Consider the following 144,179-nt stretch of genomic DNA (forward strand, 5'->3'; position numbering starts at 1 on the left):
TTGACAATAATTTCCACTCGTTTGCAGGCGGATTCGGTGGTCTTTATGACAGTCCCGCTTATCACCAAGGAGACATTATTGGAGGAGGGGCCGCAGCTGCAGCCGCAGGACTAACTGGATATCCAAGTGATTCTTATTCTGGCAAAAAATCGTCTCTAGGAGGATCTGAAATACTTCTTTCAATAGGCGGCAAAGGTAGCACTGGTGAGAAAGATTTCATGGGCGACAATATCGGTCTAACTGCTGATGCAGCAGCATTTGCTGGACATACAGGACCATATAAGGATTCAAGAAAAGGATCACCTATGTTTTTCATGCCAGGATTTGGCTCAGGTAATGGAATGGATAACTCTAATGCCTACGCAGCAAAAGCCGCAGCTGGAGCATATATGGGCAAAGAGCCAATGGATTATGGCATCGATGGAAAACCCAAGTTCGAAACAATTATTATTTCAAGTGGCAAAGAAGATTTGGGCACCAGCAACTTAAATGATGGAGGTTTAATCGCTGGTGCAGGTGCACAAGCAGGGCTAGGTTATACTGGTGGTGAAGGCTTTATAGATAACAGACCATTTATGATGGATATGTTTGGTAAATCACCATCAGGCATGAATGTTCTCAAAGATTCTGGAGTGGCTGAGGCCTCTGCTGCTGCTTTAGGCACATTCAAACCATATGCTCATACCCAAGAAGATGAAGGGCATCAAGATACCGTGTTGAATATATTGAAGGGTTCTTACAGTGATGACAATAAACATTTTAACCATGACGGCACTCTATCAGCTGCAGCTTCTGCAGCCGCTTTTGGTGATTTAGGAGTTGACAATAATTTCAACTCGTTTGCAGGCGGATTCGGTGGTCTTTATGACAGTCCCGCTTATCACCAAGGAGACATTATTGGAGGAGGGGCCGCAGCTGCAGCCGCAGGACTAACTGGATATCCAAGTGATTCTTATTCTGGCAAAAAATCGTCTCTAGGAGGATCTGAAATACTTCTTTCAATAGGCGGCAAAGGTAGCACTGGTGGGAAAGATTTCATGGGCGACAATATCGGTCTAACTGCTGATGCAGCAGCATTTGCTGGACATACAGGACCATATAAGGATTCAAGAAAAGGATCACCTATGTTTTTCATGCCAGGATTTGGCTCAGGTAATGGAATGGATAACTCTAATGCCTACGCAGCAGAAGCCGCAGCTGGAGCATATATGGGCAAAGAGCCAATGGATTATGGCATCGATGGAAAACCCAAGTTCGAAACAATTATTATTTCAAGTGGCAAAGAAGATTTGGGCACCAGCAACTTAAATGATGGAGGTTTCATCGCTGGTGCAGGTGCACAAGCAGGGCTAGGTTATACTGGTGGTGAAGGCTTTATAGATAACAGACCATTTATGATGGATATGTTCGGTAAATCACCATCAGGCATGAATGTTCTCAAAGATTCTGGAGTGGCTGAGGCCTCTGCTGCTGCTTTAGGCACATTCAAACCATATGCTCATACCCAAGAAGATGAAGGGCATCAAGATACCGTGTTGAAAATATTGAAGGGTTCTTACAGTGATGACAATAAACATTTTAACCATGACGGCACTCTATCAGCTGCAGCTTCTGCAGCCGCTTTTGGTGATTTAGGAGTTGACAATAATTTCAACTCGTTTGCAGGCGGATTCGGTGGTCTTTATGACAGTCCCGCTTATCACAAAGGAGACATTATTGGAGGAGGGGCCGCAGCTGCAGCCGCAGGACTAACTGGATATCCAAGTGATTCTTATTCTGGCAAAAAATCGTCTCTAGGAGGATCTGAAATACTTCTTTCAATAGGCGGCAAAGGTAGCACTGGTGGTAAAGATTTCATGGACGACAATATCGGTCTAACTGCTGATGCAGCAGCATTTGCTGGACATACAGGACCATATAAGGATTCAAGAAAAGGATCACCTATGTTTTTCATGCCAGGATTTGGCTCAGGTAATGGGATGGATAACTCTAATGCCTACGCAGCAAAAGCCGCAGCTGGAGCATATATGGGCAAAGAGCCAATGGATTATGGCATCGATGGAAAACCCAAGTTCGAAACAATTATTATTTCAAGTGGCAAAGAAGATTTGGGCACCAGCAACTTAAATGATGGAGGTTTCATCGCTGGTGCAGGTGCACAAGCAGGGCTAGGTTATACTGGTGGTGAAGGCTTTATAGATAACAGACCATTTATGATGGATATGTTTGGTAAATCACCATCAGGCATGAATGTTCTCAAAGATTCTGGAGTGGCTGAGGCCTCTGCTGCTGCTTTAGGCACATTCAAACCATATGCTCATACCCAAGAAGATGAAGGGCATCAAGATACCGTGTTGAAAATATTGAAGGGTTCTTACAGTGATGACAATAAACATTTTAACCATGACGGCACTCTATCAGCTGCAGCTTCTGCAGCCGCTTTTGGTGATTTAGGAGTTGACAATAATTTCAACTCGTTTGCAGGCGGATTCGGTGGTCTTTATGACAGTCCCGCTTATCACCAAGGAGACATTATTGGAGGAGGGGCCGCAGCTGCAGCCGCAGGACTAACTGGATATCCAAGTGATTCTTATTCTGGCAAAAAATCGTCTCTAGGAGGATCTGAAATACTTCTTTCAATAGGCGGCAAAGGTAGCACTGGTGGGAAAGATTTCATGGGCGACAATATCGGTCTAACTGCTGATGCAGCAGCATTTGCTGGACATACAGGACCATATAAGGATTCAAGAAAAGGATCACCTATGTTTTTCATGCCAAGATTTGGCTCAGGTAATGGAATGGATAACTCTAATGCCTACGCAGCAAAAGCCGCAGCTGGAGCATATATGGGCAAAGAGCCAATGGATTATGGCATCGATGGAAAACCCAAGTTCGAAACAATTATTATTTCAAGTGGCAAAGAAGATTTGGGCACCAGCAACTTAAATGATGGAGGTTTCATCGCTGGTGCAGGTGCACAAGCAGGGCTAGGTTATACTGGTGGCAAAGGCTTTATAGATAACAGACCATTTATGATGGATATGTTTGGTAAATCACCTTCAGGTATGAATATTCTCAAAGACTCTGGAGTGGCTGAGGCCTCTGCTGCTGCTTTAGGCACATTCAAACCATATGCTCATACCCAAGAAGATGAAGGGCATCAAGATACCGTGTTGAAAATATTGAAGGGTTCTTACAGTGATGACAATAAACATTTTCACCATGACGGCACTCTATCAGCTGCAGCTTCTGCAGCCGCTTTTGGTGATTTAGGAGTTGACAATAATTTCAACTCGTTTGCAGGCGGATTCGGTGGTCTTTATGACAGTCCCGCTTATCACCAAGGAGACATTATTGGAGGAGGAGCCGCAGCTGCAGCCGCAGGACTAACTGGATATCCAAGTGATTCTTATTCTGGCAAAAAATCGTCTCTAAGAGGATCTGAAATACTTCTTTCAATAGGCGGCAAAGGTAGCACTGGTGGTAAAGATTTCATGGGCGACAATATCGGTCTAACTGCTGATGCAGCAGCATTTGCTGGACATACAGGACCATATAAGGATTCAAGAAAAGGATCACCTATGTTTTTCATGCCAGGATTTGGCTCAGGTAATGGAATGGATAACTCTGATGCCTACGCAGCAAAAGCCGCAGCTGGAGCATATATGGGCAAAGAGCCAATGGATTATGGCATCGATGGAAAACCCAAGTTCGAAACAATTATTATTTCAAGTGGCAAAGAAGATTTGGGCACCAGCAACTTAAATGATGGAGGTTTCATCGCTGGTGCAGGTGCACAAGCAGGGCTAGGTTATACTGGTGGCAAAGGCTTTATAGATAACAGACCATTTATGATGGATATGTTTGGTAAATCACCTTCAGGCATGAATATTCTCAAAGATTCTGGAGTGGCTGAGGCCTCTGCTGCTGCTTTAGGCACATTCAAACCATATGCTCATACCCAAGAAGATGAAGGGCATCAAGATACCGTGTTGAAAATATTGAAGGGTTCTTACAGTGATGACAATAAACATTTTAACCATGACGGCACTCTATCAGCTGCAGCTTCTGCAGCCGCTTTTGGTGATTTAGGAGTTGACAATAATTTCAACTCGTTTGCAGGCGGATTCGGTGGTCTTTATGACAGTCCCGCTTATCACCAAGGAGACATTATTGGAGGAGGGGCCGCAGCTGCAGCCGCAGGACTAACTGGATATCCAAGTGATTCTTATTCTGGCAAAAAATCGTCTCTAGGAGGATCTGAAATACTTCTTTCAATAGGCGGCAAAGGTAGCACTGGTGGTAAAGATTTCATGGGCGACAATATCGGTCTAACTGCTGATGCAGCAGCATTTGCTGGACATACAGGACCATATAAGGATTCAAGAAAAGGATCACCTATGTTTTTCATGCCAGGATTTGGCTCAGGTAATGGAATGGATAACTCTAATGCCTACGCAGCAAAAGCCGCAGCTGGAGCATATATGGAAAAAGAGCCAATGGATTATGGCATCGATGGAAAACCCAAGTTCGAAACAATTATTATTTCAAGTGGCAAAGAAGATTTGGGCACCAGCAACTTAAATGATGGAGGTTTCATCGCTGGTGCAGGTGCACAAGCAGGGCTAGGTTATACTGGTGGCAAAGGCTTTATAGATAACAGACCATTTATGATGGATATGTTTGGTAAATCACCTTCAGGCATGAATATTCTCAAAGATTCTGGAGTGGCTGAGGCCTCTGCTGCTGCTTTAGGCACATTCAAACCATATGCTCATACCCAAGAAGATGAAGGGCATCAAGATACCGTGTTGAAAATATTGAAGGGTTCTTACAGTGATGACAATAAACATTTTAACCATGACGGCACTCTATCAGCTGCAGCTTCTGCAGCCGCTTTTGGTGATTTAGGAGTTGACAATAATTTCAACTCGTTTGCAGGCGGATTCGGTGGTCTTTATGACAGTCCCGCTTATCACCAAGGAGACATTATTGGAGGAGGGGCCGCAGCTGCAGCCGCAGGACTAACTGGATATCCAAGTGATTCTTATTCTGGCAAAAAATCGTCTCTAGGAGGATCTGAAATACTTCTTTCAATAGGCGGCAAAGGTAGCACTGGTGGGAAAGATTTCATGGGCGACAATATCGGTCTAACTGCTGATGCAGCAGCATTTGCTGGACATACAGGACCATATAAGGATTCAAGAAAAGGATCACCTATGTTTTTCATGCCAGGATTTGGCTCAGGTAATGGAATGGATAACTCTAATGCCTACGCAGCAAAAGCCCCAGCTGGAGCATATATGGGCAAAGAGCCAATGGATTATGGCATCGATGGAAAACCCAAGTTCGAAACAATTATTATTTCAAGTGGCAAAGAAGATTTGGGCACCAGCAACTTAAATGATGGAGGTTTCATCGCTGGTGCAGGTGCACAAGCAGGGCTAGGTTATACTGGTGGTGAAGGCTTTATAGATAACAGACCATTTATGATGGATATGTTTGGTAAATCACCATCAGGCATGAATGTTCTCAAAGATTCTGGAGTGGCTGAGGCCTCTGCTGCTGCTTTAGGCACATTCAAACCATATGCTCATACCCAAGAAGATGAAGGGCATCAAGATACCGTGTTGAAAATATTGAAGGGTTCTTACAGTGATGACAATAAACATTTTAACCATGACGGCACTCTATCAGCTGCAGCTTCTGCAGCCGCTTTTGGTGATTTAGGAGTTGACAATAATTTCAACTCGTTTGCAGGCGGATTCGGTGGTCTTTATGACATTCCCGCTTATCACCAAGGAGACATTATTGGAGGAGGGGCCGCAGCTGCAGCCGCAGGACTAACTGGATATCCAAGTGATTCTTATTCTGGCAAAAAATCGTCTCTAGGAGGATCTGAAATACTTCTTTCAATAGGCGGCAAAGGTAGCACTGGTGGGAAAGATTTCATGGGCGACAATATCGGTCTAACTGCTGATGCAGCAGCATTTGCTGGACATACAGGACCATATAAGGATTCAAGAAAAGGATCACCTATGTTTTTCATGCCAGGATTTGGCTCAGGTAATGGAATGGATAACTCTAATGCCTACGCAGCAAAAGCCGCAGCTGGAGCATATATGGGCAAAGAGCCAATGGATTATGGCATCGATGGAAAACCCAAGTTCGAAACAATTATTATTTCAAGTGGCAAAGAAGATTTGGGCACCAGCAACTTAAATGATGGAGGTTTCATTGCTGGTGCAGGTGCACAAGCAGGGCTAGGTTATACTGGTGGCAAAGGCTTTATAGATAACAGACCATTTATAATGGATATGTTTGGTAAATCACCTTCAGGCATGAATATTCTCAAAGATTCTGGAGTGGCTGAGGCCTCTGCTGCTGCTTTAGGCACATTCAAACCATATGCTCATACCCAAGAAGATGAAGGGCATCAAGATACCGTGTTGAAAATATTGAAGGGTTCTTACAGTGATGACAATAAACATTTTAACCATGACGGCACTCTATCAGCTGCAGCTTCTGCAGCCGCTTTTGGTGATTTAGGAGTTGACAATAATTTCAACTCGTTTGCAGGCGGATTCGGTGGTCTTTATGACAGTCCCGCTTATCACCAAGGAGACATTATTGGAGGAGGGGCCGCAGCTGCAGCCGCAGGACTAACTGGATATCCAAGTGATTCTTATTCTGGCAAAAAATCGTCTCTAGGAGGATCTGAAATACTTCTTTCAATAGGCGGCAAAGGTAGCACTGGTGGGAAAGATTTCATGGGCGACAATATCGGTCTAACTGCTGATGCAGCAGCATTTGCTGGACATACAGGACCATATAAGGATTCAAGAAAAGGATCACCTATGTTTTTCATGCCAGGATTTGGCTCAGGTAATGGAATGGATAACTCTAATGCCTACGCAGCAAAAGCCGCAGCTGGAGCATATATGGGCAAAGAGTCAATGGATTATGGCATCGATGGAAAACCCAAGTTCGAAACAATTATTGTTTCAAGTGGCAAAGAAGATTTGGGCACCAGCAACTTAAATGATGGAGGTTTAATCGCTGGTGCAGGTGCACAAGCAGGGCTAGGTTATACTGGTGGTGAAGGCTTTATAGATAACAGACCATTTATGATGGATATGTTTGGTAAATCACCATCAGGCATGAATGTTCTCAAAGATTCTGGAGTGGCTGAGGCCTCTGCTGCTGCTTTAGGCACATTCAAACCATATGCTCATACCCAAGAAGATGAAGGGCATCAAGATACCGTGTTGAATATATTGAAGGGTTCCCACAGTGATGACAATAAACATTTTAACCATGACGGCACTCTATCAGCTGCAGCTTCTGCAGCCGCTTTTGGTGATTTAGGAGTTGACAATAATTTCAACTCGTTTGCAGGCGGATTCGGTGGTCTTTATGACAGTCCCGCTTATCACCAAGGAGACATTATTGGAGGAGGGGCCGCAGCTGCAGCCGCAGGACTAACTGGATATCCAAGTGATTCTTATTCTGGCAAAAAATCGTCTCTAGGAGGATCTGAAATACTTCTTTCAATAGGCGGCAAAGGTAGCACTGGTGGGAAAGATTTCATGGGCGACAATATCGGTCTAACTGCTGATGCAGCAGCATTTGCTGGACATACAGGACCATATAAGGATTCAAGAAAAGGATCACCTATGTTTTTCATGCCAGGATTTGGCTCAGGTAATGGAATGGATAACTCTAATGCCTACGCAGCAGAAGCCGCAGCTGGAGCATATATGGGCAAAGAGCCAATGGATTATGGCATCGATGGAAAACCCAAGTTCGAAACAATTATTATTTCAAGTGGCAAAGAAGATTTGGGCACCAGCAACTTAAATGATGGAGGTTTCATCGCTGGTGCAGGTGCACAAGCAGGGCTAGGTTATACTGGTGGTGAAGGCTTTATAGATAACAGACCATTTATGATGGATATGTTCGGTAAATCACCATCAGGCATGAATGTTCTCAAAGATTCTGGAGTGGCTGAGGCCTCTGCTGCTGCTTTAGGCACATTCAAACCATATGCTCATACCCAAGAAGATGAAGGGCATCAAGATACCGTGTTGAAAATATTGAAGGGTTCTTACAGTGATGACAATAAACATTTTAACCATGACGGCACTCTATCAGCTGCAGCTTCTGCAGCCGCTTTTGGTGATTTAGGAGTTGACAATAATTTCAACTCGTTTGCAGGCGGATTCGGTGGTCTTTATGACAGTCCCGCTTATCACCAAGGAGACATTATTGGAGGAGGAGCCGCAGCTGCAGCCGCAGGACTAACTGGATATCCAAGTGATTCTTATTCTGGCAAAAAATCGTCTCTAGGAGGATCTGAAATACTTCTTTCAATAGGCGGCAAAGGTAGCACTGGTGGTAAAGATTTCATGGGCGACAATATCGGTCTAACTGCTGATGCAGCAGCATTTGCTGGACATACAGGACCATATAAGGATTCAAGAAAAGGATCACCTATGTTTTTCATGCCAGGATTTGGCTCAGGTAATGGAATGGATAACTCTGATGCCTACGCAGCAAAAGCCGCAGCTGGAGCATATATGGGCAAAGAGCCAATGGATTATGGCATCGATGGGAAACCCAAGTTCGAAACAATTATTATTTCAAGTGGCAAAGAAGATTTGGGCACCAGCAACTTAAATGATGGAGGTTTCATCGCTGGTGCAGGTGCACAAGCAGGGCTAGGTTATACTGGTGGTGAAGGCTTTATAGATAACAGACCATTTATGATGGATATGTTTGGTAAATCACCATCAGGCATGAATGTTCTCAAAGATTCTGGAGTGGCTGAGGCCTCTGCTGCTGCTTTAGGCACATTCAAACCATATGCTCATACCCAAGAAGATGAAGGGCATCATGATACCGTGTTGAAAATATTGAAGGGTTCTTACAGTGATGACAATAAACATTTTAACCATGACGGCACTCTATCAGCTGCAGCTTCTGCAGCCGCTTCTGGTGATTTAGGAGTTGACAATAATTTCAACTCGTTTGCAGGCGGATTCGGTGGTCTTTATGACAGTCCCGCTTATCACCAAGGAGACATTATTGGAGGAGGGGCCGCAGCTGCAGCCGCAGGACTAACTGGATATCCAAGTGATTCTTATTCTGGCAAAAAATCGTCTCTGGGAGGATCTGAAATACTTCTTTCAATAGGCGGCAAAGGTAGCACTGGTGGTAAGGATTTCATGGGCGACAATATCGGTCTAACTGCTGATGCAGCAGCATTTGCTGGACATACAGGACCATATAAAGATTCAAGAAAAGGATCACCTATGTTTTTCATGCCAGGATTTGGCTCAGGTAATGGAATGGATAACTCTAATGCCTACGCAGCAAAAGCCGCAGCTGGAGCATATATGGGCAAAGAGCCAATGGATTATGGCATCGATGGAAAACCCAAGTTCGAAACAATTATTATTTCAAGTGGCAAAGAAGATTTGGGCACCAGCAACTTAAATGATGGAGGTTTAATCGCTGGTGCAGGTGCACAAGCAGGGCTAGGTTATACTGGTGGTGAAGGCTTTATAGATAACAGACCATTTATGATGGATATGTTTGGTAAATCACCATCAGGCATGAATGTTCTCAAAGATTCTGGAGTGGCTGAGGCCTCTGCTGCTGCTTTAGGCACATTCAAACCATATGCTCATACCCAAGAAGATGAAGGGCATCAAGATACCGTGTTGAATATATTGAAGGGTTCTTACAGTGATGACAATAAACATTTTAACCATGACGGCACTCTATCAGCTGCAGCTTCTGCAGCCGCTTTTGGTGATTTAGGAGTTGACAATAATTTCAACTCGTTTGCAGGCGGATTCGGTGGTCTTTATGACAGTCCCGCTTATCACCAAGGAGACATTATTGGAGGAGGGGCCGCAGCTGCAGCCGCAGGACTAACTGGATATCCAAGTGATTCTTATTCTGGCAAAAAATCGTCTCTAGGAGGATCTGAAATACTTCTTTCAATAGGCGGCAAAGGTAGCACTGGTGGGAAAGATTTCATGGGCGACAATATCGGTCTAACTGCTGATGCAGCAGCATTTGCTGGACATACAGGACCATATAAGGATTCAAGAAAAGGATCACCTATGTTTTTCATGCCAGGATTTGGCTCAGGTAATGGAATGGATAACTCTAATGCCTACGCAGCAGAAGCCGCAGCTGGAGCATATATGGGCAAAGAGCCAATGGATTATGGCATCGATGGAAAACCCAAGTTCGAAACAATTATTATTTCAAGTGGCAAAGAAGATTTGGGCACCAGCAACTTAAATGATGGAGGTTTCATCGCTGGTGCAGGTGCACAAGCAGGGCTAGGTTATACTGGTGGTGAAGGCTTTATAGATAACAGACCATTTATGATGGATATGTTCGGTAAATCACCATCAGGCATGAATGTTCTCAAAGATTCTGGAGTGGCTGAGGCCTCTGCTGCTGCTTTAGGCACATTCAAACCATATGCTCATACCCAAGAAGATGAAGGGCATCAAGATACCGTGTTGAATATATTGAAGGGTTCTTACAGTGATGACAATAAACATTTTAACCATGACGGCACTCTATCAGCTGCAGCTTCTGCAGCCGCTTTTGGTGATTTAGGAGTTGACAATAATTTCAACTCGTTTGCAGGCGGATTCGGTGGTCTTTATGACAGTCCCGCTTATCACCAAGGAGACATTATTGGAGGAGGGGCCGCAGCTGCAGCCGCAGGACTAACTGGATATCCAAGTGATTCTTATTCTGGCAAAAAATCGTCTCTAGGAGGATCTGAAATACTTCTTTCAATAGGCGGCAAAGGTAGCACTGGTGGGAAAGATTTCATGGGCGACAATATCGGTCTAACTGCTGATGCAGCAGCATTTGCTGGACATACAGGACCATATAAGGATTCAAGAAAAGGATCACCTATGTTTTTCATGCCAGGATTTGGCTCAGGTAATGGAATGGATAACTCTAATGCCTACGCAGCAGAAGCCGCAGCTGGAGCATATATGGGCAAAGAGCCAATGGATTATGGCATCGATGGAAAACCCAAGTTCGAAACAATTATTATTTCAAGTGGCAAAGAAGATTTGGGCACCAGCAACTTAAATGATGGAGGTTTCATCGCTGGTGCAGGTGCACAAGCAGGGCTAGGTTATACTGGTGGTGAAGGCTTTATAGATAACAGACCATTTATGATGGATATGTTCGGTAAATCACCATCAGGCATGAATGTTCTCAAAGATTCTGGAGTGGCTGAGGCCTCTGCTGCTGCTTTAGGCACATTCAAACCATATGCTCATACCCAAGAAGATGAAGGGCATCAAGATACCGTGTTGAAAATATTGAAGGGTTCTTACAGTGATGACAATAAACATTTTAACCATGACGGCACTCTATCAGCTGCAGCTTCTGCAGCCGCTTTTGGTGATTTAGGAGTTGACAATAATTTCAACTCGTTTGCAGGCGGATTCGGTGGTCTTTATGACAGTCCCGCTTATCACCAAGGAGACATTATTGGAGGAGGAGCCGCAGCTGCAGCCGCAGGACTAACTGGATATCCAAGTGATTCTTATTCTGGCAAAAAATCGTCTCTAGGAGGATCTGAAATACTTCTTTCAATAGGCGGCAAAGGTAGCACTGGTGGTAAAGATTTCATGGGCGACAATATCGGTCTAACTGCTGATGCAGCAGCATTTGCTGGACATACAGGACCATATAAGGATTCAAGAAAAGGATCACCTATGTTTTTCATGCCAGGATTTGGCTCAGGTAATGGAATGGATAACTCTGATGCCTACGCAGCAAAAGCCGCAGCTGGAGCATATATGGGCAAAGAGCCAATGGATTATGGCATCGATGGAAAACCCAAGTTCGAAACAATTATTATTTCAAGTGGCAAAGAAGATTTGGGCACCAGCAACTTAAATGATGGAGGTTTCATCGCTGGTGCAGGTGCACAAGCAGGGCTAGGTTATACTGGTGGTGAAGGCTTTATAGATAACAGACCATTTATGATGGATATGTTTGGTAAATCACCATCAGGCATGAATGTTCTCAAAGATTCTGGAGTGGCTGAGGCCTCTGCTGCTGCTTTAGGCACATTCAAACCATATGCTCATACCCAAGAAGATGAAGGGCATCAAGATACCGTGTTGAAAATATTGAAGGGTTCTTACAGTGATGACAATAAACATTTTAACCATGACGGCACTCTATCAGCTGCAGCTTCTGCAGCCGCTTTTGGTGATTTAGGAGTTGACAATAATTTCAACTCGTTTGCAGGCGGATTCGGTGGTCTTTATGACAGTCCCGCTTATCACCAAGGAGACATTATTGGAGGAGGGGCCGCAGCTGCAGCCGCAGGACTAACTGGATATCCAAGTGATTCTTATTCTGGCAAAAAATCGTCTCTAGGAGGATCTGAAATACTTCTTTCAATAGGCGGCAAAGGTAGCACTGGTGGGAAAGATTTCATGGGCGACAATATCGGTCTAACTGCTGATGCAGCAGCATTTGCTGGACATACAGGACCATATAAGGATTCAAGAAAAGGATCACCTATGTTTTTCATGCCAGGATTTGGCTCAGGTAATGGAATGGATAACTCTGATGCCTACGCAGCAAAAGCCGCAGCTGGAGCATATATGGGCAAAGAGCCAATGGATTATGGCATCGATGGAAAACCCAAGTTCGAAACAATTATTATTTCAAGTGGCAAAGAAGATTTGGGCACCAGCAACTTAAATGATGGAGGTTTCATCGCTGGTGCAGGTGCACAAGCAGGGCTAGGTTATACTGGTGGTGAAGGCTTTATAGATAACAGACCATTTATGATGGATATGTTTGGTAAATCACCATCAGGCATGAATGTTCTCAAAGATTCTGGAGTGGCTGAGGCCTCTGCTGCTGCTTTAGGCACATTCAAACCATATGCTCATACCCAAGAAGATGAAGGGCATCAAGATACCGTGTTGAAAATATTGAAGGGTTCTTACAGTGATGACAATAAACATTTTAACCATGACGGCACTCTATCAGCTGCAGCTTCTGCAGCCGCTTTTGGTGATTTAGGAGTTGACAATAATTTCAACTCGTTTGCAGGCGGATTCGGTGGTCTTTATGACAGTCCCGCTTATCACCAAGGAGACATTATTGGAGGAGGGGCCGCAGCTGCAGCCGCAGGACTAACTGGATATCCAAGTGATTCTTATTCTGGCAAAAAATCGTCTCTAGGAGGATCTGAAATACTTCTTTCAATAGGCGGCAAAGGTAGCACTGGTGGGAAAGATTTCATGGGCGACAATATCGGTCTAACTGCTGATGCAGCAGCATTTGCTGGACATACAGGACCATATAAGGATTCAAGAAAAGGATCAGCTATGTTTTTCATGCCAGGATTTGGCTCAGGTAATGGAATGGATAACTCTAATGCCTACGCAGCAAAAGCCGCAGCTGGAGCATATATGGGCAAAGAGTCAATGGATTATGGCATCGATGGAAAACCCAAGTTCGAAACAATTATTGTTTCAAGTGGCAAAGAAGATTTGGGCACCAGCAACTTAAATGATGGAGGTTTAATCGCTGGTGCAGGTGCACAAGCAGGGCTAGGTTATACTGGTGGTGAAGGCTTTATAGATAACAGACCATTTATGATGGATATGTTTGGTAAATCACCATCAGGCATGAATGTTCTCAAAGATTCTGGAGTGGCTGAGGCCTCTGCTGCTGCTTTAGGCACATTCAAACCATATGCTCATACCCAAGAAGATGAAGGGCATCAAGATACCGTGTTGAAAATATTGAAGGGTTCTTACAGTGATGACAATAAACATTTTCACCATGACGGCACTCTATCAGCTGCAGCTTCTGCAGCCGCTTTTGGTGATTTAGGAGTTGACAATAATTTCAACTCGTTTGCAGGCGGATTCGGTGGTCTTTATGACAGTCCCGCTTATCACCAAGGAGACATTATTGGAGGAGGGGCCGCAGCTGCAGCCGCAGGACTAACTGGATATCCAAGTGATTCTTATTCTGGCAAAAAATCGTCTCTAGGAGGATCTGAAATACTCCTTTCAATAGGCGGCAAAGGTAGCACTGGTGGTAAGGATTTCATGGGCGACAATATCGGTCTAACTGCTGATGCAGCAGCATTTGCTGGACATACAGGACCATATAAGGATTCAAGAAAAGGATCACCTATGTTTTTCATGCCAGGATTTGGCTCAGGTAATGGAATGGATAACTCTAATGCCTACGCAGCAAAAGCCGCAGCTGGAGCATATATGGGCAAAGAGCCAATGGATTATGGCATCGATGGAAAACCCAAGTTCGAAACAATTATTATTTCAAGTGGCAAAGAAGATTTGGGCACCAGCAACTTAAATGATGGAGGTTTCATCGCTGGTGCAGGTGCACAAGCAGGGCTAGGTTATACTGGTGGCAAAGGCTTTATAGATAACAGACCATTTATGATGGATATGTTTGGTAAATCACCTTCAGGCATGAATATTCTCAAAGATTCTGGAGTGGCTGAGGCCTCTGCTGCTGCTTTAGGCACATTCAAACCATATGCTCATACCCAAGAAGATGAAGGGCATCAAGATACCGTGTTGAAAATATTGAAGGGTTCTTACAGTGATGACAATAAACATTTTAACCATGACGGCACTCTATCAGCTGCAGCTTCTGCAGCCGCTTTTGGTGATTTAGGAGTTGACAATAATTTCAACTCGTTTGCAGGCGGATTCGGTGGTCTTTATGACAGTCCCGCTTATCACCAAGGAGACATTATTGGAGGAGGGGCCGCAGCTGCAGCCGCAGGACTAACTGGATATCCAAGTGATTCTTATTCTGGCAAAAAATCGTCTCTGGGAGGATCTGAAATACTTCTTTCAATAGGCGGCAAAGGTAGCACTGGTGGTAAAGATTTCATGGGCGACAATATCGGTCTAACTGCTGATGCAGCAGCATTTGCTGGACATACAGGACCATATAAGGATTCAAGAAAAGGATCACCTATGTTTTTCATGCCAGGATTTGGCTCAGGTAATGGAATGGATAACTCTAATGCCTACGCAGCAAAAGCCGCAGCTGGAGCATATATGGGCAAAGAGCCAATGGATTATGGCATCGATGGAAAACCCAAGTTCGAAACAATTATTATTTCAAGTGGCAAAGAAGATTTGGGCACCAGCAACTTAAATGATGGAGGTTTCATCGCTGGTGCAGGTGCACAAGCAGGGCTAGGTTATACTGGTGGTGAAGGCTTTATAGATAACAGTCCATTTATGATGGATATGTTTGGTAAATCACCATCAGGCATGAATGTTCTCAAAGATTCTGGAGTGGCTGAGGCCTCTGCTGCTGCTTTAGGCACATTCAAACCATATGCTCATACCCAAGAAGATGAAGGGCATCAAGATACCGTGTTGAAAATATTGAAGGGTTCTTACAGTGATGACAATAAACATTTTAACCATGACGGCACTCTATCAGCTGCAGCTTCTGCAGCCGCTTTTGGTGATTTAGGAGTTGACAATAATTTCAACTCGTTTGCAGGCGGATTCGGTGGTCTTTATGACAGTCCCGCTTATCACCAAGGAGACATTATTGGAGGAGGGGCCGCAGCTGCAGCCGCAGGACTAACTGGATATCCAAGTGATTCTTATTCTGGCAAAAAATCGTCTCTAGGAGGATCTGAAATACTTCTTTCAATAGGCGGCAAAGGTAGCACTGGTGGTAAAGATTTCATGGGCGACAATATCGGTCTAACTGCGGATGCAGCAGCATTTGCTGGACATACAGGACCATATAAGGATTCAAGAAAAGGATCACCTATGTTTTTCATGCCAGGATTTGGCTCAGGTAATGGAATGGATAACTCTAATGCCTACGCAGCAAAAGCCGCAGCTGGAGCATATATGGGCAAAGAGCCAATGGATTATGGCATCGATGGAAAACCCAATTTCGAAACAATTATTATTTCAAGTGGCAAAGAAGATTTGGGCACCAGCAACTTAAATGATGGAGGTTTAATCGCTGGTGCAGGTGCACAAGCAGGGCTAGGTTATACTGGTGGCAAAGGCTTTATAGATAACAGACCATTTATGATGGATATGTTTGGTAAATCACCTTCAGGCATGAATATTCTCAAAGATTCTGGAGTGGCTGAGGCCTCTGCTGCTGCTTTAGGCACATTCAAACCATATGCTCATACCCAAGAAGATGAAGGGCATCAAGATACCGTGTTGAAAATATTGAAGGGTTCTTACAGTGATGACAATAAACATTTTAACCATGACGGCACTCTATCAGCTGCAGCTTCTGCAGCCGCTTTTGGTGATTTAGGAGTTGACAATAATTTCAACTCGTTTGCAGGCGGATTCGGTGGTCTTTATGACAGTCCCGCTTATCACCAAGGAGACATTATTGGAGGAGGGGCCGCAGCTGCAGCCGCAGGACTAACTGGATATCCAAGTGATTCTTATTCTGGCAAAAAATCGTCTCTGGGAGGATCTGAAATACTTCTTTCAATAGGCGGCAAAGGTAGCACTGGTGGTAAAGATTTCATGGGCGACAATATCGGTCTAACTGCTGATGCAGCAGCATTTGCTGGACATACAGGACCATATAAGGATTCAAGAAAAGGATCACCTATGTTTTTCATGCCAGGATTTGGCTCAGGTAATGGAATGGATAACTCTAATGCCTACGCAGCAAAAGCCGCAGCTGGAGCATATATGGGCAAAGAGCCAATGGATTATGGCATCCAGGGAAAACCCAAGTTCGAAACAATTATTATTTCAAGTGGCAAAGAAGATTTGGGCACCAGCAACTTAAATGATGGAGGTTTCATCGCTGGTGCAGGTGCACAAGCAGGGCTAGGTTATACTGGTGGTGAAGGCTTTATAGATAACAGTCCATTTATGATGGATATGTTTGGTAAATCACCATCAGGCATGAATGTTCTCAAAGATTCTGGAGTGGCTGAGGCCTCTGCTGCTGCTTTAGGCACATTCAAACCATATGCTCATACCCAAGAAGATGAAGGGCATCAAGATACCGTGTTGAAAATATTGAAGGGTTCTTACAGTGATGACAATAAACATTTTAACCATGACGGCACTCTATCAGCTGCAGCTTCTGCAGCCGCTTTTGGTGATTTAGGAGTTGACAATAATTTCAACTCGTTTGCAGGCGGATTCGGTGGTCTTTATGACAGTCCCGCTTATCACCAAGGAGACATTATTGGAGGAGGGGCCGCAGCTGCAGCCGCAGGACCAACTGGATATCCAAGTGATTCTTATTCTGGCAAAAAATCGTCTCTAGGAGGATCTGAAATACTTCTTTCAATAGGCGGCAAAGGTAGCACTGGTGGTAAAGATTTCATGGGCGACAATATCGGTCTAACTGCTGATGCAGCAGCATTTGCTGGACATACAGGACCATATAAGGATTCAAGAAAAGGATCACCTATGTTTTTCATGCCAGGATTTGGCTCAGGTAATGGAATGGATAACTCTAATGCCTACGCAGCAAAAGCCGCAGCTGGAGCATATATGGGCAAAGAGCCAATGGATTATGGCATCGATGGAAAACCCAATTTCGAAACAATTATTATTTCAAGTGGCAAAGAAGATTTGGGCACCAGCAACCTAAATGATGGAGGTTTAATCGCTGGTGCAGGTGCACAAGCAGGGCTAGGTTATACTGGTGGCAAAGGCTTTATAGATAACAGACCATTTATGATGGATATGTTTGGTAAATCACCTTCAGGCATGAATATTCTCAAAGATTCTGGAGTGGCTGAGGCCTCTGCTGCTGCTTTAGGCACATTCAAACCATATGCTCATACCCAAGAAGATGAAGGGCATCAAGATACCGTGTTGAAAATATTGAAGGGTTCTTACAGTGATGAAAATAAACATTTTAACCATGACGGCACTCTATCAGCTGCAGCTTCTGCAGCCGCTTTTGGTGATTTAGGAGTTGACAATAATTTCAACTCGTTTGCAGGCGGATTCGGTGGTCTTTATGACAGTCCCGCTTATCACCAAGGAGACATTATTGGAGGAGGGGCCGCAGCTGCAGCCGCAGGACTAACTGGATATCCAAGTGATTCTTATTCTGGCAAAAAATCGTCTCTGGGAGGATCTGAAATACTTCTTTCAATAGGCGGCAAAGGTAGCACTGGTGGTAAAGATTTCATGGGTGACAATATCGGTCTAACTGCTGATGCAGCAGCATTTGCTGGACATACAGGACCATATAAGGATTCAAGAAAAGGATCACCTATGTTTTTCATGCCAGGATTTGGCTCAGGTAATGGAATGGATAACTCTAATGCCTACGCAGCAAAAGCTGCAGCTGGAGCATATATGGGCAAAGAGCCAATGGATTATGGCATCGATGGAAAACCCAAGTTCGAAACAATTATTATTTCAAGTGGCAAAGAAGATTTGGGCACCAGCAACTTAAATGATGGAGGTTTCATCGCTGGTGCAGGTGCACAAGCAGGGCTAGGTTATACTGGTGGTGAAGGCTTTATAGATAACAGTCCATTTATGATGGATATGTTTGGTAAATCACCATCAGGCATGAATGTTCTCAAAGATTCTGGAGTGGCTGAGGCCTCTGCTGCTGCTTTAGGCACATTCAAACCATATGCTCATACCCAAGAAGATGAAGGGCATCAAGATACCGTGTTGAAAATATTGAAGGGTTCTTACAGTGATGACAATAAACATTTTAACCATGACGGCACTCTATCAGCTGCAGCTTCTGCAGCCGCTTTTGGTGATTTAGGAGTTGACAATAATTTCAACTCGTTTGCAGGCGGATTCGGTGGTCTTTATGACAGTCCCGCTTATCACCAAGGAGACATTATTGGAGGAGGGGCCGCAGCTGCAGCCGCAGGACTAACTGGATATCCAAGTGATTCTTATTCTGGCAAAAAATCGTCTCTAGGAGGATCTGAAATACTTCTTTCAATAGGCGGCAAAGGTAGCACTGGTGGTAAAGATTTCATGGGCGACAATATCGGTCTAACTGCTGATGCAGCAGCATTTGCTGGACATACAGGACCATATAAGGATTCAAGAAAAGGATCACCTATGTTTTTCATGCCAGGATTTGGCTCAGGTAATGGAATGGATAACTCTAATGCCTACGCAGCAAAAGCCGCAGCTGGAGCATATATGGGCAAAGAGCCAATGGATTATGGCATCGATGGAAAACCCAAGTTCGAAACAATTATTATTTCAAGTGGCAAAGAAGATTTGGGCACCAGCAACTTAAATGATGGAGGTTTCATCGCTGGTGCAGGTGCACAAGCAGGGCTAGGTTATACTGGTGGTGAAGGCTTTATAGATAACAGTCCATTTATGATGGATATGTTTGGTAAATCACCATCAGGCATGAATGTTCTCAAAGATTCTGGAGTGGCTGAGGCCTCTGCTGCTGCTTTAGGCACATTCAAACCATATGCTCATACCCAAGAAGATGAAGGGCATCAAGATACCGTGTTGAAAATATTGAAGGGTTCTTACAGTGATGACAATAAACATTTTAACCATGACGGCACTCTATCAGCTGCAGCTTCTGCAGCCGCTTTTGGTGATTTAGGAGTTGACAATAATTTCAACTCGTTTGCAGGCGGATTCGGTGGTCTTTATGACAGTCCCGCTTATCACCAAGGAGACATTATTGGAGGAGGGGCCGCAGCTGCAGCCGCAGGACTAACTGGATATCCAAGTGATTCTTATTCTGGCAAAAAATCGTCTCTAGGAGGATCTGAAATACTTCTTTCAATAGGCGGCAAAGGTAGCACTGGTGGTAAAGATTTCATGGGCGACAATATCGGTCTAACTGCGGATGCAGCAGCATTTGCTGGACATACAGGACCATATAAGGATTCAAGAAAAGGATCACCTATGTTTTTCATGCCAGGATTTGGCTCAGGTAATGGAATGGATAACTCTAATGCCTACGCAGCAAAAGCCGCAGCTGGAGCATATATGGGCAAAGAGCCAATGGATTATGGCATCGATGGAAAACCCAATTTCGAAACAATTATTATTTCAAGTGGCAAAGAAGATTTGGGCACCAGCAACTTAAATGATGGAGGTTTAATCGCTGGTGCAGGTGCACAAGCAGGGCTAGGTTATACTGGTGGCAAAGGCTTTATAGATAACAGACCATTTATGATGGATATGTTTGGTAAATCACCTTCAGGCATGAATATTCTCAAAGATTCTGGAGTGGCTGAGGCCTCTGCTGCTGCTTTAGGCACATTCAAACCATATGCTCATACCCAAGAAGATGAAGGGCATCAAGATACCGTGTTGAAAATATTGAAGGGTTCTTACAGTGATGACAATAAACATTTTAACCATGACGGCACTCTATCAGCTGCAGCTTCTGCAGCCGCTTTTGGTGATTTAGGAGTTGACAATAATTTCAACTCGTTTGCAGGCGGATTCGGTGGTCTTTATGACAGTCCCGCTTATCACCAAGGAGACATTATTGGAGGAGGGGCCGCAGCTGCAGCCGCAGGACTAACTGGATATCCAAGTGATTCTTATTCTGGCAAAAAATCGTCTCTGGGAGGATCTGAAATACTTCTTTCAATAGGCGGCAAAGGTAGCACTGGTGGTAAAGATTTCATGGGCGACAATATCGGTCTAACTGCTGATGCAGCAGCATTTGCTGGACATACAGGACCATATAAGGATTCAAGAAAAGGATCACCTATGTTTTTCATGCCAGGATTTGGCTCAGGTAATGGAATGGATAACTCTAATGCCTACGCAGCAAAAGCCGCAGCTGGAGCATATATGGGCAAAGAGCCAATGGATTATGGCATCCAGGGAAAACCCAAGTTCGAAACAATTATTATTTCAAGTGGCAAAGAAGATTTGGGCACCAGCAACTTAAATGATGGAGGTTTCATCGCTGGTGCAGGTGCACAAGCAGGGCTAGGTTATACTGGTGGTGAAGGCTTTATAGATAACAGTCCATTTATGATGGATATGTTTGGTAAATCACCATCAGGCATGAATGTTCTCAAAGATTCTGGAGTGGCTGAGGCCTCTGCTGCTGCTTTAGGCACATTCAAACCATATGCTCATACCCAAGAAGATGAAGGGCATCAAGATACCGTGTTGAAAATATTGAAGGGTTCTTACAGTGATGACAATAAACATTTTAAACATGACGGCACTCTATCAGCTGCAGCTTCTGCAGCCGCTTTTGGTGATTTAGGAGTTGACAATAATTTCAACTCGTTTGCAGGCGGATTCGGTGGTCTTTATGACAGTCCCGCTTATCACCAAGGAGACATTATTGGAGGAGGGGCCGCAGCTGCAGCCGCAGGACCAACTGGATATCCAAGTGATTCTTATTCTGGCAAAAAATCGTCTCTAGGAGGATCTGAAATACTTCTTTCAATAGGCGGCAAAGGTAGCACTGGTGGTAAAGATTTCATGGGCGACAATATCGGTCTAACTGCTGATGCAGCAGCATTTGCTGGACATACAGGACCATATAAGGATTCAAGAAAAGGATCACCTATGTTTTTCATGCCAGGATTTGGCTCAGGTAATGGAATGGATAACTCTAATGCCTACGCAGCAAAAGCCGCAGCTGGAGCATATATGGGCAAAGAGCCAATGGATTATGGCATCGATGGAAAACCCAATTTCGAAACAATTATTATTTCAAGTGGCAAAGAAGATTTGGGCACCAGCAACCTAAATGATGGAGGTTTAATCGCTGGTGCAGGTGCACAAGCAGGGCTAGGTTATACTGGTGGCAAAGGCTTTATAGATAACAGACCATTTATGATGGATATGTTTGGTAAATCACCTTCAGGCATGAATATTCTCAAAGATTCTGGAGTGGCTGAGGCCTCTGCTGCTGCTTTAGGCACATTCAAACCATATGCTCATACCCAAGAAGATGAAGGGCATCAAGATACCGTGTTGAAAATATTGAAGGGTTCTTACAGTGATGAAAATAAACATTTTAACCATGACGGCACTCTATCAGCTGCAGCTTCTGCAGCCGCTTTTGGTGATTTAGGAGTTGACAATAATTTCAACTCGTTTGCAGGCGGATTCGGTGGTCTTTATGACAGTCCCGCTTATCACCAAGGAGACATTATTGGAGGAGGGGCCGCAGCTGCAGCCGCAGGACTAACTGGATATCCAAGTGATTCTTATTCTGGCAAAAAATCGTCTCTGGGAGGATCTGAAATACTTCTTTCAATAGGCGGCAAAGGTAGCACTGGTGGTAAAGATTTCATGGGTGACAATATCGGTCTAACTGCTGATGCAGCAGCATTTGCTGGACATACAGGACCATATAAGGATTCAAGAAAAGGATCACCTATGTTTTTCATGCCAGGATTTGGCTCAGGTAATGGAATGGATAACTCTAATGCCTACGCAGCAAAAGCTGCAGCTGGAGCATATATGGGCAAAGAGCCAATGGATTATGGCATCGATGGAAAACCCAAGTTCGAAACAATTATTATTTCAAGTGGCAAAGAAGATTTGGGCACCAGCAACTTAAATGATGGAGGTTTCATCGCTGGTGCAGGTGCACAAGCAGGGCTAGGTTATACTGGTGGTGAAGGCTTTATAGATAACAGTCCATTTATGATGGATATGTTTGGTAAATCACCATCAGGCATGAATGTTCTCAAAGATTCTGGAGTGGCTGAGGCCTCTGCTGCTGCTTTAGGCACATTCAAACCATATGCTCATACCCAAGAAGATGAAGGGCATCAAGATACCGTGTTGAAAATATTGAAGGGTTCTTACAGTGATGACAATAAACATTTTAACCATGACGGCACTCTATCAGCTGCAGCTTCTGCAGCCGCTTTTGGTGATTTAGGAGTTGACAATAATTTCAACTCGTTTGCAGGCGGATTCGGTGGTCTTTATGACAGTCCCGCTTATCACCAAGGAGACATTATTGGAGGAGGGGCCGCAGCTGCAGCCGCAGGACTAACTGGATATCCAAGTGATTCTTATTCTGGCAAAAAATCGTCTCTAGGAGGATCTGAAATACTTCTTTCAATAGGCGGCAAAGGTAGCACTGGTGGTAAAGATTTCATGGGCGACAATATCGGTCTAACTGCTGATGCAGCAGCATTTGCTGGACATACAGGACCATATAAGGATTCAAGAAAAGGATCACCTATGTTTTTCATGCCAGGATTTGGCTCAGGTAATGGAATGGATAACTCTAATGCCTACGCAGCAAAAGCCGCAGCTGGAGCATATATGGGCAAAGAGCCAATGGATTATGGCATCGATGGAAAACCCAATTTCGAAACAATTATTATTTCAAGTGGCAAAGAAGATTTGGGCACCAGCAACCTAAATGATGGAGGTTTAATCGCTGGTGCAGGTGCACAAGCAGGGCTAGGTTATACTGGTGGCAAAGGCTTTATAGATAACAGATCATTTATGATGGATATGTTTGGTAAATCACCTTCAGGCATGAATATTCTCAAAGATTCTGGAGTGGCTGAGGCCTCTGCTGCTGCTTTAGGCACATTCAAACCATATGCTCATACCCAAGAAGATGAAGGGCATCAAGATACCGTGTTGAAAATATTGAAGGGTTCTTACAGTGATGACAATAAACATTTTAACCATGACGGCACTCTATCAGCTGCAGCTTCTGCAGCCGCTTTTGGTGATTTAGGAGTTGACAATAATTTCAACTCGTTTGCAGGCGGATTCGGTGGTCTTTATGACAGTCCCGCTTATCACCAAGGAGACATTATTGGAGGAGGGGCCGCAGCTGCAGCCGCAGGACTAACTGGATATCCAAGTGATTCTTATTCTGGCAAAAAATCGTCTCTGGGAGGATCTGAAATACTTCTTTCAATAGGCGGCAAAGGTAGCACTGGTGGTAAAGATTTCATGGGCGACAATATCGGTCTAACTGCTGATGCAGCAGCATTTGCTGGACATACAGGACCATATAAGGATTCAAGAAAAGGATCACCTATGTTTTTCATGCCAGGATTTGGCTCAGGTAATGGAATGGATAACTCTAATGCCTACGCAGCAAAAGCCGCAGCTGGAGCATATATGGGCAAAGAGCCAATGGATTATGGCATCGATGGAAAACCCAAGTTCGAAACAATTATTATTTCAAGTGGCAAAGAAGATTTGGGCACCAGCAACTTAAATGATGGAGGTTTCATCGCTGGTGCAGGTGCACAAGCAGGGCTAGGTTATACTGGTGGTGAAGGCTTTATAGATAACAGTCCATTTATGATGGATATGTTTGGTAAATCACCATCAGGCATGAATGTTCTCAAAGATTCTGGAGTGGCTGAGGCCTCTGCTGCTGCTTTAGGCACATTCAAACCATATGCTCATACCCAAGAAGATGAAGGGCATCAAGATACCGTGTTGAAAATATTGAAGGGTTCTTACAGTGATGACAATAAACATTTTAACCATGACGGCACTCTATCAGCTGCAGCTTCTGCAGCCGCTTTTGGTGATTTAGGAGTTGACAATAATTTCAACTCGTTTGCAGGCGGATTCGGTGGTCTTTATGACAGTCCCGCTTATCACCAAGGAGACATTATTGGAGGAGGGGCCGCAGCTGCAGCCGCAGGACCAACTGGATATCCAAGTGATTCTTATTCTGGCAAAAAATCGTCTCTAGGAGGATCTGAAATACTTCTTTCAATAGGCGGCAAAGGTAGCACTGGTGGTAAAGATTTCATGGGCGACAATATCGGTCTAACTGCTGATGCAGCAGCATTTGCTGGACATACAGGACCATATAAGGATTCAAGAAAAGGATCACCTATGTTTTTCATGCCAGGATTTGGCTCAGGTAATGGAATGGATAACTCTAATGCCTACGCAGCAAAAGCCGCAGCTGGAGCATATATGGGCAAAGAGCCAATGGATTATGGCATCGATGGAAAACCCAATTTCGAAACAATTATTATTTCAAGTGGCAAAGAAGATTTGGGCACCAGCAACCTAAATGATGGAGGTTTAATCGCTGGTGCAGGTGCACAAGCAGGGCTAGGTTATACTGGTGGCAAAGGCTTTATAGATAACAGACCATTTATGATGGATATGTTTGGTAAATCACCTTCAGGCATGAATATTCTCAAAGATTCTGGAGTGGCTGAGGCCTCTGCTGCTGCTTTAGGCACATTCAAACCATATGCTCATACCCAAGAAGATGAAGGGCATCAAGATACCGTGTTGAAAATATTGAAGGGTTCTTACAGTGATGAAAATAAACATTTTAACCATGACGGCACTCTATCAGCTGCAGCTTCTGCAGCCGCTTTTGGTGATTTAGGAGTTGACAATAATTTCAACTCGTTTGCAGGCGGATTCGGTGGTCTTTATGACAGTCCCGCTTATCACCAAGGAGACATTATTGGAGGAGGGGCCGCAGCTGCAGCCGCAGGACTAACTGGATATCCAAGTGATTCTTATTCTGGCAAAAAATCGTCTCTGGGAGGATCTGAAATACTTCTTTCAATAGGCGGCAAAGGTAGCACTGGTGGTAAAGATTTCATGGGCGACAATATCGGTCTAACTGCTGATGCAGCAGCATTTGCTGGACATACAGGACCATATAAGGATTCAAGAAAAGGATCACCTATGTTTTTCATGCCAGGATTTGGCTCAGGTAATGGAATGGATAACTCTAATGCCTACGCAGCAAAAGCTGCAGCTGGAGCATATATGGGCAAAGAGCCAATGGATTATGGCATCGATGGAAAACCCAAGTTCGAAACAATTATTATTTCAAGTGGCAAAGAAGATTTGGGCACCAGCAACTTAAATGATGGAGGTTTCATCGCTGGTGCAGGTGCACAAGCAGGGCTAGGTTATACTGGTGGTGAAGGCTTTATAGATAACAGTCCATTTATGATGGATATGTTTGGTAAATCACCATCAGGCATGAATGTTCTCAAAGATTCTGGAGTGGCTGAGGCCTCTGCTGCTGCTTTAGGCACATTCAAACCATATGCTCATACCCAAGAAGATGAAGGGCATCAAGATACCGTGTTGAAAATATTGAAGGGTTCTTACAGTGATGACAATAAACATTTTAACCATGACGGCACTCTATCAGCTGCAGCTTCTGCAGCCGCTTTTGGTGATTTAGGAGTTGACAATAATTTCAACTCGTTTGCAGGCGGATTCGGTGGTCTTTATGACAGTCCCGCTTATCACCAAGGAGACATTATTGGAGGAGGGGCCGCAGCTGCAGCCGCAGGACTAACTGGATATCCAAGTGATTCTTATTCTGGCAAAAAATCGTCTCTAGGAGGATCTGAAATACTTCTTTCAATAGGCGGCAAAGGTAGCACTGGTGGTAAAGATTTCATGGGCGACAATATCGGTCTAACTGCTGATGCAGCAGCATTTGCTGGACATACAGGACCATATAAGGATTCAAGAAAAGGATCACCTATGTTTTTCATGCCAGGATTTGGCTCAGGTAATGGAATGGATAACTCTAATGCCTACGCAGCAAAAGCCACAGCTGGAGCATATATGGGCAAAGAGCCAATGGATTATGGCATCGATGGAAAACCCAATTTCGAAACAATTATTATTTCAAGTGGCAAAGAAGATTTGGGCACCAGCAACCTAAATGATGGAGGTTTAATCGCTGGTGCAGGTGCACAAGCAGGGCTAGGTTATACTGGTGGCAAAGGCTTTATAGATAACAGACCATTTATGATGGATATGTTTGGTAAATCACCTTCAGGCATGAATATTCTCAAAGATTCTGGAGTGGCTGAGGCCTCTGCTGCTGCTTTAGGCACATTCAAACCATATGCTCATACCCAAGAAGATGAAGGGCATCAAGATACCGTGTTGAAAATATTGAAGGGTTCTTACAGTGATGACAATAAACATTTTAACCATGACGGCACTCTATCAGCTGCAGCTTCTGCAGCCGCTTTTGGTGATTTAGGAGTTGACAATAATTTCAACTCGTTTGCAGGCGGATTCGGTGGTCTTTATGACAGTCCCGCTTATCACCAAGGAGACATTATTGGAGGAGGGGCCGCAGCTGCAGCCGCAGGACTAACTGGATATCCAAGTGATTCTTATTCTGGCAAAAAATCGTCTCTGGGAGGATCTGAAATACTTCTTTCAATAGGCGGCAAAGGTAGCACTGGTGGTAAAGATTTCATGGGCGACAATATCGGTCTAACTGCTGATGCAGCAGCATTTGCTGGACATACAGGACCATATAAGGATTCAAGAAAAGGATCACCTATGTTTTTCATGCCAGGATTTGGCTCAGGTAATGGAATGGATAACTCTAATGCCTACGCAGCAAAAGCCGCAGCTGGAGCATATATGGGCAAAGAGCCAATGGATTATGGCATCGATGGAAAACCCAAGTTCGAAACAATTATTATTTCAAGTGGCAAAGAAGATTTGGGCACCAGCAACTTAAATGATGGAGGTTTCATCGCTGGTGCAGGTGCACAAGCAGGGCTAGGTTATACTGGTGGTGAAGGCTTTATAGATAACAGTCCATTTATGATGGATATGTTTGGTAAATCACCATCAGGCATGAATGTTCTCAAAGATTCTGGAGTGGCTGAGGCCTCTGCTGCTGCTTTAGGCACATTCAAACCATATGCTCATACCCAAGAAGATGAAGGGCATCAAGATACCGTGTTGAAAATATTGAAGGGTTCTTACAGTGATGACAATAAACATTTTAACCATGACGGCACTCTATCAGCTGCAGCTTCTGCAGCCGCTTTTGGTGATTTAGGAGTTGACAATAATTTCAACTCGTTTGCAGGCGGATTCGGTGGTCTTTATGACAGTCCCGCTTATCACCAAGGAGACATTATTGGAGGAGGGGCCGCAGCTGCAGCCGCAGGACTAACTGGATATCCAAGTGATTCTTATTCTGGCAAAAAATCGTCTCTAGGAGGATCTGAAATACTTCTTTCAATAGGCGGCAAAGGTAGCACTGGTGGTAAAGATTTCATGGGCGACAATATCGGTCTAACTGCTGATGCAGCAGCATTTGCTGGACATACAGGACCATATAAGGATTCAAGAAAAGGATCACCTATGTTTTTCATGCCAGGATTTGGCTCAGGTAATGGAATGGATAACTCTAATGCCTACGCAGCAAAAGCCGCAGCTGGAGCATATATGGGCAAAGAGCCAATGGATTATGGCATCGATGGAAAACCCAAGTTCGAAACAATTATTATTTCAAGTGGCAAAGAAGATTTGGGCACCAGCAACTTAAATGATGGAGGTTTAATCGCTGGTGCAGGTGCACAAGCAGGGCTAGGTTATACTGGTGGCAAAGGCTTTATAGATAACAGACCATTTATGATGGATATGTTTGGTAAATCACCTTCAGGCATGAATATTCTCAAAGATTCTGGAGTGGCTGAGGCCTCTGCTGCTGCTTTAGGCACATTCAAACCATATGCTCATACCCAAGAAGATGAAGGGCATCAAGATACCGTGTTGAAAATATTGAAGGGTTCTTACAGTGATGACAATAAACATTTTAACCATGACGGCACTCTATCAGCTGCAGCTTCTGCAGCCGCTTTTGGTGATTTAGGAGTTGACAATAATTTCAACTCGTTTGCAGGCGGATTCGGTGGTCTTTATGACAGTCCCGCTTATCACCAAGGAGACATTATTGGAGGAGGGGCCGCAGCTGCAGCCGCAGGACTAACTGGATATCCAAGTGATTCTTATTCTGGCAAAAAATCGTCTCTAGGAGGATCTGAAATACTTCTTTCAATAGGCGGCAAAGGTAGCACTGGTGGTAAAGATTTCATGGGCGACAATATCGGTCTAACTGCTGATGCAGCAGCATTTGCTGGACATACAGGACCATATAAGGATTCAAGAAAAGGATCACCTATGTTTTTCATGCCAGGATTTGGCTCAGGTAATGGAATGGATAACTCTAATGCCTACGCAGCAAAAGCCGCAGCTGGAGCATATATGGGCAAAGAGCCAATGGATTATAGCATCGATGGAAAACCCAAGTTCGAAACAATTATTATTTCAAGTGGCAAAGAAGATTTGGGCACCAGCAACTTAAATGATGGAGGTTTAATCGCTGGTGCAGGTGCACAAGCAGGGCTAGGTTATACTGGTGGCAAAGGCTTTAAAGATAACAGACCATTTATGATGGATATGTTTGGTAAATCACCTTCAGGCATGAATATTCTCAAAGATTCTGGAGTGGCTGAGGCCTCTGCTGCTGCTTTAGGCACATTCAAACCATATGCTCATACCCAAGAAGATGAAGGGCATCAAGATACCGTGTTGAAAATATTGAAGGGTTCTAACAGTGATGACAATAAACATTTTAACCATGACGGCACTCTATCAGCTGCAGCTTCTGCAGCCGCTTTTGGTGATTTAGGAGTTGACAATAATTTCAACTCGTTTGCAGGCGGATTCGGTGGTCTTTATGACAGTCCCGCTCTTCACCAAGGAGACATTATTGGAGGAGGGGCCGCAGCTGCAGCCGCGGGACTAACTGGATATCCAAGTGATTCTTATTCTGGCAAAAAATCGTCTCTGGGAGGATCTGAAATACTTCTTTCAATAGGCGGCAAAGGTAGCACTGGTGGTAAAGATTTCATGGGCGACAATATCGGTCTAACTGCTGATGCAGCAGCATTTGCTGGACATACAGGACCATATAAGGATTCAAGAAAAGGATCACCTATGTTTTTCATGCCAGGATTTGGCTCAGGTAATGGAATGGATAACTCTAATGCCTACGCAGCAAAAGCCGCAGCTGGAGCATATATGGGCAAAGAGCCAATGGATTATGGCATCGATGGAAAACCCAAATTCGAAACAATTATTATTTCAAGTGGCAAAGAAGATTTGGGCACCAGCAACTTAAATGATGGAGGTTTCATCGCTGGTGCAGGTGCACAAGCAGGGCTAGGTTATACTGGTGGTGAAGGCTTTATAGATAACAGTCCATTTATGATGGATATGTTTGGTAAATCACCATCAGGCATGAATATTCTCAAAGATTCTGGAGTGGCTGAGGCCTCTGCTGCTGCTTTAGGCACATTCAAACCATATGCTCATACCCAAGAAGATGAAGGGCATCAAGATACCGTGTTGAAAATATTGAAGGGTTCTTACAGTGATGACAATAAACATTTTAACCATGACGGCACTCTATCAGCTGCAGCTTCTGCAGCCGCTTTTGGTGATTTAGGAGTTGACAATAATTTCAACTCGTTTGCAGGCGGATTCGGTGGTCTTTATGACAGTCCCGCTTATCACCAAGGAGACATTATTGGAGGAGGAGCCGCAGCTGCAGCCGCAGGACTAACTGGATATCCAAGTGATTCTTATTCTGGCAAAAAATCGTCTCTAGGAGGATCTGAAATACTTCTTTCAATAGGCGGCAAAGGTAGCACTGGTGGTAAAGATTTCATGGGCGACAATATCGGTCTAACTGCTGATGCAGCAGCATTTGCTGGACATACAGGACCATATAAGGATTCAAGAAAAGGATCACCTATGTTTTTCATGCCAGGATTTGGCTCAGGTAATGGAATGGATAACTCTAATGCCTACGCAGCAAAAGCCGCAGCTGGAGCATATATGGGCAAAGAGCCAATGGATTATGGCATCGATGGAAAACCCAAGTTCGAAACAATTATTATTTCAAGTGGCAAAGAAGATTTGGGCACCAGCACCTTAAATGATGGAGGTTTCATCGCTGGTGCAGGTGCACAAGCAGGGCTAGGTTATACTGGTGGTGAAGGCTTTATAGATAACAGACCATTTATTATGGATATGTTTGGTAAATCACCATCAGGCATGAATGTTCTCAAAGATTCTGGAGTGGCTGAGGCCTCTGCTGCTGCTTTAGGTACATTCAAACCATATGCTCATACCCAAGAAGATGAAGGGCATCAAGATACCGTGTTGAAAATATTGAAGGGTTCTTACAGTGATGACAATAAACATTTTAACCATGACGGCACTCTATCAGCTGCAGCTTCTGCAGCCGCTTTTGGTGATTTAGGAGTTGACAATAATTTCAACTCGTTCGCAGGCGGATTCGGTGGTCTTTATGACAGTCCCGCTTATCACCAAGGAGACATTATTGGAGGAGGGGCGGCAGCTGCAGCCGCAGGACTAACTGGATATCCAAGTGATTCTTATTCTGGCAAAAAATCGTCTCTAGGAGGATCTGAAATACTTCTTTCAATAGGCGGCAAAGGTAGCACTGGTGGTAAAGATTTCATGGGCGACAATATCGGTCTAACTGCTGATGCAGCAGCATTTGCTGGACATACAGGACCATATAAGGATTCAAGAAAAGGATCACCTATGTTTTTCATGCCAGGATTTGGCTCAGGTAATGGAATGGATAACTCTAATGCCTACGCAGCAAAAGCCGCAGCTGGAGCATATATGGGCAAAGAGCCAATGGATTATGGCATCGATGGAAAACCCAAATTCGAAACAATTATTATTTCAAGTGGCAAAGAAGATTTGGGCACCGGCAACTTAAATGATGCAGGTTTCATCGCTGGTGCAGGTGCACAAGCAGGGCTAGGTTATACTGGTGGTGAAGGCTTTATAGATAACAGACCATTTATGATGGATATGTTTGGTAAATCACCATCAGGCATGAATGTTCTCAAAGATTCTGGAGTGGCTGAGGCCTCTGCTGCTGCTTTAGGCACATTCAAACCATATGCTCATACCCAAGAAGATGAAGGGCATCAAGATACCGTGTTGAAAATATTGAAGGGTTCTTACAGTGATGACAATAAACATTTTAACCATGACGGCACTCTATCAGCTGCAGCTTCTGCAGCCGCTTTTGGTGATTTAGGAGTTGACAATAATTTCAACTCGTTTGCAGGCGGATTCGGTGGTCTTTATGACAGTCCCGCTTATCACCAAGGAGACATTATTGGAGGAGGAGCCGCAGCTGCAGCCGCAGGACTAACTGGATATCCAAGTGATTCTTATTCTGGCAAAAAATCGTCTCTAGGAGGATCTGAAATACTTCTTTCAATAGGCGGCAAAGGTAGCACTGGTGGTAAAGATTTCATGGGCGACAATATCGGTCTAACTGCTGATGCAGCAGCATTTGCTGGACATACAGGACCATATAAGGATTCAAGAAAAGGATCACCTATGTTTTTCATGCCAGGATTTGGCTCAGGTAATGGAATGGATAACTCTAATGCCTACGCAGCAAAAGCCGCAGCTGGAGCATATATGGGCAAAGAGCCAATGGATTATGGCATCGATGGAAAACCCAAGTTCGAAACAATTATTATTTCAAGTGGCAAAGAAGATTTGGGCACCAGCAACTTAAATGATGGAGGTTTCATCGCTGGTGCAGGTGCACAAGCAGGGCTAGGTTATACTGGTGGTGAAGGCTTTATAGATAACAGACCATTTATGATGGATATGTTTGGTAAATCACCATCAGGCATGAATGTTATCAAAGATTCTGGAGTGGCTGAGGCCTCTGCTGCTGCTTTAGGCACATTCAAACCATATGCTCATACCCAAGAAGATGAAGGGCATCAAGATACCGTGTTGAAAATATTGAAGGGTTCTCACAGTGATGACAATAAATATTTTAACCATGACGGCACTCTATCAGCTGCAGCTTCTGCAGCCGCTTTTGGTGATTTAGGAGTTGACAATAATTTCAACTCGTTTGCAGGCGGATTCGGTGGTCTTTATGACAGTCCCGCTTATCACCAAGGAGACATTATTGGAGGAGGGGCCGCAGCTGCAGCCGCAGGACTAACTGGATATCCAAGTGATTCTTATTCTGGCAAAAAATCGTCTCTAGGAGGATCTGAAATACTTCTTTCAATAGGCGGCAAAGGTAGCACTGGTGGTAAAGATTTCATGGGCGACAATATCGGTCTAACTGCTGATGCAGCAGCATTTGCTGGACATACAGGACCATATAAGGATTCAAGAAAAGGATCACCTATGTTTTTCATGCCAGAATTTGGCTCAGGTAATGGAATGGATAACTCTAATGCCTACGCAGCAAAAGCCGCAGCTGGAGCATATATGGGCAAAGAGCCAATGGATTATGGCATCGATGGAAAACCCAAATTCGAAACAATTATTATTTCAAGTGGCAAAGAAGATTTGGGCACCGGCAACTTAAATGATGCAGGTTTCATCGCTGGTGCAGGTGCACAAGCAGGGCTAGGTTATACTGGTGGTGAAGGCTTTATAGATAACAGACCATTTATGATGGATATGTTTGGTAAATCACCATCAGGCATGAATGTTCTCAAAGATTCTGGAGTGGCTGAGGCCTCTGCTGCTGCTTTAGGCACATTCAAACCATATGCTCATACCCAAGAAGATGAAGGGCATCAAGATACCGTGTTGAAAATATTGAAGGGTTCTTACAGTGATGACAATAAACATTTTAACCATGACGGCACTCTATCAGCTGCAGCTTCTGCAGCCGCTTTTGGTGATTTAGGAGTTGACAATAATTTCAACTCGTTTGCAGGCGGATTCGGTGGTCTTTATGACAGTCCCGCTTATCACCAAGGAGACATTATTGGAGGAGGGGCCGCAGCTGCAGCCGCAGGACTAACTGGATATCCAAGTGATTCTTATTCTGGCAAAAAATCGTCTCTGGGAGGATCTGAAATACTTCTTTCAATAGGCGGCAAAGGTAGCACTGGTGGTAAAGATTTCATGGGCGACAATATCGGTCTAACTGCTGATGCAGCAGCATTTGCTGGACATACAGGACCATATAAGGATTCAAGAAAAGGATCACCTATGTTTTTCATGCCAGGATTTGGCTCAGGTAATGGAATGGATAACTCTAATGCCTACGCAGCAAAAGCCGCAGCTGGAGCATATATGGGCAAAGAGCCAATGGATTATGGCATCGATGGAAAACCCAAGTTCGAAACAATTATTATTTCAAGTGGCAAAGAAGATTTGGGCACCAGCAACTTAAATGATGGAGGTTTCATTGCTGGTGCAGGTGCACAAGCAGGGCTAGGTTATACTGGTGGTGAAGGCTTTATAGATAACAGACCATTTATGATGGATATGTTTGGTAAATCACCATCAGGCATGAATGTTCTCAAAGATTCTGGAGTGGCTGAGGCCTCTGCTGCTGCTTTAGGCACATTCAAACCATATGCTCATACCCAAGAAGATGAAGGGCATCAAGATACCGTGTTGAAAATATTGAAGGGTTCTTACAGTGATGACAATAAACATTTTAACCATGACGGCACTCTATCAGCTGCAGCTTCTGCAGCCGCTTTTGGTGATTTAGGAGTTGACAATAATTTCAACTCGTTTGCAGGCGGATTCGGTGGTCTTTATGACAGTCCCGCTTATCACCAAGGAGACATTATCGGAGGAGGAGCCGCAGCTGCAGCCGCAGGACTAACTGGATATCCAAGTGATTCTTATTCTGGCAAAAAATCGTCTCTAGGAGGATCTGAAATACTTCTTTCAATAGGCGGCAAAGGTAGCACTGGTGGTAAAGATTTCATGGGCGACAATATCGGTCTAACTGCTGATGCAGCAGCATTTGCTGGACATACAGGACCATATAAGGATTCAAGAAAAGGATCACCTATGTTTTTCATGCCAGGATTTGGCTCAGGTAATGGAATGGATAACTCTAATGCCTACGCAGCAAAAGCCGCAGCTGGAGCATATATGGGCAAAGAGCCAATGGATTATGGCATCGATGGAAAACCCAAGTTCGAAACAATTATTATTTCAAGTGGCAAAGAAGATTTAGGCACCAACAACTTAAATGATGGAGGTTTCATCGCTGGTGCAGGTGCACAAGCAGGGCTAGGTTATACTGGTGGTGAAGGCTTTATAGATAACAGACCATTTATGATGGATATGTTTGGTAAATCACCATCAGGCATGAATGTTCTCAAAGATTCTGGAGTGGCTGAGGCCTCTGCTGCTGCTTTAGGCACATTCAAACCATATGCTCATACCCAAGAAGATGAAGGGCATCAAGATACCGTGTTGAAAATATTGAAGGGTTCTTACAGTGATGACAATAAACATTTTAACCATGACGGCACTCTATCAGCTGCAGCTTCTGCAGCCGCTTTTGGTGATTTAGGAGTTGACAATAATTTCAACTCGTTTGCAGGCGGATTCGGTGGTCTTTATGACAGTCCCGCTTATCACCAAGGAGACATTATTGGAGGAGGGGCCGCAGCTGCAGCCGCAGGACTAACTGGATATCCAAGTGATTCTTATTCTGGCAAAAAATCGTCTCTAGGAGGATCTGAAATACTTCTTTCAATAGGCGGCAAAGGTAGCACTGGTGGTAAAGATTTCATGGGCGACAATATCGGTCTAACTGCTGATGCAGCAGCATTTGCTGGACATACAGGACCATATAAGGATTCAAGAAAAGGATCACCTATGTTTTTCATGCCAGGATTTGGCTCAGGTAATGGAATGGATAACTCTAATGCCTACGCAGCAAAAGCCGCAGCTGGAGCATATATGGGCAAAGAGCCAATGGATTATGGCATCGATGGAAAACCCAAGTTCGAAACAATTATTGTTTCAAGTGGCAAAGAAGATTTGGGCACCAGCAACTTAAATGATGGAGGTTTAATCGCTGGTGCAGGTGCACAAGCAGGGCTAGGTTATACTGGTGGTGAAGGCTTTATAGATAACAGACCATTTATGATGGATATGTTTGGTAAATCACCATCAGGCATGAATGTTCTCAAAGATTCTGGAGTGGCTGAGGCATCTGCTGCTGCTTTAGGCACATTCAAACCATATGCTCATACCCAAGAAGATGAAGGGCATCAAGATACCGTGTTGAAAATATTGAAGGGTTCTTACAGTGATGTCAATAAACATTTTAACCATGACGGCACTCTATCAGCTGCAGCTTCTGCAGCCGCTTCTGGTGATTTAGGAGTTGACAATAATTTCAACTCGTTTGCTGGCGGATTCGGTGGTCTTTATGACAGTCCCGCTTATCACCAAGGAGACATTATTGGAGGAGGGGCCGCAGCTGCAGCCGCAGGACTAACTGGATATCCAAGTGATTCTTATTCTGGCAAAAAATCGTCTCTGGGAGGATCTGAAATACTTCTTTCAATAGGCGGCAAAGGTAGCACTGGTGGTAAAGATTTCATGGGCGACAATATCGGTCTAACTGCTGATGCAGCAGCATTTGCTGGACATACAGGACCATATAAGGATTCAAGAAAAGGATCACCTATGTTTTTCATGCCAGGATTTGGCTCAGGTAATGGAATGGATAACTCTAATGCCTACGCAGCAAAAGCGGCAGCTGGAGCATATATGGGCAAAGAGCCAATGGATTATGGCATCGATGGAAAACCCAAGTTCGAAACAATTATTATTTCAAGTGGCAAAGAAGATTTGGGCACCAGCAACTTAAATGATGGAGGTTTCATCGCTGGTGCAGGTGCACAAGCAGGGCTAGGTTATACTGGCGGTGAAGGCTTTATAGATAACAGACCATTTATGATGGATATGTTTGGTAAATCACCATCAGGCATGAATGTTCTCAAAGATTCTGGAGTGGCTGAGGCCTCTGCTGCTGCTTTAGGCACATTCAAACCATATGCTCATACCCAAGAAGATGAAGGGCATCAAGATACCGTGTTGAAAATATTGAAGGGTTCTTACAGTGATGACAGTAAACATTTTAACCATGACGGCACTCTATCAGCTGCAGCTTCTGCAGCCGCTTTTGGTGATTTAGGAGTTGACAATAATTTCAACTCGTTTGCAGGCGGATTCGGTGGTCTTTATGACAGTCCCGCTTATCACCAAGGAGACATTATTGGAGGAGGGGCCGCAGCTGCAGCCGCAGGACTAACTGGATATCCAAGTGATTCTTATTCTGGCAAAAAATCGTCTCTAGGAGGATCTGAAATACTTCTTTCAATAGGCGGCAAAGGTAGCACTGGTGGTAAAGATTTCATGGGCGACAATATCGGTCTAACTGCTGATGCAGCAGCATTTGCTGGACATACAGGACCATATAAGGATTCAAGAAAAGGATCACCTATGTTTTTCATGCCAGGATTTGACTCAGGTAATGGAATGGATAACTCTAATGCCTACGCAGCAAAAGCCGCAGCTGGAGCATATATGGGCAAAGAGCCAATGGATTATGGCATCGATGGAAAACCCAAGTTCGAAACAATTATTATTTCAAGTGGCAAAGAAGATTTGGGCACCAGCAACTTAAATGATGGAGGTTTCATCGCTGGTGCAGGTGCACAAGCAGGGCTAGGTTATACTGCTGGTGAAGGCTTTATAGATAACAGACCATTTATGATGGATATGTTTGGTAAATCACCATCAGGCATGCATGTTCTCAAAGATTCTGGAGTGGCTGAGGCCTCTGCTGCTGCTTTAGGCACATTCAAACCATATGCTCATACCCAAGAAGATGAAGGGCATCAAGATACCGTGTTGAAAATATTGAAGGGTTCTTACAGTGATGACAATAAACATTTTAACCATGACGGCACTCTATCAGCTGCAGCTTCTGCAGCCGCTTTTGGTGATTTAGGAGTTGACAATAATTTCAACTCGTTTGCAGGCGGATTCGGTGGTCTTTATGACAGTCCCGCTTATCACCAAGGAGACATTATCGGAGGAGGAGCCGCAGCTGCAGCCGCAGGACTAACTGGATATCCAAGTGATTCTTATTCTGGCAAAAAATCGTCTCTAGGAGGATCTGAAATACTTCTTTCAATAGGCGGCAAAGGTAGCACTGGTGGTAAAGATTTCATGGGCGACAATATCGGTCTAACTGCTGATGCAGCAGCATTTGCTGGACATACAGGACCATATAAGGATTCAAGAAAAGGATCACCTATGTTTTTCATGCCAGGATTTGGCTCAGGTAATGGAATGGATAACTCTAATGCCTACGCAGCAAAAGCCGCAGCTGGAGCATATATGGGCAAAGAGCCAATGGATTATGGCATCGATGGAAAACCCAAGTTCGAAACAATTATTATTTCAAGTGGCAAAGAAGATTTAGGCACCAACAACTTAAATGATGGAGGTTTCATCGCTGGTGCAGGTGCACAAGCAGGGCTAGGTTATACTGGTGGTGAAGGCTTTATAGATAACAGACCATTTATGATGGATATGTTTGGTAAATCACCATCAGGCATGAATGTTCTCAAAGATTCTGGAGTGGCTGAGGCCTCTGCTGCTGCTTTAGGCACATTCAAACCATATGCTCATACCCAAGAAGATGAAGGGCATCAAGATACCGTGTTGAAAATATTGAAGGGTTCTTACAGTGATGACAATAAACATTTTAACCATGACGGCACTCTATCAGCTGCAGCTTCTGCAGCCGCTTTTGGTGATTTAGGAGTTGACAATAATTTCAACTCGTTTGCAGGCGGATTCGGTGGTCTTTATGACAGTCCCGCTTATCACCAAGGAGACATTATTGGAGGAGGGGCCGCAGCTGCAGCCGCAGGACTAACTGGATATCCAAGTGATTCTTATTCTGGCAAAAAATCGTCTCTAGGAGGATCTGAAATACTTCTTTCAATAGGCGGCAAAGGTAGCACTGGTGGTAAAGATTTCATGGGCGACAATATCGGTCTAACTGCTGATGCAGCAGCATTTGCTGGACATACAGGACCATATAAGGATTCAAGAAAAGGATCACCTATGTTTTTCATGCCAGGATTTGGCTCAGGTAATGGAATGGATAACTCTAATGCCTACGCAGCAAAAGCCGCAGCTGGAGCATATATGGGCAAAGAGCCAATGGATTATGGCATCGATGGAAAACCCAAGTTCGAAACAATTATTGTTTCAAGTGGCAAAGAAGATTTGGGCACCAGCAACTTAAATGATGGAGGTTTAATCGCTGGTGCAGGTGCACAAGCAGGGCTAGGTTATACTGGTGGTGAAGGCTTTATAGATAACAGACCATTTATGATGGATATGTTTGGTAAATCACCATCAGGCATGAATGTTCTCAAAGATTCTGGAGTGGCTGAGGCATCTGCTGCTGCTTTAGGCACATTCAAACCATATGCTCATACCCAAGAAGATGAAGGGCATCAAGATACCGTGTTGAAAATATTGAAGGGTTCTTACAGTGATGTCAATAAACATTTTAACCATGACGGCACTCTATCAGCTGCAGCTTCTGCAGCCGCTTCTGGTGATTTAGGAGTTGACAATAATTTCAACTCGTTTGCTGGCGGATTCGGTGGTCTTTATGACAGTCCCGCTTATCACCAAGGAGACATTATTGGAGGAGGGGCCGCAGCTGCAGCCGCAGGACTAACTGGATATCCAAGTGATTCTTATTCTGGCAAAAAATCGTCTCTGGGAGGATCTGAAATACTTCTTTCAATAGGCGGCAAAGGTAGCACTGGTGGTAAAGATTTCATGGGCGACAATATCGGTCTAACTGCTGATGCAGCAGCATTTGCTGGACATACAGGACCATATAAGGATTCAAGAAAAGGATCACCTATGTTTTTCATGCCAGGATTTGGCTCAGGTAATGGAATGGATAACTCTAATGCCTACGCAGCAAAAGCGGCAGCTGGAGCATATATGGGCAAAGAGCCAATGGATTATGGCATCGATGGAAAACCCAAGTTCGAAACAATTATTATTTCAAGTGGCAAAGAAGATTTGGGCACCAGCAACTTAAATGATGGAGGTTTCATCGCTGGTGCAGGTGCACAAGCAGGGCTAGGTTATACTGGCGGTGAAGGCTTTATAGATAACAGACCATTTATGATGGATATGTTTGGTAAATCACCATCAGGCATGAATGTTCTCAAAGATTCTGGAGTGGCTGAGGCCTCTGCTGCTGCTTTAGGCACATTCAAACCATATGCTCATACCCAAGAAGATGAAGGGCATCAAGATACCGTGTTGAAAATATTGAAGGGTTCTTACAGTGATGACAGTAAACATTTTAACCATGACGGCACTCTATCAGCTGCAGCTTCTGCAGCCGCTTTTGGTGATTTAGGAGTTGACAATAATTTCAACTCGTTTGCAGGCGGATTCGGTGGTCTTTATGACAGTCCCGCTTATCACCAAGGAGACATTATTGGAGGAGGGGCCGCAGCTGCAGCCGCAGGACTAACTGGATATCCAAGTGATTCTTATTCTGGCAAAAAATCGTCTCTAGGAGGATCTGAAATACTTCTTTCAATAGGCGGCAAAGGTAGCACTGGTGGTAAAGATTTCATGGGCGACAATATCGGTCTAACTGCTGATGCAGCAGCATTTGCTGGACATACAGGACCATATAAGGATTCAAGAAAAGGATCACCTATGTTTTTCATGCCAGGATTTGACTCAGGTAATGGAATGGATAACTCTAATGCCTACGCAGCAAAAGCCGCAGCTGGAGCATATATGGGCAAAGAGCCAATGGATTATGGCATCGATGGAAAACCCAAGTTCGAAACAATTATTATTTCAAGTGGCAAAGAAGATTTGGGCACCAGCAACTTAAATGATGGAGGTTTCATCGCTGGTGCAGGTGCACAAGCAGGGCTAGGTTATACTGCTGGTGAAGGCTTTATAGATAACAGACCATTTATGATGGATATGTTTGGTAAATCACCATCAGGCATGCATGTTCTCAAAGATTCTGGAGTGGCTGAGGCCTCTGCTGCTGCTTTAGGCACATTCAAACCATATGCTCATACCCAAGAAGATGAAGGGCATCAAGATACCGTGTTGAAAATATTGAAGGGTTCTTACAGTGATGACAATAAACATTTTAACCATGACGGCACTCTATCAGCTGCAGCTTCTGCAGCCGCTTTTGGTGATTTAGGAGTTGACAATAATTTCAACTCGTTTGCAGGCGGATTCGGTGGTCTTTATGACAGTCCCGCTTATCACCAAGGAGACATCATTGGAGGAGGGGCCGCAGCTGCAGCCGCAGGACTAACTGGATATCCAAGTGATTCTTATTCTGGCAAAAAATCGTCTCTGGGAGGATCTGAAATACTTCATTCAATAGGCGGCAAAGGTAGCACTGGTGGTAAAGATTTCATGGGCGACAATATCGGTCTAACTGCTGATGCAGCAGCATTTGCTGGACATACAGGACCATATAAGGATTCAAGAAAAGGATTACCTATGTTTTTCGTGCCAGGATTTGGCTCAGGTAATGGAATGGATAACTCTAATGCCTACGCAGCAAAAGCCGCAGCTGGAGCATATATGGGCAAAGAGCCAATGGATTATGGCATCGATGGAAAACCCAAATTCGAAACAATTATTATTTCAAGTGGCAAAGAAGATTTGGTTACCAGCAACTTAAATGATGGAGGTTTCATCGCTGGTGCAGGTGCACAAGCAGGGCTAGGTTATACTGGTGGTGAAGGCTTTATAGATAACAGACCATTTATGATGGATATGTTTGGTAAATCACCATCAGGCATGAATGTTCTCAAAGATTCTGGAGTGGCTGAGGCCTCTGCTGCTGCTTTAGGCACATTCAAACCATATGCTCATACCCAAGAAGATGAAGGGCATCAAGATACCGTGTTGAAAATATTGAAGGGTTCTTACAGTGATGACAATAAACATTTTAACCATGACGGCACTCTATCAGCTGCGGCTTCTGCAGCCGCTTTTGGTGATTTAGGAGTTGACAATAATTTCAACTCCTTTGCAGGCGGATTCGGTGGTCTTTATGACAGTCCCGCTTATCACCAAGGAGACATTGTTGGAGGAGGGGCCGCAGCTGCAGCCGCAGGACTAACTGGATATCCAAGTGATTCTTATTCTGGCAAACAATCGTCTCTAGGAGGATCTGAAATACTTCTTTCAATAGGCGGCAAAGGTAGCACTGGCGGTAAAGATTTCATGGGCGACAATATCGGTCTAACTGCTGATGCAGCAGCATTTGCTGGACATACAGGACCATATAAAGATTCAAGAAAAGGATCACCTATGTTTTTCATGCCAGGATTTGGCTCAGGTAATGGAATGGATAACTCTAATGCCTACGCAGCAAAAGCCGCAGCTGGAGCATATATGGGCAAAGAGCCAATGGATTATAGCATCGATGGAAAACCCAAGTTCGAAACAATTATTATTTCAAGTGGCAAAGAAGATTTGGGCACCAGCAACTTAAATGATGGAGGTTTCATCGCTGGTGCAGGTGCACAAGCAGGGCTAGGTTATACTGGTGGTGAAGGCTTTATAGATAACAGACCATTTATGATGGATATGTTTGGTAAATCACCATCAGGCATGAATGTTCCCAAAGATTCTGGAGTGGCTGAGGCCTCTGCTGCTGCTTTAGGCACATTCAAACCATATGCTCATACCCAAGAAGATGAAGGGCATCAAGATACCGTGTTGAAAATATTGAAGGGTTCTTACAGTGATGACAATAAACATTTTAACCATGACGGCACTCTATCAGCTGCAGCTTCTGCAGCCGCTTTTGGTGATTTAGGAGTTGACAATAATTTCAACTCGTTTGCAGGCGGATTCGGTGGTCTTTATGACAGTCCCGCTTATCACCAAGGAGACATTGTTGGAGGAGGGGCCGCAGCTGCAGCCGCAGGACTAACTGGATATCCAAGTGATTCTTATTCTGGCAAACAATCGTCTCTAGGAGGATCTGAAATACTTCTTTCAATAGGCGGCAAAGGTAGCACTGGTGGTAAAGATTTCATGGGCGACAATATCGGTCTAACTGCTGATGCAGCAGCATTTGCTGGACATACAGGACCATATAAGGATTCAAGAAAAGGATCACCTATGTTTTTCATGCCAGGATTTGGCTCAGGTAATGGAATGGATAACTCTAATGCCTACGCAGCAAAAGCCGCAGCTGGAGCATATATGGGCAAAGAGCCAATGGATTATGGCATCGATGGAAAACCCAAGTTCGAAACAATTATTATTTCAAGTGGCGAAGAAGATTTGGGCACCAGCAACTTAAATGATGGAGGTTTCATCGCTGGGGCAGGTGCACAAGCAGGGCTAGGTTATACTGGTGGTGAAGGCTTTATAGATAACAGACCATTTATGATGGATATGTTTGGTAAATCACCATCAGGCATGAATATTCTCAAGGATTCTGGAGTGGCTGAGGCCTCTGCTGCTGCTTTAGGCACATTCAAACCATATGCTCATACCCAAGAAGATGAAGGGCATCAAGATACCGTGTTGAAAATATTGAAGGGTTCTTATAGTGATGACAATAAACATTTTAACCGTGACGGCACTCTATCAGCTGCAGCTTCTGCAGCCGCTTTTGGTGATTTAGGAGTTGACAATAATTTCAACTCGTTTGCAGGCGGATTCGTTGGTCTTTATGACAGTCCCGCTTATCACCAAGGAGACATTATTGGAGGAGGGGCCGCAGCTGCAGGACTGACTGGATATCCAAGTGATTCTTATTCTGGCAAAAAATCGTCTCTAGGAGGATCTGAAATACTTCTTTCAGTAGGCGGCAAAGGTAGCACTGGTGGTAAGGGTTTTATGGGCGACCGTATCGGTCTAACTGCTGATGCAGCAGCTAGTTCTGAACAAGGTAAAGCATCTTTCAATATGAAACCTACAACTGGTCTTCAATTATTGATGGGCTCTACATACATGCCAACATTGAACAGTCAATCCACTCATCCAATTCATGCTCCTGACTTTTTTGACTCATCTGTGGTATTTGATAGATCGGGCGGCTTTTGTCCTGATGTTGTTAATTCTGAGAATTGTCCTGATCAATGTGAGGATGGATATGTTTGCGATGGTCAAAAATGTGTTTTATCACATGAATGCCCTTGCCAAAGAGAAGGTTTCACACGCCAGGTCAGTGATTTCAACTTATTTCTATCTAATTGAATAGGAAGTTTTATTTTTACTATATTTTTACTATATATATTATTTTTACTTCAAACCCTGCAACTGTTTTTCAAACGTGTGATTGTATACCAATCTACATTTTGAAAATGTTTATAACACGTCACCCTTTAAACACGTTTTTACAATGCAAAGAAGTTCTATAGCACAGTAGTGAGTACATGAATATTCACTGATTTTTTCAGCCTGGCTCGGTTTGGAAAGAAGATGGTGGATGTACCAATTGCCTATGCATGGGAGGTGTCGTAGAATGTGCTGCTGAAATTTGTTCTATCACTACATGTCCTTCAGGCCAAATACTTGTGCCTGCTGGACAAGGTAATTGCTGCCCATCGTGTGCACCGGATAAAACGAAATGTACAACAACTTATGGAACAGAATATAAGGTAGGGCAACTTAACAAAAATAAATTGGTCCTCAGCTCAAATCACATATTTACCTCTTAACATGGAACTATTTAAATATAAATTTCTTCTCTTATAATCAAGATTGGAGACAAATGGATAGATCCGGGCGATAGCTGCAGTCAGTGTGAATGTCTTGAATCAGGAATTAAATGCGTCGCTCTGTCATGCTCACCTGTATACATCCCAACTTGTTCCGAAAATGAGGTTTTGAAGGAAACTATCGTCGATTGTTGTCCTCGATATAAATGCGGTAAGTGGAGTAAATTGGTAATCTTTGATTTCATTGAACCGCAATAGCCGTGTTAAACATGTAAATGAATAAAACTTGACTCCATGGATTGAATTAATTTAGTAATGTATTTCTAGTTACTCGAATGCACTTACATACCAGATTAAAAAGGGTGAATAATCGCAATATTACATTGCATCACATCACAAATTTTCGAAGCACACCAATGAATATCATTTTTATCTCTTGTTCTTCTTCAAACTGGTGATTGTTTCAGTTTTTGTGTTTTGTTTACTGCAATCATGAACCATTTTTTATCTTCCATCGATTACTTTGAGAGTTGTTTCACACAAAATAATTTGTTGCCTGTCAATAGCAAAAATAATATATTATCAATTATCATTAAATAACGCATTATTATTTTGAAATCTATTTACTTTATATCTTACAACTGTTTTTGAAGCATGTGATCATTTTTTCTTAAATTCTCTCTATTCGTTTATATGTTATATTTATATACAAAATTTTGAATGTGTTTTGTCCGTTCTGGGCTAACCCATTTTTAGAATTTACCTAAATACAAAATCAGTCATTTCATACACATTTTTATTCATTTTAGAATGTGATGCCTCAACTTGTGAAAAGGCTCAGGAATGTCTATTTGCCCATGAGGCCGTTATAGTTTCCATGAACGGATGTTGCCCTGTATACCAATGTGGTAAGGTCTTATTTTTTTTTTTGACAAACTCGCATAAAATAAATCTCAATGACAGGAAGAATACAATGCTTAAGATTGTATTTAATAGCTGACGTTCCTTAAATTGGAGTGTGCTATTTTTATTTTTATAGAGCAACTCTTTGTCATTGGACGATATTGCTTATACTGCTATTGGTTCATCTTTAATCCAAATTGTGATTAGCAATAATTGACAATTCCTCTTCATTTTAACTCACATCAGTATGTTGATAAAAATATTCATGACTTTACACAGTTTGTCGAATTGAAAGATGCGAAGTTTCGTATTGCTTGCCAGGAGAAAAGAGTGTGAAGACAACGTCTGATACGTCTTGCTGTCCAACTTACACATGTGAAAGTAAGGAGGATAGAATAGCATTTACATATTTATCCCGGGGGAGAGAAAGCCGATAAGACGACTTAACCATATGGCGAACCACGGCCTATTCTCCGTTACCATTCCATGTCGGGTATGGAATTAGTTGAGTATTTGTTTTCAGAAGCATGGACTTGATGGTGGAGGAAGACGTAACTGACCAGCGGTTACGTGAACCACTCTACGACGGCGAGGAGTCAAGTAATCCTCTCGCACATAACTATCCCCGAAAGGGATTCGAACCTGCGAACCCACCCAGAGTAATCAGACGTGCGGTGGCGAGCGTATTTCTAACACTTAGCACGAGTCACACCGCCGCTAATAACAATGAAGAATATATCAAAAATCTGAATTTTCGTATCATTAGCAAACTCATTTACCATTCCATATATTTTTAAGAAATGGGATGCACAGACGATGGAAAAGTGAGGCGCAATATCGGTGAAAAATGGACTCCATCTACATCAGCATGTGAAGTTTGCGAATGCACTGCAGATGAAAAGATCAGTTGCAGACCAAAACTATGCCCATCAATCAAACCAACTTGTCCAAGTGGACAACGACCAACGCCAGTCATGAGCGCCGATGGATGTTGCACATCTTACGTTTGCGATTGTGAGTAAAATTAAATGAACCCGAGAAATAAATAAAAATTTATTTTGCAGCCAATTGATATTAAATAAATAATATTGGTTCCTAATTCGGGAGTGATAATTGCTCACCTGCCCATCGTGTTAAAACTCGAGTCCCCTCCTTTAATAATTTATCTTTTTATATCTTAGGCACATGCCAAGGATATGCTCAAACTGTTGTGGAAATGTTCAGTGGTCAAACTTTTACAAAGACTTGTCCATGCTCGCACGACCTTGCGAAGGACTCAGCGATGCGATCATTCAGAGTTAATCTTCGTCAACGACGCTGTGAAAAGAACGATCCAACAAAAGGAGCCTGCTTCGGAGATATAACTTTGACTAACCTGGCAACCGGAGTTGAAGCAATAATTTCTCACGATTTTACAGTAAGTATATCAGTTCTCTTGCTATACCTCCAATAATTAATACGGGTCAATATGTGTACCTTATTAAATTATCACTTTTTAATTTGCCATATTTTTTTGGAAAGTAATTCTACCGGCAAAAAGGACGAAGCCCTTTTTTTCCCTAAAAAATAGGGATTTTCCGTATAGCCCTACAATAAGACGGCAGAATAATACTCACAGAACTAAATATTTTTAACAATAAAGCAGTAATTTTAATCATTTTAAACAACCCATCAACTGGAACGTTGAAATAACCCGCGAATATGGTATGATAAGTACTGCGCTGTACCATGGGTTGGTTATCAGCTGTGATTTCCAGTCTGGTGTCGTTTTTCCCTGAATCGGTAAAACCGAAGGGTCATAAATCAATCACTTTATCTCGTGGTAGCCGGTTTCTTTTTGAAGTACCGATATCAGTCATAAACACGTTTTGAAAAAAGATGGCAGTAGAAATTTGATTAAATATTATGATTTGCATACACCTTGGCAGCGATTACATTATCAACTTTATAAACCTTGATATAAAGTTCACGCAAATTATGTTTGAGAAGACTCATGCGTAAAAAATATTCGACTTCAGAAAAAATAAAATAAGCATAGCCGCCCAATAAGACCCCCAGAATAATCAGGCAAATAAATTAGGTCCAGACCAAAAAGGCGGCGGGGAAATACGGATCAATACCTAATTTGTTTTTTATAATTTTCGTTTCATATTTTATTCTTCATTTCAATATTACTAATCAATAAATGATATACTTTACTGACATTAGTCAATGCGTATAACACAAGCAATGTGACACATCATACCAGAATTCACGAGCAGATAATCAAATATTTTTCAAGCGATTGATACGGACGATCTGTGAATTTATTAAATGGTGATCATACAATAACAACATGAATTTTCTTCTAAATTATCCTACAATCGTCTAATTAGGTCAAAATCGCTCACGACATATACAACATGGCTCAGAGAGATTCGGTCACGGATGGAGGATACGTGGTATCTAAATTAGGTACCTCAACTGTCGTTGTAAAGATGACGTCAACAGGCGTTGAAGTTACATACGACGTAAAATCTGATGCATGGACCGTAAAAACACCAACAAGTTACGCAGGATCATTGGATGGTATTTGTGGTAAGTTATTTTTGGTCATTTAGGTGCCTTCAGTTATATCCTGTTTGATTTAAAAACTTGATATAATGCTGAACGACTCTTCGTCTATAGAGGTTGGTCTTCGTCTTTGGAACGTTTTACCTTATTGCTAAGCTGATTACTAGATATACCCAAATTGTGCTTAGTGACGCTGATTTATTGAAAAACGAAATTACTTCATTATACTCAATTAATGTGATGGCGACTGCTGCTTATGTTCATTGGCAACTAGCTGTTCAATGTCTGGTTGAGCGGTACATAAAGCACAACGAATATCAAATTCAACTTCAAGTCGTATTCGTGCTTTAAATTTGGTGTTTGATTGTTTTTTATTTTGGATTTCATTACCCTTGAAAACAAAGAAATTCACCTCAAGGGTAAATTCACTATCATTATCATTATTATTCTAAATCATTATTTTTTTTTCATTCTATTACGAGTTCGGGGACTGTCCGTGTCAGCCAAGTGAATATCTTTAAAAAAAAACTTGATGTAAAATAGGCGAACAAAACTAGTTACCTCCACATTGATACAAATACTTCTGGAGCGCCGGTCGTAGTAATTCCATGGGTACTGATTATGAAAAACAATTTCACCTTCAAATATTACGCTATAATTTCAAATCATTGCATTGCTGTGTTAATATGTGCGATTGTATAATAGGAACGTGTGATGGAGCTTCGTACGTTGACGGCCTTTACTCGATCGGCGGAATACAACTTGAACTTAAACAATTCCTCAACCATTACCTTGTCGACACTGGAACTTGCGAAGATGATTACGGCGTCATTGCAGAGGTATCGGCTGAAGCTATGGCAGGAATTGTCGCGCAATGTAACCAAGTGTTGATGGGCTCAGCATTCGAAACCTGCTCAGCAGTTGTTCCAACGCAGAAGTTTATGTCAACTTGTACTGAAATTGCCAAAGGCAGTAAGTTACTATTATTGAATTCATTTTAGGAACAAAAAACACCCCTTTTTCAGTTTCATATGACATTGAGGCTACCAACGTATCTAGGGCCTCATTCACAATCACTTAAAAACCAAAGGCCTATATTCAGTAATGACAAATTCAATATCATTCATATTATTAAGAACAAATTATGAGATACATAACAATTCAGATTTTAAAAACGAAATTTCGGTTGAACAAAAAACATAGTGAGAATGAAGGATAAGAGTCCTAAATACTCTTTCAATTAAATAAAATACAAATCACATGTTTTGTTAACATCCTAGGTGCTGACAAGACAGGCTGTTCCGTGTTGGAGGCATATGCCCAGAAGTGTGCGATCCATGGAGAATGCATAAATTGGAGAACAAACGACATCTGTCCTTACGAATGTCCAAGTGGAAGAGTTTACAGTGCTTGCGGACCAACTGTTGAGAGGACGTGTAGCAATTATAATTCATACGCTAACCTTAACGTCAAATACACTGCTGAAGGATGTTTCTGTCCCGATAAGAAGGTGAATATTTTATACTAGCTATTGATATTCGTAATGATTAATGAAAGAACTATTGGTCCCAGTGTAGAGGTTCTACAGGTCCTATTTCTGCCTATTGGGCTGTCTTGTCAATCTACTTCCGTAGCTAACTCTCGCAGTAGTAACGCACACATAAACACATCCAACTTGTATGAAAGAACTTGAAATGAAAGTAAATTTACAGAATATACAAATCACAGTCCAGTAAAATTCCACAATTAGGTGAAAGTTCCACAGTAGATAAATTTCCACAGCAGGTATAACGGCAGTGTAGCACAGTGAATATTCTATAGCAGGGTGGTCCAAGCCCGCGTCGGATAATCAAAAAAATCAAAATAATTTTTGGAACCAGCCTAAACAGTATTACAAAAAATGCTTCTAATATGTCAGAAAAATTAGTAATCACTCTCCTGTACCTTGCATTTCGTAAAATTTGATAATCAATCAATCTGGTTATGGCAAATATAATCTAGAATAGCATTTTGCTATCATGGGATCAATGAGCATTTCCAAATTTTGAGGGATTTTTTTTTGGGAACCCCATCGATGTTCGAAAACACTTACATTTGCGAAAGCACTTTCTCCGTTGTGAAGAATTCGAAATCTTACATCAAACGTAGATATAGAAAGACTTTAGCATGTTTAAGTGATTTTTCTGGCGTGTTTTGCATGTTTTAGCGCGGTAAATGACAAATAATGATCAATTGTTTGCAAAATAAAAGTTTTTGTTTTGTATTGCCCAGTTTACCTATTTCTGACACTATTGTGCCCCGCGAACAATGCAAAAATAATTTTGTGGCCCGCGAAGGCGACAACCTTGGACCACCCTGTAATCTATAGTATGTATGTACGGTTTACGTGAGTATGGGGGTTACAATATATTGTGTCTCCAGCCCAACAGCAGTACTTAAATTTAGCTACAAGACACAAAAACAATAAAATAGTTTAATTAGCCTCAAATATACAACTCAATCAGAACCTAAATTCAAATTATTAAATAATCCTAAACTACAAAGTTTCCCTAAATATCTTAAGCAAGTCTAAATTAACAGAATTAAAACCCTACAATTTGCAAATCAATGCCACAAAGTAATCGCAGAATCTAACAAAGAAATTATGTGAACAGGCCTCATTGCACTGTCTCTGACACTAATAAGTAGGACACCCAATATGATACAATAAGAATAACAAGGAAATGAATACAAATCAGCTGATATAAAAGAGTATTGCACCATTATTTCCAAAGCTTTTTCTCGGTCAGGGCTCTTAATATAAACAAACAAATAAATAAATGAGAGCAAGTCTAAACATGCTTATCGAGACTAGAATAATCGAAATGAATGGGTAAAATCACTGGAGTAAAATTTCTGCCCGTAACACCCAGTATTCGAGGTATGGGTAGAATTGTAGCACAATCAGTAAAGTTTCATATTTCAAATGTTAGTTATTGCGCACAAATATTTTAGAGCCATGATTTTTAATAACAACACTCGGCCAAGTGGGATAATGAAAAAATATATTTGTATATTTAGGTGCTTCTCAATGGTGCATGCGTGTCTGTGTTCGAGTGCTCTACTTGCATGGATGAAACCAGAACACCAAGACGTGCTGGCGAACAATGGCAACTTGCTACCGATGCTTGCGTGTATGTAACGTGTCAAGAAGATGGAAGTCTATTACAAACTGCATCGTCTTGTCCTTCTGCTCCAACATGCCAAAAATCTGAAGTTCTTCACAAAGTTGTTGATGGCCCATGTTGTCCGATATACGTATGTGAGTCAATAAATCGCGAGGAAGATTGCGCTTCCGTCAAATGCTTGTCTACTGGAGTTCCAGTATGCAACACTGGTGAAGAAACTGTAGCAGTGGCCACCGGCCCAAGCAAATGCTGTTTCGAATACACATGTGTCTGCAAGAGCCACTTGTGTCCGTACGTTACAGAGCCAATCTGTGAAGAAGGAGAAAGAATTGCAACAAAAGATCCAGAATCCTGTTGCCCAGTTCAAGTATGTGAATGCGACGAAAACGCTTGCCCAGCTTCCAAAGAAGAATGCCCAGTCGGATACGTGCGTGCTTTATCGAGCTCATCTAGATGTTGCCAGACTTATGATTGTGTATGCGATTACTCATGGTGCAAAGAAGAACCAACTTTATGCAAAGCTGGTGAAATTGCTGTTGCCAACACTAAAAAAACAGGTTGCTGTACCACATATACTTGCAAGTGTGATACATCTCTTTGCCCACTACAGATCACAAGCTGTGCTCGCGGATACAAACTGACAAAGACAAGTGCCGAAGGAGATTGCTGCACAACATACACATGCACTTGTGACACCAGTGCCTGTCCAACACGCAAGACACCAAAGAGCTGCCCTGCTGAAGAAGGTTATCGCTTGATTCCAACAGGACGATTGTTGGGTGGAATCCTTGTGCCAGAATGCTGTCCTATTCAAGCCGAAGAAGCTTGCGTGTGCGATACCTCACTATGCAATGTAGTACAAATCGTATGTGCGTCATACCAAAGAAAATATCAAACCAATCCAGGAGCTTGCTGCCCAGCATACGCATGCGAATGTGACCAGACTGCTTGTACATTTGAACAACGTACTTCGTGTCCAACAAACAGGTGAACAATTTGAAGTTTTTTAAAGCCAAATAAATTTACGTTAGCCTTTAACATTTATGCTTAGAAAGAAATTAACCAATAAAACACAAGCTCCATTTAACTATCTTCATTTTATTCAATTATGTTTTAAGAAAACTCGTGAGAATAGATGAAAACCAATGCTGCACCAGACTCACATGCGAATGCAGTGAATGCAAAGTACCAGAGAAATGCCAAGAAGGTTGGGAAGCTGATGATGTCACAGACGATTGTGGATGTGTTGTCAGAACATGTGTCGCACCTGAAGCATGTGTATACGAAAGCACAAGGTAAAAACATTTTTTTTTTGTCTTTAGGAACAGTTTTTCTATACGTCGGCAGTAACTGTCAGAATTGTAAATTCTTTGAATTGTTTAAATTAGCAAAACACAGTCAATAATGTGCGAGATGATAGCTGGACTCCTCGTACATTTTCACATCCATATTAGGAGGTAACATTTCGTCGTCGTACACACTTCCGCTAGCAACTTCACCGAGTGTGTTATATATTAGATCTGGTTTATCAAACGGCAAAAAAGTTCTAAGAGGTTGTTCTGAATCAGTGGCTCCCAAACTCTTTTAACCGGGCCCATTTTTTAGAATTTGTCAAGTTTCGCGCTCCATCTCAAAAATAACAACTAAAAATAAGCTACAAATACGTAACAGATAGTGAGACGAAAATATGTTTTATTCAAAATAAACACGTTGAAAATACGTAGATGTAACGTGAATATTCAAAATAAAGAAATGTAAATATACAAGGCGGGTCAGATCAAATCTAACAAATATTTTTATTTAGCTTCACGCCCCCTTAAAAACTGTCTACGCCCCACCGTTTGAGAACCACAGTTCTAAAGTATAAGGTAGCCCCATAGTACCATCGTTTGCTTTAACTGAGCCCCTGTATGAAGTAAAAGCGTCGCGAAACTTTTAAAAATATGTCATTTTCACACAAACAGATACGAACCTGGCAGTATATGGATGGACGATATCTGTACCGAATGTCAATGTGCAGACAGTCCCGACATACTTGGAAAATACGAGACAACTTGCACCGCCATCAAATGTGGAACATGCAGTGCCGGATATACCTACGTACCTATCGCCGGACAATGCTGCGGTGATTGCGTGCCAAGCATGTGTCATCATGGTGGAAGCATGTACACTGTTGGACAAACATGGTCATCTGGAACCTGTGGAACATGCACTTGTGAAACTGACCCAGTGACTAACGAAGTGTATAGCTCTTGTATGACGACATCGTGCCCACCATTAGATTCAAATTGCGCTGAAGAAGATCTCAGAACTACGAGCGATGGATGCTGCACTTATTGTGTCAGAAGTGAGTAGTCATAGTCAAATTTATTTTTCCATCCAGTAAAAAATAACATACGAAATTGCCGAAAAATAAAACTAAACACACAGTTTCACTGGGGAAGGTAAACTTCGGGAAACCAAGATTGGTTATCGAGCAGCGACATCCAATGTTCAATATCTAATCTCTACATTTAGTTGTTTTCGAAAGTAGAAGCTTAAATTGTCCAATCTCTATATAAAAATGACAGTTATCTTTAGATAAGCATTTAATTTTATTCCTACCGACTTCTCCATTTCAACTACACGTTTTACAAAATTGTCATTGACGGGATTGAAATTAAGTGCCGCTCATGTATAATTGATTAGATGTAAATTTCAAATTAAAATTTGAACCCTCGTTAATCAATGAGCATATAAGCAGACACTTTTTAGCAATATAATAGAGAGAGAAAACAGAAAACAATGCAAATTTATATACATCAAATTAAGATTCAAATCTTTGGTAAAAGATTGACTGTTAACGATACGACGGTAGAGGTCATTAGAGATTCACTAAATTTAAATAGTTTTTAAAATATTCAAAAGTTCTTCATTTTACTTGTCCATAGCGCCCAATATTTAAATTTGTTTTAGCTAAAATGTAATTTCTTTCTATTCAGACCCACAGGGTTGTGAACCTCAAACCGAAAGTTTGGATTACGTCACACTCGATGGTTGCAAGTCTGCAGAACTTGTAAATATAACAAAATGTGCCGGAAGCTGTAGCAGCACCAGTTCGTACTCATTTGACCTCGACAAATACGTCAACAAATGCTCTTGCTGTACGACAGCGACAACACGCAAAGTGGAACTCAACTTGGTGTGCTATGACCAGAGTACCGTGAAGCGCACTATTGAGGTTGCTGAAACATGCGCTTGTCAACAATCTACTTGCTCTCCTTGAATCCGATGAAGGAGGGAAACCAACCGAAACGACGACGATTAACAAAAGAACTTTATTGCATTTTCACGTAGCTTGCTCGCTTATTCAGTTTGTGTGATTGATTCATTCGATACCGGTGTTGGCTTGATATGGTGCTAGCGAACTTACGACAGAATAATTAACGGTGTTTCCGGTGAAATGGTGAAAGTTGGGATATTTGGTGAATAATTAGATGTTTCGTAGAGATCATGAAAGTTCATAAAGAGGCCATTTAGTGACATTGTGAATATGTGTACAAAGACTATAGTTACATGCTTTTATTTTTGCCTTTAGTCGTGATGAATGCAATAAATTAATATATTTCAAGCATAATCTCGTTTGATTTATTGTTATTGGGAAAGGGGAAAATAAGTATTGCTTTGTCATTATTAGGATCGCACACTCCGATGAGCAAGCGACACGGACATACGGCAATGCCAAATATAGAATCGATGTTAGAAAGTAATCAATTAGTAAGTAGTCGATTGGCATTAATAGAGGAATAAAATAATTATAGGTAGGGTTGCCACTTCTGGATACATTTTTTTTCGAATCGAATCTCGAATCAAAACTCTTCGAATCGAATCTTTCCCAATCTGATTTCATTAAGCTTTTTTTTTATTGCATGCGTAAAAGCTCAAATCTAGAAGAGAAAAACTCGAAAATGGAATACGCTATATAGCAGTGGTCGGGAACCCATGGCTCGCGAGCCATATATGGCTCTTTTAGTGACGGCATATGGCTCGCAGAAAAATCTGATATTCCAAGGCCAAGCTTACTATTGTTACCGAATTTCAAACTATATATTTACAGCCAAATTTGGCAGAACATTTGCCAATACATTTGAGAACACGCGCTCAGCTCCTGTCTAAGTTACGTGAGGAAAGTGCCAGAGAGCCATTGTGACAAAACTAAGGGATTCGGGAACATTTTTTGTGACAATCGACAAAATTGCGGAGCAATAAAGAAAAGCCTTCTGTCTATTTGAACAGTTTATTTGCAATATTTAGCACAATGGAGAAGCCTAAAAGAAAGAAACGCATAGAGTATCGTGGATCTCAACATGCAGACATGTGTTGCATGTGAGCAGTCGTTCACGGCCCTCAGGGACAACATGCGGCATCAGAAGTCACATTAAATTATATTGAGAAATTGTATGTGTTGACTTTTGGGTAAAAATTTAAGACATAATTAAGGGAAAAAAACGCTGTATGGCTCGCACGGAAATGTAATTGAAAATATGTACATTTTATGGCTCTCTTGACCAAAAAGGTTTCCGACCCCTGCTATATAGCAAGGATGATAAGGGTTTTTCAGTGAATAAGCCACACTTATTTCCATCATGATAAAAAATATGTAGGTCATAGATATCACCAATAAATGCATTGATGGAAAACTTGCTGTTGCAACTTATCTGTGAGTCTTACAATAATGAGTTATTATTGTGTTATACTTGTATCAGGACTGAGGCAATTAGACGGAATTCATATGAGAAAATAAGCAGGGAACAGTTGTACTGTTATGTCATAAACACAGTAACAACACTGCTTTCCCTAGTCCCACGCCAGTATAATGTGTGACTGTGGTATTTCACTTCTTGTTATATTGAATTAATTAAGGCCGGCCTTATTACCGATTCTTCATCTTCTAGTACAATATTCTACATTAATGCTGGCAGCATAGAGTTTTACGGCAAAAACATTCTAAAATAAATATAAATATACTATACTATAAATATACTATACTATAAATGGGAAATGCTTGCAAAAATATGATTGAACACGATAAAATTAACCACGATTAAATTAAAACAATCGTTCACCCGACTACGATTGCCAACAAAAATTTTCATAAATATTAAAGACAATATTATTTGTGGCTAACAGCGTTATTGGCTAACTCGGGCTTCATTATTATCGTGGACTATGTTTAATTTCGTAATTAAGAAAGTCCAAATGTGCCTAATGGACGCCGCGCTGACGAGCGATAATTGGTCGAAGCTATATCTCGATCAAACATGGTCGCTGGGGCTAAAGTAAGACGACATTCGCACAGTATTCCTGGTCTGGTATGAAATCTGGCACGTGTTGATGTAAAACAGTGCACAAGTTGCTATTCCTCAAGTATTATTTACTCCCACCTGTCCGTTATGAAATTTGCTAGAAATTATCCGAAATGTTTTATTCCCGCTTGTATCGCGCTAACAAAATTGAAAGGAAATTCTACTTTTTTTTGTAACAGCTGAAAAAAGACGTGTATGTACTATTACATTATTTCCCCCTGATTTCTTTTACCGTCACTCGAGTGGAAGCCTGACAAACGCAAACAAAATAAATATATCTTTTAGAATGAGAAACATGATTTTCAATTAACATTGCCGGCCGATGAACTCATTCAGTAATAGTTCTCTTCAAATGTACGCGAAATATTTCACTCAGAACAAAGTTTAAATTGAATTTCAGTCAAAATTAAATATTATCTAGACGTCGGTAGCTGATTCCTTATACAATCATGCCCGGGCGCACAATAACTTAGTCGCAGCGCAGGTGTGCTGTTGGAAATTTTCATCAAAATTGTCACGAATTTTCAGGTATACGATCCATTTAAATTCGCGCATAATAGAAACTTAGGCTATTCAGTGGAAAACTGAACTCGCAGTTTGATGGAAAGAGTTTGTTGTGCCGAACTTGAAACAAATGACGGCAGATAAGTAAAAAAGTCAATCACGAAAAATTCATTTTCATTTATTGCCGTCCCGTAATTTGGTGTTACTTGGAGTGCCGCATAAACGCTTTCAACAGATTTAAAGCCGCCGAAAACATCGATTTAACAAACGTTCAATGTTTTTTTTTTCGGTAAATTGCTCTCTTTTTCCTAATCACGTAAATCTGGTTCGAATCGATTCGGAAAAGATCAATTCGAATCGATCCGATAATCCAAAAGTGGCATCCCTAATTATAGGTTTTATCTATTTTCAACTAACGTTCATGTCTTCTGCCAACGAATAATCACTTGATTCCCTCTTATCGAGGGCAATCATTTTTGACCAAATTCATGACAATTATGTATATACGAAAAACGAGTTTTTCTTGAATATAATGAAATATATCGATTAGGTTTGCCACTATTATTTATCTTGCTACGCTTCAAATATCATTTATTTCGCCAGTATCAAATTTCTTTTATGTATTGTATTATTAATTTATACAATTCAGTCAATAAATGATAATTAAACTATCGCACAAGGGTTGCTCGCGCAAATGGAATGTTTCATTGTGGTTTCTCTCCACTGGTTACTATTGGTTCCCAACCGCTGGTCCGTGGACCGGTATCGATTACCAGTTGTGCAGATTTATACCGAACCTCGACTGATTTTGTTGTTTTGTCATTGTTCTATCAACGTTTTTGTTCCCCCAAAAACTCAAAAGTTACTTTGCTTCATTCGGCGATTTATCTTCCGTCGTTGAATTAGGCGTTTAACAATGATGGAATTGATAGTCGACGACGAGTAATCATATACCTCAGGTTCCAACACATCGCGAAAGTGTTTCGCTAATTTACACTATCGTTTAATTAAGACCTAAAAATCTGCACATGCGAGTTTTTGTCCACATCACCCAAGCATAAAAGTAAATACAAGATCGCTCATTCCAATATTTATACAACTACTGAATACTGATTAAAAATTTAGATTGAACAGGAAAAAATGGTCAAATTTTTCAACTTTAAATGTCCCACCCAGATATACAAAATCAGATTTGAAATTATTTGAAATAAATTATATATTGAATCATTTTTACTATTTCTCGAAGAATCTTCAAAAACAACCAAGTTTTACCGCCTTCTGTCTACGCGCTAGTTTTCATACGATGTCAAGTTATATCTCCGTATATCTGACACTCGACCAAAGCCGCAGATGCCAATACAGTAATGTTAATATGAGATTCTATATTTGCATATGGTGTTATTATTGCTATTATGTGTGTACCAGGTCAGGGTTAAGCTATAACTTAATTCCGATATTCCTCCTTTTAGTTCTATTACGAGTTCGGGGACTGTTTGTGTTAGCCAAGTGAATATGCCCCCTTCTGTAGGTTTCAGTCCCTAATACTTGATGTAAAGTAAGCGAACAAAATTAGTTACCTCCATATTGGTACACACACTTTTGGAGTGCCCATCAAAGTACGTTAGTCAAACACAGATCACTATTTACTGTTTCAATAATTTAAATAATTGTCGGTCCGCGAGGTAATTTTCTTTTACTTTAGAACATATCTTTATTTTTATACGATCATTCCACTCCGAACAAGGCCCTGTACAAGCAACCACTGGCATCTCACTATATGTAAGGTGCTACTGTTATTTGGAAATACCGGAAACTTTCCGTTTCGGCATTGCCTACTCAATTTCTTACACCCTGGGTGAGGTTTGGGGGACATGGGGCTCAATCGCGAAATGTGGAATCTGTGGTTAGTATTTTCTGTTTCTTTAATTTCAACAACTTGTGGCCCCTCCGCAAAGTAATTTCATTTTATGTTACAGAACCGTCGAAGTAGAAAGATTGGGACATTAGATTAAAAGTCAGTAAAACGCACTAACGGACATGGAAATAGCAATACTTGAATAACACCAACCACGTCGATCGAATTCTAGTTTGAAAAAAACTAGATAGAACAAGAGAGAGAGCAGCACGCTAACAATACTGGATTATTAAATGTTCATGTCTCAAATATAAATTGTGTGGCACTGCGGATATTATGTAGCTAACTAACGGAAATAGAATAATATTTCATACTCATGATATCTTTAAGCATCAGTGTTCTAATAACTTTTAGTAAAAAAAAAAAGATCAAGCCCAGCTGAAGAAAATACAATTTTGAAACGTTTCGAAATCGTGTATACATTGAATATATGTTTACATTTTAAAACGCACCTATTTCTTTTTACGATACGGTTATACAATTTATGAAGACACAGTTAGTTTCAAAAAGAAACCATCACCATATGTATTTAATTATCGGTTGAACGAAAATGCAAACGCAAAAGCAAGGTACTCGGCTTATTTTGGTGAACGCGACTCGCATAGAAAAGCGTACTACCAATCAAACTTTTCCCAATTTACCTTTTGAGACCACAAATCGAATTATATCGAGGTTTAAAAATAACGTTAAACGCCTTTAAGCCGCTTGAACACGACGACGATCATGTGTCAGCTAGTTTAATTTTGGTAAATTTGCAAAGTGGCAACGCCTTTCGTTCTTAACATGCATTTAAAAATTACACCTAATAAACTGGTATTTAACAGTATATATAACTCAAATAAACGCAAGAATATTTAGTTCAATCTGCAACGAACTCATATACTAAACTCGGTTTCAACCAGACATTGAACGCAAGAATTGATATGGTATTGATATAATTCACAGGTATTGATTATTCACAACTATTGATAATGCTAAATTGCATACATATAACATCCACTTTATTGGTACTCCCATAATGTGTGTACCAGGTTAGAGTTAGGCCATAATTTTTTCCGATTTCCTTATTTCAGTTCTATTACGAGTTCTGGGACTGCCTGTATTAGCAAAGTGAATATCCCCCTGTCCAAAGGTTTTAGGCTTTTTACACAACTTGATGTAAAGTAGGCGAACAAAATTGGTTAACTCTATATTGGTACACATACTTATGGAGCGCCCCTTTGTCAATAGTCGTTTTGGGAGCTTACTGTTGAGCTTTGAAAATAATTTGTCTATTAATGTCAGAAACTTTATTCCACAAAAATTAACATATAATTCACTGATATTAATTTTTCCGCAACTACTGAATAGCATTAAAACATACATAAAACATCTATAAACTTTCTTATGATGACTTGAGCAGCAGTATTTTTTAATTCTCAGTTCAGTTTTAAAAATAATTTCGCGCGTCAGTGTCAGCAATTTTATTTCAATATTTCGACGGGGCAACCTGTAATCCTGGCACAATTCAGCATAATCATGGAACCAAATCATTTTTTACTCATTCTATAAATAAATCAACTTAGATTTAGTGATAAGATATTTAGTTACGGTTACGTACGGGTTGACGAATATAACTAATTGCTAACAGTCAAAAGTTATTAAAATTTTCGTTTTTTCTTTTGTATTAAAGTAAAAATAAATCGCCGATGAGCTGCGTTTCGTTCAATAAACAGAAAACAAATTGACATAAAAATAATCAAAAATAAATCGGAAAAGTAGTATATAAATTGCTGTGTTACCAGTTTTGAATCAATTCGAACAGTTTTGGGCTCTATAACTTTGTGACTAGCTTGCCTTAGCGATAATAAGCGTTGAAATTTATCGACCGGCGCACAAGTAATAACGTAAGCAAGGATTAAACTTCGAATTTTAGATGGGATATTGCTCTATGTTCCACTAAATTACTCCTTATATTAAATAGTTCGATTAGTCCTACCGTTTGACAAAAAACAATGTCAATTTTACGCTGATTTTGTGATTCTCACTTATGACTGTGATTATATTTAATAGAATATTCTACATAATTAATAAGTGAATTTTAAATCGTGAAAATGGCAAATTATAAGACTTTCCTTCTGGCGTTCGCTAGCTTGCTTTTCAATGAAATTGAACTGAACGAAGGTATGTATATTTCAATCTCAATTTTTTCCTTTTCTGAAAATAATCTAGAATCGACTGAACAAGCGGGTTTAAAATGAATTTAGAGCTTTTTGAAAAGCAAAATATTTTAAACTAACACAAGATAAATTTTTAAAACACCTGAGAGCTTGCAATTTCATTTCTGTCGTTATAGAATTTAATTCCAATTTGAATACGATGCATAGCTTCAATTTAGTTCCGAGTTTCAAGTAACGACTCCGAAAGTACTTAGTAAAATAATACAATCTAAAATGCTGAAATTTTTAAAGTCATTTTCTCGCTAATCCTATAGAAGTACGAGAAATAAAGTTTGCGTTTATTAGTATTATTATTGTAGTAAACTTTCATTTTATGTTTATTCATGTTATTTTCATTTTGTTATGCGCATGAATGAAAGATATCAAAAATTAAACTGCAAATCCCCAGTGCCCACGACCATGAGTAATTTTAGATAATTTATATTCCAAATAATACTTCTAACTAATCTAATCAATATTTATAGCGCAAACCAACAGGCTCTGTCCTGATCCATATTAACTAATATATAAACCTGCTTTGTATTTAGCCCAATGCAATCCTAATCCATGTCAGAACGCAGGGGTGTGTATTCCAAGAGGAGATGATTTTCAATGTATCTGCGAATTTCCGCGGTTTGGAAAGACTTGCACTGACAGTATGTATTATTAATTTTTGAACTGTCATCAAATACTTATTATATATTGGCAATAAATTCTAGTGAATCTAATTGATTAAACGATTAGTAAGTAAGTAGCCTAGTAATAACGAAACGGAGCACAAATAGCCTGGTTTAGTGTAAAACGAGGGTTTACGGTGCGGTCTGTAAACTATACCAAGTTGAATTCTTCGAATCATTTTTATGAAGTTAGACGTGAGCGGGTTGGTTGCCCAATTTTTAAGCGGAATAACACGCTCAAAAATGAATATTTATCGCTAATGATTGAATATTGAACATTTGAACTGGCGGCGTTATAGAGTTGCGCCAGATTAGCAGGTTCGTGAAACAAGGTTTTGAAAGCTGGTAAACGGAAAATGATCTTGTTACCATCGTAAAAGATTGACGACCCCGGGTATGGTCCCCTGAATAGCTACGTGATTAGGTAGTGTCGTTTCCCATATGTGATGTTAGTTATTTTCATACAAAGAATCTTGATAACAAATAAAATATTCAACCTACGCTTTACATATGTTGAAGGTATAATACTTTAATATTGAAATCGACGAATCGTATAATCTGTTTTTTCTTCAGTTTGTGCAGAGTGTCTCGATCCCAAATGTCCTGCAAATACAAATATAGGACAGTGCTCAATTCAATGTACAAATTCTAGGACTTGTTCTGGAGATAGAATATGTTGTGCAGACGGCAACTGTGGAACAGTGTGTTTCAGTGCCTGTGATTCCAGTCCTTGTAAAAATGGCGGAAGGTGTTTGACAAGGGCAGTGGATGCATTCCAGTGTGAATGCACTGCAGGATTCACTGGAACTACATGTGAAGAGCGTGAGTATATCCAGAGGACCGCGAGAACCCACTCTTGGGTTATTGAACCAGGACCTCCTGTAGTATGCGCACAACCTGAACTCAGGTTGTGTACCAGATTACGGTTCAGGTTATGCGACATCTTGGTGCGCATACTTCAGGAGCACCACGAACCCGTTCTTGTTTTTTGTTTTAGACGTTAGACGGACTACGGGGTTACGAGCAACGCCGCTGAAAATCAGCGGTATATGTGTCGTTTGAAAAATTATGTATTAGATTTATGTAACGCATGGGTTACAGGGTGATCGCCAGGAAAACAGAAAATTTGTCAAACAGCTATTTATTTTTACAAAGAATAACTTTTCAAAAAATTTTAAAGACATAAGTTATATTACACTCATAGATGCTCAAAGAGTTGCACTTCAGAACATTATCTCAATCTAGAAGTCCAAACTCGTGCAGCGTTTTGAAGATTAACTCGTGGGATATGGTTTCAATGAAATCTTATACGCATTTTATTCGTGATCTCATCTGACTTTCAAATTTTCTGATTTTCTAGCGACCACCCTATTAATGCAGTATACGCAGTGGCATACAGCATTTTCTGGAATAAGGAAACGTGTTGTTTGGGAGTTCGATACAAAGAGAATCCGCCCTGAAAAATTGTGAATCACACCACTGCACCTGAGCATCTCTAATATAGTCTTAATGTGATGAACTTTATTATGAATATCGTTTAACCTTACTGTCCATATTGAGACAAAAAAACGCAAAATTGTAAAGAAGAGTTGGATATCTCAGCAGCGACTTATATAATCGGTGAGACTCATCTGAACCTTTCGGCGACCCTAAGTTTAATATAGCCTCCAGACCAGCCACATGCTTTTCTTCACACAAAAATGTTTTTTCTTCAGCTGTCATAACTGATCCTTGCAATCCGTCACCATGTAAAAACAATGGGATATGTCAAACCAACGGACAAGATTTCACATGCCAATGCCGTTTTGGATTCAAAGGACGTTTATGTGAAAGACGAAACAGTAAGTGTATACATTCGTTAGGCCAGGGGTTTCCGACCTTTAGTCTCTCGTTTACTCCTACGCAAAAGTAAAAGTTTACCACAACCCATTTTTTTATGGAAATATAAAAATCTGCAGCGCTGGGGTAGACAGTCTCACCATCATTCAAAATAGAACGTTGTAATCTCATACTTGGCCACGTTTGGCCATGCACCTAAAGGAAATCCGTACTCTATTCGTGTAGTAGAGAGAAGTATGAATTTCGCAAAGCAGTATTTTGAATTTCTTAAGAAAATTTTCATGCACAAGTGTAATGACGTCTTTCATAGCGTTTGCTCATATTACTTCGATTCACTATCGTTTATAAAGTGACGAGAGCTCACTGCGATATTTCGCAGGCCACAATAATAGACGTATGTCTCGACAAAATAACCTTAAATCTTGCTACGAACTTAAATTCAAATAGAAATAAACAAAAGCCTTATTTTGTTAAATTTTTTGTCAACATAAATTTGGATAAATGTTTAAATTTGTTCAATACATTACTTGCCCATTCAAGTAGGCTACACTTCATATAGTAAATTACACAAAATCTTTTCCAACCAGGTGCCAGATCCCGATGTCAGTATTGGTGGCTCCCTGAAGTTCCCTGCAGGCCGAAGTTGTGTGATGATTCTCCATGCAGCCTATTACCACAGTTGACCTGCAAAATTGATAGATGCGGACGTTGTAAGGCTCGCTTCTACAATCGTTTTGGTTTTGAAGTCCCTTGTACTTGGCGTCATCAATTTGGGCTGTTTTAAAAGTGAAAATCCATTTGAAGTCATCTATTCCTCTGAATAAATTTGATGCTTTCGGCTATCGTTTGCTTTGTCTCTTTTGTATATAAATTTATTTAATATAGTTTCCATGAAGTGCAATTCGTCATACCCGATGATTAGACACCGACAGGCATAAATGTACAGTGTGAGCAAATAGGTCGCAGATTTTGACGGGCTTTATTACGTTCCATAGCAGTGGCGAAAATTTTGTATGACGTAGTCAGGAAGGACATACTAAAAATTGTTGAATCTCGCCCACAAGAATTTTTATGATAGACTAAACCAATGGTCGGCAAACTGCAGCCCGCGGGCCAAATGATGCACAAAACACATTTTTTGTGGAGTTGAGAGGAGTTGTTGAGATATGCTCAGCGTTAACTTCCTATTTCCACAGTTATTCAGTGATCTGTTGTATACCTGTCAATCAATTCGTTTTTTCTTTGTTAAACAGTTACCGGGAGTGTCGCGCGTTTGGACGTCACTAGGTAGAGAGAGAGGGAGAGAGAGAGTGATTTATTATTCGTCAACCACATAACACAATCATGATATATAACTAGGAAAGTAATAGGAAATAAAAAAGATGGGAACGATTGTCAAATATATGGATACTGTATGCAATCTGTCACACAGTAGCCTACCGGCACCGTATCGCAGCTGAACAGCAGACGTGAACTTTTGCGGAAGAGGAAGCGATACAAAAAGCACAATTTTCAATTTCATCAGCACAAGTAGCAAGCCAAAATTTGAAAATAATGGGTCCAATCAGAAGATTACACTTAATCTAAATTACTAATTTGCATTTACCATTAGGTGGAACCCATGCTTCTTTATCGAATAATAAGATTTCCTCATTCCCAATTCAAAGCTTCCAAATTACAGCCGTATTATGGCAACAATGCCTCCTGCAAAAATAATTCGTATTCGGCGAGCGTTGGTGAGTTTCTCCATAACGACATAAGATGAAACAACGCCGAGAGGGTGAACAAAATGATTCGCACATTTTCGATGCGCTAGCGTTCTGTAATCAAAACGACACACACAAATCAGTATATATACTACTTTATGCCATTCTTATTATTTTAAATACGGAAGCAATATCGAATAGATAGGCTAGAATTGACGGGCATACGGTTCCAGCGTCATTTGAATGAGTCTGTTTTACACTCATCTTCGATTGAAATCGAGTGCTGAAAAGGTCGAAATCGAATGGAACTGTTGATGGAACAAATGAAAAAAATGAAAATTTTTTCTCAGTTGTTAAATAGTCTTGATATTTTTCGATGATTTATGATAGGGAAATTTCTTCTTTAGGATAAACGAGCTTTCTCACTCGCTTATTAAATCTTTTATGACCATACCGTTTATTTTTATTGCTTCGCTTTTGTTTATGCGTGTGCTTCCGTGTTCGTGAAATATTTGACAGCTCAATTTGATCCCCATGTAAGATAAGACTGCTTTTAGTCATTATCAACAAACCACATTTAATTGTGCTTACGACTTATTTTGGCCATTATAACTCAACTTACGAGTTTGAAATTTTACGAGTACTAAAATTAACATCGCCACAGGCTAATTGTCCCTGCAATTCGATCTGTCAAAGCACAACCCGGTACAAAAAATTCGCGTTATTTAGCAGAAGCTACAGCAAAAAATAAACAAGAACCGATTAATAAAGATATCTTTAACTTGTCAGTCTATCGCGGTAGATGCAGATATTCGTCTAAGTAGCCTACTATGATACTAAACCAAATATTGCGATTATTAATTGTTAAATTGTTGCGATTATTAAATTATTATTACAATATTAAAAATTGTAAAATCACAATAATAATAAATAATTAAATAAAAAGAATATCCTACAGACAGTAATCAATTTTTATTATTAAACTAAAGACAGGGTAAACCATTTAGTAGATCTTTGTATAAGTATAGTCAACCCGAAGAAAAAGTTGGACAGCGTCATGTACTCGATGTTGTATACTTTGTTGGTCTGCAGTACCATATCTATGAAGTCTATATCAGGTACAGGCCTAGTGCACGGGTGGGTAACATACGGCCCGCGGGCCGCGTCCGGCCCGCGACGAGATTTTGACCGGCCCGCGGACTGTATCCAACCACACTCTGTAATGTGGTCCGACGCATCATTCCTGAAAGTTGCCGATCGCTCTACTCTCACCGCACTGTCAGTGCGAGCTGGTGAAATAAACAATTGTCTTAATGAACAAACAATGGACCTTTCTCCGACCTCTGGCCCCCGAAAATATTTTCTTCTACTTTACCATTGCAAACTTGTCGGGGCTTATTTTAAGAGTGGTTTCGCGAGTTGGCGCTTGTAAAATGGGGTACGGTATGTGATTGAAACCATCATTATGATTCATCGCATAGCCTACAACAATATGTTTTTTGAAAGTACCGGTAAATACTTTTGGCCTGGTCTATCACAGTTATTTCTACACTAATTTTTTATTACTGCAAATAAAGGTCCATTGCGTTAGTACACTTTTTAAACAACCAATATAAGGTCAAGGCAGAGAGCGTTGTAAACCAGTAAACATTCCCCACTACTGTTATCAGATATATTTAGATTCTAAATATAAATAGATTTTAGAAATTAGATTCATTATTAATATTAGGTTTTATTAACCATGAAATATCCCAAGAAACGTAAAATTGACAGAGAGTGTCCAGCATTTAACAAAATTGGATACGAAGTATTTTTTGTGATAATCCGGCCCGCCGAGGACTTCATTCTCCCACATTTAGCCTGCCGACTAGAAAAGTTGCCCACCCTTGGCCTAGTGGTTAACAAAGCTTTGAACTCAACTAGGGCTTGGCATTTTGAATCGAAATTGTAGATAATTCGAATCGGTTCATAGCAAAATTTCGAATCACTGCCATCTTTTTTATTTCCACCAATGGTCGAGGTGAATTTCTCAATTTTTTTTTATTGAAGCAATATTTTTTCAACGCAATTCTGCTGTATGACTATTTTCTGTAGTGATGTATTGATAAAAACGTGTTTTTATTGTGTGTGATCGTTCAGCTATTTGTACGAATGATGTATTCCATGTTTTCAATAATTCACATGTTGACAGGACCGATTAGAATAAAAAAAGTCGCATACAATTACATATCTCCCATTGATTCCGAAATATTCGAGATTCGATTCGGAAAAAAATATTCGATTCGATTCTGAAATCATCAGGTATTTGAAAATGCCCAGCACTAGACTCAATTTTGATGTCACCGCAGCTTACAGATAAAATCCCATTCAAATACCCCACGCGGGACGCACTAAATTACTTTACCAATACCAACGCCAAAACAGGAAGAGTCCGGTCCTTACAAAGCGTAGCATCTCTTTGCGCTGCAAAATATATTTATAATTGAAGCGCTTGCATGTGGTGTGCAAATCTGAAAGAAACATTAAATGTAAACTCATGGTCGTTACCCCATAACGAGTTGGCGTTTCTTTGTGTTGCGTAAAGTGTTTTACAAAAATCTTAAAGAAAAAGATAAATTATAATAAAATTTTAAATACGAATTGCACTATCAAACGGTGCATGTTCCTGCTCTGAATGGAATCATTACTGAACTAATTAGGCTCGTTGGTTCAATTAATGTCTAGAGCAGGGTCGTCCAACCAGTGGTCCGCCGAAGAGTTCCGAGTGGCCCGCGCACTATTTTTCGAAATTAAATAACTAAACTCAACCCGATGTATCCCACAAATTTGAGCCACAATTGACACCTCCCATAAAAATTAGGAAAATAATAATCAAATAATTATACCTCGTCGTTCAAACGTGCGTGAGACATGACTAAATTCGAAGCATCGCTTTCAATTTACTCCTGCACTAGTTAGCACTGATTTGTCTATTTCATCCTGTTGTATTCAACCTCCGTATACAACAAGCCCTGAATTTTATATAGGGCAAGTCGTGTTTTGTTATTTTGGTTTGTTTGTTTCGGGTTGGACCGCGAGTTTTGCTCAACAAAATCGAAAGTTATTGTGCGATCATTGGTCGAGAAAATTATAGGAATAAATTTGCAACCCAAATTTAATTCATTATGATTATTATCTTTCGAGTAGAGTTTGATCACCCTTACACAGTAAAATAAAAATTGTACAGTACAATATCTTTGCTACTGGCTTTTTTTGCGTTGAATGAAACGCAAATTCTAACGTAATTTAGAACTGGTATATATATATATATATATATATTCAAGTTTGTGGCCCGCAATGAGTTTCCTCACCTAAAATGACCCGCGGCACTAAAAAGGTTGGGCATGCCTGGCCTAGAGGTATCTTTTTTATGATTGCATCGTGGCATATAACGTAATACTTTATAGGTCTAATTTTATTCAAAAAAAAAATTTATTTTTGTCACATATGGTAGTATTTCACCAGTTGAGCCCACAAATATTTAGTTCACCGCGTCCTCAGAACTTGTTACCTAGGTGCTTCCGTAGTATGTGCACCAAGATGGCGCAAAACCTGAACACAGTAAGTGTACCACGTTTGAGTTCAGGTTGTCCGCCATCTTGGTGCACATACTACCGGAGCGCCGTTATGTTATACTGTATTTTAGCAATCACGGACAATATGCGAACTGGTCGCTTTGAGTCAATTGAATTTATTGGACAAGAAGTGTACCTATTAATCGTTTTGTTATTATGGTTCTGTTGTTGTTAGTATTTCTTTTCTTCTTATTATTATGAAAAAATCGCTTCTATTTCATAACTGGACCAATTGCTTCGAAATTTTCATTGTTTAAAGATTTTCTTTTTCGCAAGAAGACTTTTACTTTTATTCATTTGAAACATTACTGTGAGTTCTATGGGATTCGGTTTTTCGTGTGTGTGTGATGACGTCATCAAAATTGCGCATCTCGTGGCTGATCCGCCGGTACTCCCGAATTATGTGAACCAAGATGGCGGACACCGGGTGTACCAGGTTAGGGTTAGGCCATAAAATTATTCCAATTTTTTTTTTTTTATTCCAATTTTCTAGGTATATTACGAGTTCAGGGACTAGCCAAGTGACGCCCGTAGTAATTCTACCTGAAATTATGGCCTAACCCTAACCTGGTACCCATACTACGTTCCGGTGTCCGCCATGTCGGTTTCATTCTTCGGGAGTACCGATCCATTCGTGTCCATATATTTGAGCATTGCTTTTTTGTTTGAATTACTTTTTGCCGTGTATGCATCGACGTCAAATAATTTAAATAAATATCACATGAGACTTCCCCCATCCTTTTCACTAAAAAAAACAATTGAAAAGTTATCACTTGAAAAAAAAAATTTGAGAAAGACTCTGTGACCCTCTGTCACCTTACCAATATTTCTGTCTTTTAGCTGTTACCCCAGTAACGGACTTGAGATGTAGTGAAACGGTTCCTGCTAATGGTTGTGAATATATATGTCTGTCGAATGGCGACTGTGCATCTAACGAATTGTGTTGTCCGGACCAAGATTGTGGAACGGTTTGTTGGCCGTTTGACCCATGCGACCCATCACCGTGTCAAAATGGCGGAACGTGCGTTGCAGACGGAAGAGATTTCACCTGTCTGTGCAAGAATGGATTTGAGGGAGAAGTTTGTGAATCACGTAATATAGTATTTTGATATATTCTAATATTATATCAAGCTAACTTGATCACTCAAGTAGATGGAAAGCCTGAAAATTTCTAATGAGACTTGTAATAAAAGTAGGACTTAAAGGTGATAACGAAATCAATTGGACATTATCGATTGTCAAATTTTCAAACCCATTTACAAAAATTTGTTTATTCTTTTTTATTGATTCATTTTTGGCAATATCAATTTCTGCATTTAAAACAAATACACTTTTGACGGAAACTCTGTAACTCGCTGTTACCTAACTATTATTTCTGCCTTACAGCTGTTACCCCGGTAACGGACCCGAGATGTACTGCAACGGTTCCTGCTAATGGTTGTGAGTATATATGTCTGTCGAATGGCGACTGTGAATCTAACGAATTGTGTTGTCCAGACCAAGATTGTGGAACGGTATGTTGGCCGTTTGACCCATGCGACCCATCACCGTGTCAAAATGGCGGAACGTGCATTGCAGACGGAAGAGATTACACTTGTGTGTGCAAGAAGGGATTTAAGGGCGACGATTGTAAACGTAATATAATATTTTGATATATTTTAACATAATATCAAGCTAACTTCATAGTATTCCATCGAATGGTCTATGTTCACGTGCGATATTTGTTTGGTACTCCCGAAGTATGTGAACCAAGATGGCGGACACAGGAACGTTGTATATGTACCAGGTTAGACAATAATTCAGGTACAAATACTACAGGAGTCACTTGGATAGTCCCCAAACTCGAAATAGAACTAGCCTAAGAAAAATTGCATAAAATTATGGCCTAACCCTAATCTGGTATACATACCATGTCCAGGTGTCCGCCATCTTGGTTCACATACTACGGGAGCGCCCTTGTATTTTTAAATACTATTCACATTATAAACTATATATATATTTTATCTGACCAGATCCTAGTTCCAAATGTCCATTCCATATGCCAGAAGTTACCTGCAAACCGGATTTGTGTTCTGATTCTCCATGCCGACTACTTCCACAATTGATCTGCAGAATAAGTAGATGTGGACGCTGCAAGACTCGCTTCTACAATCGTTTTGGTGTTGAATTTCCTTGCAATTTACTAGTTGGATTGTTCTTAAAATGAACATTCGCTTCAAGGCATGAGGCATCCATTCATCTGAATAAATTTGATGCTTTCATCTATGGTTTGTTTGGTCTCTTATGTATATATTCATTTATTATGGGTTTTCTGAAGTGTTCATCCTTGCCTTCTGTGGTCAGACGTACAGCCTAAATATTCAGCGTAGTTCAAGAGTAGGTTTTTAATGTCCCATCTTAAAAGTTGCATTCGTTTTTTGGGCGCCCCAGAAGTATGCGTACCAATATGGAACTAATTTTGTTCGCCTACTTTACATCTGGTAGTGTAAAGGGACTGAAACCCATGGGCATGGGGTATATTCACTTGGCGAACAAAGACAGTCCCCGAACTCGTAATAGAACTAAATAAAGAAAATCGGAATAAAATCATGGCCTAACCCTAACCTGGTGCACACACTACGGGAATACTGTTTTTTGTGACCTGGACGACAAAGACTGTACACTAGAATTTATTAACAGTATAACGAGAATATCGGTCAGAGACCGAAGACTTATCGATCGGAAGTTAGGGGATCCCCAAAACAGCGCTCTCACTCCATAGTGACACCTTGTGTCCCATCACTAATTAATTAATACCTCGCTAATTATACAACATATTTCGCCCAAAATCAATAGGCTTTTGGTCCGCAGACAGACAGAAAGATAAAATCTATCAACATACTTACCTTCCAAGTCCCAGGTTTGTATACTCGAAATAACACAACTTGTAGTATACAGTTGACACGGTTATAGTAATACAAAGATAAAGCAAAATCAGCACGAAATAGTAACAATGGATTATTATTCTAAATTAATTTCACCCAAATATATGATCACAAGAAATTTTACATACTATTTTAAATCACATGAATATATACATTTGCTTTAAAACACAATTAACACAATAGTATAACATAATTATCAAATGTAATTAATCATCAAGTTTGCAGGTTTATCATTAACCCTCTATCAGCTTCAATAACACTCAAGTTCAAGGCTGTTTTTTACAAATTTTTGAACATAAGGTCGCATATGTAAAATTACAATGGATACTCGCACATAAACGTCATCCGCGGAAAAGCACTCTGGCATACGCTTTTAAAAAGACATGAGTACGTTTTAGTGCCTAATGGTTGACGATAATGAACAAAATTCGAAAGAGAACATACAAAATGGCCGCTCCAGGAAACTAGGCTAGACTGGGTTAAATATTACCAGCCTTCGAATCAGAGTTGCAAATTATAACATACCGAATTTTTCTGCTATTCCAGGCTTTAAAATATCACAAGCTGAACATGGCACAATTCGTCATCGAAATCCAATCAAATAACTAAACTATAACTGTAAAAGCAATCACAAAGGCAGACTAATGCTTTTAAAAATATTATTAGATTACGTTCATAGGCCTATGTAGCAACTAGCAACCCTAATCAACATTATTCAATTATGCCCAGCGCCATTTAAAAACAAAAGCGGGAAATATCACTCAAGACATGTCCAGAGTTATATATACGCATTGGTCTGGGCAGTCGCCTACAAAGAATCTTCGATTATTTCGTAACGAAGAGTGGAGAGTCACACTGTCAATGACGGAATATTATGGCGTCAACAATAACAAATAAATATCTCGACAAGTAACACTCATACACTGTTGTAACGTCACTATACAAAATCAGCAGATGTTCAAAGTCTCAAAGCAACATTACACCCGGATAAATATATTTAGTTTAAACTTCGTACAATATACTTCGACATGGACCTGATCAATTTTGAACCCTCTTGGTCGTCCCATACAGGGCAGTTAAGATATATTTCATATTGAGCCTGTCTGAGAAATCATTCATGCGTTAACTCAGATGTTACGTCATGGATTGGTAACTCAAAAATGAAAATGACCGTTGCCATATTTTCGTAAGTCATATAAACCAGTGGTTCCCAAACTTTTTGTACCATCGCCCCCCTACAGTAGTTTATACAACTTCATCGCCCCCCGGCACTGCAAAAAAAAATTGAAAGTCTGACACGAATATATTACAGACCAAATAAAAAGACAAATCATATTTTATAGTGTTTTTAATGAGATGGATGAGCTTGGTGTTCTTCAGCGAGTTTTTTATTATATCTAAAATTACCCCGTTTACTGATGGAAAGGCAATTTTGTTGTTTTGATAGCAATAGCAGCACGGCTGAAAACCCCTCTTTCACCATATCATAGATCGGGAATGGAAGAATCCAGGGTTCTACCTCCTCAAAAACCACCGTGTACTCTTGCATTTACCTCCCTAAATTCACCCCATTTCACATTAAAATAATGAAAAAAAAATCCGATTCCTTATCCTACCACGTCCTCCAGTCCGATCACCAGTCAATGGAATTAATCAGCCGTTGGTTTTGGATTCGTGGACACGGATGGCTCAGGGGTCGGCAACTTTTACGTCGCTCGCGGGACAAAATTTAGGGTTGCTATTCGTTTGCGGATCGCATATATTTTTTGAAAGTTGAAAACGGAACATCGTGATAAAACTGCGACAATTTGTGAACTGAACTCAGTCGTCTTATTAAAAAATTATTACAATGATATTCAATGTGACACTGTCTTGTTGCTGCATCACGCTTGATAGCATCACGACGCCAAGATTGGAAGATTTTCTAAATGGGTATCACCTATCCTAGTTCTTTGTAATGTTCATTTTCGAAAATAATTGTTCGCATAAATATGTACTTCCAAACATCGAAGTGAATATTTTCGCATGGTTTGTGAAATTTTGATAAAAATTTTCTTTAAGAAGATACATTCTTACAAAAATCAAGCAGTGATGAATCTCTCGAATAGAATATGAATTTTATTTCCTTATTGCATTACAATATATTCGAATATTTACTGCGCTATTGAACCCCTGCACTCAGCATCAACTTTTCTGAACGAGTAGCTGTTCAATATAATTTTTAGGATATATTAAAATTTAGTCTAAACGTGTCTCACGATAATTTCTGTTACGTAAAAAATGTAATTTACTCCTCGAACGTAGATAATAAATAAAATGAATTCATCGTTAAAACCGCTGTTTGGATGTTTCCCCTGGCATAGACTTCCCTGTTTACTTCGTGACATTGGCCAATCAGCAATGTGCAAAAATAAACGTAACAATGCCCCCTTTCGCATCCACTCAGGCACATTCCTCACTCAGACAGACTTTCAGGCGTGGTCGTGAACATTACCCCATTTCCGCACGCAGGGTACAGTAATTAAGAGCACGATGCGCCGAGCAAAAACAGGTTTCGCGAAATCGCCCCCCTATCGTCCCCTTCGACTTTTTCGCCCCCCTCTGTATCGTTTTCGCCCACCGGGGGGCGATATCGCCCACTTTGGGAATCACTGAATTATAAACGATTTTCCGACATTTCTGTAACCATTGATACGTGTTATTGTGATATATATGTTTCACGTCGTTGTCGCATGTGTTTTCATAAGTCTTTCCCATTTTAGGTAATGTAATTCGACCTGAATTGCTTAATATTTGTTTTCTTGGTGTTGCGAAGCAGAATTCACTAAATATACTTCTCTTGTACAAGATGATGTTGTTAGATTTTTGATAGGAGGTATTGTTAGCGCCCATGAATTGTGCCTCATCGTTCACTTCATTATTTCACACATGTTCAAAATTATTAATATCTCACCTGTGAATGAATAGACTGAAGAAAAATTGATGCGGAATTGAGACCTGAATTTGCATAAATACTGACTGATCATTACAACTGCATTACAGAACTTATTTATTATAGTTGGAAAGACATTTCCACTACCTCCTGTACGCCCGTCAACCAATTTGCTTCTTTTTGTGGAAACAGTGTTAATTAATAACAGAGGATAATCGAATGTCGATAATAAACTTTCCAAAATGAGAAAAGAAAACCATTTTAAGATATACCAATGGCTTCATTGCTCTTAGACATCAGCAATTAGTTTTCCCAGACCGAGAAAGTATTAATCGTCATATTCGAATTTATCATTTTGTTAATAAATTTCGCGACATTATGTGTTTCAACGTAACTTTATATGATAAGATTTACATATTTATCCCGGGGGAGAGGAAAGCCGATAAGACGGCTTAACCATATGGCAATCACAGCCTCTCGTCCCGTTACCATTCCATATCGGGTATGGGATTAGTTAGTTATTTGTTTTCGGAAGCATGGGCTTGATGCTGGAGAAAGCCACCTACGGCGGCAAGGAGTCCCGCAATCCTCTCGCACATAACCATCCCCGCATGGGATTCGAACCTGCGAACCCACGCAGAGTAATCAGAGGTGCGGTGGCGAGCGTATTCCTAATGCTTAGCAAAGGGGTCGGCAACCTACGGCCGCGGGCCGGATCCGGCCCGCGGAGTAATATAATCTGGCCCGCGACGTTTCACTGAATTATATTAACAAAACAGCAACAGATTTTACTGTGAAACAAGTGTGGATATTATACCCTAACAAGTATATAATTCACATTTACTTGTTTATTGAACCTATAATTTGATTATAATTAGACAAATGACAACAAAATGCAGAAAAGTTGATTCTAAGTGCAAAGGGTTCAATGGCGACGAAAATACTCAAATGGAATTTTTCGAGATGCAATGCAATGAGGAAATAAATCTATATTCTATTCGAGAGATGTATCACTGCTCGATTTTTATTATAAAAAGTATCATCCGTTCGGTTTTCAACTTTCTAAAAATATGTGCGGCCCGCCAATGACTTGCAACCTTTAACTTTGGCTCGCGAGCAACAAAAGATTGCCGACCCCTGGTTAGCACGAAGAGCCACACCGCCACGCAGTATAAGTTGTCACTGTCAGTACATATATATTATGAAAGACATTTTTTGCATTAAGCCGTAATTAATGCATTTACTCTAATACTGCAAGTGATGGAGAGAAACGATGCTTTTTTAATGTTGTTCTTTTCTCATTATTTCAATATCTTGAAACACATATTTTTTTGCCTCTGGAAATTTCAAATTTATTCCCAGCAGCTGAATAGTCTGGATATTTTTTAATAATTTTAATTTGAACGTTGTCTTAATATTAATTTGAACGTTGCCATATCGAAGGTTCTGTTTTAATACAAGCGAGCACACTCAATCGGCTGTTTGCATCTTCGGGTTGTATGACATGGATAAAACTGGTTATGCAAATTTATTTCAAAATAGACCGGATAGAGCCGGTTAAATATCGCTTCTTCTTTTCGTTTATTTTTGTTGCATCGCTGTTAGCGTGTTATAGCATTTATTGTGTAAATAAAAGCAATCGCAGTCAAGGTAATTTCTAATTTATTATTTCATAATTTCAACTCCGGTAGTGTTGAAATATTTGACAGCTTACTCCTTACAGTTTACACTATGATCCCCGACCAAAATTAGACTGCGTTTAGTCATTATCAACACACCACACTTAATTGTGCATGCCTATCAGGAATTATTTTTGCCATTACAACTCAACTCGTCAGTTAATTGAGATAAACATCGCCACAGGCTAGATTTTATTCGTGATAAGCTCTGTCGGAGCTTGAAAGCGCCACCCGGTACCAAAACTTGTAGTATTTAGTAGTAGCTACAACAGAAAGTTAAAGAGAACTTAATAATAAATATAATTTTTAACTTTCAAGTCGTATCGCAGTAGATGCTGTTATTTTTCTGAGGATCATGATCCCATATCAAACATTCTAATCATTATTAAAGTTAGTAAATTCTTAAGGACTGTAAATAATGTTTTAAGCTATCATATACAATGCAAAATAAAGTACATCTGATAATGTACCATGTGTGTATTTAACACAGTTTTTGTGTAACCGTAGCAGAAGACCATTTGTCTGTAGGCTACTATTTCATTATTTTGCATATTATAATATTTGTATTCTGCCCTCTCTCACCGAATGATTATGCTACATTGGATGCGATCTCAGCGATGCGTGATCTTGGTGATTTTAGTTGGGTGTGTTAGGAACTGAATTCTATGAAAATGTCTTTATGAGATTAAACGCGTACCAAAGTGGTACCACAATTGGGGCGACTTTGCTACGCGATTGGGATCACGCTAAGCAGATGAGATCGCATTCCAAGAGGCACCTAGAAATTGTATTTCGTTCAATACTAGAAAATTTTATTTTTACGATTAAAGCATTGAGTAGATCTTTGTATTAGTTCAGTCTACCCGGAGAAAAAGTTGGATATCGTCATGCATTCGATACTGTATACCTTGTGGGTCTGCAGTACAATAGCTGTGAAGTCTTTATCAGGTATAGATATGTTTTAAAAATATCAATTAGACGAGCCGGCTCAATCAATGATAAAGAAACAGAGTTATATCGGGTTTAATACTATAGGGATAGACCTTTTAAAATTGAATTTACTTTTATTGGCATAAATTATTGCGTTCAATCGCGGATTTTTTGTGGAATAAATCAGTAATACACTAGTAATAGAGGTTAGAATAATTGAAAGATAAAGATTTATGAATCCTGTTCTAATAACACTGAAATGTGGGTACTCCCGAAGTGTGTGTACCCGTACTTTTACTATCACTACCGTCCTATTACGAGTTCGGGGACTGTTTGTGTTAGCCAAGTGAATATACCTCTGCCCATAAGTTTCAGTCCCTTCACACAACTTGGTGTAAAGTAGACGAACAAAATTAGTTACCTCCATATTGGTACACTACACATACTTCTGGAGCGCCGAAATGTTTACTTCAAAATTTAGGGGAGAACTGTAATTCTTTCGAATATCTTCAAATCTTTTTACTAGCTCAAGACTGTACTACGGACGGGTGTCAAAATGGAGGGGTCTGCGAAATTAATGGAATATGCACCTGCACAGGCGTTTGGATAGGACCACTCTGTGGCGAAAGTAAGTCATTCGGATAGCTTTTACTGGTTTCCTAAACCCGATACCTAACGCATACCTATACCAGATGCTACCAGGCTATAGCGGTAACTGAACTGTATGAAACGGTTTAGTGTTCACTGAATGTGGACCACCACCATACATAATCGTTTTTTACTCATGATTTCTATTACTCATCTGTGATGTCATAGACAAGGTCATTTTGCTCTTGTTATGTTCACATTAGCATTATACTCTAGGGCAGGCCTGCCCAACCTTTTTCCTCTCGCGGGCCACTTTCACATAAGAAAATTCGTTGCGGGCCGCAAACGTTTGTACCAAAATTTAATACCAACCAAGTCCTAATTTCGTTAGAATTTATATAATACATAGAAGGCAAGATTGTTAACATAAAATCAATCACGTTAATAATTATTTACTGCATGGTTACTCATCAGTGCTGGCGAAATATTCGAATATAAAGTCGAATATTAAAATAGCAGTTTAATATTCGAATATCTGGTAACACAAGGCGTGGACATGACACTCGCGGGCCGCTGAATCAAAAAATCAATCATTACACAACGCACTTGTGAATTTATGACGACCACACGAGAATCTGCACAGAGTTACTAACAAGACGTGAACCCTTATACTCCATATAATCGACTCCTATGAGTCTGTAAAAATTTGTAGAATCGATGTTGGCACGAGAATAAGCCTTCAAACCACTAAGAAAGATATTGAATTAAGTTTGGATACAAAATTTATAATTCGCGCTTAAAGTTATCATATATTTGTTTTTTACGTTGAAACGTACTTGACCTAAATATATTAAGAAGAATCAATACTTCCCATATTATTGAATACTTTACATAGATATTTGTCCAGTGGTTGCGTGTAGTATTTGAGTTACCATTTACAATGCTATTCTCTTGAGCCGCAAAAATTAATTTGTGAAAGCAGAGCAAACAAGGAAAACAGTTGGTTAGTCAATTAATTTTCACTTCCACCTCGCCTTTAATAATGACAAGCGCGCAATTTCTTAACGCGTGGCAAGAGCAATCTGCAGTGCTTAACGTGTCAAGGGTGTTTTTCTCAAGTATCACATTGTTGCATTAGTAGCGGTAACATTCAACAAAAATCCCTACTTGAAATTATTTTCATTATATGTTTTCATGAAATTTTCACATTTAAGTTTTGTGCTTTTATATTAGCTGCTTGTGATTCCTTACCTTGCTTGAACGGTGGAGTGTGCACTCCTAAAGATATGGGAAGTTTTGAATGCACTTGTAAACTGGGAATGACAGGAACAACTTGTAGTACGCGTGAGTCATTTTTATAATTTTACCTATTAAGTACAATTCTAGGTTGTAAATAAGGATGTAAGTTTCAGAATTTCGAATCGAATAAAATATTCGAAACTTACATTCCTAGTTGTGAATGAACGTATTGTTTAATTTGATAGCTTGTGAAAATATAATCACCTGTCAATGAAATTTTATTTTTTTAAATTTTATTCGTACTCTCGTGTTGCGTTTAAACTTAAAATTGTCAATGTATAAAAATATTTTGAATTGCATTGTCATTTTATATTCGTGGCAGTTTTGTTATCAGTTCCAGAGGCCTTATATCAAACTACGGCCCGCGGGCCAAATCCGGCCCGTTTGGTAATTCAATCTGGCCCGCCTGATTCTGTCACAACTAAACTAAAACCGAATTCTTATGTTAAGCTATGAAATAGCTCACGGAATTTGTTAAATTCAGTTCTGTCACAAGGCTCATTGTTTTCCACTTTGGCTTTTGTAACACTGTAAATATTTTCCGTAAAAAGTAACTTTTTACGTTATACTTACATGCCACGCCAGTCTAGTTGAGCAAAATTTATGGCCCCTGTTCTAAAAACCGTGCCAACCCTTGCCTTATATCCACATAAAATAAATAAATGCTACTGGACACAAAGTGGATCTATGGATCGTTTTGTTATTATGTTGTTCTCGTTGGTATTTTGCCTCCTATCGTTATGAAAATATTCGTTTTTCACTTTTATTACCAGACCAATTGCTTTGAGATTTTCAGTGGTGAAAGATTGTTTTACTTTTATTCATTTCAAAAATTCTTGTTGGTTCTATGGAAGTCGTTTTTTTATGTGCGATTATGTTTTTTTATTTAAAATTGAAAATTGCTTCTTGTGGTGGTATAGAGATGTGTTTATATTCTTTTATGAGAATATAAGGAGAAACACTATGCACTGGTGTTGCGTTATATTCAGCCCCAGGGTATATAACGTGCTATTGTCTGTTTTTAAATCTCATACCAAAATATTTTAAAAGGTTCGTGATTGAGCTCACATGTTTTGATAGTGGCCAATTCTAATACCAATCTGAATTTTCCCATTACGCACTTCGCATTTAGGGATTTTAACTACAACGAATTACTTCTTAATCGAATAGGATTGACCATGCCACAGAATATTTCTAATCGTTGTAAATTTAAATATTCGGAAGTCGAATATTTATTATTAGTATTAAATGCCAATTTCTTCAATCATTCAAACTGAAGCAAAAGTGAAATTTGAAAGTAATCATATTATTTGAAATCAAATACATTTTTGACAAAGACTCTGTAACTCGCTGTTACCTAACCAATTTTTCTGCTTCCAGCTGTTACCCCAGTAACGGACTCGAGATGTACTGCAACGGTTCCTGCTAATGGTTGTGAGATTATATGTCTGTCAAATGACGGCTGTGCATCTAACGAATTGTGTTGTCCAGACCAAGGTTGTGGAACGGTATGTTGGCCGTTTGACCCATGCGACCCATCACCGTGTGAAAATGGCGGAACGTGTATTGCAGACGGAAGAGATTTCACCTGTCTGTGCAAGAAGGGATTTGAGGGAGAAGTTTGTGAATCACGTAATATAATATTTTGATATATTCTAACAGTATATCAAACTAACTTGATCACCCAAGTGAGTCGAAAACCTGAAAATTGACTTGTAATAAAGACTTGTAATAAAAGTAGAACTTAAAGGTGATAACAAAATCAATTGGACAATATCAAGTGTCAAATTTTCGAACCCATTTACAAAAAAAATGTTCACCCTTTTTTATTGATTCACTTTGGCAAATATCAATTTCTACATTTGAAACAAATGCACTTTTGACTGAAACTCTGCAACTCTCGGTTACCTTACCAATATTTCTGCTTCCAGCTGTTACCCCAGTGACGGATCCGAGATGTATTGTACCGCCCGCTGCTAGTGGTTGTGAGATTCAATGTGTGGAGAATGGCGACTGTGAATCTAACGAATTGTGTTGCCCAGGCGGGGCTTGTGGGACGGTTTGCATGGCGTTTGACCCATGTGACCCATCACCATGTCAACACGACGGAATCTGCGTTGCCGACGGAAGAGATTTTACCTGTAAATGCAAACTTGGATTCATGGGAACATTTTGTCAAATAAGTAATACGATTGGTTGATATATTTTAATTCTATATAAAAGGCTAGATACCGGCGATATTTATGTGGCGGATATTGACGACCTTTATGCAATCTCTAAACTGAGGAGTTACTTTTATTTGCTTTTTCTGGTTCGGCGTTGCCGATTCAATTTATCACACCATATGTGAAGTGGGGTCATGAGCTAAGAGTTGTGTAATCTGCGAGGCCCAACGCTGTTTACCTAATTGTCCGTCCGCTACGCCATCGCGTCACCACAAATTACACTTGCTAGCGCCCTAGGGTTTATGTCCATATGGTATATTTATTTATTCAGGTATGGTTTGATAAACAATAACATTACTTATCTTAACAATTTGTTTTAAAATTTTATGTTGTACATTTTTGTCTCGTAGATTTTAGAACATATTAATTTTTATATACTTCTGGAGTTTTAAATTCTTAAAAAAATTAGATTTGTTAAATCGAATTTGGTTTCAAAATAAACGAGAGAGCAATGCTCAAATATACGGACACGAAGACCCAAAGGAAGTAGTATCAAGCCTTTTATGGTACCAGTAGTCTGACCACCAGTTCACTGAGATGGGATCACGGAGCTACGGCACGCAATTTTTATGACTAAAACTTCGAAGCAAACAACGAATCCCATAGATCCCACAGATATTTTTGAAATAAATGAAAGTAATAGCCTTCTGGCGTCAACACCAAAATTTGAAGACTAAATATTTAAAAGCAATTGGTCTAGTAGTTGCAGAAAAAAGCGATTTTTACACAACAGCAACATAATAACAGCGATCGTGAGGTCCATTTCGTGTACAAGGATGGGTACTCCCGTAGTACAGTGTTTTACAACCTTGGTGCCGCGGCACACCGGTGTGCCGTAAAATATTGTCAGGGGTGCCGTAATTTGTGTGTCTATGCGGTGTAGCGCCCGGCAGAGTAATCATGTAGTTGGCGCGGCTCATCGTGCTAAGCGGTAGGAATACGCTCGCCACCGCACCTCTGATAACTCTGCGTGGGTTCGCCGGTTCGACTCTCATATGGGGATGGTAATGTGCGAGAGAATTGCTGTACTCCTTGCAGCCGTAGGGTGGGTCAAAATAACTAACTAATCACATACCCGACATGGAATGGTAATCAAACGAAAGGCCGTGGTTCGCCATATGGTTAGGACGTATTATCGGCTTTCTTCTCCCCGGGATAAATATGTAAATCCTATCCTCCTCCTACTGTTCTATGTCAGAATGTGGCAGCAGCAGGTGGCAATTTGTCCTTTTGTCTTTATTGGACCTTACTAAAAAGGTAGCTATCAGTGATTAAAAAGGTATGTATCAGTAGTAGATGATTAAAAGGGTAGGGTTTGGGTTACTGATATCAAGGTTGACAAACACTGCCGTAGTACGTGTTAGGGTTAGGCCCTAATTTTTTTCCGATTCTCCTTATTTTGTTTTTGTTTCGAGTTCGGGGACGGTCTGTGTTAGCAAGGTGAATATACTCCCATAGGTACCCATAGGTTTCATTTAGATACCTCCACACATACTTCTCGAGCGCCGAATGATAAAGTCCGTCAAACTATAAAAGCGTCGGTTCATCCATAGATATTAGCATTAAAATACAGTATTTTCAATAAATAATACCTATTTGATAATTTTCTAGCTGATGACGTCGAAATTGATCCGAAATGTCCAGAACCAGAACCCGTGGTATGTGTAAGAATGGGCGACATAGAATGTCTGAACAACGAAGGCTGTGAAAGCGGAGAAATATGCTGCGCTGGTAGCTGCGGAGGAACTCAATGCATCGAACCCAAGAAAAAAAATCTAAGTATTTCCGATTTATTACTGAAAATTCTATTTGAATATCACGATAACAATTATTGGACGGATCGAGATCTACGGGCCGTTTTGCTGGAACGTTGTTGTTGTGACTTCTCTTTTTAACCCCACTTTTCCCAGCCGGGGCGAAATCTTTTTTCGGGGAAGAATTTTGTTGTTATCGAAACTGAATTTTGATTTGTATTATTACCGATATTCTTTAGTTATTCAATCATACTATATTACTTATTTATGCACATATTATAATCTACTTAAACGACTTGCGCTTAACGATAGCTGCGGATCCATTGAAGATTTAGTAAATAAGATCTTTTTATGTTGAGAAGTTCTTCAATAGATGAAGGAATACATTTAACGGAGTAGGTTGGCAACCACTACCTCAACCTTGGCTACTGATACACATTTCTCAAATTTTCTATAGATATGGGGATAGTGTAGCTATGAGACTTTTACCTGTTTTTTTTTTAATTTTGTTTTTGTTGGTTTAGCTAGCTCACCGGTATCTATATCTGAAGGTGACTTTGTTGCAGTATTCAGTAAGTTATACTCTTATTCACAATATCTCAAGTTTCTGTTTTGTTTTCACAGATTTGCTCACCTTCGCTTTTATAGCCCTACTGTCTCGACCCAAACAATGCCCGAGTGACTGCTTATATAGGGCTTGTCACACTGGACATATCTGTCCCACGCATATCTACGCCACTTGTGGCACTACCTGTCCCGATTGTCGTCCACGTTTCTATACCAAATGGAATCAAGATATATCGTCACTTTGTAAGTCATTTTTCAGTTTATTTTTTGTGTGTTCTTATCCCATTGCGATTTTGGATCTTTCGTACAAAGCCACTAATGCAAAAAGTGAGATTTAAGAAAACACCCCACGGCATTTTCGTGTATTTTTATCCCATTGCGATTTTTGTGGATGTATTATGACAAACTTAAATTCCTAATATCGTCATGAAAATTCGAAGGTTGTTGAGAGCCGAAAAACTATATTTTTTTAATTAATTTTTTTTAAAAAGAAACCTTTCACGAAATACTTGACTTTTGTTTCATCAAGAAATACTCAAAATTAGATTTATTTGCGATTGTAAATTAATAAGACATGATTTTATCAACCACTTGATTTATGTATTTCAAAATGAACATTTATTTCGCAACAGGCCAATGTCCATACCATGTTCCTCGAGTTTCTCACTGCGGAATGCATTTATGCACCCAGTCTCATTGCTATGGTAACCCCGCTTTGGAATGCAGAATCAGCAGCTGTCGAGGATGCAGGGCCGGATACTTCGACATTTACGGTCGTGAAATTCTATCTTGCAATCAACCACGTGGGATAGCGGTCAGCTATGTTCAAAGATAATGCCATCTCTGATGCAAGTTCCAATTTTTAACCGGATAAACCGTTTCTTAACCGATTCATTCTGTTCTATTCGTACCTCAGTATAATACACAAGACATTATGGCTATATGTTGGCTATTCACAAACGTCTGTTACCTATTTAAAGTGCAGCCTTCAATACAGGAGGGCCAAATACAAAAACATGGGTGAACCCGCAAGCCACACATTTACCTAACATAGGCTTTCTAGCAGTTGCAGACACACAAATTTTGATTATAAATTTTGTGACATGCATTGTTTGCTTTCCATAAACTCAGATATACTTTGGAATTGGAATTCTTGCACGTACTAAATTGAACTAAATTAAAAACTTGTATCGCGGGAAGCACACCATTAAAATTGACACTTCTCCGCGGGCCACACAAGTTTTCCTTGTGTGCCTTATTTGACGCGGGCGCAGGTTGCACACCCCAAATTTAGAGGGCTTATATTCTCAGAAATTCCAGCAGTGCAATTCAGAGATCTTAGTTACAAGTTTGATAGTTTTCCGTCTTCTTAAATTTTCCTCTTGCACTTAGAAGAGAATTTGTCTCTAAAAATGTTGATATTAGAATAACGTGAACAAATTTTAGCATATGTTAAATTTTTCTGTTTTTGGAAATAGATTTCCCGCCAACATCCAAGGACTTCAAGTTAATTGATACAAACACTGTTATATTATTTTGATGTGGATCACACACTCGCTTATATTATCACACTGTATGCCTTATGCGCTAGGAAGTTTTATGTTTACAAGACCGCAATAGTGTAAGTCTGTAAGAAGATAAGTGTGTGAGTCTGTCAAACAAGATAACAGACTTCAGATTCAAAATGGTGGGCGTGAGCGCAATTATGAATTTTAGAATGAAATTCATCCAATTAAATAATAAAATGATAAAGTCATTTTTCAGTAGCACCGAATAGCCAAAGTCCACCTGCAGCGCAATTTTTAAAATTGTGGTGAATACAGTCGTCGACAACCAGCAGTTATTTAAATAAACGCTGATGCTAAAATAACCTTATATTTGGGTAAAGGTTAAAACCACAATTCTGTGTATCATCATCTTACCATGAGTCACCAACATGCACCTAAGGGCGATATGTGAATCAAACAATTTATACGTGCATTGATGAAAGACACGATCAATGACACGATTACGAACTTTTGACTCCATCCGGGACAGATAAGACTAGTCATATTATAAGACTATCATACACAAAGTATCATAACTTCGAATATTCAAATTAACATCCCGTGAAATAACGAATTTTGTATCGTTAATTGAATGAGTCGTTTATCATAAATTCAATTCAACATTCAAGAATGTTCTTGCATCGACCTAATACATCATCGTACTCAAACAAATACACAGAATTAGAATAATTCATCGCCATTATACGTGCATTTTGACTTTATTTAAAATTGGATATAAATGAAATGTAACAGTTCAATTCGTTTTTTTACCACTTTGAAACTTCAATTTTTTTTTTAAATCAATAAAGGCTGTATCGTGAGCATCAGTGATCACTAAAACAAATAAATATTTACACATCAAACAGTAAAATGAAACTTATAATTTCAAAAAAAAAATACTCATCTGCTTAAATAACTGAAAATAGGTGAAAATATTCTCAAACAGTGCGGCGTATCCCACAAGGGGTGCGTGGACAATTTTTTGAGGGGACATAAAACTAATTAAAAATCAAAATATTTGTTAGATTTGACCTTAATTAACCGCCTTATTTTGAATATTTACGTTCCATTCACGTATTTTCAACGTGTTTTTTGAATAAAACATACTTTCGTCTTACTATCTGTTATTTGTAGCTTATTGTTAGCTAGTCATTTTTGAGGTGGGGCGCGAGACTTGACAAATTCTAAAAAGGGGGCGGCTTAAAAAGTTTGAGAACCACTGTTTTAGATGCAATAAATCAAACTTCTTCTTCATTGGTTTTACATTCATTAACATCACTTGAACTTAAATTGCTTTTTTGATGTTTTCCGTCGCAACATTTGCAATGTGGATAACATGGCAGCATCCTATCCTTCCAGTCGTCAAAGCAAAGAAGCAGACACCACAAATTGAAAGCTACATTGACATTATAGACCACCGATAATCCAGATATAGATAACACAACAAATGCGAGAATGTCGCTTAAAATTGTTATAGGAGTAATTATCATCAATCTTTTTAATAAGTTAATAGACTTCTGTTGTAATCTTTGACCCTTGAAAGATTTTTTCAACGTTTTTCTATGACGAAATAACGGAATTATAAACAATGCAAGAGTACAAATTTGAGTTTCAATTTGATAAAGAAGAAAAACAAAATGTTATCCATGTTGGTAAACAAGTCAATCTTATCACATTATTTTGAATGCCATAATATCCAATCACAATACTAAAAAACAAATTGAAGAATAACATGAAAAATCCTTGAAATCGACTGAAATTATGCAACGGTCTTGATGAAAGATGCCTCAAAGATGCTTCGCTGTGAAACATTGTCTGACGAAGCCACAATATGAGATACTCCGTAGTAAATGCCCACTGTGATAGAAGTACGTCAGCTATATAAATTGGGCTGTTGATATTTCGATGAAACATAAACACCGCGACCATTTTAGATAAGGCAACTAGGCCAGTAAAAACAAGTGTAAAACTCATCACAGATCGAAGGTTCGAAGCCAGCAAAAGGTCCGTGCATTTTCCAAGTTGAAGTTTAAATAATCTCTTCGAAATAAGAACGTAGATCTGACAGAACGTTAAATAAATCAAAATTATTGTTGCGACTATGTCGACGTAGAATTTCTCGTTGAGTACATCTTCAAAGGATTTAGAGAAACTGTTGGAATTGTTCTTCGAGCAGTTCATACTTGATTCCGTGTTTCGTGATAAAATCTAGATTTCAGCAGCGAATCGAAATTTTGACTGACAATTAATGACACAATCTGACAAAACAAATCAAATGATTAATAAATTTTGGGGCAATGTAGACAAAAGTCTAAATTATGGTAACTCGCAACCATGGGCGTGTCTAGAGGGGACCATAGAGGCAGCCGCTCCGGGGAGAATGTTGTAGAGGTCAGTTTGTTACTCAGTTTGTTGATTTAAATAAAAATATTACTGTAAAAACATTTCACTCTTACTTGACCTTCAATTTATTCGTTTTCATGTATAACAACATCTATAATTTATTTATCTTTCAAATTATTTATGAATTTTGGGACAAGGAGCTTCATTACCAGAAACTCACCCCGGGTAGCAGAGAAGTTTAATAACACGCCTCTGCTCGCAACATAGATATAGCTACTTCTCTGAAACGTGCTTAAACAGAATGTCGAGCAACATTACATAAAAAAAATTGAAAGATAAAAATATTCATAAAAATATTTCATTTTAATAAATATTGAGTTGCTGAAATCATTTGCTCGTATAAACATTAAATCTAATATCTGAAGTGATTTAAAAAACATAATTGGTAAAAAGGATTACAGGATCTTTTATACAAAGCACCCGCCAAAATGCAACCCCGCACGGCTAAAAATTAAAAAAAATAGTAATTATCCAGTTAGGGTTAGATGAGGGCTAGTAATGCTGATTGTTCCGAAACATTTTTCATTAGTGGCGGGGGGGGATTTGCACAAAAAATCCGAATTACAAACCGCCTTGCTTTCATTGCGTCCAAATATTGCATCGCGAAAACAACGTTCCTTCGTAAACTTTTCTTGCAGTAATCACATTCACGAGTTCTAATAAATAATCTAATCGTATAGAATTTGTGACCCTGTTTAAACTATACAGTCATAATGGAATTTTGTCTTATTGAAACGGTGATAAGATACATGAAAAATGAGTAATTGAAATTTCCAAATTATCGCCGACTTTCCATGCATTGTGTTTAATCAAATTAGGTAGAATTTGCCAAATCGACGAACAGCCTATTCAGCAAACATAGCTGTACTTAATTAACCCATAGAGCCATAGCTGCGTCTCTAAAGGCTCATTAGAACGCTCCATAAACTTAACTATGTATATATAGCCTATTAGCACAATACATATATACAATTTAGCACGCAGTACTTCTACTCAAGCCATGTCTATAATGAATGTATATATATATATATAAGCGGTCGTAATAAGTGACTTCCGTGGGCACAAATCAAGAATGACAATTCTACTTGATTCAAGAGTCTTGCCGCACGCCAACACACATGAATTTCTCTAACGTTTTCTAAAAAATCGCATCAACATCGGAATCTCAAATTACCATGCAATGCCTTTTGAGCGGTCACTGCGTTTGCGCATTGGGTGAAATAGCCTATAATGACGTTTTCTTGTAGCGTTCAATCCATAATAACTACGGGAATTCAAACTCTCTTTCAATATTAATCTAATTGTGTTCAACTCGCGATTGCGTCCACCATAAAAGAACATTACCTAATACATTACATAATAAGGCGACACCAAAAAAATGGAAATTATCATACTCGCCTAATAATACGACCCCCACAAAATCAGGTCAAAAATTTGGGTCTAGAAAAGCGACCTATTTGCCGGAAAATACGGTACTTCCCTGTAAAACAGATTTTTGTACTTCACCATTGCACGTATTAGCCCGCCATCCTACAACCATTGCTTTTCCAACCAGCCGGACTGTTTGTGCAAATAGCAAACTGTATGTAATTTACTCTTACTTACTGTGATATGAAAAAATAATATTACACATGATTGATAAATACCAATAGTCGTTTGAATCTCAAAATATTTTTATTATATCACAGTCATATTATGTCATCAAATGATTTATATAAAGTCATTTATACTGACGTAGAAGTGGGATCACCTGAAAACTTTCTATGACGCAGCATGATATGACCAACGCGGAAGTAGGCCGTAGGCGGATTTGCCATATAATAATATGTATTTCAAATGCAGTGCAATCAAAATGGCGTCATGTGCTGACTCCTAGTGATAAATTCTTATGACTACCTTATAACAGCAAATGTGTCAATACCGAACAATCCGACGTTCCTTCAACCTTATTTCATTAATAACGACAACATATTTTCTTACAGATTATAGGCCATGATTTTATTTCGACTTTTCTCATTTTAGTTTTCTTACGAGTTTGGGTACTGTCTGTGTTAGCCAAGTGAATATATTCCTGCAAATATTTTCCAGTCCCCATATACAACTAGATGTAAAGCAGGCGAACAAAATTAGGTACCTCCACTAGTTACCAACAGTCTTCTGTAGTGTGAATCACATGTCTTTTTTACACATATTTTCTGACTGCCCGTCCCCAAAACCCCGTATACCAGCACTTCAACCTACAAGGCATTTGTAGAAATTGAGAGAAAGAGAATCTATTGTTTTGTCAGACCAGAATACAGAATATGTAAACGAATAATCATAAAATAATAATTAAAACCTAAAAGTTCTCAGTAAATGATTGGGTGGTCACAAATCCGGTTGATTTGTTTTTAGATGTGCATAAGATATATAGAAATCTGCCAAATTTTTTGACAATAAAAGGAACTACCACATTCTCGAAGACTAGCCAATTTATCGAAGGTCTGTGTATTTACTATATCTGAGAGTCGCAAGAGACATTTCCACATGTTGGGACAATCCTTGAAATTCATGTTAAGGTTGATTTTGTCTTTGACCTTGATGTCCTAATTTTAGTGTAAATATTTCAATCCATTTATTATTCCAGACCGTTAAGGTCCATATGAAATAAGCTTTGCACTATTTGCACACGAAATTAACATTCAAGAGATGCATAGCATTTAATAAGTACGTGAAATTTATAAAGATAACATTTCTAGCAACAACAAAACTTTTTATTATAATACACGACATCAAGAAATGCCAAATTTTTGCTTCAATTTGTTAAATTTTTCTTTAACGTGGAAATAAACTTTATATTCATCCACCATATTAATCGTTCGTAACTTTTCTCTAGATTTGTCTGTAAGAAAATCTTGCTTCCTAGTTGCGGTCTCATTTTTTCGTTGCTGAAAATTCTGAAAAGCGCGTACTTTCATCACCCCTGTGAAATACCCCGGCAACAATTTTTCTAATAGTAAGAGGGTTGTTTCAAATTCTTCTAAGATACCCACGAACAAATAGTCTTCGTCAATGTGTGTTGTTGCAATTTCGACTCTCTTATGTTCATCCGGTTGTAAACATGGAGGATCATGCACACCACAAAAATACAATCCTATGTAAAACATCATTTCAGAATTAGGATCACAGACTCCAACACTTTTGTCTACACAATCGTTTATATCTTCCAAGTCAGATTGCGAACCAGTTTTTACTTCGCCCTGAAGGTCTCCGTATTTGAGATAATTATAATGAGAAGCAAATCTTTCAATCGGGTCTCGTATCATGTTAATATAAATAGGCTTCTTGAGATGATATCGTTTAAAATCTAAATAATGAATATGCCTGTTGTAAAACGAGGGTGGAACAAGGTTATTAATTGTCATCATTTCTTGCAAAGACTCATAAACACCTGGATGTTCAACTGCCGTTACCAGTGATTCCTGGACCCAAAAATTGTTGCGACCAGACAGATGATTAACTAACGCCATAAGTGCTCTACTTCCACACTTTCCGACACGATTATAAAAGACTGTCCTGGTTCTAGATTTTTTGAATGCTTCCATATCTAATTCAATTGATTTATTTTCTGTATTTTTTTTAATCCTTGATACAGTTTTATATTTTTCATTTCGATTATTTGAATCTACTCTTTTCAAAGGTTCCCAGTTCCGAAAGCAATACACTAATAAAGCAACTGATGCCACAGTCAGCACTAGCTTTTGCTTGGTAAATCTTGGCATCTTTAAATACTGTTGTTTCTGAACGTCCAGCAATTTTATCAACCGATTCGGGTAATCCTAGCATTGCTCTATTTCCACGATTTCATTTTTCTTCAATACAAGAATTTGATTTGCATCTTTATATTAAATCGCATTTATGATTGAATGAATGCAATGTTTAAATAAACTATAAATATGAAATTGGTAAACAATAATTAAAAGTAAAGATTATGTTGATATGCTAGGTATGTACACTACATTATGTTTGGCGCTCCCGAAGTATGTGAACTAACATGGCGGACACCGGAACGTATATGTACCAGGTAATGGTTAGGACATAATTTTATTCCAATTTTCCTTATTTTAGTTCTATTACAAGTTAGGGGACTAGCCAAGTGACTCCCGTAGTATACGTACCTGAAATTATGACCTAACCCTAACCTTGTACACATACTACGTTCCGGTGCCCGCCATCTGGTTACACGTACTACGGAAGTACCTTATATTTACCTTTCTTGTGGGTCAGACTGGCAGATGTGAAACGACATCGATTTTTCCATAAGTTTGCATATGACTTCTAGGCTATATCAGTAGTATTCCGGTACTTAAAAACCTTTTCCCATTTGCACTAATATATCAATAATGATAAAAGCTTGAGATTCTGCCCTATTGCTCGACGTTCATTATAAAATGAAGGGGACTAGCCAAGTGACTCCCGTAGTATACGTACCTGAAATTATGACCTAACCCTAACCTTGTACACATACTACGTTCCGGTGCCCGCCATCTGGTTTCACGTACTACGGAAGTACCTTATATTTACCTTTCTTGTGGGTCAGACTGGCAGATGTGAAACGACATCGATTTTTCCATAAGTTTGCATATGACTTCTAGGCTATATCAGTAGTATTCCGGTACTTAAAAACCTTTTCCCATTTGCACTAATATATCAATAATGATAAAAGCTTGAGATTCTGCCCTATTGCTCGACGTTCATTATAATATGATCATGGTATTACTTTCACTACTTCTAAACTATAAATAAAATTCGCTAAGCAGCAAAATTCGAATGCTGAAATTCAATTCCTAATAAAGTTCTGCCAGCACTGTTGATATCAAGTTCAAGCGTCACTAATGTAGAACGGTGGTCGTTCGTCGATAAGATTGCTGTATTACCCGAGGGCAACTAAAGACGCGCATATCAACCCACGTATATATGCTATCATTTTATATTCATTATACCGATTAGAAATATTAGTCTGTTTTCCCTTAATTGGAGACAGTTTTAAGACTTCGACTCGATGACCTTGATTAATAAACACAATTTTGCTTCCACTCCAGACGGAATATTGCACCTACTGGGTTTCCGTTTCATGAGATTATGACATAATTTTTTATTGTATTAAAATGGTTCACTTTTTACAGGAAGACGGAAGTTTATTGAAAATTCACTGTTGAAAATTTTGACTCCGGTTTCATCACATAAACAGGTGATGTGTAAAATATAATTTCCAATTCAGATTATATTTTGAAATATTGAAACTGTTATTTCTTATTAATTTAGATCGAGGGTTCCCAAACCGCGAGCCAATTACTTTCCGCATCACGATTTATAATAGCCCGCCAAACTTAAGTGAAATAATTTAACAGTTCAACTTTAACCGTAAATAAATACTAATACGTTTAACACTTTTTTGCGTTTTAGATACTGCCAATTGTTACATCATTACCACTGTTCAAGAACGTGTGTATCAGTAACAATTCAATTATAACGGTATCATATGTATTCGTACCGGATTATTAGGATTACATAAGGCAGTATTTTAGGTATCGGCCATAGACACTGAAAACAGACGTTATTTAGATATATGGCAGCGTTCTTGTTTCGGTACTCCCGTAATATGTGAACCAAGATGGGGGACACTGGAACGTAGTATGCGTACCAGGTTAGGGTCAGGCCATAATTCCAGATACAAATACTACGCGAGTCACTTGGCTAGTCCCCGAACTTTCAATAGAACTAAATCAAGGAAAATTGAAATAAAATTATGGCCTAACCCTAACCTAGTACACATACTACGTTCCGGTGTCCGCCATCATGGTTCACATACTACGGGAGTACTCTTATTTCTTTATTGGAAAAAATCTAACTTCAGCGATTTGTCTTTCTTGCCAACAAAATATTCCAGTCCTAAGGAATACAACATTAGACGCCATTATGAGACGAACCATTCTTCAAATTATGATAAGTTGAAGCGTGTGTTTGAAAATTTAATTCATCGCTAAATTCATACAAAAGTCAAAAAAAGAAAAGTGAATTCACGGTATTGGCCAGTTATATTGTAGCCCACAATTTCGCCCGCTGGTTGAAGAGGAATTTTTCCACGAATGCAAATTTTGGAATTCATTTCTCCTGATATATAAAAAGTATATTTCCAGCATCAGTCAACACTACTACGAACAATAACAAATCAAAACTTCGATCCAGACTGAAAGATATTCACTTAAATGTGCCATTGCGAATACACGTATGTACAAAAATACACAACTAATTTATGTTGGCATTTCGTTTTTTATTATATTTACGTATATTGTCATGTTTTTTGTGTGTAACAAAACAGGCCATACGCAGCCATTTATACGAGGCCGTATGTCAGATGAGCAAGTAACTTCATTAGTCAATATCAGTCGCAAATTCTTTGTTGAAAATCGTGCTTGTTATTCCTCGGACATTCTATCACCTAACTATTATGATTAATAATAATATTACATAACGCAACTGCGATATTAGGTGTATCAAGCTTGCAGCCTATTTTTCAAATGGACGCCGTCGCGCAATCCCCTTCTGGCTCGCAAATATCCTTCTATTTCGAACTTCGCGGTCAATCAACACAAAATAACAAAACGGGGTCACAATTTTATCATTTATCAAGTATAAACTGTTCAAGGAATAATTCTCACGAATTCGTTAAAACCTTGCAGGGTCTAATCAGCAAGACTATTCGACCACACATGGCAATTGCAATAATCTTCCTTTACATGCTGACATTTTATATTCACGGTAGTTTAGAAATATAAGACCGTATTCCCCAAATTGGAAAAAGTTTCAAAACTTCGACTCGATTGGGCTTTACTAAACCACGAAATTTCTGGCAGTGGAAAGTTGCGAACGTCTCACTTTTGGCCAGGATACCATGAAATGAATAAAGTATACAAAATATCAAATAGTGTAAAGCAATGTTTCAAATCAAAATAACTTATTTACAATATATTACACATATATTATACAGAGTAAATTGGACTTCATTGATAGTAAATAAACATTTTATCTGCTTTAGGCTTTCGGAAAATGGAAAATTCGCATGAAATTTGGTAAACTACTCTAGCAGCCAAAATCGAATTATTTTACAAACTCAAGCCAAAACGAAAGTTTAGATGATAAATTTGGATGAACGACTTCTTCTGCAGTTTTACATTCGGTCGCATTGCTTGAATTTAAATCACTTTTTTGTTGTCTTTTGCCACAACATTTGCAAACAGCAAACCAAGGCAACATTCTCGTCTGCCAGTCTTCGAAGCAAAAAAGCAGACACAACAAGTTAAAAGCTATATTCACATTGTAAACCACCGCTGATCCAGTTATAGATAACACAACTAATGCGACAATGTCGCTTAATATTGTTATGAGAGTAATTATCATCGATCTCTTTAATAACTTGATGAACTTCTGTTGTGAACTTTGACCCCCAAAAGATTTTTGTGACGAAAGTTTTTCTGTGGCGAAATAACGGAATTATAAACAATGCAAGAGTGGAAATTTGGGTTTCAGTTTGATAAAGAAAGAAACAAATTGTCATCCACTTTGGAAAGAAAGCGAATCTAATTATATTATTCCGAACACCATCTTAGCTAAAGCAAGAATACCGGTGAAAACAAGTGTAAAATTCATTACAGACCGAAGATTCGACGTCAACAAAAGGGCCGTACACTTATCAAGTCGAAGCTTGAACAATCTTTTTGAAATGAGAACGTAGATCTGACAGAACGTTATGTACAGCAAAATAATTGTAACAACTATGTCCACGTAAAATTCCCCTTTGAGTGCATCCGCGAAAGTTTCAACAAAGATGTTTGAATTGTTCATTGAACAGTTCATACTTGATTCCGTTTTTCGTGATGAAATCTGGATTAGGGTGCCACGCAGACAAACATCCAAATTACGGTAGCTCGCAACATGAATATATCTTTTTCTCTGAAGCCTTGTTCAAATAGAATGTCGGAAAACATGTTATAAAAACATTAAATTTTCATTATAGTTATCATATTATGCACAAAAAATATAAATAGTTACAAGGATTTTGCAGTTCTTGCCTCACTTCTCATATATACCCGCGGTATAGAATCTCAATTATTGAAAATATCACATTTTGATTTTTAATGTCTTAGTTTTAAATATTTTTATTCAAATATATAATTGCCTAACTCATTTATCGAACACACTTTTTAAATAATTCCTGTTTTTCTTCACTAATAGAATTCATGCACTGGACATTACTCAGCCTCAGTAATATATATCTTACATTGTGTGGATTGCTAGACTGAAAATTTTATTGTTTAACTAGACTATTATTCCTCGTTATCATTACCATATGCCGATTACCAAATATTTTTCACAGAATAAAAGTATCTACGGATACCATATTTGAATTGCATCATCACCAGACTACACTAGAAGACTGACTGCAACAGCAGGAACAGCCAGAAACGAAGGCATATAACTTATATAATTTACCTGAATCGTCAGTTTAAAACTGCATAGGAGACTGATTGCATTCATGAAGTACAATTTTGCTCTAAAACTGCAATTAACTTTAGACGCATTAGCATTTTCATCGTGACGTCGCGGAAGTATAGTCACAAATAGCAACTTCCTCAATATTGAAGCGCTAAAGCATATTAGAGCATTTACTCATTTATTTATCGTTTTTATAATATATTTAATCTCATTTGCATTCACCTATGGTACTATATCATGCTATTATAAGCTTATTATACAGCATATACACAAGGGTCGGGAGCCTAGATGACCTTAATCGGTTCTGCACACCGACCCGCACAAAACAATAATCAATCACTGAAATATTTTCTTTATTGTATTATGTTTATATTAGTGTTGATTGTATTTATTGTGGCAATAAATATCTCTCTCTCCCTCAAGAGAAAATTAAGTCGGAGTTTCAATTGACCATAATTTGGCATTCAATCAGTTATGAATCATGGAACTGCATATTTAATTTCAGATAACACGGAATACTAGTTTCATTATTATACTTGCATATTAATATAATTACTTCTTGTACATAAGGCACCAAGTTCTCAAGTACTTAGGGCCTCTAAAACTGTAAAAGTATTCTACAGCTCTGAACTTTTGAATTTTAGGAACCTTCATTAGCGTTGAGTCCACCATACAAGTAGTTAACACTGTTCTGTCGTTAGAATGACTGGGTGGGGTACGGTTACCGTACTGGCATCCTGGTATCGTTATTTCGTCATTAGGAATATTGAACTTCAATAAGTAATGATACACTACTACAGTTCTAAATGCTGGTATGTATGAAAAAACAAATATCGGATTTAGTGTCGACTGTATTTTAACTGTACTGAAGTTACGGTGAAATGCAATTTTCAACATTTAACGACTTTTAAGTAGCATTTCACAATTACCTTATTGGAGTTACGGTGAATTGCTACCTAAAATATTTATTTACTGACGCTTTTTAGTAGTAAGACTCTTAAAAAACGTCAGCCGTTCAACGTTCGAATAGCATTTCACCGTAACTTCAATAGTGACATTATTCGATTTCACTGAAGGTATTAGCTTGGGTCACAACGCGAGACTCATTATATTTTGTCATGCTCAGTTATGATGAAGAATTTGTAGGCGTATAATAATGCAATAATGCTGTAGTCAGGGCTGATTTAGCAATTAAGCAAAAGAAGCACGTGCTTAGGACACCAAGGTAAATGGGAACCAGAGAAATGTTCATAGTCGAGTTTTCGGGAGTTTCTCAGCGTTCAATGAAATGATTGATCTAATTGTTCAGGCAATTCATATATTCATATATTTAGAATATTCTAAATGTTTATAGGCATAAGAACTGTTTTGAAAAAATATGTAAATTAATCATAATTTGGCCTCCAATTAGTAATGAATACTGAAACGTACTTTCAATTTCAGATAACACGGAATACTTGTTACATTCCTATTATTAAACGACGCAGAGATCAAATCGCCAGACACAATCTCTAACGGTAGGAATTGGTTTTCAACTAGTCGGTGTGTTGAGTTGGTCGGAAGTCGCTACAACGTGTGTACGTGGATGTTTTTTTGACTACTACCATGAACTAATGAAACAATACGGCGTTGCATTTCGTGCTAGTGCAGTGTTTCCCGAACAACGTCAGAAAATTTGAAAGACAAGTAGTTATATTTTACGTATGCATTACAAATCCGATGAAGGAATAATTTGAAATCCGATTTGATTAAATTAGGGAAGTTATATCTTCAGTATGAATGAGTAAATTGCAAATGAGACTACGCGACAAACATCCATTCTACACAATGACAATGCACAGTACCATGCTTTGCTGAGCGATAAGCATCGTGGTGAAATTGCGAACGTTTTCGCTTTTGGCCGGGGAGATCTTGAAATAAATAAAGTACCAGTATCAAAATATCAATTAGTAAAGCTCACTTTTGAGTATAATATTTTATTTAAAATATATTTAACATACACATATAATACACGCATATTATACAGAGTAAATCGAACATTTTATTAATTAATAAACATTTAATCTGCTTCAAGCTTTCGGAAAAGGAGAATTCGGGTAATATTCTCTAACAGCCACAATCGAATTTTTTACAAATTTATGCCAACCCAGTGATAAAATCAAATTAGCTACGTAGATTGCATTATGTATATTTTGTTGAGACATTATTTCCACAACCATCTTCGCTAAAATGACGATGCAGGTAAAAACAAGTGTCAAATTCATTGCAGATCGAAGGTTCGATGCCATCAAAAGGTCTGTACATTTTTCAAGACGAAGTTTGAACAATTTCTTTGAAATTATAACGTTAATCTGACATAACGTTATGTAAAGCATAATAACTGCAACTACCACGTTTACATAAACAGTTTTGTTGAGCATATCCTGCAAGGATTTAACAAATTCGCGAGAAATATTCCTCGAACAGTTCACACTTGATGGAGTTGTGATTTCGTATTTTTATTTTGGAATAAAATCTTGATTTCTGCAGAGAATCGCGACTTTGACTGATAATTAATGTAGAAATCTGTCAAAACAAATGGAATAAAATATTGAATTTAGCCGTCATACAAATTCATAGTAGCACCCAACATGGACGGTCCTTTATCTAAAGTCCTGTCCGATAAACTATTGTGAAACATTAAACAAAAACCATGATATATTTTAAAACAGAAATATTCACGACTAATGGGCAATTCTTGCCTCTCTATACACTCCACGTACTGTACGACCTCAACTATCCTATTCCGATTAATGACTGTTTTATATTTAAAATTTCTCAATTATTCAAATTCACATTTGCTTAAACTATTTATTAAACGACCTCTTCAAATAACTTGCTTCTTTTCTTCACCAATAGAATTCGTGCATTGAAGATCATCTCAGCTTTTGTGGATTGCTAGACTATAATCTATCTTTAATCATATGTAAATATGGTACTTTGATTATTTAGCGAGATTATTATTGCTTGTTGTCATTACCATATATATGAAGGTACCTTAATATAGAAAGGTAGATCACAAGTGTATTGAAATAAATTAAAACTGAAAATTTTGAATGAATGGACTTCATATGAAGCGTCCATTCCGGCTCCGGTTCATCACATGAACAAACAGGTAATTTGTAAATCATAACTTCTAATTTTGAATATTTTTTTAAATTGTTATTTCCCATTAATTTATATGATATATATATATATTATGCTTACCTTGTGAAATTTCCATGTCTGACTTTACGTATGCCGTATATTTGAAACTCAAGTATAATTAATAATATGCTTTTAAGTGATTATTAAAAATCAAAGTCAAGCCTAGTCAATGAAGTTGCTTTTCATTGAAGTATGCTCTCGTTCACAAATGTTTGAGGACTTGCATTTGCGTACGTGAGTTTTGCCATTCTGTTTTCATATAATGTCTAAAGTGCATATTATCACTGTGTAAAATTCTGAAAAAAAAAATTGACAGTGTTTATTTAATTGACAGTATTTACCTATAATTTTTTGCTATTCAAATAATTAACATTCTCAACGAGAACACAATTTTTTTTAATGCGAGTAGGAGATTTTTAAACAGTACCCATGCCCCATTCTATATTCTTTTTATGCCCGAAACAAAAACGAATCAACCAATGTGTCCGTTTTTATTCATTGAAAAATCATGTCCTAATTTCATAAAATGCGTATGGGATATTCCATCAGTATTTATTTCCATAAATTCGCTTGTTGCTCTATATACTGCTGTATTAGTTCATGCCATTCGAATAAGCTATCTGTGCGTAGTTAGTGCAAAATATGAAAATATATGGAAATGATAACCAAACATAAATGATCAAAGTACCACATTTACATATGATTAAAGATTCTTGCAACCAACCAAATTCCATATATTACTGCGAGGCTGCAAGTGATGTTCAGTGCACAATAATATTGGTGAAGAGAAGCAGGAAGGTATTTGAAGAGGTCGTTTAATAAATGATTTAAGCAAATATGAATTTGACTAATTGAGAAATTTGAAATATAAAACATTCATTAACCGGAATATAATACTTATATTAATTGAGGTCGCACAGTGGGTGGAGTGTAGAGAAGCAAGAATTGTCCATTAGTTGTGAATATTTTTGTTTTAAAATATATCATGGTTTTCATTAAATGTTTCACAATAGTTTATCGGACAGGGCTTTAGATAAAAGACCGTCTATGTTGAATGCTACTATGGTTTTGATATGATATCTAAATCTAAATGATACCTAAATTTAATATTTATTCAATTTATTTTGACAGATTTTTACATTAATTATCAGTCAAAGTCGCGATTCTCTGCAGAAATCAAGTTTTACTCTAAAATAAAAGTAGGGAATCACAACTCCATCAAGTATGAACTGTTCGAGGAATATTTCTCGCGAATTTGTTAAATCCTTGCAGGATATGCTCAACAAAACTGTTTATGTAAACGTGGCAGTTGCAATTATTATGCTTTACATAACGTCATGTCAGATTTACGTTATAATTTCGAAGAAATTGTTCAAACTTCGTCTTGAAAAATGTACAGACCTTTTGATGGCATCGAACCTTCGATCTGCAATGAATTTGACACTTGTTTTTACCTGCATCGTCATTTTAGCGAAGATGGTTGTGGAAATAATGTCTCAACAAAATATACATAATGCAATCTACGTAGCTAATTTGATTTTATCACAGTGGGCATTTACGTCAGAGTATCTCATATTGTGGCTCCGTCAGACAATGTTTCACAGCGAACCATCTTTGAGGCATCTTTCATCAAAACAGTTGCATAATTTCAGTCGGTTTCAAGGATTTTTCATGTTATTCTTCAATTTTCTTGGGAGTATTGTGATGGGATATGGAGCTACTCAGAATAATGTGATAAGAATGACTTGTCTTCCAAAGTGGATGACAATTCCTTTCCTTTTTTACCAAATTGAAACTCAGATTTCAACCCTTGCATTATTTATAATCCCATTATTACGTCACAGAAAAACGTTGAAAAAATCTTTCAACGGTCAAAGTTTACAACAGAATTCCATCAAGTTATTAAAAAGATCGGTGATAATTACTCCTATGACAATTTTAAGCGACATTGTCGCACTAGTTGTGTTGTCTACGTCTGGAATAGCGGTGATTTACAACGTGAATATAGCTTTTAATTTGTGGTGTTTGCTTTTTTGCTTCGAAGACTGGCAGACGAGAATGCTGCCATGTTTTTCTTTTTGCAAATGTTGTCGCGTAAGACAACAAGAAAGTGATTTAAATTCAAGCAATGCCACTGACTGTAAAACTGCAGAAGAAGTCGTTTGAATTTTTCATCTTCACTTTCGTTTTGACTTAAGTTTGTAAAACAATTCGATTTTGGCTGTGAGAGTAGTTTACCAAATTTCATGCGAATTTTCCATATTCCGAAAGCTTAAAGCAGATAAAATGTTTATTTACTATCAATGAAGTTCAATTTGCTTTGTTTAATATATGTGTAATATATTGTAAATAAAATATTTTGATTTGAAAATGAGCTTTACTATTTGATTTTTTGTATACTTCATTCATTTCATGCTCAAAAGTGAGACGTTCGCAACTTTCCATTGATTGAAATTTCGTGATTTATGAAGTGCGTTCACGCAAGGGAAATCGAGTTCAAGTCTTGAAACTTTTTCCAATTAAACGAATACAGTCTTATATTTCTAAACGGTATAATGTCAGCATGTAAAGGAAGATTATTGCAATTGCCACGTATGCGTAAATAGTCTTGCTGATTAGACCCTGCAAGGATTTAACGAATTTGAACAATTCATTCTTGATGGAGTTGTGACCCCGTTCCTTTATTTTGTGTTGATTGACCGCGGGCCAAATTTCGAAGCAAAAGGATATTCGCGGGCCAAAAAGCGGGAGCGGCAAAAATGGCTCGACGGCATGGAGCGCTGAAGCGTCCCTTTGAAAAATAGGCTGCACACTTCATTTTAAATACACCTTGCATCGCAGTTTGTTATATATTAATATCCTTAATAGTTAAGTGATAGGAATAACAAGAACAATATTCAACAAAAAATTTGCAACTGATAGTGACTAACGAAGTTACTTGCTCATCTGGCACACGGCCTCGTATAAATGGCTACGTATGGCTTGTTTTGTTACACAAAAAACATCCCAATGTATAGGAATATAAAAAAAAATTGAAATGCCAACATAATTTAGTTGTGTATTTTTGTATATACGTGTTATTCGGGTTCGCTCCAAATCAGATGTTCAAGAGGTGGCTCTAATTCATTACATTGTATTTGCAATAACGCATTTAGGTGATTATCTGTCAGTCCGGACCGAAGTTTTGATTTGTTAAGGTTCATAATTGTGTTGTTAGAAAGAATGATGTTTGAAAATTTTATTTTTATATCAGATGAAATGACTTCCAAAACTGGCATTCTCGGAAAAATTCCTCTTTAACCAACGGGCGATTCTTTTTAGCGATGTTGTGGGTTACAATATAACTAACTAATAACGAAGATTCACTTTCATTTGACATTTTTTTTCAACATGTTATGGAAGTTGGAAGTTATGTTTTACACATTACCAGTTTATGTGATAAACCGGAGTCAGAATTTTTAACAGTGAATTTGCAATAGACTTCCGCCTGACTGTAAAAAGTGAACCATATTAATACAATAGAATATGGGTGTCAAACTTGTGGGTATTCGAGGGCCGCATTTCATTTTGGGAATTTGGCCAAGGACCGCAAACAGTTTTTGATATATTTTGATAATGTATACTTGAAGCATATTTTTAGATAGGTATAGTTTGTGACACATATTGTGATGTAATTAAACAGCAAAAAAAGTTTAGTTATTTTCCTAAATTTCAAATGCCATGTACGTATTAATTTCTTGCATTTCACTATTATTGTATTTACTGTATTTTTTACAAATCATAGATTTTTATATACTAATATCCAAAATATTTTTGAACAAACTTTTGATAAGAAAAGAATAATACATACACTAAAAATGACGTAATCTTAATATATAGACGTAAACTTTAAATAAAAATAACAGAATAAACCTAATGTTTTCATTAAATTTCACATGACGTCTGGCATCTCTTTTGGGCCACCAGCTCACTATTATGAGCAGAAATGATTTTACAGTTTCAACTCCAATTAACGAGGTCACATCGGTTAATTTGGATATTTGAGAATGTTTGATAATTTCTGAAATTCCTCTTTTATTTGTAACTTAGCATCAGAAGCTCGGAAAAAGACAGCAAGTTGTACAATGCCTGATATATCACACGATTCATCAATTGCTATTCAAAGTCAGCAGAAGCAGTTTTTGTTTGTTCTTTTAAATTTGCAGACATCTCATCAATTCAAGTAGCAGCTATATTTTTTGTCAACGATAAATTTTTGAAAAGGTATCTGGGCACAAAGTTTCAACCCTTTCTACGAGACATTTTTTATGAAAGCCCCATCAGTATAAGGTTTTCAGAGACTGCAAAGACTGGCTAAATTCATAGCTCGCAGTAACAGTGGCAACGTTACTTTTACAGATTTTTTCGAAGCAGTTTTGCTATTGATTTAGCTGTGTCTTTTTACCTACGACAGTTTCATGGTTTGAAATTGATCTTTAAATTTGTCATATTGACTGCTGTGCTTATTCTGATAATGTCTACTTATATTGTATTTTTTTTTTCATTGCACTGGTGAAAAAGTGAAAAATTAAACAATGTGCTTTAGAATTTTGAGAAATGCACAGAAATATTGTAATTCTCTTCTTGTACTATGCGGTTCTTCCTAATCACGGAAGCGTTTTTTTTAAGTATTCTTGGGTCAAAATGAGAACAAAAAAATTTGTAATTTTTCAGATCTAATTTCTGTAAATTGTAGTTTTCTTTGTAATAATCAATTTTCAATTTGAAAGGTTTGAAAATTGTATTACATTTAGATAAAAAAAAACACAAATTATTACAAATATTGTCAAGCGTTCGAGGGCCGCATTGAAAGGTCCCTGGGGCCGCATGCGGTCCGGGGCCGCGAGTTTGACACCCCTGCAGTATAAAATCATGTCATAATTTCATAAAATGCATATTCCTATGTATTCAGTGTATATATTTTGTTCGTGGCTGTATATACTGTTGTATTAGTTCAGGGGTCACCAAACTACGGCCCGCGGGCCAGATCCGGCCCGTGGCGTCCTTTAATCCGGCCCGCAATAAAACGAAAAAATGGCGAGTTTTTTTTCAAGGGATGTTTCCCCGAGCATCGACTTCTTTGTTCATTTCGTAACATTGGCCCATCAGCAAGATGCAAAAAAGTGACGTAACAATAGACCCTTTCGCATCCGCTCAGACAGATCCGCTCGCATCTGTCACTCGGACAAATTTTCAGTCGTGGTTTCCAACAATACCTCGTTTTCGCACTCGTACACTCGTGGTGCGTGCTTTCGGCGAAAGTTTTATTCGATTAGATCAGGTGTCACCAAACTACGGCCCGCGGGCCGGATCCGGCCCGCGGCGTCATTTCATCCGGCCCGCGATAACACGCAAAAAGGGCGAAATATTTTTCCAAAGGAAATTTTCCCGAGCATCGTCTTCCTTGTTTATTTCGTAAAATTGGCCAATCAGCAAGATGCAAAAGAGTGACGTGATAATACCTTTTCGCATTCGCTCAGACACTTTTGTCACCCTGACAGATTTTTAGTCGTGGTTGTAAACAATACTTCGTTAGTTTTAGGTTGTGTTTGGGAAATTTAAGTATGAATGAAACAAATTAAGTCAGTCATCATTTGCCTCTTTAGGAGTTATAGTTTTAATAGTAGTAATGAAAAATTAGTCTGGAAATAGCAGTGACAAAATAGGTTTAAATTTTCTACCAGTATGCAACGTTTTCTGCGAAAGATATACTCGTACACTCGTGACGCGTGCTTTCGACGAAACTGTTTACGTTTCTTGTGCTAAAATGAACGTCGAATGTGCATTTTGCGCTAACAGTACTGTAATCCCTCGCGTACTGCTCCAATTTCAAAAGTCACACTAACTTTTGTACTGCCTAAAATGCGGATATTCATGTACGTATGTCACAAAAAAATCAAAAGCTCATCCGATTTAAATGAAAACTGCACAATTAGATAGATCTGAGTGAAAATAAGAAAATAATACCAAGTTTGAAAAAGAAACGTTAAAAAAATATTGGAATTTTAGTACCGCCCGACAGGCCAATTTTTTTCATAAGGATTGTATTACTTTTTTGATAAGAACTGTAATAAATATTAAAAAAAAAACATATCAATCACTAATTTTTCGATCTGCGTCACATCTATGGAATATTGAGACTATTTCAGGATTTTATTCTGGCAATGGTGTTTTACACCGCCGAGAGATCGTGGCAAACAAACGCTGGAGTTGTGCATGTTAGTTTGTCAGTGGTTTATTGGTAAATTGGTAAGTATCAAGATAGGAAAGAAATACACACGTTTACATAAATTTTATTGGTGTCTATGGACAATACCATTAATTTGCATTTAAGTATAACTTGAGCGGAATTTTTGAAAGTTCGGAATGCTGGGAAATTTATGCGCTAATGAAAAAAATCAAATACCGGATAATAGTTATTTATTTTATCTAAATTATGTCAAAATTTTATGGAATTCTATGCTACAGCAAGCAGTCCGTAGTCGTTGTTATGAGCGATATTCCGACACGGCGTAACGGTACTTAGCAGACGTGATGCGGACATTTTTTAGCGCAAAAAGGCGAATTTTGTAACATTCCTAATTCATGACTGCAACGTTTTGATAACAGCTAAACTCAGGATAGTTGTCAAGATATGAAAATCTTATATATTTGTTTTCCTAGGATGTTTGCGATCTATATCCTGCGATATAGATAGAATTTAATATTCAAGTCTTCAGAAATGTAGACTATATATCGTTAACAAATTGAATGGATTTCCCAACTTTTGTGAATTTATTGTAGGCCTATTGCATTGACAAAAATATTTGTCCGGCCCGTTTCAACACAGTTTGAGTCATACCCGGACCGCGGTCAAAAAAGTTTGGTGACCCCTGGATTAGATTATCTAGTAGAACCCATGGCTGTGTTTAGTTGTTTTCACGATGCAAATGCAAGGCGGTTTGTAAGTCGGATCTTTTGTGCAAATCCTTCGCCCCTTATGCAAAAATGTTTCAGTGCAATTTGTATTCCTAGCCGTCACCCAACCCTAACTGGTTAATCACTAATTTTTATTTTTAGCCGAGCTGGGGTGCTTTTTGGAGGGTGCTTTGTTTAAAAGATCCTGTAATTTTATTTATCAAATATTGTTTCGTAAAATACTTCAGATATTAGATTTAACATTTATTCGAGCACAGGATTCCAGCAACAGCAAGCTTTCGAATCTTCGCCTACGAGACAAATATGATATACTGTAAATTAGTCAATGAAGCATTAAGAGTTAGATTATACATTCAACGTCGCGACAAATATGTATTAGATGAGGGCTTCCCAACTTTGATGGCTCGTGGCTCTTTCCGCGGATTTTTGGCACTCATGGCCGACAAGTTTACCATTCTAGTGGTATTTAATTTATAATATTATTTTGATGGGACCCCAAATCCCATTATGATTGAACAATGCGTGCTCAACAAAGTAAAAAACACTGTGAAATGACCGTACCAAGCATTGTAACTAGGAAGTACGGGGCGTTTTCTTGTGAAGAGAAAAGTAAATTCAGTTTTGCGCCTAGCGTTGTAGCCCACATCCAATTAACTGGTCCGGGGCCGCCGATTAAGAATCGCTGTATTGGATGGAACTTTAATATTTTTATTCAGCACTGTGAGGAAATAGCTACGTACGGGGAAATTTCCAGAAAATATAGAATTTGGAAGCGGAATTTTTTGTATTATTTCTCACATCTTGTTTTGAATTGTGTGCTATTTAAATACTGCACATTTCGTATTTTATGTTCCTGAAAATCATACAGGGTTAGGAGGTAAAAAAAAACTCCCTCATTTTAAATTCCCCAAATAAGATTTTATTTGCACCACCCTATATATGCAACCTCTCGCTTGTATCAGTAAGCAAGTCCTATTGTTATCGTAAATTTTCTAATACATACCAAATGTATCTGACGCTTTTCAGTACTTGTTGATTGATACAAGCGAGTGATCGTTTGGGGCAAATACAACTCTAATGTATCATTGATTAACTCATAAATACTTTAAAGGGAGGGTGGCCGTTTAGCTCATTTTGCCTTCCTGCGATATTCGGATATTAAGTAGCACAAAATTCTAAACAAAATGTCAGAGCACAAAACATAAGCAATTTCGTTCTAAGTTTATCTATTTAACATTAATAAAACGTGTAAACAAATAATAATAAATATTTTAATGTGTACATAATATTGATAGAAATATGAAAAATTTTGTACCATACGTTTGATCATTTCTGTGGGTTCTATGGGATTTGTTTTTTTGCGCAATGACGTCATCAAATACTGGCGAAGTTCATATTTGCGTTATGCTTGAAGTAATACAGCTTGCGCTTGTTATGTGTTTTAAGAAGCGAGAAATTCTGCATACATCATTTCAGTTGCCAATAATTGTAAACTAACTTGTACCTCAATACATTCTACATGAAATCAGAGACCTGAATATATCGACAATATCGGTATATTTTTAGCCGGTACTGATACAATTACCGATACCAAAAAATAACCGATATCGATACATTAGTACCTTTCTAATTCAGATTGCAAAAATTTCATTGTATTTCAATATACGAGTCCGATTGAGATTCATCTTTCTCTAATATGCTAAGGCCTACTCATTAAAGAAGTTTCTATTTGTGTCTATACTTTCGCGACGTCACGATAAAATTTGTATTTAATAAAAGTTTATTGAAGTTTTGTACTTCATGAATGCAAACTGGGTTCTAAGATACATGAAAATTATATAAGATATATTCGATATATGTATTCGTTTCTGGCTGTTTCTGCTATTGTAGTCTGTGATAAATATTTGGTAATCGACATAATGGTAATGATAACGAAGAATAATGAAATCAAAAACTTTGATTACAATCGAAGATAATTTTCTGTCTTGCAATCCACACAATGTGAGATATTAATGAGCTAATACATGGATTCTATTGGTGAAGAAAAGCAGAAATTTATTTAAAAATTGTGTTTGATAAATTTGTTGAGCAATTTTGTATTTGAATGAAAATATTTAAAAAACAAGACATTATCAATCAAAATGTGATATTTCCAATAATTAAGATTTCATACCTGGCATAGTGTAGGAAAGCAGGGGCGAGTTTCTGATAATGAAGCTCCTTGTCCCAAAATTCATAAATAATTTGAAAGATAAATAAATTATAGATGTTGTTAGAAATGAAAATGAATAAATTGAAGGTCAGGTAAGAGTGAAATATTTGTACAGTATTATTTTTATTTAAATCAACAAACTGTGCAACAAACTTACTATAACATGCTTGCCGGGGCGGCTGCCCTTATAGCTCCGTCTAGACACGCCCCTGGTTGCGAGCTACCATAATTTAGACATTTGTCTACACGGCCCCAAAATTTATTAATCGTTTGATTCGTTTTGACAGATTGTTTCATTAATTGTCAGTCAAAATTTCGATTCGTAGCTGAAATCTAGATTTTATCACGAAACACGGAATCAAATATGAACTGCTCAAAGAACGGACACGGATAAACTTGAGGATTCTTCAGGAAATCATACGATTATTACAACGTAGAAAATAAAGTACTATCTATGGCACTTCTATTTTCAAACTGGGAGTGTTCGCCCATGGGTAACTCGCCCATGGTACAAGCCACGGCTACCATACCCTAGACACGCCCTTGTTGCAGATACGCGACTCGATCTCCAATGCTCAAATAACTGACGTACACACATCCGCTTATTGTGTTACCTGAATGAGTGGGATAAAGAGACAATGTTTAAAAGTGACTAGGCATTTTGTAATCACGGAAGTCACTTATTACGTCCGCTTTTTTTATATATATACATAGACTTATTATAGACATGCCTTCAGTTTGCTTCAATATTGATGCAAGCAATAACTAGACTTTGTATATCTCATTTGCATGAGGCAAGCAAGGGGGTTAACTACGATTTATTTTATTGTTTTCTTTTTCCTAATCTGCCCAATGCAAGCTTCGCCTACTGGGGACAAATAATATATACAGTAAAGTAATTACTGAAGTACTGGTATTATAGATTTACTGCCGCAACAAATATACATTAGAATAAATTTGTAACACTTTATCCAGAACTGTAAGGAAACAGATTAACAGGAGGAAATTCGACGAATGAGGAATAATAAAGCTTCCAACATTTTGTTTTCTAACATTTTCTTTAAAAATTTTGTGCTCTTCAATAACCAAATACCGCACATTTCGTATTTTATTGTTTTCGGGAATCAACCAGGGTTAGGAAAAAAACTCCACATTACAAATTCCTCATGAATTATTTAGTTCATGAAATATTGTTTTATTTGCCCACCCTGTCTGAGTAATCACTCGCTTGTATCAATCATCAAGTAATATTTGCGTTGCGATAAATTGTTGTAATACATGCAAAATTTATCTAGCGTTTTTAGTAAGAATTATTATTTTTTTTTCACGTGTTTCGTTAATCTCAGAAGGATACTTATATTTGACCAGGTATTAAAGTAGCCATTCGCAAACGTTTTGGGAAATATGAAGGTGGTATGAGTCACGTGACTTTCTACGTCATTCGCAGCGTACTCGAACAACAATTGCTCCTACTCCCGATTTGGCTAGGAACACTAAAATTCAAAGTAAAACAATTTCAAATTTGCCCATAAACGCGACGCTGAAATTTGACCAATCTTTCACGCCAATTTTCTTATTTTGAGTCAGATTTTATTTCTGTTTAGTGGAAAAACTTATAAGTACTATTACTTGATGATAATAATACAGAAATATATTAGAAACTTAAGCAATTAATATCCAGTTGATTGCCATCTATAATATATTTAATCATACTTCACAGCTAATATTAAAATTCCGATACTAACGAAAAAGTGAATAAATACTTTCATCAAGATTTCAACAACCCTGGTTTTCCTAAGTATGAACTGCTCAAAGAACAATTCCAAGAGTTACTCTAAACCCTTTGAGGATGTACTCAACGAGAAATTCTATGTGGACATAGTCGTAACAATAATTTTGATTTACATAACGTTCTGTCAGATCTACGTTCTTATTTCGAAGAGATTGTTCAAACTTCAACTTGGAAAATGCACGGACCTTTTGCTGGCTTCGAACCTTCGATCTGTATTGAGTTTGACACTTGTTTTCACTGGCCTAGTTGCCTTATCTAAAATGGTCGCGGTGTTTATGTTTCATCGAAATATCAATAGCCCAACTTATATAGCTGACGTACTTTTATCACAGTGGGCATTTACATCGGAGTATCTCATATTGTGGCTTCGTCAGACAATGTTTCACAGCGAAGCATCTTTGAGGCATCTTTCATCAAAACCGTTGCATAATTTCAGTCGGTTTCAAGGATTTTTCATGTTATTCTTCAATTCGTTCTTGAGTATTGTTATTGGATATTATGGCATTCAAAATAATGTGATAAGATTGACTTGTTTACCAACATGGATATCATTTTGTTTTCTTCTTTATCAAATTGAAACTCAAATTTGTACTCTTGCATTGTTTATAATTCCGTTATTTCGTCACAAAAAAACTTTGAAAAAATCTTTCAGGGGTCAAAGATTACAACAGAAGTCTATTAACCTATTGAAAAGATCGATGATAATTACTCCTATAACAATTTTAAGCGACATTCTCGCATTTGTTGTATTATCTAAATTTGGATTATCGGTGGTTTATAATGTCAATGTAGCTTTCAATTTGTGGTGTCTGCTTTTTTGCTTTGACGACTGGAAAGATAGGATGTCGCCATGTTTTCCACTTTGCAAATGCTGTGACGGAAAACACAAGGAAATGAGTTTAAATTCAAGTAATGTTACTGAATGTAAAACCAACGAAGAAGAATTTTGAGGTATTACCTCTAAAGCAGTCGTTCTCAAACTTTTTGGGCCGCCCCCTTTGGAATTTGTTATGTCTCGCGCCCCACCTCAAAAATACCTAGCTAGCAATAAGCTACAAATAACAGATAGTAAGGCGGAAGTATGTTTTATTCAACAAAACACGTTACAAATGCGTGGATGGAACGGAACGTAAATATTCAAATGAAGATCAGATATAACAAATCATTTTTTGTTTTTAATTAGCTTCACGTCCCCTCAAAAAAATATCGACGCACCATTTCTGGGGCGCGCCACGCCGTTTGAGAACCACAGTTCTAAAATGACTGTATTAGGAAATTTTCACCTATTTTCAGTTATTTAAGCAGATAAATATTTTTTGAAAATTATAAAAGTTTCATTTTACTGTTTTATGTGTAAATATTTATTTGTTTTAGTGATCACTGATGCTCACGATACACCTTCTGTAGCCTTTATTGATTTTTGAAAAAAAAAATTGAAGTTTTGAGGTGAAAAAAAACGAATAGAACTGTTTTATTTCATTTACGGTATATCCAATTTAAATAAAGTCAAAATGTACGTATAATGGTGATGAATTATTCTAATACTGTGTATTTGTTTGAGTACGATGACGTAACAGTTCAATGCGGGAACTTTCTTGAATGTTGAATTGAATTTGTGAGAAAATGACTCATTCAATTAACCATACAATATTTGTTATTTTACGGGATGTTAATTTGAATACTCGACCTTATGATAGTTTGTGTATGATAGTCTTATGATATATATGACAAGTCTTGTCTGTTTATATTGTATTAACAAACGGTAAGACATCGACCTTAAACTAAGCCCGGATGGAGTCAAAAGTTCGTAATCGTGTCATTGATCGTGCTTTTCATCAATGCACGTATGCATTGAATGAATCACCCGGTGACTCTTGGTGGTTCATGATAAGATGATGACACACAGAATTGTGGTTTTCACCTTCACCCAAATGAAAGGTTATTTTAGTATCAGCGTTTAATAAAATAACTGCTGGTTGTGGACGATTCCTGTCACCTCAATTTTGTTAATTTTGAAAATTGCTGTGCCTGGTGGACTTTCTTCTATCTTCTATCTTTCAATTGATTCAATCCTTTAAAAATTTCATTTCGAATTTGTGCTCACGTCTCGCTTACTTTAAAATAATATAACAATGTTTGTACCAATCAAACTTGAACTCGTTGGTATGCTACCGTAAAATTTATTTCCAAAAACAGGTAAATTACCGTATGCTCAAATTTGTTCACCTTATTTTAATATCAACATTTTGGAGACAAATTCTCTTCTTCTAAGTGCAAGATGAAAAAAATAGCGATGAGACTGAAAACTATTAAACTTGTAACCAAGCTCTCTAAATTGCACTGCTGGATTTTATAAGAATATGAGCGCTTGATTTAAATCAAGGGTGTGCATCCTGTGGTCCGCGAGTCAAATGCGGCACACGAAGAAAACTTGCCAATTTTGAATGGTGTACGGCCCGCGGACAAGTTTAAATTTAGTTTAATCTAGTACTTGCGAGTAATTCCAATTCCTTCGCGTTGTAAAGCCTATATCTGAGCTTATGCGAAGAGAACAACGCATGTCACAAGATTGATAACCAAAATTTTTGTGTCTGCAACTACAAGAAAGCCGCCTATGTTAGGTTAAGGTGCCTGTGGTTTCACCCAAATATTTGTATTTAGCCCTCGTGTATTAAAGATTGCACACACCTGGTTTAAATAGTTAACATGCTTTCGTGAATAGCCACCATGGTGTCTTGTGTATTATACATTGTAAATAATGAGGTACGAATGGAACCTATAAATCTAATCAAAGAAACGGTTTATCCGGTTACAAATTGGAATTTGCATCACAGATGACACTACCCATGGACATATTTGACCGCTATTCTATGTGGTTGACTGCAAGATAGAATTTCACGACCGTAAATGTCGTAATATCCGGCCCTGCATCCTCCACAGCTGCTGATTCTGCATTCCAAAGCGGGGTTTCCATAGCAATGAGACTGGGTGCATAAATGCATTCCACAATGAGAAACTAGCGGAACATGGTATGGACATTGGCCTGTTGTGAAATAAATGTTCATTTTAAAATATATAAATCAGGTTGTTTTTAAAATCAAATGTTACCTCACAATCGCAAAGCAATCTAATTTCAATTTTTTTTGTGATAAAGCAAAAGACTAGTACTTCAAAAACGATTCATTCTCTGAAAAAATTAACTGTAAAAATACAGTTTTTCATCTCTCAACAACCTTCAAATTTTTATGACGATAATGTAAGTTTGTCATAATACATTCACAAAAATCACAAATGGATAAAAATACACGAAAATGTACAATAAACTGAAAAATGACTTACAAAGTGACGATATATCTTGATTCCATTTAGTATAGAAACGTGGACGACAATCGGGACAGGTAGTGCCACAAGTGGCGTAGATATGCGTGGGGCAGATATGTCCAGTACGACAAGCCCTATATAAGCAGTCACTCGGGCATTGTTTGGGTCGAGACAGTAAGGCTATTAGAGCAAGTGTCTTGAGCAAATCTGTGAAAACAGAACAAAAATTTGCGACCACACATAATCAAAATTTTCAAATTTTTGCAACCTGACTCTGAAGTATGATTAAGTCAAATTTTAATGTGTCCGCGAAGTTCGTTGAATAAATATGGTAAATACCTGGAACCTTTTTCTTAGGTTCTTCGATGCATTGAGTTCCTCCGCAGCTACCAGCGCAGCATATATCTCTGCTTTCACAGCCGTCGTTGTTTAGACATTCTATGTCACCCATTCTTACACATACCACGGGATCTGGTTCTGGACATTAGGGATCAATTTCTACGTCATCAGCTGCAGCAATATCAATATCATACTATTAATTTAAAATACTGTGTTTTTGCGCCAATGTCTATCAATGAATCGACGCTTTTACAGTTTGACGACTTCATCATTGTACACGCAATGGACCGCACGATCGCTGTTATTATGTCGTTGTTGTGAAAAATCGCTTTTCTCTTCAGCTACTTTAATAATTGCTTTTAGATTTTTAGTGGTTAAATCTCGTTGTTGTCGCCAGAAGGCTATTACTTCTATTTATTTTAAAATAACTGTGGACTTTATGGGATTCGTTTTTTACTTCGAAGTTTTGTGTGATGACGTCGTAAAATTAAAAATTACGTGTCGTATTTACGTGGTCACATTGCAATGATCTGGTTGGTGGTCAGACTACCAGTACCGTAAAAGACTTGATACTACTTCGTTTTAACTTTCGTGTCCGTATATTTGAGCGTTGCTCTCTCGTTTATCTTAAAAATCTTGTGATTACGTGGTCACATTGCAATGGTCTGGTTGGTGGTCAGACTACCAGTACCGTAAAAGACTTGATACTACTTCGTTTTAACTTTCGTGTCCGTATATTTGAGCGTTGCTCTCTCGTTTATCTTAAAAATCTTGTTAAAATCTACGAGACGAAAATGTACAACATAACTTGTTCTCAAAATGTGTTTGGCATAAAATTCTAAAACAAATTGTGGAGATCAGTAATATTTTTTTATCAAACCATACCCGAATGAGCAAGAGAGCTATGCTCAAATATATTGACACAAAAAATAATAGCCTTCAAGCGATAAATACAATCTTTAGCTGCTAGAAAATTAGCAATTGGTCCAGTAGTTAAAAAAGAGATTTTTTTCATAACGATAAGAAGAAAATTACCAAAAAGAACAACATAATAACAAAACGATCTATAGGCCCATTTCGTGTCCAAAAAATATAACACATTGACATAAATACTGACAATTGTAATTTGTGGTGACGCGTTGGCCCAGCGGTTAATTTAAACTCAACTGGTTTGGGCCTCACCAAGGGTGTTTTAAATTGAGCAGGCAATTCCGAACCAGAAAATTCCCGTTGCAATATGACGCTTACTCGTACCTTTCACTCCAAACAGGGCCAGATAAAAGCAGCCACTAATACCTAACAATATCTTAAAAAGAATCTCTTTACAGACTGACTTCGCTGTCGAAGTTATCATATGTATACAAGCGCGCATTTTCAGAAAAAGTAAGTTTTCAGTAAATCGTTCAGAAAAAGAGTAAAATGATGTTGGCTTCAGAGGCAGATTGTATAGAATAGACCCTTGTTCAGTGTTAGAGTTTCGGAGTCGTGAGTATTTTTCGCATAAAAAATCGCCGGTATCTAGCTTTATATAGTGTTAGAATATATCACCAAATCGTATTACCTAATTGACAAAAAGCTCCCGTGAATCCAAGTTTGCATTTACAGGTGAAATCTCTTCCGTCGGCAACGCAGATTCCGTCGTGTTGACACGGTGATGGGTCACATGGGTCAAACTCCAAGCAAACCGTCCCACAAGCCCCGCCTGGGCAGCACAATTCGCTAGATTCACAGTCGCCATTCTCCACACATTGAATCTCACAACCACTAGCAGCGGGCGGTGCAATACATCTCGGATCCGTCACTGGGTCAACAGCTGGAAGCAGAAATATTGGTAAGGTAACAGAGAGTTACAGAGCTTTTGTCAAAAGTGTATTTGTTTTGAAACAAGAGAGCGATGCTAAAATATATGCCCACGGAGGGCAAAACAAAATATTTTATCATCAATTCCCCGAAAGTAACTCACCAGTACCGTACCTGTAGGCCCGATATTCGATCACAGAACCGTTTGGAAGAAGTTAAAAACAGTGTTCCCAGTAATACAGCGTAATTTTGGATAAAATTTCAGATCGCATAGGATTCATAGAAAATTTTGAGATAAATAAAAGATATAGCCTTCTAGCGGAAAATCAATCTTCAACCACTAAAATTTCCAAAGCAACAGGGCTAGATAAAATCAGCTACTGATATCTAACATTATCTTAAAGAATCTCTCGACAGACTGACTTCGCTGTCAGAGTCAGAGGTATACAAGCGCGTATTGATTAATATGGTGAAAATATCGTTGACAACGGGCCAGCAAGCCAGAAAAAGTTTTCAGTAACTCGTTCAGAAATAGAGTAAAATGATGTTGGAAGGCGTAAAAATTTACGTCTCACTACAAATTCCGCAAAATTGCATATATCCCGCAATACGGTCCGATCCTCTTATCGATTAACTTATCAAATTCGGGCAAAGAAGTAATTCGTTGTAGTCAAATTCCCTAAATGCGAAGCGCGCCGCGGGAAAATTCAGATTAGTATTAGAATTGGTCAACATCAAAACATGTGAGCTCAATCACGAAACTTTTAAAATATTCTGGTATGAGATTTAAAAACAGACAATAACACGTTATATATACCCTGCGGCTGAATATAACGCAACACTAGTGCCTATTCTGTCTCTCCATATTCTCATTAATGAATATAAACACATCTCTATACCGCAACGCCACAATTTATGATTTTGGTAACGTCATCGCACACAAAAAAAACAAATTTCATAGAGCGCACAGGAATTTTTGAAATGAATAAAAGTAATAGCCTTCTAGCGAAAAATGCTTTTGAAAAACTTTGTAAAAATATTCTTTATAAAATAAATAGCTGTTTGACAAGATGTCTGTTTTTCTGGCAACTATTAAATTTCTAGTATATATAATAAATTTCATCAACTTAAAACTCATTTCTGGTTTTAATCTATACGTTGGCATTGGTCGACCGAATTGCCAGCTGATTCTCGGAACCGAATTAGTTGTAAAAATCGTAATCAGAAAATCTTCCTGATTGATTGTTCTGCGAACATATCCTCAAATCACTTGCGGTAGGAACGCAATTTAGTATTCAATTGGGAAATCGTTTGAGAACAATATCACAGGTTCTCTTTTGTATCGAACTCACTAAGAACATGCTCCCTTAATCCATGAAATATACTACGTCACTACGCATCTGCATTAATAGGACATCCGCTACGTATATCTAATACATAATTTTTGTAACGCCAAATATAACGATGATTGTCAACGGCGGTGCTTATAAACCCGCGGTCGTCTAACGTTCAAAACAAAAAAAGAACAGTCACGACAACCCAAGAACGGGTTGAACTCTCTGCACTCAACGCAATATACTCACGCTCTTCACATGTAGTTCCAGTGAATCCTGCAGGGCAATCACACTGGAATGTACCCTCTGCCCTTGTCAAACACCCTCCGCCATTTTTACATGGATTGGAATCACAGGCACTGAAACACGTTGTTCCACAGTTGCCGTCTGCACAACATATTCTATCTTCAGAACAAGTAATAGAACTTAAACATTGAATTGAGCACTGTCCGGTATTTGTATTTGCAGGACATTTGGGATCGAGACAATCTGGACAAACTGAAGAAGAAACATAATACATGATTCGTCGATTTCAATAATAAAGCATTTCGTTATCTTCGTTATCAAGATTCTTTGTATGATAATAACTAACATCACATATAGGAAACGAGACTGATCAATCACGTAGCTATTCAAGGGACCAGACCAAGGGTCGGCAACCTTTTACGGCGGCAAAAAGAACGTTTTTCATGTACCAGCTTTCAAAACCTTGTTTCACGAACCTGCTAATTTGGCGCAACTCTATAACGCCGCCAATTCAAATGTTCGATATTCATTAGCGATAAAATTGCAGTTTGAGCGGGTGACCGTACATTTGAACCCACGTACATTTGAACCTATGTGTATATCCGCGGGTTCAATCTATACGCGGGTGCTAAAATCCATGGGTTAGGGTTAGTATGGGTTCAAATATACGCCAAACAAAAAACAATTCCATAGGTGCAATATATGCAGGTGCAATTGTCGTGGGTTCAAATGTACGGGAACCGTTTGAGCGTGGTATTCCGCCTGAAAATTGGGCAACCAACTCGCTCACGTCTAACTTCACAAAAGGATTCGAAAATTTAACTTGGTATAGTTTACAGACCGCACCGTAAACCATCGTTTTACACTAAACCAGGCTATTTGTGCTCCGTTTCGTTATTACTAGGCTCCGTTATCGTTAAAACTTCAAATGGTTAAAATAAAAAATTCTGTCAATTATGCCCACCACAGTTTCTACCAATATGTAATAAGTATTTGATAACAGTTCAAAAATCAATAATACATACTGTCAGTGCAAGTCTTTCCATTCCACGGTAATTGGCAGATACATTGAAAACCGCCTCCTGATAGTAGAATACAGTCCCCTGCGTTCTGACATGGACTAGAATTGCATTGAGCTAAATATAAAGCGGGTAAATTAATTAGAAGAGTCAGAACAGAGTTTCTAGGAATAAATAGTGACTAGTTTGGTTAGAAGAAATTAATTGAGGCATAAATTATCTAAAATCAGTTGTCGTCTTTGGCACGGGGAACTTGCAGTTTAGTTTTAGAGTATTTTTTAATGCATTTGGCCAAGAACACATAAGAAAATGAAAAGAAAATGTAGTATAAGTTATGTAAAGTTATGTATCGAAGCATAACGAAAATAAATTCGATAGCAACAGAACTGAAAATTACACTCCAGGGTTTATCTTGTTTTATTTTAGTTTAAATTATTTAAATTTCATATTCATTAAACACGATTTTTAGTCAATTCTAGAATATTTCAAGAGAAAGAAAATATTGAGATTGAAGTATACATACCTTCGTTTAGTTCAATTTCATTGAAAAGCACGCTAGCAAATATCAAAAAGAAAATTCCATAATTTGCCATTTTTGCGGTTTAAATTGCACTTCTTAACAATGTAGTGTATTCTATTAAAAATAATTATAATCATACAAAAGCGTCACAAAATCAGCATAAAATTAACATTGTTTCTTTTTCAATAGATAAGGCTAATCGGACTAATATGAGGAGTAATTGACGAGAACATAGAGCAATAAATATCCCATCTAAAATTTGAAGTTTAATCCTTGCTTACGTTATTACGTGTGCGCCGATTGATAAAGTTCGACGCATATTCTCGTTTAGGCACGCCAGCCACAAAATTATAGCTCCCAAAACTGTTCGAATTGACTCAAAACTGACCACACATCCGCTTATATATTCCGATCTATTTTTGAGTATTTTGTTGAGTATTTGTTTCGCGTCGACGAATTATTTTTACTTTAATACAAAAAACAACGAAAATTTAATAAGTTACAACTGTAAGCAACTAGTTCTATTTGTCAACCCGTACGGGCCTAATAACTAAATATCATATGACTAAAATTATGTTGATGTTGGTGGAAATTATGCTTCGTCGAAATATTGAAATAAAGTTACTGATACTGACGCGAAAATTATTTTTAAAACTGAACTGAAAGTTTCAAAAATATTGTTACCCAATCTATATCATAAGAAAGTTTATTGATGTTTCAAGCATGTTTCATCGCTATAAGTATGTGTACCGATATGGAGGTAACTAATTTTGTTCGCCTACTTTACATCAAGTTGTGTAAAGGGACCAAAACCTACAGGCAGGGGTTATATTCACTTGGCTAACACAGACAGTCCCCGAACTCGTATAGACCTAAAATAAAAATAAAATCGGAATAAAACTATGGCCTAACCCTAACCTGGTACACACTTTTGAAATCTTCCAAAACTAAAACTAACTGACACGTGATCGTTAACGTATTCAAGAGGCCTAAAGGCGTTTATCGTTTTTTTTTAAACCGCGATATAAATCTAAATTTTGAAAAGTTTGATTGGTAGCACGCTCTTTATGCGTATTAACCAATAAGGTCGAGTACCTATCTATTTGCTAGAGTTTTCGTTCAACCGATAATTGAATACATATGGTGATGGTTTATTTTTGAAACTAGCTGTTTCATTATATATTGTTTAATCGCATCGAAAAAGGTCTGTTTTTAATATAAACATATATTCCAATATACACGATTTCGAAACGTTTCAAAATTGAATTTTTTAGCTAGGCTTGATCTTTTTTTTTTCACTAAAAGTTACTAGGAAACTGATGCTTGATAAAGAAAAGCTTTGGGTATGAAATATAATTCTATTTCCGTTAGTTAGTTAGTTAGCTACATAATATCTGCAGTGCCACACAATTTATATTTCAGACATAATGCGTTATGTGTAATGTCTTGAGGCGTAAGAACTAGTAATGTTGACATCACAGATTGCACATTTCGGGAGTAAGCCCCATGCCCCCACTTCACTCAGGATGTAAGGAGTTGGGTAGGCGATGCCGAACCGGAAAGATCCCGGTTTACTCAAATAACAGTAGCAGCAGTGGCTGCTTGTACTTGGTCTTGTTCGGGGTGCGAGTAAGGATTGTATAAAATAAACGATATGTTCTAAAACAGTGATCAGCAAACTTTATGTTCTTGCGGGCCAAATATATACATTTTTAGTAGCGTGCGGGCCGCATTATTTTCGCCTATGAACAATTGCCACATTAAACTTCAAATTATGGCGCACTTTCTACTTTATATTGCTGTGTTAAAAGCCTGCCACGGTGGCGCTTTTTTAATATATTATCAAACAATACATTGTTTTTATTTACTTATTATTAATGTGAAGGATGATGTTGTTTCTGTGTCATGGCTAAAGCGTAAAAATCAAATGGCAGCTTCATTGCCCATCGATCGATATGTCGTCCAAATGACGATCTGACGAGCGAGTTCAAAATTTATTCTTAGTGTAATGCATTTTAGATAAAGATGCTCACAGCAATATGTGCTTCCGAACATGCACATGAAATATTCGACCTTCGTCGCAAACCGTTTCCCAAACATTTTTAAATTTAAACATGAACGTAACCTTCAATTACAACCACCGGCGTTCATCAAGTAGATGATATAGAACTGACGCTACTTATTACAAAACAAGCGCCGTACATCAGCACTAGTTAGGCTTCCCGCTGCTTGTCAGCAGGGAACCTATTGTATTCCTGTGTTTTATTATTATTATTATTTATTTATTATTATTATTTTTTCAAATTGGTCCTACAAACTTGAAATTCACCTCAAATGTGCAGAAGTTCTCAGCTAGCAATAAAATGCAAATTTTTTTTACGCGGGAAGCCTGTTGAAGCTGCACGCAGCTCTAGTTACCATATGAATCCGTGTGGAGGCAATAAGAAATTGGGATCAATCTTTGTTTCATGCATTTAAAATCGGGTCGTTCGAAGGCCGCAAAAATCAAGTTCGCGGTCCGCATTTGGCCCGCGGCCCGCAGTTTGCCGACCCCTGTTCTAAAGCAACATAACAACATAAAAGAATTTTACCTCGCGGACCGGCAACAAATTATTGAAATAAATGAAACAGAATATAATGACCTGTACTTGAGTAACATACTTCAATGGTTTGGCAAAGACTAGAACAAAAAAAATCCTAAAGCGCCAAAAGGCAGTTCTAACGACAAACGATCAAGTAGTCTCAAATATACACTTATACATTTGTGTAGGACGGTGGACTTTGGGCACAAAATAGCGATGACGTTTCACAAGAGTGACACAATTATATACAGGGTTTGGAAAAAACTTTCATTCGATTCTGTCCACATGCTCTATCATCTGGTAGAAATTGGTAAGGGATAGGAAAACAAATTTCAAGGTTCAATGTCTAAGTTTGATACATCTGCGAAGGGCCCATCCAAAATCTTATCAAATAACAATCCAACAATATACGGCAATTCTAAAATTGAAATTCCACACTTTTTCTTATTTACAAAGACTGACATTAATTAATAGCACTGTATGCAAATATAGAGTCTCATATTAACATTACTGTAATGGCATCTGCGACGTTGGCCAAGCGTCAGATATACGGAAATTGAACTTGACTTCGTATGAAAACTACCGCGGTAAACTACAGATTGCGGTAAAACTTGGTTGTTTTTGAGGATTACTGGAGAAATAGTTAAAATGATTTAAAATGTAGATAAATTTAAATAATTTCGAATCTAAATTTTACATATCTCGATCGGACATTTAAAGTTGAACAGTTTGACAATATTTTTCCGGTTTAAACAAATTTCTAATCAGTATAGTTGTATAAACATTGGACCGAGCGATATCCTGTTCACTTGGACTAAAGCTCGTATGTGTAGATTTTTAGGTTTTAAACGCTATCGTGAATTAACAGAACACTTCCGCGATAGATCGGAACCTGAAAAAGTGTTATTACTCGTCGTCGGCAATCAATTCCATCCTTGAACTCTTTGAACTCTGAATCCCTAGAACGATGCTACTCTCTCACCCTGACCTCCCACGGCGTCGCATCGATTTGACGCGTTAAAAAATTGTAATATCCCTAATTTCAAATCAAAATAACTTCTAAACCATTAGATATCAGATGGTCTGTAATATGTCATATAAAAGCTTATCTAGTCTTTTATTTTTAACTGGCAATATTTTTCACGAGATGTTTCGATGAGATGTGTAAGCCTATTTTTAGCCCCATCTACTATTTTTTTGTATTTTGGTAATATTTAATACATTTTTTAGAAACGTATCATCAATATAAGTAAAATTTTGAAAAGTATACAAAATTACCTTTCGGAAACTATACGGATGACTTTCTTAACATACGCATAACTCATTTTATTGCAGAATTTGTACTATCGATTCAAATGGTTTGCGAACAAAACTGATCAACTATTTTGACGCCAAGTTTGCGTAACTACGCAAAGGGCGACGACAACATTGTCGTGATAACGTTCATGCGACGTTTCGTGCGTAACTCCCTTTTATATACGTTTACTATTTGAATATGGGACGAAAATGAATGGCCAAAACGAAATATTTGACCCTCATGCATTTATGAGGTTCCGCCGGAAACATCAAGGCTAATTATTCACCGCTGGATATCATGAAGATTGAATAAAAAAAACCGATAACGGGTACACGGAAGACATGGTGGCACCAGTAGCTCATCTGGTCAGTGTTTTACATTTTGTGGCCTCATTAGATTTTCGAAATAACTGCATATACGCTACATTCCTGATATGGCTATATTTACAATGGATTTTAAACGAAAGCTTTGTTCAGATGAAATATTGGATAGTATCCATCTATCGGAAGAAGAAAATATGGCACAATAAAACTCAGCAATGGCGCTAAACAATGCATCCATCGATATGTTCCATCATTCCGTTTTTAGAAATCCTTATTTTTGCTATTCGTATTTTTCATATCTTTATGCAATTAAAACGGCAATAACACTGCGTAATGTGTGTTTTAGTCGAACAGATTTTGAGGCTGGATATAATGCGTAAATTTCCCCGTGTATCGTTTACAAGTCGCTTCACGAGTACGAACTTAAGTAAATGACGTTACGAGCATGCGAGGAAAAGTGTTTCTCGTATGAAACGTAAACGTGTTACGTGCCAACGTAATTGCTTAACGTCGCTGCGTAACGGTGTAAATGTTTTAGGTCGTTATTTACGTCACCTTGACGTCGCCTCGATCTTGCGACAAACAAAATCACGAATAAAAATGCTTCTAAAATTTGAATGGTGCAACACAAGTTCAATCTAATGGTATCACTGGAAAGCTATCTTCAAATTCTACAAATTTTGTCGATAATGTACTAGGTTTAATCGAAAACAAATTGGAGTTTTGTCAATTAGATTTGAGTAATTTTCAGAAGTTTTTTATGCTTTTTAATTTTGCCAATTTTTAATAAGATGATCACAATATTTTATCTCAATTTTAAAAATACACTTAGTCCTGTCCTGTTATCTTTCACACGATGTAAAACTTGTCTAAATATAATAAATGGTTCGTGAGATATGGGGTTTCAAAGTTGCATACCTCTTACGGGATGCGAAAGCCGCTAAAGCGGCTTTCAGCGTCAGAAGACTTTCTCGGGAAAGCCGCTATAGCGGCTTTCAGGGTTCAAAGAGTTAAACGCCTAATTTAACGACGGAAGACGAATCGCCGAATGAAGCAAAAGTAACTTCGCATTTTTTAGGTTATCAAGCGATTACGTAGGTAAAACAATAACAAAACAACAAAATCACTCGGGGTCTGACAAAAATTTTCACAACTGGTAATCGGTACCGGTTCGCGGGCCAGCGGTTGAAAACCAATAGTTTAAAACAGTAATTCAACCTTTTGTTAGAGCGGAATCACAATGAAACATTCTTTAGGCTCGAACAACCCCTGAGCACTAGTTTAATTGTCTTATATTGTCCAAATTGTATAAACTAATAATACAATACATACAAGAAAATCCAATACTGGCAAAATTAAATGATCTTTGAAGTGTTTAATAATAGTGGTATTTGATTATATTTTTATATATATTATATTATAGACACTCGAAATTGAATCTAAACTCGCGAAACCCCTGGAATGTATTGGTGGAGCCCTAGGGTGCCACGGAACCACGGTTGAAAACCACTTTATGCCTTCCTTCTGGAATCGAGTAATTAGCACGCTCCTCACATAAAACAGATGCTTACACCATACATACAATAGCCTGCGTAAATTGTGTGCGGAACTGGTTTTTACTTTCTGTCGACAAAAAGCTCGTTTTTCATATATACATAATAGTTATGAATTTGGTCAAAAAAATGAGTTTTGATTAAAGAAGGCCGACTTTCATTTTTGATACTATGTTAGTTATTGGTCGCTCCTGTAGTATGTAAGCCAAGATGGCGGACACCTGAACATAGTATGTGTACCAGGTTAGGGCTAGGCCATAATTTCATTTCAATTTTCCTTATTTTAATCCTATTACGAGTTCGTGGACTAGCCAAGTGACTCTCGTAATATTTGTACCTGAAATTATGGCCCAACCCCAACCCGGTACACATATTACGTTCCGGTGTCCGCCATCTTGGTTCACATAATACGGGAGTACCAATTATTGCGGTGGCGGAGAACAAGCACGTATGTTGAAAATAGGTAAAACCCATAATTATTTTATTCACCGACCAATGCCAATTGACTACTTACTGATTTATTACTTTCTAACATCGATTCTATATTTGGCATTGCCGTATGTCCGTGTCGCTTGCTCAGTGAAGTGTGCGATTCTAATACTTCTAATAATGACCTATACTTTTTTCCCCTTCTCAATAACAATAAATCAAACGAGATTATGCTTAAAAATATTAATTTATTGCATTCATCACGACTAAAGGTAAAATTAAAAGCATGTAACTATAGTCTTTGTACACGTGTTGACAATATCATTGAATGGCCTATATGAACTTTCATGGTCTCTACGAAACATCTAAGTAATCACCAAATATCCCAACTTCAACCATTCCACCAGAAACATCGTTAATTATTCTGTCGTAAGTTCCCTAACACCATATTAAGCCAACATCATTATTGAATCAATCACACAAATTGAATAAGCGAGCAAACTACGTAGAAATACAATGAGGTTCTTCTGTCAATCGTCGTCGTTTTGGTTGGTTTTCTCCCTCTACCGGATTCAAGGAGAGCAAGTAGATTGTTGACAAGCGCATGTTTCAGCAGCCTCAATCGTGCGCTTTACGGTACTCTGGTCATAGCACACCAAGTTGAGTTCCACTTTGCGTGTTGTCGCTGTCGTACAGCAAGAGCATTTGTTGACGTATTTGTCGAGATCAAAGTGACTACAGTCACTTTGGTCGAGATCAGATGAGTACTGGTGCTGCTACAGCTTCCGACACATTCCGTTATATTTACAAGTTCTGCAGACTTGCATCCATCGATTGTGACGTAATCCAAACTCTCGGTCTGAGGCTCACAACCTTGTGGGTCTGAAAAGAATAAAATTATATTTTAGCTTCCTTCAAACAAACACATAAAGTTTGAGATCCACTGGTCTAAATCAGGGTTGCCATATTGGCTTTTTTAACACCAAATTTGCCATTTTTGACGTTTTCAAACGCGTTTGGCGTCAGAATTTCCGTTTGGCTTTTAGGCGTTTTTTTTGGCTTTTTTGAGTTTATTTCAGTGTCTATCATTAAAATCACATGAAATACAATATTTAGTGTGTAACAATAGTCTATTGCTTAGCTACTTAACATTTTGGATTTTCCCGAGCATCGATTTCCTTGTTTATTACCTTAATTAACGCTTAACCATAACCAATAGGAAATAATTGCAGTTTCTGCAGCCGCTCAGACAGATGTTCAAGCAAGGTTGTAAACATTACCTCGTTTTACTGTCTGCCTGCAAGCGGAGCGTGGTTAGATAATTTTTTAATGAAATTGATGGTTTCAAAATTTGAGAACTGAAAAAGTTTTTCAATAGTAAAGTACGAAATATGGAGAATTTTTCAAGGTATATCACACGTTTAAGTAGAAACATGTAGGTATATCACATACTACGGCACCCTGTACAGTGTATGTATATATTGCATTGTAAAATAATGTTGTTCGTTTGATATTCCTTCTTATTTTTTTTTCAACTTTTTCATATGGATGTCACAGTGTCAGCCTGACTGTATTGTGTAGAATGAAGATTCTGGTGCTGCCATTTAATTAATCCTTTTTACTTTTAAACCCTTCATCCCGCTGAAGTGGAAATCAACACGATAGCAATCGAAAATACAACTTTCAATAATGAAAAAAGACATTTGTGTGGCTCACTAAATGAACTGATGGCTCTACATCAGCATCAGTATTGCGCCAAGCACTTCAAATCCGACAAATTATGGGGCTTTTGTACTTTTTGACTGACTGACTTTTTTTATGTCTTGATTTGGCTTTTTTGATCGCTGGGATCTGGCAACCCTGGTCTAAATTGTGGTAGCTCGCAACATGGATATATCTTTTTCTCTGAAGCCTTGTTCAGAGACAATGTCGAAGAACATTTTTTAAAATCATTACATTTTCATCTGCAGGTTGATGAAAAATTAAATTACACAATATTCACTTTGCCAAGTGTAGTTTCAAGTATTTTGTGGGGTTTGAAGTTGCTATGGCCAAACCCATTTAGCTGCCACAGGCAAGATACCGTTCGCACGGCAACTAATTGAATTCTCAAAATCGGGTCAAATTTTGCTGCCGTAATCACGGCATGTCGGCTGTAATGGCAGGTCTGCCCCTGATGGTGATAAATATTGGGTAAAGTGGAACATTTTTTACATGGATGCAGTTTTGATGGATTTGGGGTTAGGTTTCATGTTTAAGTAGATAATTCCGCATGATAAACTAAAATATGGTACAGTACACGATTCAGTGAATAGACCGGTAATAGCGCCATAACCACGACAAGGGCTACCATGAAGTAAGAACTGCGCCTTCACTTTCACGCTTATTTTAGTGATAAGTATTGAAAGTGACGCAGGGGGTCGCGAGGTATGTGTGAACCACCAAAGGGGGTCGCGAGCCCAAAAAAGGTTGGGAACAACTGTGTTAGTGGAAACATTACCATCTACGAGAGCGATTTTGTCTGGCGGTGAAATTCGATCGCTGCGTCATTGCTTATGACAGGGGTCGGCAACCTACGGCCCGCGGAGCAATATAATCGGGCCCACGACGCTTCACTAAATTAAAGTAACAAAACAATCGTTTTGACGAATATATTCTTTGGACTAAATTATATTATAACCTAACAATTATATAATTCACAATTACTCGTTTACTAAGCCTATAATCAATTATAATTAGACAAATGGCAAAAAAACGCAGAAAATTTGATGCTAAGTTCAAAGGCGCTGAAAATATTCTAATAACATTTTATGAGATGCAATGAGGAAACAAATCTATATTCTATTCAAGAGATGTATCACTGCTCGATTTTTATTATAAAAAGTACCATCCGTTCGGTTTTTCAACTTTCTAAAAATATGTGCGGCCCGCCAATGATTTACAACCTTACAACCTTTTGGTCCGCGAGCTACAAAAGGTTGCCGACCCCTGGTTTATGACATCACCATAGTAAGCTAATATAAAGGGAAGCAGTACTCTTTCTTACATTTTGCAGTACCGGTACCGTCAAAAACTTCCGACTTGCGTAGTGAGAGAGTAGCACGAGATGTCGAAGAACCGCTGCAAATAATTATCAAAAGGTCATCATACCAAATGTCGAAGTGAAAAACGAATCACATAGAGCCCACAGAAGATTTTTAAATAAGAAAAGATATAGCCTTTTAGCAAAATATTCAATCTTTAACCAATGAAAATTTCAAAGCAAACTGATCCAGTAGTTAATGAGAAAAGCAATTTTTTTTCAACGAGGAAAAAAATACTAACAAGAGCAACAACATATTAACAGAACGAATCATAGGTTCATTTCGTGTCCAAAACTTTAATTTTCTGTAAACGTTTCCACTCAGTGATCGAATAAAAAACAGTTATAATCTCTTCAGGACAGATTCTTAATTAAAATTCGTATTTTTGTTCGTAAACCATACGAAGAACCATATAGGAAAATTTCATACTGCAATCATCAATATATATGTATTATTTTTAATTAGTGGGAAATAACATTTGACTTTTAAATGAAGAAAATCAAATTTGGGAGTTATATCGGGTTACTTTGGCTTTACTCATTTATATGATGAACGGAGGCAGAGTGGACGTCGCATATACGTAAGTCAATTTAAAATGGAAAATTTTTATTGTATTTCAATATACATGTCCGATCGTGCTTCCAATTTCTTTAATATGCTTTGGGGCTTCATTATTGAGGAAGTTGCTATTTATGACTAACTTCCGCGACGTCACGACAAAAATGCCAATGCGTCTATTTTTATTCAATAAAAGAGTTAATTGCAGTTTTAGAGCCAAATTGCACTTCCTGAATGCAATCTGGCTCCCAGGCAGTTTTAAACTGACGATTCATGTAAATTATAAAATATATATGCCTCGTTTCTGACTGTTCCTGCTGTTGTGGTCTTGTGTTGTAGTCTGGTGCTGATGCGATTCAGCAATCTACACAATGTAAGATATTACTGAGGCTGAGTTACTGTCTAGCGCAGGGTGGTCCAAGGTTGCCGGCTCCGCGGGCCACTAAAATATTTTTGCATTGTTCGCGGGCCACAATAGTGCCAAGAATAGGTAAACGGTGCAATACAAAACAAATTCTTCCATTGTGCAAACACATAGTTATCAGACATAGTCATCTCAGGCTATTAGAATCTGCATTTTAGTTTTAGTTTTCTATGATGCCTATATTGTAAGCTTATATTCTCGAACAAAAAGATAGAAAGCCAGATAATAATTTAGACTGTCAAGCACCTCATTCAACTTCGCTAGTTGCCTCAGCTAGCCATAACACTAGTCAATTGAGTGACATTAGTGATGTAACAATATGTCAAAAATTGTTTTTCTGATTCATATTATTACGAAACAACATGAAATGCCATATTTTGATTATACTCTCCGAATGTGACGCGGGCGACAGATAATGAAGCGGCGGGACACATGTGGCCCGTGGGCCTGGGTTTGGGCCACCCTGGTCTAGCGCATGAATTCTATCCGCTAAGAAAGCCGAAATTATCTAAGAAGTGTGTTCGATAAATGAGTTAAGAAATTCTGGATTTAAATAAGAATATAATTGAGATTTTATACCGCGTACAGCGAGAAGCGTGACAAGAACTGCAAAACCTTGTAAATAGTTATATTTAGCTAAATAGATATCTCAAACTTTATCTGTTTGTTTTGACAGAATTTTTCTCGATAGGTTGTGCCATTAGTTATCAGTCAAAATCGAGATTTGCTGCTGAAATCTAGATTTTATCACAAAAAAAACGGAATAAAGTATGAACTGCTCAGTGAACAATTCCAACACCTTTTTTGAATCTTTCGAGGATTTACTCAACAAGGATTTTTACGTGGCCATGACTGTCACCATCATTTTGATTTACATTACGTTCTGTCAGATCTACGTTCTTATTTCAAAAAGATTGTTCAAGCTTCGACTTGATAAGTGTACGGACCTTTTGTTGACGTCGAATCTTCGGTCTGTAATGAATTTTACACTTGTTTTCACCGGTATCCTTGCTTTAGCTATGATGGTGGTGGAGTTCATGTTTCATCTAAATATAAACAGTGCAATCTTCGTAGCGGCCGTGATTTTATCACAGTGGGTGTTTACGTCGGAGTATCTCATACTGTGGCTCCGTCAGACAATGTTTCACAGCGAACCATCACTGAAGCACCTCTCGTCGAAAGCGTTGCATAATTTCAGTCGGTTCCAAGGATTTTTCATGTTATTCCTCAATTTGTTTGGGAGTATTGCGGTTGGATATGAAGGCATTCGATATAATATAATTGGTTTCTCTTGCTTTTCAAAATGGATGACGATTTGTTTCCTTTTTTATCAAATTGAAACTCAAATTTCCACTCTTGCATTGTTTATAATTCCGTTGTTTCGCCACAGAAAAAGATTAGAAAAATCTTTTAACGATCAACGTTCACAACAGAATTCCATCAAGTTATTGAAAAGATCGATGATAATTACTCCCATAACAATTTTAAGCGACATTGTCGCATTTGTTGTGTTATCTATAAATGGATCATGGGTGGTCTATAATGTGATTATAGCTTTCAACTTGTGGTGTCTGCTTTTTTGCTTCGAAGACTGGCAGACGAGAATGCTGCCTTGCTTTTCTTTTCGCAAATGTTGTGGCAAAAGACAACAAGGAAGGAATTTAAATTCAAGCAATGCGACTAAATGTAAAACTACTGAAGAAGTCGTTTAAATTTTTCTTCGAAACTTTCGTTTCGGCAGAAATTTTTATAATAAAAATGATTGTGGTTGTCAGAGAAGATTACCCGATTTCTCTTGTTCCAAATGCTTATAACTGATAACACGTGCATTAATTGATAAAATGTTCAATTTACTCTGTATAATATGCGTGTAATATATGTGAAATATATTTTCTTTAAAATATTATACTCGAAACTGTGCTTCACCAATTGATATTTTGACATTTTTTATTTATTTCATGATATCCTCGGTCAATAGGGGAGACGTTCGCAATTTCGCCGCGAAACTTGTCGCTCAGCAAAGTATGTTACCATTTATTGTCACCGCACAAAATAGAATGTTGACGCATATTATTTGCAATTTACTCATTGTAATTTATGGCAACTATCAGTTAGGGTCAAAGGTCATCCTAGAGTTGACTAGAGTTTATATATTCAGCTGGCGCCGTGTGTGCTTCTGTATCCAAAATAATCTTTGTGTAATGTTTTGATTAACAAATAAAAGTTTCTGCGATACAACATACTGAATCGTAAATCAGTCTGTCAGTGGTATTAGAAGTAGCCAGATGTAATATAAGTACACAACGTAGCAGAACATACATCTCATTCATGTTAAGATACAACTTCCTTAATTTAAGCAAATCGGATTCCAAATTATTCCCTCCTTGGATTTGTAATACAATAATACATATGTATTATATACCGAACTCGGGTACTCCAGAAGTATGTGCATCAAGATGGCGGACACCATAACGTAGTATGTGTACCAGGTTAGGGTTGGGCCATAATTTCAGGTACAAATACTACAGGAGTCACTTGGCTAGTGCCCGAACTCGTAATAAAATTAAAATAAAGAAAATTGGATTAAAATTATGGCCTCACTCTAACATCGTACACATACTACGTTACGGTGTCCGCCTCCTTGGTGCACGTACTTCTGGAGCGCCCTAATTCGTCTTCTAAACTTTCTTGCGTTGCCTGATCAAGCCTGCGATTCATTTCCTGTCGGTGCATTCTATTCAGAGATATATAAGAAAATTTTGACGTCTGAAATGTTTCCCCCAACAACATCAGGTATGTGGTTCACTATCACCTGGCTGTTTTCCTAGTTATATTGACTCGAACTCCTAGCCCCACATTAATTGGTATTAATTATCACTATGCTTGAATAAAAAAACAACATGCCGTACTTTCATGACCGCAAAATTAAATGATAACTACAAAAAAAATTTCTTACTTGTCATTTATTCGGCAATAAATTACTTTAAAGTGAGAACTTTGTACATGTTTGCCATCAGCTTTTAAAAATCGTGGCATAGCTTTATTTAGGCAAAATAAATACTCCCAATATTTGATACTTCTCATATAATACAATAGCTATAGAACAACACACCGTAACTCCAATAATGTGACTGCCAAATGCCACTTAAAATATTTGATGACTGTCTCTTTTAACAGTAATACTGTTCAGAAGCACCAGTCATTTTAACAGCATTTCACCGTAATTTCAATAGTCAGTCGCCACGAAATCCGAAATATGTTTCATACATTCAGTATTAAGAACTTTAGTAGTGTACCGTTACGTATTGACGTTCAATATACCTAATGGCTAAATGCCGAAATACCGATACCAGTACCGTACCCTACTCAACCACTTTGAGCAGAACTGAGTTAATTAAGCTTCTTACGAACACACCGACGTACTTACGATAGTTCTCTTCTATGTTCTCACTTTAATATTATAAACTTATCAGTATCCATACTAGTAGGGGAAGGTGGGCCAAAGGGCACTGTGGAAAATCAGTTCTCACACTCATACTATATCCGGAATTAGATCTGCGTTTCAATGTTTAAATACGCCCTTCGGTGAGTTACAACGTTCCCGCAAACGGACAACGGCAGTGTGGAGCTACGCAAGTTATGGGATGAAATTGGTTTTGAGAGGTTGAAACTAAAATTTTGTCATTCAAGTTTTTTCGTTTTTCTACTTTAGCCTTTCCAACATCACAATCCACCGTCTGATATATTTCAACTTTAGTCCACTGTAAAATATTCATAACGTTGGCGTGTTGATGTGCCTTCCTAATCTCGACGTGGGACAGTTTCAAAATATTTGTTTCCTACGGGGGAACAATGAACCGGGGTTCAGTGGGACATGCTCCACTGGCCACAATTCGACAGTGTTTGATTCATTAGGTGCTTGGACGCCTATAGATGCGTTATGTTTTGTGTAATATTAAGGTACCTTTTGGCCCATGGCCCAATATGAAATTTGTTTTAGATTCAAAAATATTTTTCAGATACAGATTCGAAAAAGTAAATAATTTGCCATTGGCTGGAATTAGAAATTTTACTTGTTAATTATATAAATGGTGGTTTTATTTTAAAAATTTCACTTCGCTTTTTGTTCTTTTTGAATGTGCACAGGGCCTGTCCGTGTGTGCCCCACAAGTGGGGTACAGTGGGACACTTGACAGACGTTTTTTAAAGCATTTTGGTGAAAATATGTGAGTCGCTAGGAAATTTCTTAGTCGATTAATAAATATATACTACATTTACCCCTCTCTGCATTAGCCCCGCAAAGTGAAATGAATATGCAGAATATAAGGCTCAAATATCCATAAGAAAAAAGTGTCCCAACCTTCCCCACTTTCCCCTATGGTGGACACTACAGTAATAAAGGTAGGTTCCTATAATTCAAAAGTTCATGGCTGAAGAATGCCTTTTACAGTATTAGAGGCCTTAAGTACTTGAGATCTTGGTGCCCTATGTATAAGAACTAATAATATCAGTCAGTATACAAGTATAATAATGAAACTAGTATTCCATGTTATCTGAAATTAAATATGCAGTTCCAGGATTCATTACCGATTGAATGCTAAATTATGATCAATTGAAAATTCGACTTAATTTTCTCTAGAGAAAGAGAGTTATATTTATTGTCATAAAAACAAAATCAACACTAATATAACCATATTATAATAAAGAAATTTATTTCAGCAGTAATAACAGTGATTGATCATTTTTGTGTGTGGGTCGGTGTGCAGAATCGATTAAGGTCATCTAGGGCTAGGCCAGTGGTTCCCAACCACCGGTGCCGGTCCGCGAAGCTTATTTGCCGGTCCGCGAGAAATTTCATTTTGTTGTTTTTCTACCGTCTCAATCGCTTTACCGAAGCCGAAAATACGAAGTTACGTTAGTTTCTTACGCAATTTCTCTTCCGCCGTCATATTGCTGTTTGATATGTGTGGTATGGTTCGACAACGTCTTGGTGCCGAGTGATTACACTTACGCCTTACGCCTTTTGCTTCCGATTCATCGCGAAAGCGCTCCGTCAAATCTCGCAAGATTCAGACACCTGCAAATCATCATGCGTGTTTTTTCTGTTCTGCATGCTTTTCTTGATTAATATTAGCATCAAAATAAAAGGTTATGAATATTTCTTTGTTTTAAGCAGAAAACTGTCAAGAACAGTATATTATTCCATGACACCCAGCGAAATACGAACTTGTTGCGACCCTGCAGGTGGTCACGAGACGCGCAACAAAAGCGGGGCCGCTGAGATCATTCCCGGGTGATGCACAGCAGGATTTTTAGCCTGGTGCCAAGTTAGAAACGACTTTATCATTGTAATATAAATTCATTTTGTTTGGGGAGTCGATCAACTGCAGAGGGATTGATATGATGAACCCGATGAAACCTCTACTTTACAGTCCAGATTTATAAAAGAATCATCGTCACAATTCATGCTTGAGCTTTCTTGATAACGAATACCCATCGTTACGTAATCAGGTAATCAAACAGTTATACGAATTTTCAACTAGTTACTACTAGCTTTGATTAAAACGAGGCAAATAAATTGACTCTGAGCCGCTGCAGAGTTACGTGTTGCAAAACCCCTTTTGAATGCCTCGCTTGCAATTCTGTATTGGAAACGAAACAGTAGCAAAATTCTCACTGGAGTTAATTGTGTTTGTACATAGTTCGGCATGTACATGTTTTTTGTGTGAGATGTGTGTCTTTTTTACGCATAATGGGTGCTCAGTACTGCATTTTATTACGCAAATACATGTTATTATTTTATGTTCCACCCATTTCAATTTCGGGCAGGCACATTATTTGGTAGTTTTTCCTCATGTGAAATGTTTTTAAGTGTACCTTTCTTTTCTAACAGCATAGTGATTGCCCGATATTACGCAAATACATGTCATTATTTTATGTTCAACTCACTTCAACTTTTGGCAGGCACATTATTTGGTAGTTTTTCCTCATGTGAAATGTTTTTAAGTGTACCTTTTTTTTCTAACAGCATAGTGATTGCCCGATATTACGCAAATACATGTCATTATTTTATGTTCAACTCACTTCAATTTTTGGCAGGCACATTATTTGGGTAGTTTTTCCTCATGTGAAGTGTTTTTAAGTGTACCTTTTATTTATCAGCATAGTGATTGCCCGATATTACGCAAATACATGTCATTATTTTATGTTCAACTCACTTCAACTTTTGGCAGGCACATTATTTGGTAGTTTTTCCTCATGTGAAATGTTTTTAAGTGTACCTTTTTTTTCTAACAGCATAGTGATTGCCCGATATTACGCAAATACATGTCATTATTTTATGTTCAACTCACTTCAACTTTTGGCAGGCACATTATTTGGGTAGTTTTTCCTCATGTGAAGTGTTTTTAAGTGTACCTTTTATTTATCAGCATAGTGATTGCCCGATATTACGCAAATACATGTCATTATTTTATGTTCAACTCACTTCAACTTTTGGCAGGCACATTATTTGGTAGTTTTTCCTCATGTGAAATGTTTTTAAGTGTACCTTTTTTTTCTAACAGCATAGTGATTGCCCGATATTACGCAAATACATGTTATTATTTTCTGTTCCACCCCTTTCAATTTTTGCCGGTCCACGAGTACATTTTATTGAATTGTACCGGTTCGCCAGGGTAGAGATCTAGGCTCCTGACCTTTGTGTATATGCCGTATAATAAGCTCATCATGGCATACTATATTAACATAGGTGAATGCTAATGAGACTAAATCAAATATAAAAAAAAAACTAATGGATAAATGCTCTAATATGCTTTAGGGCTTCAATATTGAGGAAGTAGCTATTTGTGACTATACTTCCCCGACGTCACGATGAAAATGTTAATGCGTTTAAAGTTAATTACAGTTTTAGAGCAAAATTGCACTGCCTGAATGCAATCTGGCTTCCAGGCGGTTTTAAACTGACAATTCAGGTGAATTATATGAGTTATATATTCTTTCGTTTTGGCTGATCCTGCTGTTGTAGTCTTCTAGTGTAGTCTGATGGTGATGCGATTCAAATAGGGTATCTGTGGATACCTTTAGCCCACAAAAAATATTTAGTAATCGGCATATGGTAATGATAACGAAAAATAAAGGCAATGCTAAATAATGATATCAAAATCTTAAATACAATTAACGATAATTTTCAGTCTAGCAATCCACACGATGGAAGCTATTACTGAGGCTGAGTAATGTCTAGTGCATGAATTCTATTGTCTAAGAAAAGCAGGAATTATTCAAGAAGTGTGTTCGACAAATGAGTTGAGCAATTCTGTATTTGAATAAAAATATTTAAAACTAAGGCATTATCAATCAAAATGTGATATTTTTATTAATTGAGATTCTATACCGGGTATAGCGAGAAGCGAGGCAAAAACTGCAAAGTCCGTGCCAAGATATATAGTTTTTAAATTTTTTTGTGCATAATATGATAACTACAATGAAAATTTAATGTTTTTATGAAATGTTCTCTGACATTCTCTTTGAACAAGGCTCCAAAGAAGAAGATATATCCATGTTGCGAGCTACCACAATTTAGACCAGTGGTTCTCGAACTATATCTGTTTGTTTTGACAGAATTTGTATCAACAGATTTATTATCGGCCAAAATCGCGATTTGCTGCTGCAATCTAGATTTTTTCACAGAAGAAAAACGAAATCAATTATGAACTGCTCAGTGAACAATTCCATGAGTTACTCTAAACCTATTGAAGATTTACTCAAGGAGAAATTATACGTGGACATAGTCGTTACAATAATCTTGATTTACATTACGTTCTGTCAGATCTACGTTCTTATTTCGAAGAGATTGTTCAAACTTCAACTTGGAAAATACACGGACCTTTTGCTGGCTTCGAACCTTCGATTTGTAATGAGTTTGACACTTGTTTTCACTGGCCTAGTTGCCCTATCTAAAATGGTCGCGGTGTTTATGTTTTATCTAAGTATCAATAGCCCAACCCATATAGCTGACGTGCTTCTATCACAGTGGGCATTTACTTCGGAGTACCTAATATTGTGGCTTCGTCAGACAATGTTTCACAGCGAACCAACTTTGAGGCATCTTTCATCAAGACCGTTGCATAATTTCAGTCGGTTTCAAGGATTTTTCATGTTATTGTTCAATTTGTTCCTTAGTATTGTGATTGGATATGAAGGCATTCGGAATAATATAATTAGATTCGCTTGCTTTCCAAAGTGGATAACATTTTGTTTTCTTATTTATCAAATTGAAACTCAAATTTGTACTCTTGCATTGTTTATAATTCCATTATTTCGTCACAGAAAAACGTTGAAAAAATCTCTCAGGAGTCAAAGATTACAACAGAAGTCTATTAACCTACTGAAAAGATCGATGATAATCACTCCTATAACAATTTTAAGTGACATTCTCGCATTTGTTGTGTTATCTATATCTGGATTATCGGTGGTTTATAATGTGAATATAGCTTTCAACTTGTTGTGTCTGCTTTTTTGCTTCGAAGACTGGCAGACGAGAATGCTGCCATGTTTCACTTTTTGCAAATGTAGTGGCAAAAGACAACAAAGAAATGATTTAAATTCAATCAATGCCACTGAGTGTAAAGTTGTTGAAGGAATCGTTTGATTTTTTCTTCTGAACGTTAGGGTTGGCATAAGTTTGTAAAAAATTCGCTTGTGGCTGCTTGAGGAGATAACCCGATATCTCCATTCCGAAAGCCTAAATAAAGCAGATAAAATGTTTATTAATTGATAACAATTTTAAATTTACTCTGTATAATATGCGTGTAATGTATGTGAAATATATTCTGAAAAAAATATTATACTCGAAACTGTCCTTCACTAATTGATATTTTGACATTTTTCATTTATTTCATGATATCCTCGGTCAATAGGGGAGACGTTCGCAATTTCGCCACGAAACTTGTCGCTCAGCAAAGTATGTTACCATGTATTGTCATCGCACAAAATAGAATGTTGACGCATCTTATTTGCAATTTACTCATTGTAATGTATGGCAACTATCAGTTAGGGTCAAAGGTCATCCTGAAGTTGACTAGAGTTTCTATGTTCAGCTGGCGTCGTGTGTGCTTCTGTATCCAAAATAATCTTTGTGTAATGTTTTGATTAACAAATAAAAGTTTCTGCGATACAACATACTGAATCGTAAATCAGTCTGTCAGTGTAGTAGCCAGATGTAATAAAAGTACACAACGTAGCAGAACATAACGCTCATTCATGCTGAAGATACAACTTCCTTCATTTAAGCAAATCGGATTCCAAATTATTCCCTTCTTGAATTTGTAAAACATGTGTATTATATAACGAACTTGGGTACTCCAGAAGTATGTGCATCAAGATGGCGGACACCGGAACGTAGTATGTGTACCAGGTTAGGGTTGGGCCATAATTTTAGGTACAAATACTATAGTGGTCACTTGGCTAGTGCCCGAACACGTAATAAAATTAAAATAAAGAAAATTGGAATAAAATTATGGCCTCACTTTAACATCGTACACATACTACGTTACGGTGCCCGCCTCCTTGGTGCACATACTTCTGGAGCGCCCGAATTCGTCTTCTAAACTTTCTGACGTTGCCTGATCAAGACTGCGATTCATTTCCTGTCGGTGCATTCTATTCAGAGATATATAAGAAAATGTTGACGTCTGAAATGTTTGCCCAACAACATCAGGTATGTGGTTCACTATCACCTGGCTGTTTTCCTAGTTATATTGACTTGAACTCCTAGCCCAACGTTAATTGGTGTTAATTATCACAGTGGTTCCCAAACCTTTTCTCAAGCGCCCCCATTTTTTTTTAATCTTACGACCCAAAGATATGCTTAAATAAAAAAACGGCATGCCGAACTTTCATGACCGCAAAATTAAATGATAACTACAAAAAAATTCTTACATTTCATTTATTCGGCAATAAATTACTTACAGTGAGAACTTTGTGCATGTTTGCCATCAGCTTTTAAAAATCGTGGCATAGCTTTATTTAGGCAAAATAAGTGCTCCTAATGTTTAATACTTCTCAGATAATACAATAGCTATAAAGGGGTGGGCACAATTTTTTAGTATAAGAGCCGCATGCTGCAAGTAAGAGCTTTAAAAGAGTCGCAGAATTTGTGAATTTATTAATATTATCGAAATACCATGAACAGAAAAGAAGTTCACACAAGAGTCTAATAACAATAAATAGATAAACAAGGCAGCTATACTCAAATATATGCACAGTTGAGCTCATTTAATTTGTGCTCCTCATAGCTGATTTACGAGGGTAGTCTCGTAAGAAGTTTTCATGATTCGTTTCATGGTGCCGTTTAACATTGCTGACTTTATTCTGACTTAGTAGCTTATGACAGATTAAGCACAAAGATTTATTCTCCTGACTGGTAAATGCGTATTCTTCTTCCCATTCTGACTTGACAACTCTGTTTTCATGACATATCGCACAGTAACTTAGATAGACTAACTAACCGCAATCATGCTTCAATACCGCCGACGCATCAATAAACATTGACCATTGTGACGAAAGATTTGCTGACTTGACTGACTTAAATTCAAAATTCAACGCTACAGCGATTTTCATACTAAAACATAATTTGTCCTAATCATTGACGAAAACTTCTTTACGACTTTTAATAAATTAAAAGAGTTTACATTAAAGTTTTTAGTAAAAAATTATTTAAAATTTGGATAATAATTTATGTTAGCGAGAAAAGCCGCACAAAAAGTCTGGCGAGCAGCATGAGGCTCGCGAGCCGCGGTGTGCCCACCCCTGCGAGTATAGAACAACACACCGTAACTCCAATAAAGTAACTGCGAAATGCTACTTAAAATATTTAATGACTGACTTGTTTAACAGTAATACTGTTAAGAAGCACCAGTCGTTTTAACAGCATTTCACCGTAACTTCAATACAGTTAAAAAGCGTCAGTCGACACTAAATCCTATATTTGTTTCATACATACAGTATTTATAACTATAGTAGTGTACCGTTACTTATTGACGTTCAATATTCCAAATGGCTAAATGCCGAAATACCGCTACCAGTACGGTAGCCGTACCCTACTCAACCACTTTAAGCAGAACTGACTTAATTGAGCTTCTCACTAACACACCGACTGTACCTACGGTAGTTCTCTCCTATGTTCTCACTTTGATATTATAAACTTATCAATATCTATACTAGTATGGTGGACGCTGCAGTAATAAAGGTTCCTATAATTCACAAGTTCATGGCTGGAGAATGCCTTTTACAGTTTTAAAGGCCCTAAGTACTTGAGATCTTGGTGCCCTATGTATAAGAAGTAATAATATTAGTATACAAGTATAATAATGAAACTAGTATTCCATGTTATCTGAAATTAAATATGCAATTCCCAGGATTCATTACTGCTTGAATGCCAATTTTTGATCGATTGAAAATTCGACTTCAGGGGTTCCCAACCGCCGGTGCCGGTCCGCGAAGCTTTTTTTCTGGCCCGCGGGAAATTTCATTTTTCCACCGTCTCAATCACTTTACCGAAGCCGAAAACACGAAGTTACCTTAGTTTATTACGCAATTTCACTTCCGCCGTCATATTGCTGTTTGATACGTGTATGGCCCGGCGACGTCTTTGCGCCGAGTGATCACACTTTTCGCCTTTTGGTTCCGATTCATCGCGAAAGCGCCCCGTCAAATCTCGCAAGATTCAAAAACCTGCAAATCATCATGCGTGCTTTTTCCGTTCTGCATGCTTTTCTGGATTAATATTAGCATCAAAATAAAAGGTTGTGAATATTTCTTTGTTTTAAGCAGAAAACTGTCAAGAACAGTATATTATTCCATGACACCCAGCGAAATACGAACTTGTTGCGACCCTGCAGGTGGTCACGAGACGCGCAACAAAAGCGGGGCCGCTGAGATCATTCCCGGGTGATGCACAGCAGGATTTTTAGCCTGGTGCCAAGTTAGCAACGACTTTATCATTGTAATATAAATTCATTTTGTTTGGGTAGTCGATCAACTGCAGAGGGATTGATATGATGAAGCCGATGAAACCTCTACTTTACAGTCCAGATTTATAAAAGAATCATCGTCACAATTCATTCTTGAGCTTTCTTGATAACGAATACCCATCGTTACGTAATCAGGCAATCAAACTGTTGTCCGGATTTTCAACAAGTTACTTCTAGCTTTAATTAAAACGAAGCAAATTAATTGACTCTGAGTCGCTGCAGAGCTACGTGTTGCAAAACCCCTTTTGAATGCCTCGCTTGCAATTCTGTATTGGAAACGAAACAGTAGCAAAATTCTCACTGGAGTTAGTTGTGTTTGTACATGGTTCGGCATGTACATCTTTTATATGTGAGATGTGTGTCTTTTTTACGCATAATGGGTGCCCAGTACTGCATTTTATTACGCAAATACATGTTATTATTTTATGTTCCACCCATTTCAATTTTTAGCAGGTACATTATTTGGTAGTTTATCCCCATGTGAAATGTTTTTAAGTGTACCTTTTTTTCTGTTCCACCCATTTCAACTTTTGCCGGTCCGCGAGTAGCCTACATTTTATTGAATTGTACCGGTTCGCCAGGGTAGAGATCTGGGCTTCTGACCATTGTGTATATGCCGTATAATAAGCTCATCATGGCATAATATAGTATATATCATAGGTGAATGCAATTGAGATTAAATAAAATAAAAAGATAAAGAAATGAGTAAATGCTCTAATATGCATTAGGGCTTCATTATTGAGGAAGTTGCTATTTACTATACTTCCGCGGCGTCACGATGAAAATGCTAATGCGTCTAAACCTAAAGTTTATTGCAGTTATAGAGCAAAATTGTACTTAATGAATGCAATCTGGCTTCCAGGCGATAACCAGACGATTCATGTAAATTATACGAGATACATTACTTCGTTCCAGGCTGTTCCCGTGTTGTAGTCTTCTAGTGTAGTCTGAGGGTGATGCGATTCAAATAGGGTATCTGTGAATACTCTTAGCCCGTGAAAAATATTTGGTAATCGGCATATGGTAGCGATGAGGAAGAATAAAGGTGATGCTAAATGATAATCTCAAAAACTTAAATACAATTGGCGATAATTTTCAGTCTAGCAATCCACACAATGTAAGATATCACTGAGGCTGAGTAATGACCTTTTTCAATGAATGGGTCAAAAATTATATATTTATCACGGAACAGAAGAGTGTGTGTCACAGATATTTAATTAATGTTTGTATCTATAAGAAAATTGCTGCAGCATTTGATTTGTAAAATTTATAAGATTTCAGTTTAAAATGTTTTTTATTTCATTCGTGCCTTGGTGGGTCATCGAAAAAAAAGCGGGGAATCACTTTGTGTCCCGCAGGTCAGTGGTTCGCCACCCCTGGTCTATTGCATGAATTCTATCGACTAAGAAAAGCAGGAATTATTTAAGAAGTGTGTTCGATGAATGTGTTGAGCAATTGTAGATTTAAATAAAAAGTTTAAAGCTAAGACATAATAAATCAAAATGTGATATTTCCAATAATTGAGATTCTATTCCGGGTGGTGCGAGAAGCAAGTCAAGAACTGCGAAATCCTTGTAAATATTTATTTGTTTTAAATTTTTTGTGCATAATATGATAACTAAAATAAAAATTTATTGTTTTTTTTAAAATGTTCTCCGAAATTTTCTTTGACCAAGGCTTCAAAGAAGAAGATATATCTATGTTGCGACCTATCACAATTCAGACCAGAGGTTCTCAAACTTTATGTGTTGGTTTTGACAAAATTTGTTTCGACAGATTGTTGCCAGCTACCTTAGTTTGGACGTTTGTCGGCGTGGCACCCTAAGTTATTTTTATTTTTTTTCAACAGATTGTATCATTTATTATCAGTCAAAATCGAGATTTGCTGCTGAAATCTAGATTTTATCACAAAAAATGGAATCAAGTATGAACTGCTCAGTGAACAAATCCAACAGCTACGTTGAATCTTTAGAGGATGTACTCAACAAGGAATTTTACGTGACCATAGCTGGCGCAATCATTTCGATTTACATAACGTTCTGTCAGATCTATGTTCTTATTTCAAAAAAATTGTTCAAGCTCCGACTTGAAAAGTGTACGGACCTTTTGTTGACGTCGAATCTTCGGTCTGTAATGAATTTGACACTTGTTTTCACCGGTATCCTTGCTTTAGCCAAGATCGTAGTTGACTTCATGTTTTATCAAAATTTGAACAGTGCCGTCTTCGTAGCTGACGTGATTTTAGCACAGTGGGCATTTACTTCGGAGTACCTAATATTGTGGCTTCGTCAGACAATGTTTCACAGCGAACCATCTTTGAGGCATCTTTCATCAAAACCGTTGCATAATTTCAGTCGGTTTCAAGGATTTTTCATGTTATTCTTCAATGTGTTTCTGAGTATTGTGATTGGATATGAAGGCATTCGGGATAATATACTTAGATTGACTTGCTTTTCAAAATGGTTGACGATTTGTTTCCTTCTTTATCAAATTGAAACTCAAATTTCAACTCTTGCATTATTTATAATTCCGTTAGTACGTCACAGAAAAACGTTGGACAAATCTTTCAAAGGCCAAAGTTTACAACAGAATTCCATCAAGTTATTAAAAAGATCGATGATAATTACTCCTATAACAATTTTAAGCGACATTGTCGCATTAGTTCTGTTATTTATATCTGGATTATCGACGGTTTACAATATTAATATAGCTTTGAACTTGTGGTGTCTGCTTTTTTGTTTCGAAGATTGGCAGACGAGAATGCTGCCATGTTTCGCTTCTTGCAATTGTTGTGGCAAAATTCAACAAAGAAGTGATTTAAATTCAGGCAATGCCACTGAATCCAAAACTGCTGAAGAAATCGTTTAGATTTGCTATCTAAACTTTCGTTTTGGCATGAGTTTGTAAAAAATTCGACTGTTGCTG

At 38.4% G+C, this 144,179-nt stretch overlaps 7 protein-coding genes and 2 long non-coding RNA genes across 10 annotated transcripts; 4 read left to right on the forward strand and 5 right to left on the reverse strand.

The window, feature by feature from the left end:
- The first annotated feature begins 214 nt into the window (after nt 1-214).
- LOC144431415 (uncharacterized) lies at nt 215-54,682 on the forward strand. The gene is made up of 15 exons (XM_078119527.1): nt 215-13,620; nt 14,440-43,946; nt 44,183-44,383; nt 44,486-44,654; nt 45,253-45,351; nt 45,626-45,727; nt 46,145-46,360; nt 46,528-46,763; nt 47,722-47,923; nt 48,605-48,871; nt 49,180-49,409; nt 50,960-52,053; nt 52,185-52,361; nt 53,031-53,413; nt 54,048-54,682. The coding sequence occupies exons 1-15, from the start codon at nt 219-221 to the stop codon at nt 54,329-54,331; spliced, it is 46,569 nt and encodes a 15,522-aa protein (XP_077975653.1). The 5' UTR covers nt 215-218; the 3' UTR covers nt 54,332-54,682.
- Nucleotides 54,683-60,879: 6,197 nt separating this feature from the next.
- Nucleotides 60,880-64,907, forward strand: LOC144431476 (uncharacterized). Its single transcript, XM_078119644.1, has 5 exons — nt 60,880-60,993; nt 61,577-61,684; nt 62,279-62,527; nt 63,421-63,546; nt 64,132-64,907. The coding sequence occupies exons 1-5, from the start codon at nt 60,924-60,926 to the stop codon at nt 64,326-64,328; spliced, it is 750 nt and encodes a 249-aa protein (XP_077975770.1). The 5' UTR covers nt 60,880-60,923; the 3' UTR covers nt 64,329-64,907.
- Nucleotides 64,908-66,153: 1,246 nt separating this feature from the next.
- LOC120332609 (neurogenic locus notch homolog protein 1-like) lies at nt 66,154-71,129 on the forward strand. The gene is made up of 4 exons (XM_039399887.2): nt 66,154-66,368; nt 69,705-69,956; nt 70,251-70,499; nt 70,877-71,129. The coding sequence occupies exons 1-4, from the start codon at nt 66,308-66,310 to the stop codon at nt 71,068-71,070; spliced, it is 756 nt and encodes a 251-aa protein (XP_039255821.2). The 5' UTR covers nt 66,154-66,307; the 3' UTR covers nt 71,071-71,129.
- A 6,070-nt stretch (nt 71,130-77,199) lies between these two features.
- On the forward strand, nt 77,200-85,192 carry LOC120332359 (uncharacterized). Its single transcript, XM_039399589.2, has 8 exons — nt 77,200-77,347; nt 77,856-77,957; nt 79,151-79,261; nt 80,597-80,848; nt 81,148-81,399; nt 83,053-83,220; nt 83,820-84,005; nt 84,395-85,192. The coding sequence occupies exons 1-8, from the start codon at nt 77,287-77,289 to the stop codon at nt 84,595-84,597; spliced, it is 1,335 nt and encodes a 444-aa protein (XP_039255523.2). The 5' UTR covers nt 77,200-77,286; the 3' UTR covers nt 84,598-85,192.
- Nucleotides 85,193-89,969: 4,777 nt separating this feature from the next.
- LOC120332360 (uronyl 2-sulfotransferase-like) lies at nt 89,970-91,697 on the reverse strand. The gene has a single exon (XM_039399590.2). The coding sequence runs from the start codon at nt 91,471-91,473 to the stop codon at nt 90,484-90,486; it is 990 nt and encodes a 329-aa protein (XP_039255524.2). The 5' UTR covers nt 91,474-91,697; the 3' UTR covers nt 89,970-90,483.
- A 3,524-nt stretch (nt 91,698-95,221) lies between these two features.
- On the reverse strand, nt 95,222-96,520 carry LOC120332614 (uncharacterized). The gene is made up of 2 exons (XR_005568120.2): nt 96,245-96,520; nt 95,222-95,711 (listed from the first exon to the last, which is right to left on the reverse strand). It is a non-coding gene; the product is annotated as an uncharacterized LOC120332614 (long non-coding RNA).
- Nucleotides 96,521-98,263: 1,743 nt separating this feature from the next.
- Nucleotides 98,264-101,049, reverse strand: LOC144431393 (uncharacterized). Its single transcript, XR_013479970.1, has 3 exons — nt 100,835-101,049; nt 99,494-99,729; nt 98,264-98,812 (listed from the first exon to the last, which is right to left on the reverse strand). It is a non-coding gene; the product is annotated as an uncharacterized LOC144431393 (long non-coding RNA).
- An 11,517-nt stretch (nt 101,050-112,566) lies between these two features.
- Nucleotides 112,567-115,864, reverse strand: LOC120332207 (uncharacterized). 2 transcript variants are annotated; one of them, XM_039399411.2, is made up of 4 exons: nt 115,616-115,864; nt 114,055-114,225; nt 113,734-113,922; nt 112,567-113,437 (listed from the first exon to the last, which is right to left on the reverse strand). In XM_039399411.2, the coding sequence occupies exons 2-4, from the start codon at nt 114,164-114,166 to the stop codon at nt 113,235-113,237; spliced, it is 504 nt and encodes a 167-aa protein (XP_039255345.2). In that variant the 5' UTR covers nt 114,167-114,225; nt 115,616-115,864; the 3' UTR covers nt 112,567-113,234. The 2 variants fall into 2 exon arrangements, with proteins under 2 accessions (XP_039255345.2, XP_077975624.1); XM_078119498.1 differs by lacking the exon at nt 115,616-115,864 and having other exon boundaries at nt 114,055-114,301.
- On the reverse strand, nt 115,599-119,088 carry LOC144431366 (protein lin-12-like). The gene is made up of 4 exons (XM_078119404.1): nt 118,977-119,088; nt 118,460-118,570; nt 117,438-117,686; nt 115,599-115,867 (listed from the first exon to the last, which is right to left on the reverse strand). The coding sequence occupies exons 1-4, from the start codon at nt 119,044-119,046 to the stop codon at nt 115,599-115,601; spliced, it is 699 nt and encodes a 232-aa protein (XP_077975530.1). The 5' UTR covers nt 119,047-119,088.
- Nucleotides 119,089-144,179: the final 25,091 nt, after the last annotated feature.

The sequence above is a fragment of the Styela clava genome, chromosome 13 (genome assembly GCF_964204865.1).
Source record: "Styela clava chromosome 13, kaStyClav1.hap1.2, whole genome shotgun sequence".
In the NCBI taxonomy this organism is placed as follows: Eukaryota; Metazoa; Chordata; class Ascidiacea; order Stolidobranchia; family Styelidae; genus Styela; species Styela clava.

Coding starts and splice junctions, on each gene's coding strand:
- LOC120332359 (XM_039399589.2), top strand. CDS start 77,287: ATGCATTCGATACTGTATACCTTGTGGGTCTGCAGTACAATAGCTGTG. Junction 83,221..83,819: donor ACCCAAGAAAAAAAATCTAA/GTATTTCCGATT, acceptor TTGTTTTCACAG/ATTTGCTCACCTTCGCTTTT. Junction 84,006..84,394: donor TCAAGATATATCGTCACTTT/GTAAGTCATTTT, acceptor ATTTCGCAACAG/GCCAATGTCCATACCATGTT.
- LOC144431415 (XM_078119527.1), top strand. CDS start 219: ATGGGCGACAATATCGGTCTAACTGCTGATGCAGCAGCATTTGCTGGA. Junction 46,361..46,527: donor CACATCTTACGTTTGCGATT/GTGAGTAAAATT, acceptor TTTATATCTTAG/GCACATGCCAAGGATATGCT. Junction 48,872..49,179: donor TACTGAAATTGCCAAAGGCA/GTAAGTTACTAT, acceptor TTAACATCCTAG/GTGCTGACAAGACAGGCTGT.
- LOC120332360 (XM_039399590.2), bottom strand. CDS start 91,473: ATGCCAAGATTTACCAAGCAAAAGCTAGTGCTGACTGTGGCATCAGTT.
- LOC144431476 (XM_078119644.1), top strand. CDS start 60,924: ATGGCAAATTATAAGACTTTCCTTCTGGCGTTCGCTAGCTTGCTTTTC. Junction 60,994..61,576: donor TGAAATTGAACTGAACGAAG/GTATGTATATTT, acceptor CTTTGTATTTAG/CCCAATGCAATCCTAATCCA. Junction 62,528..63,420: donor TGGAACTACATGTGAAGAGC/GTGAGTATATCC, acceptor TTTTTTCTTCAG/CTGTCATAACTGATCCTTGC.
- LOC144431366 (XM_078119404.1), bottom strand. CDS start 119,046: ATGGCAAATTATGGAATTTTCTTTTTGATATTTGCTAGCGTGCTTTTC. Junction 118,571..118,976: donor TGAAATTGAACTAAACGAAG/GTATGTATACTT, acceptor CTTTATATTTAG/CTCAATGCAATTCTAGTCCA. Junction 117,687..118,459: donor TGGAAAGACTTGCACTGACA/GTATGTATTATT, acceptor TTTCTTCTTCAG/TTTGTCCAGATTGTCTCGAT.
- LOC120332609 (XM_039399887.2), top strand. CDS start 66,308: ATGTACTCGATGTTGTATACTTTGTTGGTCTGCAGTACCATATCTATG. Junction 66,369..69,704: donor ATCTATGAAGTCTATATCAG/GTACAGGCCTAG, acceptor TCTGTCTTTTAG/CTGTTACCCCAGTAACGGAC. Junction 69,957..70,250: donor GGGAGAAGTTTGTGAATCAC/GTAATATAGTAT, acceptor TCTGCCTTACAG/CTGTTACCCCGGTAACGGAC.
- LOC120332207 (XM_039399411.2), bottom strand. CDS start 114,166: ATGGGTGACATAGAATGTCTAAACAACGACGGCTGTGAAAGCAGAGAT. Junction 113,923..114,054: donor ACCTAAGAAAAAGGTTCCAG/GTATTTACCATA, acceptor CTGTTTTCACAG/ATTTGCTCAAGACACTTGCT. Junction 113,438..113,733: donor TCAAGATATATCGTCACTTT/GTAAGTCATTTT, acceptor ATTTCACAACAG/GCCAATGTCCATACCATGTT.